Below are 113,329 nucleotides of genomic sequence, written 5' to 3'. Positions count from 1 at the left end.
GCAGTGACTAGCCAGTGAGATAGTGTTAATTTCCATGGTTGTTCCAAGTGAAAATGTACCTGGTACATGAAACATCATTAAATAAGTGCAGAATCCTTCTTACAATAACTTCTATTTGTCTCCATCATACTAAGTGAATCATGTCAAAGGGAAAATTCCATTTCCAACAAACACTTCCTTACATCTTTTTCTATCACAGTATACATGGAATAGTCTTGCTGCTAACAAATCTGTCGTATTGTTGACCTTGAGGGATTCAGTAGTATCAACAGCTGGGCACAAATACACCAAAGCTTTGCCACACACATTAACAGGCTGCAAGTCTCCAATTATCCGTCCAACCTTTAAGTGCAGACAGTTTTGAGGAACACAACACCAGCAATGACAACTGACATCTTTCTTGTTGTAAGATCATAAAACTTAAACCTATTCTTTTCAAATGTCTTCATTTTCACAATGCCGACAAACCAACAGTTGAAATAAATTGATTTTTTCATGAAATATATATTTGAATTTTGTAGTCTTTCTTCTCATAATAAAACCAGTAAATTATCTTTTATTCAACTTAACTTTCCATTCAAATATGATGAAATAGCATTAAGAATAAAGAACAATTTAGAATTCCTTTTTTCTATTATAAAGGTACTGATGTTAACACAGTTATTCTGTTCATCTGCTACAACATGCAGTTAAATCAGACCAGATGTCAGACAGGGGAATCAACACTATCATAAATGGTTAATCTTCACAGGATGTTTTCTAAGTGGCATCAATATGTTACGGATGGTAAATGTAGACAAATGCAGAGGTTTCGTTTTCACTATTATCATCAATGTTTCACGGCTAACATCATGCACTCATTGCTTCATCCCTGTGAGTACAGATAGCTGTTATCCCCCGCACTACATAACATGGCAGCTATATGCATTGACAGGTGATGGAGGAATGTGGTGGAAACAACTCCATGAAGTAATGATGATGTTGTGTTTGTGATCTAGGTGTTTGAACAAACACTAAAACAAAGACAAAACATACAACTCCTAACATTTGTCTTCATTTATACAGATCGGGTTGTGTTCTCTCAAAACATGCATATCATGGGTTCAGTGAGATATCATGGTCTGATTTCTGCAAAATAAAGACAGCGTGAGCAAGAATGTGGCTACAAGTTCAATACCTACAGTGAGAATCTGGGCAATCAGTTTGGGTAGTTTACCTGTGAGAGTGTTCGAGTCTGTGTGGAGGACAAAGCAGCACATTTAGCATATCACACAGACATAATTAATAGCAATCAGTCAACACACACACAAACACACACGTAAATTCATAACAACACATCTCTAACTCAGCCACAATCAGCTTTAAATAGCTGTGTCATTATTAAAGTTTAGTATCAATATATGAATATAAGTATCTCAATATCTCAATATATCGTTATTATCAATAAATTAGTTATGATCATGATTATGTATGTGTATAGGTAAAGTATTAATTAGCTGATGCTAAATATGGAGTGAGATCATCCATTATGTCAAATTAATGTTTAAGTTTGAATTTTCAGCCTTCTTATTGCCAATCGTAAAACAGTAACCTCTTCAAAAATAAGCTTTACTGAGGCAGTGAATTACCAATGTAGCATGAATCTTCATAGATGACATATTTCAAGTTTTAGAGATTTCATTGATTAAAAATAAAATACCATAGCAGCAATTCTAACCACATCACCAGCCAAGAGTATCTATTCTGAATATACAGACTATGTCTCATGGCATGCATACAGATCCTTTAGTGACATTTCCTTTTTACTTAAATTGGACTATTCCTAACATGACTAAAATTCTTAAACAAATACATAGAGGAAGAAAATAATTTTATTCCATCTACCAACATGATCAAGAAGTTTTATGCTGCAAAAACTATACACAGGCCTGTACATGATATATTGGTCTATTGGTATATTAAAATCAAAAGGAATATCATGCAGTCTATCACTTGACTAAAACTGTGTAACTGGATCTAGTAACTGCATGAACTATGTAATTCTAACATCTACTGCAGTTCAAGTACTGATGACAAGAAATGAAAACTGAATGACGCAAGGGGGCAACTCACATGTCAAAGTACTCCAGACTGTGATATTCATCCCAAGTGGGAGATGTCCGACCACCGCGGCTGTCAAATGGGGGTGTCTTTATCAGTGAATAATCTATGGAAAAGTCAGATCTGTCCCTGAAAAACACAACAGTACATGGATGATTGATTATAGACTTGTCTTCAATGTGTTACAAAAAAATGTTAAAATGTGTTCCACAGAAAATTCAATGTCGGTCCATTGTCGGAATTCATTGTTTGAAAAAGCATGAAATGTGATGCACTGTGCCAGTGAACTGGAAAGTCAGACTGGAAAATATGGCACATGTGTTTGTACTGAAATGTAGATTTATTCAACAAACCTCAAGCATTTTCATAAACTTGGAAAAATATGGCAAGCAGTTTCAGACAGCGTGCCAAGTTTATTTTAACCAGAGACACATTCATGATTTATGGTTAAGCCCACAAAACATTTATCATCTTTAGAATAATGATGGTCAAATTGAGCAGGTATTCAAATTCGCCAGTCTACAAGTATTTCACCAGCAGAAGGTTTGGGAGTATATCAGGTGCAAATATATCAGTGATATATACCTGGTGCAGTTTACCCCATACCTGTGTGATCATAATTTTACTCATCCTAAAGCAGTACTCTTACACTTATAATTAACATGCTCATAACAAACTCACAGATGTGAGAAACTTTAATTTGGTCCCTGCCACTTGCTGTTTGTTTCAGTCAAACCATGTATAACAAACTAATGTTAGAAAGAACTAAAACCAATTGTCCGTTATAGTTCATTAAACCATAATGTACAGTAACGTTTGTTTATGGAGAGAAAATAAGTAATTATGTATGCAAGGTAAACTTTGTGAATCATGATACAGGGCTTAAATACTATAAACTATTATTATGCCAACCCATGGTGAGAGAATTTGATTCTCTACTTCCTCATAGACATAACTTGTCAGCTTTAATTTTTGTTCCCATGGCAACCACCAAAACATGGCAATATATAAGCAAAAGATTCGAACCAAATACAATGTAGACAACATCTTGCCATGCTATTAGGAACGGACCTTACAAATACCTTTAAGCTTGTTCCCTGCCATACTTAATCATCAGAATGTCTGAGCTTTCAGAATGTGTTATCCTGGAGGTCACGATAAGTATGCATTAGACATTGTTAGAGAGTTGTGTTTTCGCCAATGAGTCATACAAAACAATGTGACCAAGGGACTGTTGACGAGGATATATATCATATCCTATGTATGCAGCTGTATTTACCAGTAATAATGTCCAAATATGTCACCATCATTACCAGCTATGATCAAAATAAAGAAATAACTTTGATCAAAGTAATATTTTACCAATTATCTGCCAAGGACAGTTAAGTCTGGATATATCCCTGGACAGACATGTCACTAAACAGAAATTTGACAAACATTTAACAGATGCACATTTATTATGTTTATGCCTTTTAAACTATTTCCAGGTTACTTTCTTGAAGTTTAAAATGCTTAAGGCACAGTTAGCACTGTTACTCTACACTTTAGGCCATTCTGACCAGACAGTTCCTGACAATGTAAGCGTACAGGAGTTATGAGAGTTGTGTAAAATCACTTGTGCCACAAGCTACACCTTGTATGTTTTATGGTTTCATGATTTTCCATAACACTGGGGATTAAATATGTTATACAGTCACAGCCACAGCCTGCAGATTGCATAATACTAGACAAAACACATCCCAATTACCCAAATAATTTTGAGATGCTTGTTTTAACAGCTTTAAAAACCCAATAAGATAAACATCATAAGAATAGGGCTGTTACTATTCATTCACATATTTACTGAAATTGAAAAATATCCGTTCATTCAATTCATTATTTGTGATCACTAGAATTGAATATTCATGAATGTTTCTTGAATACGGATGTTATTTATCAAAGTGAAATATGAAAAATATACAATAGTCAATACTCTTATATATCTCCCACTCTATATGACCATGATGACAGAAATGTGGTCAGTAGCCATTGTCATAATAAATGAACACTGTCAAACTGGTCTAAATAAGACAAAGAATACATTCTGTTATTGTTTCACAGAATGTTATCAATAATACATCAACTACAGACTTGTTATTGTATGCATTACCCAATTTTCGTGATATCTCTCATCATCACCTTGCAGTGAATTCATGGCACCTCTAAATAACAACACTTCATAATTACCTAATCTGCTAATGTAGCATAATTTGTAACCTACTCTACTGGTAGAAATATCAAACATCCAAAGAAAAATTATAGACATCCATCAAGCCTAGTACAAACAAGATGAATAACAACATACAAAGACACTAATCCCTCAAAAAACAATCTTGAGCCCTGCTTCTTGTTTTTACCAACAGCCTGGCATGGCAGACCACTCTCACGACTACCCATTGTCCAGCATAGGATTAGGATGCAGACTAGCTGGATTAACTCATGGTGATTACCAAAAGCCAGCACTCATCATGATCAATGTGGCAGACAATTTATTCAGACAAGAATTCCCTTTTTCCCAAGGATTTTCAAATAACCCAAATCATAATATCATAATTACGCTGCGCTCATCATCCCATATTGAATTTTCTTGCTGCTGGCATCAATTTAACAATGGCGAGATGCATGGTCATTAATCAAACGTAAGAGCTGTACCCACGCAGGACCCACGACATGCTTTCCGCCTTGGGAACAGGGTTAGTGTGTACCTGTGGAGACCACGCTTCCTAGGTCAGGCTCACCAATAGAGACAATAACCACAAGATCAATACACTTTCAATACAGACACAGCCATGTATAGCACAATCAATTTAGCCTATTGAATTAACCCTTGGAAAACCCTGCAGCCATTGCTTCAATATGCTTGAATATCTGTGTTTGTACAATGGTGTAGTGAGATCTAAGGGGTTAGTGTTACTTCTAACGTGTTTTCTGCACTCATGGTTCCTTGTAGTAAAATTGAACACATGTGAATACAACATAATATCGCAACTGCTTCCTCTGAACAAATAAGGGCAATAGAATGTACTCTTAAACCTTTTGGAGAAATCCTAATAACAGTGTTATAAAGAAAACGTGCTACACAGAAAGCATGTACATTTATCATGATTATCCATGGCAAACTGTATTCACCATCACCATCATAATACTAAATTCAGACCCATGTCCCATAATGAACCAATACTACGTAGTGAATGAAATGCTGTCGTGTTAAACATGTTAAATCTAAGAAGAATGCTCACCATTGTCAAAGTAAACTGTCCTACTCCTAGATATTCATTCTCCCTGAGTGTTGAGGATGTTTTTGTTTGCATCTCAAGCTGGCCGACAGAAGAACATGGAACAAACACATGGGTCTGTGTGACATCACTGGTCTTTCCCAGTGTCGGCTAATCACCACAAAATCACTGTTGTTAACAAACACTAACAAGCGTTCTCTTATACAAAGAGCAGCTATTGACTCGGCATACATGGTGTAATGATGTTTAAAATATGCCAGTAATTTGAAACAATTTCCATACAACTAGTACCATGATCATATCTATATATACAGTAACATGTATATTTATAAGATAAGCATGATGGGATTAAACGCACAGAATAAAGCCACTGAATTATACCTAACTAAGTCCATAGCAAATACATGAAATTGATTAAATGGTTGCAAGATTCTGATTTTAACAAATAAGAGGAAAATACTTGTTTAATGCAAATAATGCTTATTATTAATATCAATTCAATGTAAATATATTATCGCTTGTAACTTGTGGATTTTTAACATTTGACCTTGAAATAAAAATAGTAGTGAATACAGGTATTGCAAATGGCTTATCTACATCACTGTACATGATCCAATACATCATAATTTTCACAAAGTATCCCAGAGACATAATCCCTAGAGCATATGCACAAAGTAACCATCCCCTTACACACCAGTAGGGCTATTATTGGGATTACGTACTGCTATGTTCCATCAACAACGTAACCATCCCCTCACACACCAGTAGGGCTATTATTGGGATTACGTACCACTGTGTTCCACCAACAATGCTTAATCCGCTAATGGCATGTCACATGATATATATGTATACTCTGGTATGTGATCATGGTGATACACTAATCAATGTAAGACACAGCAATGTGTTGCACGAACTAGTACATTATTCATTACTGTGATCACTTTTGAATTTACTACATAGAACCGCCTGCTTCTACCCTTACTGAAATATGTTAAGAATTATCGCATGACACCTATCTCCAACTGTGCCAACATGTCCTACAATGTAATTTTGTATTTTTCTTGAGGAAGACAGAAGAACCCACTATAATATTTTCATCTACACTTTACACTCGACTATACTGTAAGATCATTGCATCATCACATCAAACATCTTAAACACTTACTATCATTCTTTGACAAGTCAGATTCACAGAGTACTAAAGTATAATCTTTAATTATTTTCCAATAAATTGAATAATTTAATATTCATCCTCACACTGTGTATTTCCTTTCCCCAAAAACTCTTGGACATGTTAGCAGCTTAAATAAAAACAACACTTCATCCAAACAGCAGGGATTTACCTTGAGCCCTGTATTTGAGGGTCCCTGGGACTCATACTCTTAATTTTCAGGGGTCCTGGACTACGAAATGGGGGTCCCAGACACTTAAATATTTTTATTAATACTTTTATTGTATTGTGTATCATGATCATCACATTAATTGTTACAGTAACTAAATTGCAAATGATACCATAACCCAGCTAGTAGCAAACTCAGTGATAAGTTATTATTACTTGATTGGAATTTTTGCAATTTAAAGTATTTGGACTTTTTCTGCATCCCTGTGGATGCACTAATAAATTTCGTTGTGTCCACTGTCCATTTTCATGTGTATTCATGATGCAGGAATTCATGTCCTGTAAATCCCTGCAAACACATCAATATGTTTGATGAAAAGTACTGACAACTAGTTATCATGGTACATAACCAAAATACATGCTCGACTTCTACACAAGATTATCACAGCCCTTTACCCTGACAAAGCACTAATTTACACTGTGGCAGAAGTAATAATGGAATCTTGAATATCCTGCACATCAGTATGAGTACAATGATCAAGTTGGAATATCTGTCTTCTGATGCCATGCCTACTTTGATTATTACAGTAAATAATGAAAACACATGAGTTATGCCAGGGTTTTACGGGACATGAATTCCTGCATCCTATACGCATAAACATTGACAATGGACGCAACAAAATTGATTAGTGCGTCCACAGGGAGGCAGAAAAAATCCAAATACTTTTTGTAAAAATTCCAATCAAGTAACAATAAGTTATCACTGAGTCTGCTACTAGCCGGGTTATGGTATCATTTGCAATTTTATTAGTGTAACAATGTGACTATCATGATATACAATAACATTAACTGAATTACATCAATATTCCAGCATAATATTAACATGATAAATAATAATATTTAAGTGTCTGAGACCCCCATTTCATAGTCCAGGACCCCTGAAAATTAAGAGTATGAGTCCCAGGGACCTTCAAATACAGGACTCAAGGTAAATCCCTGGTTAAGCATATTTATAAATATTCCTCCTGTTGTGGAAACATTTGAAATCTCAGAACCACACATAAAATGTTTCACTTAGCATAAAAAACAAGGACAAAGGTCATATCCTTGCTAAAACTTGCATCTATCATGATTATGATGATTATGATTATACAATATGATATGCACATACTACATGACCTAATATAGTTATCATGTTTATCCTTGTTAGATGAAGCACATCCATGACAAATGAATCTGTCAGCATGAAATGTTTTTAACAACACATCATTGTGTTGCAGCAATAAGGATGAACATAATATATCACTGCTCCATGCTGCGATGCAACAAGAGCTGTTGGGGTGTAACTTGAACATGATATAAACTACTTTCTGAACTGGAGTAAGTCATCAAACCACCCATATCAGTTTGGCTTTTGTTGTAGAGCTAGTAAGCTGTATATAGCAAAGGCTAGTGTATGTCGAGGTAAGTAAATAGCCTCCCCTAATTTGAATAAAGATATAGTTAGACATGACATGCCAACACCCTTTACCAGTGTGTAGCAACAGTAAGTACTTCATCTCCCTACACTCACAAGCACTGTTAACGACAGGGTTTCATTTCAATACAGAACTAAATATACTAGTCTTGGGTAGTGGCCATCTTAGAGTTTATGAGAATAACAATTACTGTGAAATAGTAATCTCATAAGTAAAATTTACTACACTCTACAATATTAATATATAAATAGTTCTAACAGCTCCAGATGACCAATGATTATAAGCTGGGTGTCTGCTTAAAATATTTCAAATTAATTCCCCTTACACAATTCATTTTGAGTTGCTTGGATTACTTAAAAGAAATTCCAAAATCCCAACAATGTAACAATACTCTGTATATTTACCCCAGGCTACAATTTTCAATATACTTCTTCTTTTCGCAGATCTTTATTTAGAGGAATATACTTGAGCTGCTTCAGCATGTTCACTGTTCAGTGCCCAATGCATTAAAAATCATTACATGTTAATCTGACGTGAGTATGGCCTTATGCCACTTCAGCTAATTCCAGCAAAAGCACAGTATGAGGCAGCAGAAATATCCAGGTGGGAATCGGACACAGGACTTCTGTGAGGAGAATGAACTGTAGGCTACATCATCGTCCCTTATCAGTTGTGTACATGGCTGTTTTGGGCAGCACACAAGCAAAATCAAATTAGATGTCAACTGACACTGTATCACGTATGTCAATCAAATGTTTTTTCAAATAATTTTTTTAAATGTCTACTCATTGTCTAACAATACACAGTAGATTGAATACCCAAAGAAAACTATCAATACCCACCAAAATGCTCCAATGTGAATGATAATATTTGGGTAAATACTCAATGGAGTGAAAAACTATGTACAGTCCCAACACCAACAAGCCTTGAGGACGTTTATGGTTGTTTGTGTTCTATGTCTCATTTGGGGGCATTCTTATTACCTACACAATAGCATAAGTGGAAATGATCTAATAATGGTTTTATGATAGGCTTGTTGGCTGGAACACAATGAAATTCCCATACTTCACAGTTCAATGATGGCAAGGGTTTTAACCATGAATATCATTAGTAAACATTGTTAAACACTGGTAAAAATGAAAGTATCTGCACCAGTACAGATGACTCATATGCCCCTATGACAAATAATGAACCCCTCTCAGATCAGATCATAACAATATTCACATGTATGAATAGAACCATTCACCTTCAATAATGTCATCAGTCAGTTATGTATTACAGTACCAAATGTCACATCTAAACAATTGTTCTGTTATGCCTTACTCTGTCATTCCAAGGAAAGAAAACACCTTCGCCAGGTCCATGTTGAAAGCGATAATGTTCAGGTGAGTGCTTGTCGCCTGTATTGAGTGCATTATTTACCCGGTGAGATCAGTAACCATGGGTCAGGGAATAAAAGCTAATGCACAACCCTACTCTGGGGATAGGAGGTAGCAATACAATATCAATATATTAGCTGGGCCATGACACTTACAACTGTAACCCAGACTAGGGATCAGGACCTACTAGTGTTGGGAATTTGTTAAAATCTCATAATTGATGATCGGTTCATTACAACCGATCAATCATCGAAAATAATTTGTTAGCGTCATTTATGAAATGTGTTAATGCACAAAAAAATAAGGAAAAAACATGTAGTTCTTTGGGGGTTTTTTGGGCAAAATTTGACAAAACCAACCTAGTGAAAAATACTGTTAATGAAAACATGTGTTCTAGAATTGTTTGTGTTCGATTATGAGAAAACATGATCGATTGCTTGGTCGTTTAGTCACTGCGACCAATCCTCGATTATTTCAATTAATCGGACCACCACTAGGACCTACCCATACAAAAAGAACACTGGTTCTGACAATCACTATTATTTTGATTGACGACAACCAATCATGACACCATTAATACAAACAAACATATGATCATGATGAATGTAGATACACCTTTGTGTCACTACATCACGCTACACATGACCATCATGTGTATGTGAAAACATAGGAAATTTAAAATAATATCAGATAGACACAAGACAAGTGTTAATGATAAAACTGTGTGTAAAGACTTTTCTTCTACAATGATAAAACATAATATGGAGTGGTTATTGAACTGTTATCTATACCAGTACATGAATCAGTACTTAATGTTTATGAAAATATGCTGAACCAGTGTATTATGCTGGCATAGTTTCTCTACTGTAGGAGACAGAAAGGTACTACCGGTATGTTTGCACAGAAATTATTACTTGTCATCTTTAAAATTATGGGGGAAATTGGGTACTTGATGTTTGCTTCTACAGCTTAAATCTATGGACCACTAAATCTTTATCTTTTGATTCAGGACTTTGATACGTATCCCTTGCCTTTCATCATGTTCATGCATATTTGTTAACATGGCTTTTTTCACTAAAAGAATCACACTTATCATATGGTTCTACTAATTAATATTAGCTTTGACAATGCATATAACCTCCTTTCTGAACCAGTGTATTATTTCTTATCAGTGACCATCCTGGCAAGTTATTATCCACTGGTGGCAACGTGATAACAAACACGTGCATAGTGACTACAGCTTCTGAATTATGTGGTCACTCCTGAAGATGTTATTGTTAAAGTGACAAGCCAATAACTTGACCGATAGATCACACAAAGTGTTAGCATACAACTTCATGTCATCTCTAAGACAATATGTCCACAAAACTGAAGATCAATCACTTTTAGTGCTTGCTACTGAAAAATACGATGTCATAAACAGGTCATATCAACCATAAACATGGCACCACCCCAGGCCATGCCTTCATTTTCATTTCAAGTAATCCAAACCCTGTCTGCTACATGGCATCTGCATGAAAATAACTAAATGTTAACAGTATTATGCATATACCATAACCAACATTGCTCTGAGTTAGTGTCATTTTTACCTGCATATGCATCTAGATGAAAGTTGGTAATTGAATTCATGTCAGAGGACACACAAATCTAAGAAAACCAAAACCTTTACATGAACCGAATAGCTACACATGATAACCAACAGTCACAACAAGTGTCAAAGTACATTCCCTAATACCAGCTTTTACATCCCAAAAGATCTCGGTGATTGTCACTGATAACGCAATACCTTATTGCTATCCAGTAACGGCGGAATTACCGATTGCAATATAGGAAATAGTCACAAACATACTGCCCTCGTCCGATTTTGGACAAATGGGGAGATCATAGACGACTATGCATGTAAATATGAGAGGAAAATTAAAGGTCTGGGGTTCCCTCCAAGCCTATCGCGTCCTCAACTCAAGCATTTGATTCAAAACATAAAGTGGAGTAGGTCACCCGTCATCAACCATAGAAGCGACTACTCACGGTGTGCACGGACTTTCCGGCGTGGATTCACGTTGAACAACATCTGTGGGCTTCACTGGTTGAGAAAACCCTTTCTTAATTCGCTTTCCCATTGCGATTTTCCCGTTATCCTCATCGGACTGTGCTTAGTCCGTGCATTCATGTGCTTGTGTGTATGTTACTGTGTGTGTATCAATATGGCCTTCATCACTGAAGCTTATTTTCATTGGTCGCTATTTTTAGAAATAGGAACACACCTGCTCGATAACTATTTTTTCACCCACGCGTGCCAAGGGCAGATAACTCTTGCGTTACAAGAGCGCCGTTATGCCGCTGTCTTGACTATCTATATTTAATGGCAAAGACAATGTGAATTGGACTCGGTAAAATATCAAAAGTATTTATTGTAAATAATATATCAGCAAATTCATCATACAAAAACATTTCCAAATTGAAGAAGGACCTTTTTTATCTAACAAGTCACGGCATCAAATTAGTCTAGTGGCATTATGTTCGATATTCCCACCGCAATGCATGCATACATGTATGCCATTTTTTGTTTTCGTAATTTAAGTGTGCCTTTTAAATATTATACACATATCGGTTTCTAACATTAGATTCCCCGAAAATACTATAGAATAAGAACGAGTTGCTAAGATTGCTAGTAAATTGTCAAACTGATGTGGTGTCTATTTCCCTGGTAATATTACTCAACAAACGGACACAAAAGATTAATCAACAATTATTAAATAACATTTCAGTGAGTAAATATTGTGGCAACTGTACAACGAGTAAAATTGATCGCATCGTGAGCTAGGATCAAGGTAAAATGACATGCCACTGAAGGTGTGTGGCCTTTTGAAAATATATACAGTCTAATTTGTGGGTATTCATCACATCAATACAGATATTAACGTTATTTGTCGGGAATCAGGCTGTGACATTGTACCTACATGGTGTGGGCGCAAAATATTAATCACAGGTTTGCCTGGCTCAGACGCGATTATTTACAAGCCCGCCGGATGTAGGTGGAATATTGCAGCTTTAAACACAATTCTATCATGGTTGGGGACAATATGAAAGAGGATGCCTATCAAACCTAAAGGTACCAGCTACTGGGTGTTATATTCTCAAACCAGGTTATACATTATTGATATGTGATGCTAATAGTCTACTAAAACACTAATAAGATAATACCTACATGACATATCACAAATGTCCTCATGATCTAATTCGAGGCCATGCTTGTCACCAGTTCATATAATTTTCACAGAACTTACTTCTGGGGATAGTCAAGATTGGGTATTCTTTGCAATGACTTTTTATTTTAAATACACGTCTGTACGACCAGATAATATTTTATGTTCCCTGACACATACTAAATGTTAAACAGCACAAAATAAATCATTTCCTCAACTATTTTTATGTCAGAGTGAACAAGGTTAAAAACCTGAAACGTAAATGTTGATAATAGATTATAATGATTCTCTAACACAATACTTTAGACTGTACAACGCATTCAAGCTTTAGAAATAGGATACCATGGTAGGACAACTCAAATGAAATACAAGACAGATAAAGTCAGGTGTTGATGTTGGGTTCTTTGGGTGATAGGTTCTACTGGACCAATGACCTATACTGTTATAACAAATACTACAATACAGGAATACCCATGAAGATACGCCTAAGTACTTGTCTTCAGCAACCAATGCTTGTCGTAGAGGCAACTAATGAGATCTGATGGACAGGCTCTCTCGAAACGTATTTTTCTCGAAAATACTGAATCCCCTTGAAGGGGGTGCGCATCATACTCAGCAACAAAAATATTTTGTACTCGAATGTATCAATCAAGGCAATCTTCTTTTAACTTCTCAACACATTGTGGGAGCACACAGAAGAAACGTGTGATCTGTTTGACAACGTCTTGAGTGCGTGCCATCTCCCACCCTCTATTGTACTGAAGAAGCAGAGGTCGGCATGTGCGTCAACACGCACGGTATACAATATTCACACCTGTACCTGACCTGGCAAGTAGACACGAGGGTCAGAATACCTGTAATACTCGCACGCAGGACTGACCCCCGACAAAATAGTCCCGTTGTGATTCAGAGGAGGTCATCTCGGGTGACAACAGAAACCGTCACTTCCTTCTCAAGATCATTCTTGATTATCAGGTGATAGTTTCGTATCAACATGCTGTTGTAATACACATCTCAATACCCGTGAAGATCCGGTTTGGATTGGTTTTCAGCAACCCATGCCTGTCATAAGTGGCAACTAACGGGATCGGGAGGTCAGTCTCGTTGATATGGTTGATGCATGCCATCGTATCGCAACTGCGCAGATCAATGCTCATGATTTCAATCGCTGAATTGTCTGGCCCAGACTCGATTATTTGCTGTCATATCGCTGAGTGCGGCGTTAAACAACCAACAAAATCCCATGGAAATATGAATCACATATGCGCTGTTCCAAATGAAAGTTCCGAAATGTAAGGAGATCTATGTTTTCCTTCGGCAATTTGCTATTTCTATCCCGCTTGCGCTGGTGTTTCTGACTGACCAGTGTAATTATATTACATGTACACTGACCGTACAGTACATATTCTTCCTCATGTTTACTTCGCATAACGTCAGGTCGACGAGCGCTTTGGGGACTTTTGCTTTGCGCTGACCTGGATAAACTACCAGCTATGTACTCAGTGTCACATCGCCACAAGAATTTTAATTACTTTAACATTTCAGCTGCTGTGGAAATCTTATCGAGGGTTCCACTGCAGGCAAACATGTGAAATGTGATACTACCGGCGATATAGGCTTGTTTATGGCTGCCAGCAGTGCCAGTGGAAACTTCAAAATGGACCCCAAGCTAACGCTGCTATCGAGATTGTTACGTTAAAACTAAACCAACCTTAACTGTTCTTGATGGCATATATACTACCATACACATCATCTATCCAGTTTTTTGTCCCCAAAAGATACATGAGTCCCCCAAACAGGATATCAACTTCTTACCACTTCTTGAATTTCCGCGCACTGTCATAACTGATCAAAATATTGCGAGAAACGTCATCACTTTATGCGCTGTTGGGGGAGCCTTCATTTAAAGACACACACACACAATTACTGCTCCCTTTACGTTACTTTTGACGTTGAGTGATACATACCGAATGTTGATCTGACACAGTTTCTCGAATGGTGAAACCTATCCACAGTATAATGTCAGATATTTCAGCCGTCTAATATACAAGATACAAATGAAATTTTTAAAATAAACCAAGTATAGTTAATTTGAAAAAAAAACGTCCACTAAATTGACTTGATGACTTTCTCAGGATCTAGGTTGTTTGTAATTCACACGAAAAGTACAGGCGTGTCGAATTAACAAAATGAACATCATATGCGAAGGAAAAGTGTTTGTGAAAAGTCAGCTCGGCGTTAAAGACAGGTGTGTATCAAACGGTATTTGTGTGCTCCATGGCCGGCAATCTCATCTGTACCTCTCTCTCAGCCTCGGACACTGCAGTGGCAACAATCTGTGCTGGCTTGTCATGGGAAGAAGAAGCTAGCTTTGTCATCTTAACTCGACATTTGGCATAGGCGATGTCAGTTTGTTCTGGGGGGATGGTTGTGTTCTTTCTTCAGATCTGGGTTTTCTATGTCCAAAGTGGTCGACAACAGCGCAGCCCAATTTCCCCCATTTATTTCTTTTTTTCCATTTTCTTTTTTTCACTTACTTTTTTTCCGCTTTCTTTTTTTCCTACATTCGTATCAAACATAACTACAATTTAATTCAAACTGACGTCATCCTTTATCCAACAAGCAGGTTATGTCCTTATATAGTTTGGGATTTCCTTTCTACTCACAGGTATTCGCTCATAAACATCACGGAAATGCAAATAGCACGAAATGTCGTTCCGACTGATCTCTAGACCGCCTTCGTGGTGTAGTGGTTAGAGCGTCCGCCCGGGAGTGCGGAAGGTGGCGGGTTCGATCCCCGACCGCGTCATATCAAAAGACGTTAAAATATGGTACTTGTTGGTCCCTGCCTGGCGCTCGACATGCACGTTGTCATATGAGCGAAATATTCTCAAGCACGACGTTAAACCCAATTCCACCACCACCACCACCGACTGATCTCTTGTTATTATCTAAGAATAAACCTGCCTGTATGTGTATGGGAAACACATCAGTCGATAGTATCACTTCTTTTCGTTTGTATATAGGCCCTATGTATACATCTGAATTCAAAAGCCCAGCTTGTTATATTTGATTTTGTATGATAAACATATTTTAATGACACTAAAGGTAGATTATGCAAAAGTGTTTCGCCGCCATTTTCGTACACATATATAGAGATAGAGGACAAATCATTATCGAACATTGAGATAAATAACATGCTGACAAAGTGCTATACGTTTATGGATATTATTCATTATTCATTAACATTATTCATTAATAATTAAAAAATAATACAATTGTCATGACTCGTCATATACATCTTAAACCCAATTGTCATGATATATACAGTTCGTGGTATGTACCACAAGTTAACTTATTGTCTTTGAGTACAAGTATTCAAAATGTTAATCGAATCATTCTCATATGATATGATATATTTTTGCACACTTTTGAATATAAATATGTTATGTAACATCTATTAGTGCAGATGTGTACACTCCATTCTATACATATCCTCTTTCGGACTTGTTAAACTATATAAACGTTTAAAGGATGTCTCTCTTCAAACTCACAATCAGTTTTATGAATGAGTACAGTACAATTATACATTTTTTACTTTTTGCTCCTATTAGACCCCTGGTGGCCAAGCTTGGCAAGGGGAGAGGTATCGGTGTGAATCATCTGATGTTAATGAGATTGATCCACAATAATACCAGTTGAAAGTTACCAACAAACAGACTTAAGCCCTCAACAAACAGCGGAGAGCTGCCGTACATGAGGACGTATTCAAGCTACCTGGAAAGGAGCAGATCCTAAAGACAGATGGAGGGCGCCATTCTGCTATTTCCACACACAGTAAGGAAACATCTTGGAAAAGATACCGTACATTTACACGACTGTACATCCTCACCATCAAGCTGTACTGTCGACATCCACCTGACGTCCATCGATTAGGCCACATTTATAAGGGGTAATAAGTATTCACTGTTGATAGGCCCGGTTAATATTTTTAGAATATATGCTCAGTGATGCATAGGCTGCCATAACGAAAAGTCGACTTTCGAGATCTTAAATCCGGTTATATCGGATTTAACTGTCACTAAGTGCATTTGGCATGATAACACTGACGCCCTCTCTAGACTAACGCCTAGTCCCTGAATATATATATATATATATATATATATATATAACACAAATAAACCCATTTAAATTGAAAAGGAGCCCCAGTGAGTTGGGAGATTCAGGTGGAACCTGGGGAAATCTAGACTTGCTTCATTTAGGGCTTTAGCATTGCAGGGAGTGCTAGGCAGTAAGGACAATAATGTAGTTCAGGGACTGTGAGACAGACTATCACCTTCTCCTCATCCTTATCAAACTGCCTCCATACGTCAAGAATTACTGATGGACGTATAATAGTGTACGTGAAGATGATGATGATGATGACTGGGAGATTTAACATCTGCTTTCCGACATAATGCGTATATTTCACGCACGGGCCCGCCAGGCCATTAATGTTTGATCGGAAAAAGAGTGATTTGACCAAAGATATGTCAATCTGACGGTACTAGCGTTAGGGTATGTTTATCTGACCCAAAATATATGTCAACATCAAGTCGACCTTCTGCATCAAAGGAATGCTGCTTTAACTTAGCTTGCTATAGACTGTAATAAGGCTCAACAACGAAATAGCCGCGCATTTCAATCTCCACATTAAGAAACACGTCTGAAGTATATCACATGACAGAGATACATATTACATGCATATATGGAATGAAATATTGCAGAATACCGAGTGCACCTACCTGACCTGAACTGTCAAACCGGTCTGTCCCGATGATACGACCTGACAAACGCTATTACGACCAGTCATAAACACTAAACATAGGTTTATTCACATGTGGCATAGCTTATCGATGACTATACAACCAGCCATTCACGGTGACTTGAGCTTCGATAGAAAGACGAAAGTAGCACGTGTTAAAAGTTCGTAACAGCTGATGAGAACGCACCGTACAATGTATAGGCAGTGTATGTCCAATTGTGGTCAGTTTAACTCTTTAGATCGAATATCAATGAAACGATGATTTACCTTCCATCTCATCGCATTCAAATTTGACCGCGCTTCCTAAGTGAGATTTGTGGGCAGATGTTTACATTCCGCAACGGTCGCTTACTGTTGCTTGGCTTCTAAACCTGTAGGCGTTGAGATGTTTTAATTTAGTGAACTTATTCCTTCACTTAAAATCAGTCGTTGATAAGGAACAGATTCCCAACTTACCGTAATACTAACGTGTAGGTCACGGCTCTTTGTTGTTACATCGACGTGCACCTGCTGGAACTGTTATGGGAATTATCCACGGAGCGTGAGGCGGGATTCAAGGATACAGTGGGTGCTACAACGATGTCCCCCTCACATCGTCACGCTCTGATTGTGACAGTGTCAGAGGTTGTCGCTGCATATGTTGAGTGGGAGTCGTGTGTCTCTTCATTTACTATATTCTTTGTGAACATGCTGGTCTCATGCATGACTGCAGAGACAAGACGGGTATATATTCTCTGCTTAACAGGGTTATGTTACACTCATCGGTTGATAAGACGTATATAATATCCCAGTGGTACAATATAATCAGAACTGAACGTTAAATAGATAGGGTTAACATTTGTAAACAAATATGTCATGCGTATTGCATTTTCTGGTAATATTCTATTTGAGCATTGTTGACATAATCCAGTGATTTTCGACAGAATACGGTCAACGTGACATTAAGTACATGTACGTCACAGATTACATACCTGTTAGCCCTGTATGAATGATGTGATTTTCAAAATAGAGATACGATTGAGTATGGTTTTACGCCGTTTCTAGCAATAATCCAGCAATATCACGGCGGTGGACACCAGAAATTGGTTTCACATATTGTACCCATGTTGGGAATCGAACCTAGGTCTTCGACGTGACGAGCGAACGCTTTAACCACTAAGCTACCACATCGTTCCTTTTCACGATAGAACACTTTAGGTTTCCGCTGAATGAGTTCAACTTGATGTCAGTCTCCATGGACTCCTGCACTTCTACATCTAGTACTATAATCTCTATGTAAACGCCATAAGATGTGAATTGTTGTTTTGTGAGGTGAGGTGAGGTGAAATTGGGTTTAACGTCGTGCTTGAGAATATTTCGCTCATATGACGACGTGCATTCGTGTGTATGTATGTGCGGCTGCTTGTACTAGCCCAGACTTAAGCTGGTTTTATGGTGCTAGCTCACTGAGATACCATGCCGCAGTGAAGCATGAATACCCCACTCAGACACAGTATACTGACTCCGAGCCGACCAGTCCTTGTTGTACCCATTAATGCCGAGCGCCAGGCAGGGACCAACAAGTACCATATTTTAACGTCTTTTGGTATGACGCGGTCGGGGATCGAACCCGCGACCTTCCACTCTCCGGGCGGACGCTCTAACCACTACACCACGGAGGCGGCCTGTTGTTTTGTGAAGGAATGTGTTAGATACAAATGATAGCATTACGTTAGTGAAGTTCTATACATATACGACAGGAATTGGCTAAAACCATAGTATACCCTTGAGGGATCCACGCTTCAGTAAGCAGTAACTTACAATAAAGTAATAACTTCCGGTCGTAAAAATACTTTCATAAAAAAAATGAACTATTTTTTGTTGTTTAAAACCACACTTAACAATATTCCATTTGCTTGCTTCTAGTGATCTGTGAATGACACAGTCTGGACCAGACAATCCAGTGACTGACATCATGAGCATCGATCCACGCAATTGGTATACCATAACATATATATCAAACCAGCCAAGGAGCCTGCCACTCGGTCCCGTTAGTTGCATCTTACGGCAAGCACGGTTGCCTCTTGTGGCAGTTGAAAAGGAATTCATTATACTGTTATTAATCCACATACAATTACCAAAACCATGTATTATAAGAAGACTCTTTGACATGGGTCCCAATCAACTACACGCATTGCAAAGTATGCGTATCATTTTGAGGAATATTCGAGACGAAAGAATTGACAAAATGTACATCGTCCATTCATTTAATTATAGGCTGTAAGGGTACTTTTACTATTCCTTATAGCAATCGATAAACAGCTGTGAATTTGTCAAACACAACATCAATATGGCCATCATGCATGGTCGTGATGTTGGCAACGTAAAACCCATGCAACCGCGAGTCATTACATAGAGACACAATGGCTGGTTTCATTGAACATGTGGATACAAATCAAACATTTTCTGTTGAGATAATGTGAAACATTTTGAAAGCCGGGCGACGAACAACGCCCTGTGGCATAAGCCCACGAAGGGTTTTCTTAACGTGCAAATGAATGATGAAGAAACAATAAAGGTGTTTATATATACAATGTAGATTATAAACAAATAAATCTGTGGCGCAGAAGCATCAAAGTTTTCTATTGAACTGTTTTCAAACTGGTGCCAATCAGACTGAATCATGTAGAATACTGTATATCCTAGCGTACATGTATAACCCCCACTCACCCACCCCTCTCTCTCTCACATGCACACACACAGACACGCACATACACAAGCGCGCTCACTCAACCACACGACTGTTCACCCATCATTCAAATGGTCGGTCAGTACATATTTTCATGACACCCACACACACCCAATAATAAATGACCTGTCCACTGCAAGACAAAGGTACTTGAAGCTTTAATCTCAACTGCTGACCATACACCATCGCATATCTTCCACTCTATATACAAACTCAAAATTAGATGTTCGAGACTGAAGATGTGTTTCATACAACCCTCTTACGTATTGATCAACATTTCATTTCAAAGCAGTACCGATAAGTTCCAGAAGAGCAAGGTAAAACCGCAGTTTGGCAAGAAATATCTGCATAATTTAAGACATGATTCAAGAGAGCAATAATACTTTGAATCGATGAAGAGTTTTTAATTTTTGTTCTGTTTTCGACAAGCTCTGATGTGTCGTAAAGTTGCATTAGAATAAAACCTTTTAACCACCTTTTCGTTAAAAAGGAATAATGTTAGCCGAACCCAATACAGTAACTGTTCTCAGACCATAAACTGAATTATCGAAGATTTGTTTCCTCTGTTGTTTTTGTTGTTTTAAGCCACACACGGCAATGTTTCAGCTATATAACGGCGGTCTGTAAAAAAATCGAATCTGGACCAGACAATCCAGTGACTGAAATCATGAACATCGATCTGCGCAATTGGGATACGATGTCCTGCATCCACCAAGTGAACTAGCCTGACCACCCGATCCCGTTAGTCGCCTTTACAACCATTGACAGCTTAACACCAATTCTTACCCTTATCCATGTGTATTTCTGCATTGTGATATTTGTTATAACAGCACGGGTATATGATACTATCACCTGATAATCAAGAATGATCATGAGAAGGAAGTAACAGTTTCTGTTGTGACCCGAGATGACCTTATCTGATACACAACGGGACTATTTGTTGCGGACCGGTCCTGCGCGCGAGCTGTGAGTATTGCAGGTAATCTGATCCTCTGGTCTACTTGCCAGGTCAGGTACAGGTGTGAATATTGTATACCGTGAGTGTTTCTGGCTCTCCTGCTCAAATACATTGAGGGTGGGAGATGGCACGCACCCAAGACATTGACAAACAGATCACACGTTTCTCCTGTGTTTGCTCCCAAAATTTGTTGAGGAGTTAAACGAAGATTTCCTTATTGATTGATACATTCGAGTACTCTGTCGACACAAAATATAATAGTTATTCCACTTACACATGGATAGAGAGTGAAGAGTGAGTGAGTATGGTTTTACGCCGCTTTCAGCAATATTCCAGCAAAATCACGACAGGGGACACCAGAAATGGGCTTCACACATTGTACCCATGTGGGGGTCGAACCCGGGTCTTCGGCGTGACGAGTGAACACTTTAACCACAAGGCTACCCCACCGCCTCAGGGGGTGAAGAAGAAAAAGCAACCTTCCTACAGGATCATGTGTGTTGAGGATTTGGAAAGGTCATTTGATACCCGCAAAAGGCTCTTTTCAGAACAACGAATATCCAGACGTTGTCATCTGTTTGTTTTGTTTAACACTGCACTAATATCCCAGGACCTATGAAGGTCCTGGTTAGAATATTGGCCTTCAGTAACCCATGCTTGTCGTAAGAGGCGACTAACGGGATCGGGTAGTCAGGCTCGCTGACTTGGTTGACACATGTCATCGGTTCCCCACTGCGCACATCGATGCTCATGCTGTTGATCACTGGAGTGTCTGGTCCAGACTCGATTATTTACAGACCGCCGCCGTATAGCTGGAGTATTGCGGAGTGCGGCGTAAAACTAAACTTACTCACTAATATCCCAGCTATATGACGGCGCCTTGTAAACAGTCTAGTCAGAACCAGACCATCCAGTGATGGATATTGTGAGGAAAATCCACAAGGTCGATGAGACGCAATAAACAAAGTCAGCAATCCTGACCATTTAATTCATTTGTCGCGTCTTACAAGCAAAGGTCGCTGATGGTGTGTTCCAGCCCAGTTGGTTTGTTGTTAACGCAGCACTCAGCAATATTCCATCTATATAGAGTCTGTAAATAATCGAGTGATCAACAGTATGAGCATTGATCTACGTAATTTCGATACAGTAACATGTGTCAACCATGTCAGCGAGCCTGACCACCTGACCCGTTAGTCTCCTCTTACGACAGGCATGCGTTGCTGAAGACCAATTCTAACCCGCAACATCACGTTTTGTTCTAGTCCGGAGATCGGCATGGAGCAGGGGCGGATGCAGCTTTTTAAGAAAGTGAGTGTGAGTGTGTGTGTGTGTGCGTGCGTGCGTACGTGTGCGCGCACTATTTAGAAAGGGGGGTTGGGGGTTGCACACACTTCATTTTCACGAGCATTTCAATGCGCACCCCTGCACCCCCTCTGGATCCGCCTGTGTGGAGATTCTACAATAGAAATCTAACCAGACAGTTGCCCACAATCCATAGAAAAATGATACAGTTCTCTACAATTGACTCGGAGGGTATTCAAAGATTCATCTAAAAACGTTAAACATATTTTAATCAGTAACATAAGTTCCCGCTGTGATGCTGGTTCTGTCAACAGCTGGTTTAGGGAGATAACAGCATGTATACGCACACATGATCGACTAGAGAATTCCATCAGCATCGAGTGATTGTATGGCTGCTTCAGTGTCAATACAACACACTGACTGACTGAGTTTGGTTTTACGCCGCTTTTACAGACCGTTTGAGTCAGAAACCGACCGATGAATTGCAAATTTTATCATTGTACTAAATTGCCACATAAATATAAATAGTACACATGTTTATCATTTACTAATACCCAACAGCTTTCTTATATTTGAAAATTTTCCGGACTCCACCAAAAAAGTTCTTTAAGAAACTATCTTTAAAATTTTGACACAGTTCACTATTTGTTACGAGGGAGGAGTGCAGAGAACGGGACAGCCAGGTGTGCGAGAAAGGATGGAGACGGCACAGCACAGGCTAATGAATCAATAACTTGGTGGGAACTTGTGCACGTGCTTCTCTAACACCTGGCTGTCCCTTTCTCTGCACTCCTCCCTCGTAACAAATAGTGAACTGTGTCAAAATTTTAATGATAGTTTCTTAAAGAACTTTTTTGGTGGGGTCCGGAAAATTTTCAAATATAAGAAAGCTGTTGGGTATTAGTAAATGATGAACATGTGTACTATTTATATTTATGTGGCAATTTTGTACAATGATAAAATTTGCTCAACGGACTGTAGCAATATTCCAGCAATATCACGGCGGGGGACACCAGAAATGGGCTTCACTCATTGTACCCATGTGGGGATTCGAACCCGGGTCTTCAGCGTGACGAGCCAACGCTTTAACCACTAGACTACCCCACCACCCCCAATACAACACACACATCTTGACATTGCAAAATCAACCTTGACAGTTCATGTCAACAGGTTTTGGGGCTTGTACATTACCATAAAATGCCAAAAGCATAATAAAATAAATCAGGAAGCATTTAATCAACAGATATAATTGCAAACAAAATATGAATGGTATTTTAAAGTGATACACATAAATCTGGAGATTTACTCCTAGCTTCCAGTTGTCTAATGCCATTACCAATCAGCATCAAATAATTTGTATAGTGTCCACCTTTGGTATCTTACCACTTGGTCTTTTCAAAGGTACATATATACATGTATAGCTATCTGGTTTAGATAATCCACAAAGTCTCTTCATGTGTCAAACACACCATTGACATTTCTACTGTTACAGGAAGATATTTGAATAACGGTTTCTAATATATACAAGAAAAAGCAGAACAGAAAAGGCAAACAGGAAATGAAACATAAATATCTCATTCAATAAATAGAACTTTTACTAACAGAATAACGGATATTAGCTTTTATACTCAACTGCCCATTAACACATGGAAATATTCAAAATACAGTGTATATATATGATTTATTTCACATCTGACATGACAGTTTGATCTTTATGAATTCATAATATATACATCGATACTCCACAAACTTAACTTCACACATATATCATAAAATATAGCTGTTGTCATGGTGATAAGTCTCCTACTGTTCTTTGACATAAACAGATTAGATCAGTACATTCAAGATAAAGTTTAGGCGAGTAAACAAATTGTCCTCTTCCTGATATTTATCACAGAGAAAGGAGTGAGTGAGTGAGTTAGTTTTATGCAGCACTCAGCAATATTCCAGCTATATGGCGGCGCTCTGTAAATAATTGAGTCTGGACCAGACAATCCAGTGATCAACAGCATGAGCATCGATCTGCACAATTGGGAACCCACAGAGAAAGGGAAAGGGAAAGGGAGGATTTTAGTTTATTATATACGTTTTAGTAGGTAACAAATCTGTAACGATAAACTTGATTCCTATACATGTATTCGTATACATGACTGTAGCATAAATTTTGAGGAGCTGGACCAAATTAATGTCAAAGAATTTTAGGAATAAACTTCAAATCAACTATTTCTAAATAACATTAAAGTATTATATTCCACATTGCTGTAGTGAGTATTTCATGTAAATTGCATATCCAGCATCTGCATCATAATTGTTTGGGAATCCTCATCACACAATAGGATTGTTTATGAAAGGACTCGAAGTTAGATTTTAATGTATGGAGATTGCTGTTGATGATCTTGATAAAACAGTAACACAAGGCCATTCTGAGGATAGATATACCACTCAGTAGAAATTAAAGAACACCTGATATTTTCATACAACTATAGATCATCCCTCACAGCATGCCAGATTAACTACAGTAAGGGATGATGATTGTTATGGAGAAGCATGTACAATGTGATTGACACCCCCTAAAATTTGTGTACAAAGTAAGTGAACTACCCTGCATGTCATGTTCAAAATCAAAGGCCCCCTTCCCCCCTTCCCATAACTGTTAAGCATAGTGTTTTGATATTTTTATGTACAGAATTGATGACACCTGTCTCCCCAGAACAAAATGGATAAAAAAATAAATAAAAATAAATAAATAAATAAAAATTAATAATAATAAAATAAATAAATAAATACAAAAATAAAATCATCACCTCATCCCCCACCATAAATTATGAAGAACAGGAAAACTTGGTGGTTATTTTTCTGTTCATGTTTGATTGAATAGTTTCATTGCATTCCTGGACTGAGGACAATGTATCATGAACCAGGAACTATGCTGTGATATAAATCTGTTTATATGACAGTAATTGATGTAAACCAGGTATGTTCACAATAAAGTACAGGAAAAGTCTCCCTTTATAGAACATCCTTACTATTTCCTGTTCTTGTCAAACCATTCTTGTACTTTATCCTATTTTGGAGTTATCTCCTCTTGTAACTAACAAACTTACTGTTTTATCACAACTTCATTATACTCAAATGTTTTACTGCAATTTGAAAAATGTCTTCATAAAGATGAGCTAAACCTTTAATAGCAGTTTGATTAAAGTAAAATTTGTATTAAACCAATCAGCAATCAACACTTTCAGAACAGCAATTCAATTTCTGCATTACCATGGCAACCACACAACAAGCGGATATCAAGCATTATTACTCGCCCGTGGAAGATACTGCAGTGTAATATTTTTACGGCAATATTACACTAGTGTAATACCGCTAGATGTATGACGTCATAATGATTCACAGTTATGACGTCACAATGCTAATGTCGCTGTCGCAATGGTACTAGACCTTGCTTGACTCACAGAAAGCTGAGAGTCATCACACTGTAGGCAATTTCGCTGCAGTTTCTATCAATTTATGTTGGAGACTAATAAACAAAATACTACACTCGCTTCCGTGAAATACCATTTTTATTAAACTCGTGAAAGACTCAGTATCAAATCATACCAAATCGTTTAATAAAAATGGTATTACACGGAAGGTTGTTTAGTATCCTCTATTTACTGGTATACTGCATTACACTTTCAAAATCTACAACTACTTATTGCTATACTTTTATGTTTTCCAGTTTACTTGGTAGAAAATATATAATAACTTTAGTTACAGTGTGCGAAGTAGCCACAGGCCCGCTAGCCCGTGGCTAGTAAATATCCCGTTGGGCCAGTAAATCTCCACAGTCACTGGCCTGACTGGCTGGTGAGTTTCTATGAGGTCATTTATTAAACATATCACTCTCTCTGACTTGTTAAGTTTTAATACACTTTTAAATCATGCAAGATTGTGGCCTGACAAATGATGGTATTTTACCTTTCTGTAATATTTTGCTTAGTTTCTACATTCAAATTACTAGTGAATTATTGTGTGGGCTGGTAACTTTCAGGCACAGCTAGCCTGACTGGCAAGCAAAATTTGGAAACTATTTCGCACACTGTTTTGTTATCTGTATCATTTAACCTAAAATCTTCCCAAATCCATTCCTAATATACTGGACAAAATAAGTTAGGGATATTGGTATTTTTATGATTGATATTTTATCAATGTATCAATGAATATATAGATCATTATTCATAATTCCAAAATTTACATATATCCCTAACTATTTTTGCCCAGTATAGATTTTTCCTTTTAAAACAGATAGAAAACATGTTGAAATGTGTTTTCTCTCAGTTTGCAATAGCGCGCTATATCCATGACTACAAAACTGAACTTGTTGATTAATATTTACATTAATATGTAGAACATTGAGTCTGGGTTTACAGTCAGTATCAACAGTTACCGTTAAATACGTTCTCCCAAGATATAACAACACACATCACGATAAAGATAACTAAATATTTGCCAATACACATTGTAACACATCTGCCATTCTTCAAACAACACAAGGCGTAGTAGCATAAAAAGAATGGATGTTTTTATTCTCGCAGTACAACTATGTGAGGTAGGGCGAAGAGTTTACACACAGTCTGACAGAGACTACCACGGGAAGGCCATGAAGTCAGGCTGACACTTGGGCTGTAGAAGGCCAAACTTGGCTGGTCAGTGTTTGTCCCTCCTTGTCCCTGTTCTACCTTTCTTCTGGTCTGTGTCGCTCTTCCCCTGTCTGCCGCCCCCTCGCTATCTCTCGCCTTCCACTATCCTGCCTGCTTTTAGAGGCAGATGAACGACTAACAATCTGTTCAGGTCAGCAGTTCTCATGGACATAATCTGCTCAGTTGGTCATATTTTCACATATCTGAGACAAGTGTACACAACAAATAGTGTTACAACAGCCATACTCAAAAGGGTCCACTTTTGGAGAGAATTTATGGTTTGTGTCGCAATTAACCTTAAAAATTGCTTTGAAGAAGTTCTGATTTTTATGAGATGTATCACCATTCACCCATTATGACATCACAACAATCAACCAGTGTAAATATAATAAACAACAATGACTTTCTCCCTACTTCATTGACTAGCTTTCACTTTTAATCTTCTGTGACTTTGTATCAGTTTTGTTTGTTTTCAAAGAGTCACTAAAAATATATTGATGGACATCAAGCTGTTTAATGCTGTACTCAGCACAATTCAAGCTGTATGATGTCAGTCTGTAAATAATTGGGTCTGGACCAAACAATCCAGTGATCAACAGTATGTGGACTGAACAACGCAAATCGGATACAATGTCAACCAAGTCAATGAGCCTGAGCATCCAATCCTGTAAGTCGCCTCTTACGACAAGGGTTGCTGAAGACCAGGATCTTCACAGACAGAGAGGAAAACTGTTGAAGCCTGATACATTCTGTGGCCAGATCCATGCTGACAGGAATTTCTGGAGGGTTGGATATGTCCTATTACTGTCCTTTGAGATCATAAAACATAGGCATTTCTCTTGCATTTGGCTCAAGGCTATATGTAATGTCTATATAATGTATGACTTACTAAAATAGTTAGCGAATAAAATAATAATTATATATGGACAAGTCAAGAGGGTTTGGACTTGACAACACCCAGCATGCTGGGGACGTCGGTTATCTTCTCTCGAGGTTTCCCAATTTTCTTTCCGGCTTCTGACTCGCTCGTGTTGATCTTCTCCCAGTCGGAAAACGTGACAATTTCTACACCTGAAACACAGCAACAGGTGAGGTGAGGTGAGGTGAGGTGAGGTGAGGTGAGGTGAGGTGAGGTGAGGTGAGGTGAGGTGAGGTGAGGTGAGGTGAGGTGAGGTGAGGCGAGGTGGATGTATAATATCACATTAAAGATTCCGGCATATATATAGTGACATGTGCATGTATGTGTATATCTGTGTCCATGCTTATACCAGTTTTACAGAGCTAACCCACTGAGTTACCATGTCACAGTTTTACATTAACACCCCTCTCAGAATATAAATAATCTGGTCAGAAACACATAATACCATTCATATTGAAAAGGAACCCCATTTAGATGGGATTTTATGAACTTGATGAAAGCCTTGCTTCATTAACGGCTTCAGCATTGCAGAAAAGGCTTGGCGGAAATGAAAATCATGTGGTTCCGGATCTGTGAGACAAACTCAGTAGTCTGAGCCAAACTTAATGGTGACTGCCAAGAATGGTAACATAAAGTAACATCTGTCAACATCAGATGCTGTCAAAGCATAAAGGCAGAAATGTATGCTTAGGTTATATGGTGTGTAACGACAGGTTCAGATAGTCCCAAGTTGTCTTAACAGTTGCTGATGGTTAAGACTGACTGACTGAGTTTGGTTTTACGCCGCTTTTAGCAATATTCCAGCAATATCACGGCGGGGGACACCAGAAATGGGCTTCACTCATTGTACCCATCTGGGGATTCGAACCCGGGTCTTCAGTGTGACGAGCCAACGCTTTAACCAATAGGCTACCCCACCGCCCCTCTGATGGTTAGAAAGAGTATTTGTATGTCAAGGCAACATTACACAGTAACATGTCAACATCACCAAGAAGAGTGAGCCTGACATATCTGAAACAAACCTGGGTTTCCAGAGGAGGCAATATGTGCCATGATGACGATGCAGGTTTCAGGGTCATTTTGACAGTTTGGATCAGTTATATTTAACATAACTAACAAAAAATGCAAAAGGGCTGACCTCTCTGTGTCAGGATGTCCTTGACCTCTGCATGACCCTGTTTCCCGGTTGTCTCCAACTGACCCTCCTCCATGTCCTTAAGGATCACCTTGCCGGTGTCAAACCCATCAGTCATGGTATTGAGGATGACACCCACAGGTCCTCGGCCAACCCATCCGCTACAGTAGAGACCTGTAAAATGTTGTTTGAAGCCTGACTCCACAGTATTTCAGCTATTCAATGAACGCAGCCTGTAACTATTCGAGTGGACAAGAGAGTTCAATGATTGAAATGCACAATGTTCTGGATATGATGACCACCATCAACCATGTGACTGGGCCTGAAATCCTCACCCATTAAATCAGCAGTGACACATTAAATACGGTTTGTTTGTTGAGGTGAGGTGAAATTGGGTTTTACGTCGTGCTTGAGAATATTTCGCTCATATGACGACGTGCATGCTTGTGTATGTGTATGTTGCGGCTGCTTGTACTAGCCCAGACTGAAGCTGGTTTTATAGTGCGAGCCCACTGAGATACCATGCCGCAGTGAAGCATGCATACCCCACTCAGACACATTATACTGACTCCGAGCCGACCAGTCCTTGTTGTACGTACCCATTAATGCCGAGCGCCAGGCAGGGACCAACAAGTACCATATTTTAACGTCTTTTGGCTTGACACAGTTGGGGATCGAACCCGCGACCTTCCGCTCTCCGGGCGGACGCTCTAACCACTACACCACGGAGGCGGTCCGATTTGTTTGTTTGTTGTTGTTGCTGAACGTTGCAATATTCCAGCTATATGGCAGCGGTCTGTAACTAATGGAGTCTTGACCAGACAATCCAGTGACCAACAGCATGAGCATGGATCTACACAATGGGGATACGATGGCATGTGTCAACCAAGTCAGCAGGCCTGACCACCCGATCCCGTTTGTCGCCTCTTATGACAAGCATGGGTTGCTGAATACCAATTCTCGCCCGGATCTTCATGGGTCACAAACACATTAAAAGACACAATGTCACCAGTCCCTGAATATTTGCACCATCATGTCAGTTAGCAAATCCACTGATGTGAATCATTGTTCCCACCTTTAGTTCCCTGAACTCTGCTGTTCTTGTTGGGGATTATTCCTTTGTCAGCATCAAAGGGTACGGTGCTGTCGATTGGGATGCTCTTGTAGCCTATGCTTCTTAACACCTGTGTAAACATAACAGTGTAGAACTTCATTCATATTGTGTAAGATCCAGGTTAAAGTAAGATCCGGGTTAGAATTCATCTTGAGCAACCCATGCTGAGTGAGTGAGTGAGTTTAGTTTTACGCCGCACTCAGCAATATTCCAGCTATATGGCGGCGGTCTGTAAATAATCGAGTCTGGACCAGACAATCCAGTGATCAACAGCATGAGCATCGATCTACAGGAATTTGGAACACGATGACGTATGTGTCAATAGAAGTGAGCAACCTGATCCCGTTACCCTCGCTCTTACGACAAGATAGTAAGCCTTTTATAGACAAGCACATGGGTTGCTGAAGACCTATTCTACCCGGATCTTCCGCAGGTAAGTAAGATCCGGGTTAGAATTCATCTTGAGCAACCCATGCTTGTCGTAAGATAACAATATCAAGTGAATGGGTTTGTGGAAATAAAAAATTCAAAATTCCAAAGAGGAGGAAAATGTGCCATGGCAAAACTGAGATCCATGGTAAAGTTGATCAAAGAATAGTGAAAGGTCCTCGAGGTGGGCTCTGGAAATGTGGCAGTGTTGTATTTTGAGTGGCAGTATTATATTTTGTGTGTCAGTGTTATATTTTATGTGGCAGTGTCATATTTTGTGTGGCAGTGTTATATTTTGTGTGTCAGTGTTATATTTTATGTGGCAGTGTCATATTTTGTGTGGCAGTGTCATATTTTGTGTGGCAGTGTTATATTTTGTGTGGCAGTGTCATATTTTGTGTGGCAGTATTATATTTTGTGTGGCAGTGTTATATTTTATGTTAGTACCTCATAGCTGAAGATATACCTGTTCATGTACATATTATACATCTTCAGAAGTGGTTATTTCAGCATCCTTAGATGTGGTTACCCTATGTTACAATACAACTGAAGCATGCTCCAGCAAAGCATATCAATCAATGCACAAACCTTACAATAGCCCAAGCCCTGACTTGTCTCAGTCTTTTATCTAGCTTACATAATTACCACACAGTTTAAATTCAGTTGTTGACCTGTTTCTTCAGTCACTCTCAAGCACTTAAACACTCAAGCAGTTTTACACAGCAGCAAGAAGTTTAAAGGTCCTCTGGAAATCAGGTCACCTCTGTGTATTGCCAAGGTTAGTCTTCCATCTGTATTTGTTTGAGTGGCATTCCATATGCAGAGATGCCAAGCCTAATTTAGCCCAATTAGTATTTTGCCCAAAAACTAATGCAGAAATTAGTATTTTTTGGCCAAAATTAGTATTAACTTTTCTAAAGAATTTTCAGATTTAATAAATATGTTTTAGATGTTTTATTAACATTGTACTCACCTAAATCAGTAGTATGTATCCACATATAGCTTGATACTGAATAAAATGTGGTTGAATTTATTTTTGGAAAGACTTCCATCCATATCCCCCACTAAATCTCATTCTAGTCAAATCATATCACCTGAATATATATATTCCTCATCTGATAAAGATGAGTTTTAACATGTTTCTTTAATTGTAGTTGAACATACTGAAAGACATATCCAACTTCTGAAAATGCCACTCAAAGAAATTTTCACTTATCGTTAAAATCTAGGGGGATACGAGAGGAAGTCTTATCTTATTGTGTATGGTACATATGCTATTTGATGATTTAATTTAATGTATTTTTAGAAAAAATTGTACATTTTTACTGCAATCGTAGTCACGTATTTTTTGTTGTTTTTTCGTAACAATTACGATAAAATCGTATGGGTTGGCATCTCTGCATATGCTTGAAAACGCTATAAGAATCTATACCGAAATGTCGTCATTGTCAAAATAAAGAAGATGATCATCCATAAAGTCTTGTCATTTTCATATGTACTGTCCCATTTTGTGTTAATTGGTTAATCAGTATATCTGTGTGATGTGTTGATATGGATATTTATAGGTGTCTTATCTCTACCAGTTTCTAGTAAACTAGAAATGATATGGTGCACTCAATGTGTGCATATATATATGTATAACCAATGAGCAGAATCTATACCATGACAGATTCCTCTCAAACCAGTTTTATCATCACCAAAAATACCTGTAACTGTTGTATTAACAAAAATCCAAGCAGGTTGTGTGAAAGTATGTAATCTTATCATACCAGTATGTACATGTATGTGGTCATGCACTTGTATGTGTAGGTGCATGTGTGTAAGTGGGTCCATGAAATGAAGCAGGTTTGACGCAGTGTACTAGGTATTATTGTAGTTGGCACGTAATGAGATGCATTACCCGAATGTGTCCTTTGTTGACATTATGGCTGATATTGTGGTACTATGTATGCTTTTCACTAAACAAATCCTTTCACAAAGCACTAAGTTGATCGTAAGTCACTAAGGTAACCTTAGTGCAATGTTACACAATGGGAGTTAAGGTTAACCTTAGTAAAGGTTGCTTCGTGAAAGGACTCCTTGATTTTTACAGGGCCTCCTTTCACAAAGCACTAAAGTGATCATAACTCACTTAGCCAGTCTAAGTAAACTTTGGCTCAGTATTATTTGTTACACTGCTATACTGAGTCTAACAAAACCGTGTGGAAGGTCTTGTAAGGTAACCTTTGAGCGACCTATGACCGTCGAATCAAACTTGAGATGGCCGAATGGATTTAACCAATCAGACAATGGCTACTATTTAGGGTTCGGTGGGACTTACAAAATGCATTTTCTCTTCCCCGGTCACCAACACTGATCTCACAATAAATGAAAACCTGCATAAAACACAGATATGTGACCTGCAGAATATATGCTTTTTGGTTTCTGTTAACATGGTTATCCTTAGCTAATATTTCCGCAAGCTGACATCCTTGAATACTGACAAAACGCTAACCTCAGCGACTGTTTACTCACTGTTGTGGCGTGCTCCATGTGCATCACTCGGAAGCGATCGTACGGAAAATAGTATTCGGAATCATTCGGGTACAAAACCTTTTTGAGGTAAAAGTTCAAAAGGTATGTGTGAATGTCAACTTTCACGATTTGGTAAGCTGTGTTCTGATTGGTCAATTGAAAAGGTTACCTGACACGACCTTCTACTAGGGTTTGTTGGACTCAGTATAGCAGTGTAACGAATATTACTGAGCCTAAGTTTACTTAGTGGACTGCTCCCTAAGGTAACCTTCTCGCAATGTTAAAGAATGGGACTATGAAAGGAACAACTGACTTACAAGTGACTGCTGGATCGTGCAAACCAAAGTCCACAGACCTGGTAGGTATTGTATATCCTATTTCATAGAATAGTGTACCTAAACTGAGCAGTGATCCCTCTTGGTAACAGATGTATTATGTACATCCTTGGTGTATATGTCAGGGTAGAGATTGCGATCTGGTAGGATCGGAGATTCTACCAGTAGAGATTGCAATCAGTCTCTTCCAGTAGAGATTGTGATCGGAGTCTCCACTGGTAGAATCTCCGATCTTACTTGTAGAGATTGCAGTCGGAGTCTCTACCAGTAGAGAATCTGATTATATAGAATAACCTATACATTCGTAATTTCGACCAGTAGAAGCTCAAATCTGATCCTACTAGTAGAGATTGCAATCTAAGTGAATATTTAGAAAAACAAAAATATTTTCGCATCTTCCATTGAAAAGTGCACACTGTTTGTCCAACTTCATGTTTACAAACAAAATGAAAATAAAACATTGTTACTTTTTCATTTATGATTGTTATTGTAAATAAATGTATCTCTAAAATTTAAAACCCCCCAAAAATCAATACACTTTATTGTGAGTTCTAATGTCAGCTATGTCCATCAATGACAATAGCAACATTTAGGTCCGTCATAAATGTGACATTATTTGTTATCAATAATCACTGATGTGTGCACTTTTCAATGGAAGATATCGAATATAAACATAAAACAATATGTCACAATAGTGAGTTCTGTCAGAGCCATGTCACCTTCTTAACCTGTCTCTGATCTCACCTCGCTGACCAGTAACTGACTGGTGTAACTGTTCACGGTGTCCTCCTAGGAATCCAGTCATTTCCCCACCTGGTCAATTCCTCACCTACCATTTCCCCACCCGGACAATACCTCACCCAAATATATATCTGGCCAGTCATTTCCCCACCTTCCTGTTTTTTGGTTGTTATTTTACTCAAATATAAGAATGAATGAACAAGAAGAGTGAATGAACAAGAAGTACAGTAGAACACGGATATAACGAACTCCAAGGGACCACGAAATTTAGTTCGCTATATCCGGTGTTCGTTATTCACATTTGACCGCCATCTTGGATTGTAGAGATGTAGAGACACGTATATGCTGAGGCTACAAATATTTATTCTTGTACATGTACATTGACATAACATTAAAATTCTGAATTTATCATTCACAGACATTAGCTAGAACATGTTTAACAAGAACATTTTAACAATCACAACAATCTCAAAAATACATGTATATAACTTAATTACGTTTAACAAAGTACACAATTTTGCTCTTCACACCACGTCTTGCAGACTTCATTTTGCCGACTGCATCACAGACACGTTAATGAGTTCGCTAATCACGTCGATAGTTGGGCTTGGGGGTAGTAAATCAGTTCGCTATAGCCGTTAATTAAGCTACTCACGACTTACGTTATTCGTATAATTTTAATGATATTATAAAGGACTGTTGACGGGACTTTTAAATTTGTTCGCTATATCCGTGTTCGCTATATCCGTGTTCTACTGTAGTGTAAAATATTCTTTAATATTCAGCTCCCATCTGACAAAGTTCTTCTTGGTATGGCCCTGCTCCCGAAGTATTATTACACTTCTCCACCTCTCCATAAATGTGTACAACTGTTGTCATCTTTGTTGTTTACCCACAGATCAATCAGAGTTTCTACCATTTGTTCAGCTCCGACTAGGTTTATTAGATTTAAGTATTAATAAAGGTAGAAGATTGTCTATAGACAGAAATATGAGAATTTGTCCATTATGCACTTCATCTATTGAAGATGAAATTCATCTTATATTTGTATGTCCATATTATGATGATCTTAGAAGAAAATATATTTCAAGTAATTATCTATCAAAATATCCAACAATAGCCTTTGTCTCAATTCTCACTTCAAGAAATGAAACTGTTATCCGCAACCTTTCTCTATTTGTAAAACATGCTGTTGTCTTGAGAAATGATAGGTTATCTAAGCAATAACCATTATAATTGCCATTGTATTATGTACTGTAATTATGTATATGTATGTAACTCCTTGTATATGGGCCCGGAGGCCTTGAATACAATAAACTTAACTTGACTTGACTTGACCATTTGAATTGGAAATGGTACTGGTGGAATCTCTGATTGTACCAGTAGAGATTGCAATCGGAGTCTCTATTTGTAGGATCGGAGATTCTACCAGTAGAGACTCTGATCGCAATCTCTACTGGCAGAGACTCCCGATCGCAATCTCTACCCTGAGATATATATACTTGCATGGACACATAAATTATGTGATTGATATTGATTTGATTTAATCTGTATTGTACTGGTATGTTATGACATGATACCATAGCAACATTGCTGACCAGTTGGTTCGGGGTTTTAGGTTTAAGGAGGAAATTGTACTCGGATTCATCCCAGAATAACTAATGTGCTATCAGGTCACCCCCTGTATAAGGTTTTCATCGCTGAAGAACCCCAAATCCTATGCACTACAGAAACAAAACATGAAATGGAGGGACAAACAGCTCTAAATCCTACATGCCCCTCCCATTTCAAATTAGGGGAAGAAGCCCAGTCCTCAATCAGCCCTTACAGCAAGCATGGGATGCTTGGGACCCATCAGGTCCCGGCAACAAGGTTCCTGAATTAAAGCTTGTATAATACAATATGAAACATGAAGTTGACAATAAGCTTACCAATCCACATGTTATGTCAGTTACTGCATCGGTTGCCACAGCTTTCTGGTTGACAAGGTCTGGGCCCTGAAAGATATCACATTTAACTCCTGTCACTGGCTATTCATTCTGTTTGCTGCAATATTCATTGTACAGAGCTACAGATAACTTTTTGGGTCATTGGGTTATGTACTCGCTTGTGTTCATCTCAATTGGGTATCCTAATTTTCCTTTGAGTAACCAAATATATTGGTCCCACCTCAATCCAACTTAATTGGGTATTTTGTCATTTTCCATAAATTTGTATAAAAATAATAAAGTTTAAATGTTGGTTTACGTGTTTGCTATTCATATTTGATCTGTAATATGAGAAGACTGCAAGTAGCCAAGTTCACGTGTTGAAATAAAACATCTCAATATACCTCAGTTATTTCATCAAACCACCGGTACGCAAGCTAAAATGTGACATTTATGTGTGTATGCATGTAGGATCAAACTTATTGAGTATTTTCAAAACTTCAAGCGTACTTGTACGCAATAGACTTAATAGGAAGTGAGTTTTCATATATATATTTGTGTATTTTACGCAGATGTGCAGCTTACCTGTACCTCTGATTGTACAATTATAAACAAGTCACACAACCATTACTCTGCAGTACTCACTTCTACAGCCCATCGGGACGGTTGGGTAGCCTAGTGGTTAAAGCGTTGGCTCGTCACGCTGAAGACCCGGGTTTGATTCCCCATATGGGTACTATGTGTGAAGCCTATTTCTGGTGTCCCCCGCTGTGATATTGCTGGAATATTGCTAAAAGCGGCATAAAACTAACCTCACTTTACAGCTGATCACATCATCCAGCTGTTCTGTTTTAATAAAATGCCTTGGCCACTGGTTTAAAAAGCCTATCGAAACAGAAAATTTATGATAAAAGATGTACATTAAAATTGTATGCTTACTTCAAGTCGGTTCACAGCAAATTTGACTCTTTCTGGTCCTTTCCCATCAGCACTTGCAGCTACTTCCTGTGGACTGAGACAGAAGTGCAGGTTCCACTGACGTACAGCGTCGGCCCAGCGCTTGACATCCTTTTCAGCTGGTTCACACCCAGATCTGTACAGGAGGTCTGTCAGCCGTTTCCGGGGACGAGGGAGGTCTGGTAAATATATGGAACACTTCTGGTTTAAACGTTACTATCACTTTTGGGAGAAAAGCTTACTATTCTAATGATTCAAACAATATATGGTGGTGGGGTAGCCTAGTGGTTAAAGCTTTCCCTCGTCACGCCGAAGACCCGGGTTCGATTCCCCACACGGGTATAATACTCCATATCTAGAGTACCCCGCTGTGATATTGCTGGACTATTGCTAAATGCTCTGTAAAATTAAACTCACTCCAACAATATACCACAGAAAATTTAGTCCCCATTTTACCATTTATCAGTTCTTTAAGGCTGGCCACGTCCTGTGGGTTAATGACTGTCCGGCACTCAGGGAGGTTGACCATTTCTCGCAACTCTTTGATGGTGAATGCAACCTGCAGTGGGCCACGTCGGCCGACTAGATGAACTTGTTTGACGCGGCTTTCAGCCAGGGAAGCAAGGGCATGTTCTGATATATCAGTTTTCTGCAAAGCAACCAATGAACATGATTGAAATACATTGAGAATTATCACAGAGATACACAAGGGAATGTGGAGAAATTAATAGAGTTGGTTCGTTCTTCAACACTACTCAGAAAGAATCCATCTATACGACAGCGACCAATATTATAATATTCAACTCTGGACCAAACAATCCACTGATTCATATGTAAGTTACAATTTACGGTGCTGGGGTACAAGGACCTGCCACATGCCGACTCATTAAGTCTGGACAACCAATTCATTGATCACCATTTACGATCAGCTATGTCGCTGTAAGCAGTGATGGTATTCAAATATCATATAAAAATTCCACTCCTCATATATCCATGACCTTTGTCACTACCACTTTTATACATCCCACTGTCGGTGGCCATCTAATGTATATCCTGTAGATGGTAATTATCTCTTGTATATCCCACAGCTGGTGACTATTTATTTTATATCCAGCAGTTGTGACTATCCACTGTACATCCTGCAGCTGGTGATAATCCATTGTACATCCTGCAGCTGGTGATAATCCATTGTACATCCTGCAGCTGGTGACTATCCATTGAAGCTGGTGACTATCCATTGTACATCCTGCAGCTGGTGATAATCCATTGTAGCTGGTGACTATCTATCATATATCTACCTTCAGTATATCCCACAGCTGGTGACTATCTATTATATATCCAGCAGTTAAGACTATCCATTGTACATCCTGCAGCTGGTGATAATCCACTGTAGTTGGTGACTATCTATCATATATTTACCTTCAGTATATCCCACAGCTGGTGACTATCTATTATATATCCAGCAGTTGTGACTATCTATTGTACATCCTGCAGCTGGTGATAATCCACTGTAGTTGGTGACTATCTATCATATATCTACCTTCAGTATATCCCACAGCTGGTGACTATCTATTATATATCCAGCAGTTGTGACTATCCATTGTACATCCTGCAGCTGGTGATAATCCACTGTCTATCATATATCGCGGATAATCCCTTACCTGATATTGGTACCACCAAAGAAATTGCTCATTCATTTGCAATGTACTTTCAGGAAAAAATCAAAAATATTAGAAGCACACTCCATGACAGCGAAACACTGACGCCGTCTTTAGGATGTGATGACACTTTTGATGACAAACCTGTTTTGAATGTTTTCCCCCCTTTCACAGTCCCAGAAACACTAAAACTTCTTAGGAAGTCTAAACCGACTTGCTGTGTACTCGACCCGATTCCAACTAACATTGTACTGAGTTGTATGGATATCCTCCTGCCCACTTTGACATCAATCATCAACTGTTGCCTGCACGAAGGTACAATGCCGTTTCTCTGAAAATGCTGCTCGTGAAGCCACTCCTAAAAAAACCTGACCTCGACACAGAACATCTCAAGAACTACAGACCTGTTTCTAACCTTCCATTCCTCTCCAAGCTCATTGAAAGAGCTGTTGCAGAATGTCTGTCACAGCACTTGACCCTGCACAACTTGTATGATCCACTTCAATCAGCGTGTATCGCCCCTCGACATAGCACGAGACAGCTCTCCTGAAAGTAGATCAATGACCTGAGATGTGCCATCGGCTTCGGGGAATGTTGCTCTGCTTTCGTTCTCTTGGACTTGGCGGCTTCGACACCATCGACCACCAAAGACTGCTGCAGCTTCTTCAGGACGATTTTGGTGTCCAAGGATCTGCACTGAATTGGTTTAGCTCTATCTGTCTCAGAGATCACGGTGTGTGTACATTGATGGACAGTTCTCAGATTCAGTGCGTCCTAAACTGCGGTGTGCCTCAAGGTTCAGTATTGGGCCGATATTATTCACTCTTTATACCAAGGAATTGGGTCAAGTCATCGACCAGCACAAGCTGCCAAGACACCTCTGCGCTGATGATCATAGCTCATTAAAATATTTAGACCAATAGCATCCATAGCAGAAGCAGCCTCTGCCGATGTTACCAACTGCTGTACACAGATAAAGAATGGATGAACATCAATAAACTCAAGCTTAATGGCGACAAGGCGAGTGCATGCTAATAGGCCCATCTGCAAGATGTATGCCCATCAGGTCTCACCGTGGTTCAGATCGGAAGCTCAGAGTATTGATGTCACTTTCGTTCTGTGAAGAACTTGGGTGTTGTTTTGGACTCAGAACTGTCCATGAAGCAACATGTCAGCCACATCTCGAGTTTGCTCTTTCCAACTGAGGAATATCAGCAACATCAGAAAGTACCTGACCAAAGAATCACTTATCATCCTGATTCTCACCCTGGTAACATCTAGGATTGATTACTGTAACAGCCTCCTTGCGGTGCACCCAAGTCTGTTACCAACAAACTACTAGCACATCCAGAATGCAGCTGCTCGGATAGTCTCCAGCTGCAGGAAATGCGACCATATCACCCCATCTTACATGACTTACACTGGCTGCCCATCCGACAGAGAATCAGCTATAAGATCTTGTGTCATGTGTATCGATGCCTGTCTGAAAGATGCTCCACAATATCTGTGTGATTTGATCACAGGAGTACAAACCAGCTCGATCACTGGGTCAGAAGAACAAGCTCCTGTTGCAAGTTCCATCTGTCAAATCTGTGAACTATGGACAGCGTTCCTTTGCTTTCAGTGCAGCAAAGGAATGGAACAATCTCCCAGTCAATCTCAGACAGTCTTCATCTCTTGCCTCCTTCCAATCGAGCTAAAGACTTACTTATTTAATAGTGCCTTTCTAGAATATTATTATATCTACCTTCAGTATATCCAACGGAGTCAGAAGGATCCTGGCGACATCCAGAGCGACATTTCCATGGCCCAATACAACAGCCGAATCACAGCTCAAGTCCACTGGCAACTGAAAACAACAATTACATGTGCTATATGGCAGCGTTATTCACTGTAAAACAGTGTTGTAACTGTACTACATTGTGTCTAATAGGATTCTGAAGACTAGGGAATAGAGTAATCTGGAAGCTGCTTAAGGAGGTTCCTTACCATTTGACAAAGTCTCATGAAAATGCTTATATTTCCACTCTATATGTAAAAACGTGCTCAATTCATTTCTGTAATAAAAAATAGGGTTTACCCTGCTCGTTTGAGAGAAAATGGGGGTTCCAATCTGGGGGTGTGTTGAAAAAAAAAGAAAACATCACCTTTTTTTCTTCTAAGAAAATGTGAATAAAAACTTTCATTTGTTGAATAATCATGACTTGAATAAAAGTTCATAAATATATGTGATTTAAAATGAAGAATAGAAAATCTAATGATTTATTGACATTTATAAGCATTGTCAATAAAAAAAATATTTACGCAAATTTTGTTATTTTCTTTCCAATAAAACAATCTAAATCAATGAATCTCAAAAATTGTACAAAAATGATTTATTGGATAGATATAACATTAAACAGCCTTTTCACATACACAGGGACTGGAGCATGCCTGGCATCTCACATCGTCGAGGACAGTGGTTGTGAAGATCACACTTGATATCAAGCCTAGGACAATTTTGGTAACTTGACCACTGGTGCTGTTAATATCATGAATATCATTACCATTGACATTATTGCTGCTTCCATTGCTATTATGATGCTATATTTCACACTGCTATTATAGTTGTACTGTCATTACTTCGCAGATATTTGTATTAATTTGCAAACTTGTCAACACATCATATAATACAGTAGTATTTGTAACACATTTCTTTGTAGGTTTCACACTGAATTCTTTGTGTACAGATTTCTGATTGGTTGGTTTTTGTTTAACACCGCACTATGCAATATTCCAGTCTGGACCAGACAATCCAGTGATCAGCAGCATGAGCAATCGATCTACACAATTGGGATATGTTGATGTGTCAACCAAGCATGGGTTGCTGACGACCACTTCTAACCTGGATCTTCATGGGTTCAGATTTCTGTGTTAACTGATTGTTTCAACTTGGATGTTTAATGTAACACAAGACAACACTTTCCTCACATGACAAGCTTTTACACAGTGCCGTGAGTAAGTGGATTTTTGTACCAACAAATGCCACCTACTTCCTTGTCTTCAGGGAGGCCATTGTACCAGCCAACGAATCTTCTGGCAGACAGCACATTTGGCAGATCCTGGTCAACAAATATTTCATTATTTTACAATGTTGAAACAAATGCTGCAGTCAGCAACATTGAAGTATATGACCTCAGCCTGTGACCTATAGACTGACTGAGTTTGGTTGTACGCCGCTTTTAGCAATATTCCAGCAACATCACGGCGGGGGACACAGAAATGGGCTTCACACATTGTACCCATGTGGGGATTCGAACCCGGGTCTTCGGCGTGACGAGCCAACGCTTTAACCACTAGGCTACCCCACCATCCCTGTGACCTATAGAGTCTGGTCCAGACAATCCAATGAGGGACATCATGAATCTAAATGAGTAGGATACAACGACAAACACCAAACAGGTCAGTGAGCATGTCCACCTGAATATGCTAACCGAATCTTCCAACATGCATGGGTTTACTGAAGACCAATAATACCCACTGTGCCTTTGGAAACTACTGAGAAAAGATCTTTAGGCCAGATCAATTTTATTTCTTGTTTTATGGATCGTAATTTTATGTCGTAATTTTTCAAGAATAAGAAGAAAAAAAATACAAATAAATTTTCCCTGCTCAAAAAATAAAATCCTCAGGTTTTTATTGGCCAAATATGTAAACTTAAAAAAAAAGATTTTTGATTGTTTTTCGTCCCATATACACTTCATAAATTGCCAAAAATAAAATACTTTTAGTATTTAAAAGGAATATTACTTTGACTGGTGATTATTTTTTATTTTTTCCCTCCTGCCCTTAGTTTTTGGGGACAAAAATCCATAAAACAAGAAACAAAATTGGTCTGGCCTTACAGCAAAATTAAGACAAAATGAAACAGCTTTTTGGCTTAAACCAAAGAGATTTCCCAACAAACCCTATGTTTCAATAAAGTCCATCTAAATCCCTGAGCTTAAACCATTACTGTTTAGTTTTAACGTTGCTATTATTTACTCAAAAGTTGATTATCTTTCTGTGGTAACATCTTGCAAAACGGTAGCTTCAAAGGACCACCTCCAGTCATTAGGACAATCTTCACAAAAATGAATCTGGTGTTGGAGGTAAGGGTGAGGTGTGGTGAAATTGGGTTAAACCTCGTGCTTGAGAATATTTCACTCATATGACAACGTGTATGTGTATGCTGCTTGTACTAGCCCAGACTGAAGCTGATTTTATAGTGCTAGCCCACTGAGATACCATGCCGCAGTGAAGCATGAATACCCCACTCGTCTTTGTTGTACCCACTAATGGTGAGCGCCAGGCAGGGACCAACAAGTACCATATTTTAACGTCTTTTGGTATGACACGGTCGGGGATCAAACCCGCGACCTTCCACTCTCTTGGCAGCTCTCTAACCACTACACCATGGAGGCCGTCTTTGGTGTTGGAGAACCTCTCCAAGTCTGACATGAGACCAGTCTCACCTCTCCTGGGATTCCCAGTGTTCGATCAGCATCCGCTCCATAGGACTACAAGACAAAAAAACAAACCTTTCATTGCAGAAGCACGAAGTATTATATATTTGAACGTAAACAACAGGATCAGTTTTCATTTCACGTGTCATAGTCCAATGAAACTTGATCCTTGACATACTCCTGAAATTTCTGGAGCAATGAAGTGGTGCCATTACCGATGCAATAATCTGGCTATATCATGTGGGTCTGTTGAACTAAACCAGTGATTAATATCATGAGCAGACGTCAAACACCTTTGATGTTCGATGACACGGGATCAAACTACCGGTATCTGAAATTCAGTGGGTTTTTTCGTATTTGATCACGTCCAGGTATCTGAAAACAAACATCTTACCAAAACTACGGCTGTATAATTCTTCTGCAGCTCAGAGACTGTAATATCTTTCCCAATTGTCACATTGCCAAGGAAACTACATCGGTCTTTCTCAGCTGTCTGGGTAAATGTATTGATGACATTCTGGAACAAATCTTTATGTAGTCAGCATAGTGAATTACATGTAAATCAATCTAACACTTTAATATTTAACAAACTACTTTTAACCCTAAAAAAAATTAATTTTCCCCTCACAAAAAATAAAATTTGAATGTTTTTATTGGCCCAAAATGTAAAGTTACATGAAAAATTATTTTTTTAGATCGTGTTTTGCCCCATATACACTTCATAAAGTGCCAAAAGTAAAATACTTTAGTATTTAAAGGGAATATTACTTTGACTGGTGATTTTTCTTTCCCTCCTGCCTTTATGTTTTCTGAGGACAAAAATCCATAAAACAAGAAATAAAATTGTTCTGGCCTTACTAGTTTTATTTTTTTGTCACATACAAGATTTCTGAAATTACTTGTCTGTATAATCAACCAATGTAGGCTGTCGACATAATTCAAGACATTGGGTGCAATGTTTTATATGTCTACGTAAGTGTCATGGTGACTTGAAAATAAGGTCAAGGTCACCCAAAGTAACTGGTGTCTGCATAATCCCCCAATGTAGGCTGTCACCAAATTTGAAGATTTTGGGAACAACAGTGCATAAGATATCACATTACCAAGAGTTTGAAAAGTGTTCAAAGCCTCATGGCGACCTTGAAGATAAGGTCAAGGTCATCCAAATCAACTGGTGTCTGCATAATCACCCAATGTAGACTGTCATCAAATTTGAAGATATTGGGTACAACAGTTCATGAGATATCACATTAACAAGAATCAGGACGTACGGATGCTGCTGAATACATAGTCCCCTGTTCCGCGTTGCGGCGGGGGACAACAATCGATTTGCTATCTCTCACTTTGATCTCATAACATCTCCCTATATTTCCTTTCCATGGAACCAAAATATCAGACATGACAGGTCATTCGCTGCAGGATATTGTGTGAAAAAGACAATCACAAACCAGAGAAAAAGAGATGTTGTCAGACAAAAGAGTGGATTCTGTGTATTGATTTGCTTCGAAGATACGGCAATCTAATTAAAAAATTAGAAGTCAAAGACAAACAGTTTTGCAATTAGTTTGCAATATGGAGAGGGAAAGAGAGGGACGATCTTTTATTGATAGTGAGCCAAAAAACACTCTGAAAATTCAAGTCATGGATTCATCACCGCAGACTAAGCCATGCTTCACAATTGAGTTGATCAAATATCACGTGACACTAAAACTAAATTTCATTGACTGTGCTTCATCCAGCTTGCCAAATAGCTAGAAGAGACTCTCCACCCTCATGACACAGTCGATGTGGGTTTGAGCGGCAGATTTGTACAATTCGATTAATCTCTGAGACTTCAACATATCGATTTGAGGGGCCGACCCATGTGTAACTCGATTTTTGATATCCAAGATATCATACCTCCGTTTCTGTCTCACTTTCATACTGCAAACATTATAAGTTGTTTACTGGTCACGAGGGGGGCAGGGAACATAAACAAACTTCGAGGGTACATCAACCCATGGGCCCCGAGGGACCAGTGAACAACGTATTTATCTTACCGAACACCTTAATGTTAATTTTGAATTGTTTGAAGCGCGGGTACAAATCTTTTTGTAGCCATCGCTAGATTTTGCTGACAAGAAAAACAGATTTAGAGTTATCTCCCTTCCATCGATTTGCAATCGCAAAACATTGGTAATTTCCGTACATCACATACGTGATTCAATGTAATTCGGGATAAAGAATTACTACCACGAAGTACCAAATGAGTTGCCATTGACAGCGGGGTACATTGAAATGTTACTCGCTTGTAAGCGGGGTACATTGAAAATAATAAAAGAGCACTCAGCCAATCAGAAAGCGACATTTATGTGTGAGGTAAGATAATACACTGTATATAATTTCTGAATTTTTCCTTTATTTTAAGCATTGTTATTGATTAATGTTTACTGTAATTTGTAACTAATGACAGCGACCTCACCTTGACCTCTGGGTGATCTGGAGCAACCCCAAACCTAACAAGACCAAACGGAACTGGTAACTTCTCAAATATGTCAACTCTCACTGATGGATGTCCCTGAAAGTAACAACACAATTTCACATGACAAGATGTTGAGTCACAGCCGCACGGGATCTGTATGAAAAATGTCACATTTATTTTGGCTTGAAATAACTGAGAAATACCTGTCCAGAGAGCGGATCACCACGATAAGTCAAGAAAATAAGGTCTTGTGCCAGGGATAGTCAAAGTGTTTTCAAGATGAGTACATGCACACCACCAATTCCTTTACACATTCCTGCAAGCACACCACCAATTCCTTTACACATTCCTGCAAGCACACCACCAATTTCTTTACACATTCCTGCAAGCACACAGCCAAGTACTTTACACATTCCTGCAAGCACACCACCAATTACTTTACACATTCCTGCAAGCACACTAGCCAAGTACTTTACACATTCCTGCAAGCACATTGCCAAGTACTTTACACATTCCTACAAGCACACTGCCAAGTACTTTACACATTCCTGCAGGCACACTGTCAAGTGCTTTAAATATTCCTGCAGGCACACTGTCAAGTGCAAGCTTTAAACTTTTTACACATTCCTGCAGGCACACTCCAAAATACATTACACATTCCTGCAAGCACACTGCCAAGTACTTTACACATTCCTGCAAGCACACAGCCAAGTACTTTACACATTCCTGCAGGCACACTGCCAAGTACTTTACACATTCCTACAAGCACACTGCCAAGTACTTTACACATTCCTACAAGCACACCACAAAGTGATCCAATTGAGAGAGACAGAGGAAGAAAGAGACTTAGGGACAGAAGTGAGTGAGTGAGTTTAGTTTACGCTGCCCTCAGCGATATTCCAGCTATATGGCGTCGGTCTGTAAAAGCAATAGAGACTGCGCAATATAACTGGTTTACAATTTACCACAAAGTAATGAAAACGCGATACCTATTGCAAATCGCACTGCCGAAAACCGGTATTTTGACATGCATTGCAAGAACTTACTGTAACACTTTCGAATTCTTCGGATATTGCCTTGTTTCATTTGTGCCAAATATTATTTACATTTTTATTTTGTCAGGATTAAAAGTTTTTATTACAGCTTAATCAAACATGATATGAACATTCTCTGCAATACCCATCCCTAGTAAACAACCAACTCTGGACGAGACAATTCAGTGACCAACAGCATGAGCATCGACCTTCGCATTTGGGATACAATGACGTGTGTCAACCAAGTTAGCGAGCCTGACCACCTGATCCCGTTAGTCGCCTCTTACAACAAGCATGGATTACTGAAGATCAATTCTAACCCGGAGTGTCCAGAGTGACAGGAAGATCACAGTACCTTACCTTCAGGAGCTGCTGTGCTGTGTAGAAGCCTGCAGGACCACTGCCAATGATAGCCACATGCGGTACTTTGTCTGGTGACGTGTGTTTACATCGTCGTGGCAATGATCGCAAAAAGGTGCTGATTGCACGGGAAATCCTGTAACGTGGCACTCCATACAGTGACATCTACAAAAGTAAGAAACATTCCATGTCTTAAGGGACCGTTCATAATTTATGGGAGAGTGTGTGAGAGTGTGTGAGAGAGTGTGAGAGCGTGTGTGAGTGATGATTGTAGGGGGGGGGGAGTGCACCCATTTTGTTCTTGGAGAGGTAGGGAGGGTCAGCAATTTTGTACACGTTTCTAGGGGGTCAGCAATTTTGTACCTAAAAATTATTTTAAATTTATGCTTTAAAATATGGAAAGGAGGGGAGGGCATTGACTTTGTACATGACATGGGGGGGCAGTTACTTTGTACGTGTGTGTGTGTGTGTGTGTGTGTTAATTCACATTGTACATGCTTCTCCATAAAAATCATCATCAACCCCCTAGCCATAAATTATGAACGGTCCCTAATTGGTTTTGTATTACCATTTCGATTCACAATAGTTTCTCCAATAATCAGGCTTATTTACTCTTTAAATCATAAAGGGGTGACATCTAATTTGGTGAGTTGCCCTGATTCTCAAAATTATTTTTAGGAGTTAAATAAGATATCTTAAGTCATATTACATTTTTTAAAAACATTACAAGCCATTAGTGCATGCACCAATGTATAAGAAACTAGAATGATTAAATATTGTTATGTCTAGCTATTTCAAGCCAAACTTCAGGAAATATAAAGGTCAAACAACAATGAGACTTTCAGAAATTTCAATTGCCTTGGCATGGTCTTACGACACTTTGTGTGTGATTAACATAGAACTTTGAAAATATCTGCATCCTGGCCTGGTTGCAAATGGATTTTGAATTATAGGATTTGTACAAATGATGTGCGTTATGACCCTCGATATGTAGCCACTGTGTGCAGGTAGCCCTACATTGCGAATAATATGACAGAGTTTGGGCTTCTTACTGACATTTTCATTGTTACTGACGCCTTTGTCAGAATTATCATGATTACTAAAATTTGTTGACGCCTTTAAGTGTTTCTCAGTTCCTTTAGTAACACCAAGAAATGATTCCAACCCTGACTGGATTTGGACAGACATGGAGACAAGTGTGCCAGGATCACAGCCACTTTCGTTTCCCAGCATTTATTTATTTAATTATTTATTATTACATTTATTTATTTATAGATTTATTTATTTATTTAATTTATTTATTTATTTATTTATTTATTTATTTTTGTCAAGCTGCTTGCAACAGTACTCCAGCTTAATGCTGAAGGAGTGAGTGAGTACGGTTTCACGTCGCCTTCAGCAATATTCCAGCAATATCACGGCAGGGGACACATTGTACCCATGTGGGGAATCGAACCCAAGTTTTCAGCGTGACGAGCGAGCACTTTAACCACTGGGCCACCCCACCGCCCCTAATGCTGAGAGAAGCCCTTAGTCCATCCAGTTATATCTTTAACCAACACTGACTAATAACAAGGCTTTGTAAGCTTGTGACTAGCATTTCACAGATAACAGAACTATCGGGAAAATCAGTGAGCCTAATAATATTTAGACACAGTATTTCCTTACATGTTATCAGTCTCAGTGGAGATTAATATTTATAACTCCCAAGGGTTCATACTATTAGGTGTTCTTAAACCAATAATTTGTTCTTTCACATAAAGGGGTTGTGGGATAGCCTAGTTGTTAAAGTGTTTGCTCATCACGCCAAAGACCCGGGTTCAATTCCCCATGTGGGTACAATGTGTGAAGCCCATTTCTGGTGTCCTCCGCCATGATATTGCTGGAATATTGTCAAAAGCAGCGTAAAACCATACTCACTCACTTTTCATAAAACCTATTCTGTTACAAGCTACTTCAGGGTAGTTATTTACATCCACCCTGATTTATGTGTTTTACACACCTGAATACAATGATAAACAAGTGTTTGCCACTAATATGGCAATGTCCCCCGCCGCTAAAGAATGGAATATTTATAACATATTTACTGCTTTTTATTTTTTGGTCACATACAAGATATCTGAAATCACTGATGTCTGCATAATCACCCAATGTAGGCTGTCGACATAACTGAAGACATTGGGTGCAATGTTTTATGAGATATGAAAAGTGGTCAAAGTGTCGTGGTGACCTTGAAGATAAGGTCAAGGTCACCCAAATCGACTGGTGTCTGTGTAATCTCCCCATGTAGGCTGTCACCAAATTTGAAGACATTGGGTACAACAGTTCATGAGGTATCGCGTTAACAAGAGTTTGAAAAGTGGTCAAAATGTCATGGTGACCTTGAAAATAAGATCAAGGTCACCCAAATTGACTTGTGTACAGACATTGACATTGGGTACGACAGTTCATGAGATATCGTGTTAACAAGAATCGGGACGTACATACGGACACCGCTGAATATATGGTCCCCCTTTCGCGTTGCTGCGGGGGACAATAACCAAATTGCATTAAGAAAGATTTGACGCTTTGTGCATTATGCATAAAAAGCTGAGATCTGATGAATAAACAAAAATGCGTTAAGAGATACAGATACACATGCAGAAAACGTCCACATTTGTTAAATAGGTTTCATGATTTTTACATTTATATTTGAACACAAGTCAATGAAATATATCTCAGTAGTTGCGATCTATTTTGTCAATGTTTACATAATTTGCAGCTTTTCTTGCGGTTCAAAAGTGGGAACTGAAAGAGGTTTTGATGCTTACTTTAACAGTAAGAAAACGCGTTTACGAGAAGTAGGCAGTGCACGGCAATGAGGAAACCCATTTGGTTTGTGAAAGGTAGAGCAGATGTAGGCTAGTGCACGTGCATTACATGACGATGAAATTGATTCTGTGCATAGCTGCACACTCCTTGCTCATAAGACTCTCACGTGGTCAGTGTAGTAAGTTGGTAATATTCGGATATATAGATATATATCTCGAGAGATTTAAACATGTCAAAGTTAGGTAAGCACAGTCAGATAATACATTCTCAGACCCGAGAAGTGGCATACAATGTTATTAAGTACATGGAGAAAGAATGTACATCTACGAAACAGGCACTGTTAAAACCTAGGAATGCCACCATCGCACTACACTTGATCGCGGACAACCTGGGGCTGCTTCGCTCACAATGGCAAGCACCAGTGGGCGGCACTCATACATGCTAATACGGGTCAATTGTCAGGTCAGCGCTCAACTTATCCTTGTTTGCCAGTAATGTATGACTGATATTGAATGGAATGTTAAAATACCTCCTACCTTTGGAAGATAAGAATATTAAAAACAAACCAAGTTACAAAAATATTTGTTTTCTACTCAGATATTGCAAAAGGGAAGTAAGTTATGAATCCTAGATAATACCAGTGGCGGCTTAAAGTGAGTTGAAGTATAGGTGATAACAGCCTTGGTTGTTTCCTGTCCAGATGAAATATATAGATATGGTGTGGACAAACCAAGATTCACAATAAACATAATAATTATCATAAAAGCAAATCTAGGATTCAACTAGGGATGCAACTCTGGACAGTAAAATTTAGAGTTTTTGACACGTGGGTCATCATAGGCTTCATTAATCATGTTGACTGATGGCTTCTTCCTTCTAAAATGCTATCAATTAGAATGCAAAGGATATAACATGAAATGTGATGGTGATTTTGTTTATTTGGAAAGGGGAAGATGGACAAGTGTGTAAGTTTTTTCTGGAATTTGTTTTAAGGAAAACTTCTGGAATATAATAAATTGAAAGTGTTCATTCTCTGATTACGAGTGAGTGAGTTTATTTTTACGCCGCACTCAGCAATATTCCAGCTACATGGCGGCAGTCTGTAAATAATCGAGTCTGGACCAGACAATCCAGTGATCAACAGCATGAGCATCAATCTGCGCAATTGGGAACCGATGACATGTGTCAACCAAGTCAGCGAGCCTGACCACCCGATCCCGTTAGTCGCTTCTTACGACAAGCATAGTCACCTTTTGTGGCAAGCATGGGTTGCTGAAGACCTATTCTACCCTCGGATCTTCACGGGTCTACTCTGATTAGGATACAAAATCCTAATAACAAAGTAACCACTACCAATGAATGCATAATGTCATAAAGCCTGTTATCAACTTTCACTATCTGTATGTAAGCACATTATTAGGAAGTTCATGTATCAGAAAGACTCCCATTACTCCTTCCTTTTCCCAAGCATCAGCTAAAATGATTTATTTGTCAACAACAATCCAGCTCTACGATGACGGCCTTAAACACAATAGAGTCTGAAACAGGCAATCCAGTGATTGAAGCTGTTATTAACGATCCATACTGTCAAGTCAAGGAGCCTGACCACCAGATCCATTTAACCACCTTTACAACCAGCACAGGTTCTGAAATTAAGGCCCCTGTTCTAATCTGGTGTTTTAAATATAAGTATTTATTGTGGTCACAATGGGTACCTGCATATTAATTATGTGTCTGGATCTGCATCACCCATGCTACCAATTATTACTCAGGCTTACGTTTCCCAAATCTGCCATGATGTTCCTATGCTACTGCTAATGTGTAAAGTTACTTTTAAGCCAGACATATAAATATAATAACTGATATGCACCGTTATTATCCTTGGTCTGATCGCTACACCCTAATCCTTTAGATAGGATCACCTGTTCAGAGGCACACTTTCATTGATATGTCCGAGCGACGGCTCCTGTGCATATTCCTTCCTGGTTTAACTGACCTTCGATTGTGTACTGTAGAAAATGTTTGAGGAAAAGCTGATTCACGAATAACTCAGCCGAAAGCATATCAGTGCTAAATGCCAATATTATTTGTTTACATTCGGTATGATATGTATCAACCAACCATTATTTATTATTGTTGCCTCTACGTGGTGTCAAATGTGTTGTTGACCTGCGCAGTCAACATTTTCTCGAGTGACAAAGGCCTCACCGTTGCTGGTCATGTGTCAGACATTAGAGACCAAACTGTGCTGACTCGCACTCTCAGCTGCCTTGCATGTGCTTCCTCAAACTTCAAGAGGTCAAAGGTCAACTCATAATTATACTTTTCCATCTGCATTAATAAAGTATGCCAAGTACATTGAGAATCATTTAGTTTCACTGCATGTGTTTTGATGTAAATGCAAAATCGTCCACTTTCTATTAATATATTTCAGTGGGGACTACATTCTGTATCACCTCCGCTCTAACCGGAAGTGATTTTATCCGCCATTCAACGAAGGTGTCGGTTCATTGCTTTGTGGGTTTTGGATAAGTTTGGTATGTAATACGTGTGTAATATTTAAACTAAATATCTTTTGCATGTATGTGATGTAAATGCTTAGCATGTTATCACTGAATTGAAAGTGTTCATTCTCTGATTAAAAGAAAGTGAGTGAGTTTATTTTACCCGCGACTCAGCAATATTCCAGCTACATGGTGGCAGTCTGTAAATAATCAAGTCTGGACCAGACAATCCAGTGATCAATAGCATGAGCATCAATCTGCGCAATTGGGAACCGATGACATGTCTCAACCAAGTCAGCGAGCCTGACCACCCGATCCCGTTAGTCGCTTCTTACGACAAGCATAGTCACCTTTTGTGGCAAGCATGGGTTGCTGAAGACCTATTCTACCCTGGATCTTCACGGGTCTACTCTGATTAGGATACAAAATCCTAATAACAAAGTAACCACTACCAATGAATGCATAATGTTATAAAGCCTGTTATCAACTTTCACTATCTGTATGTAAGCACATCATTAGGAAGTTCATGTATCAGAAAGACTCCCATTACTCCTTCCTTTTCCTGCGATCAGCTAAAATGATTTATTTGTCAACAACAATCCAGCTCTACGATGACGGCCTTAAAACAATAGAGTCTGAAACAGGCAATCCAGTGATTGAAGTTGTGATTAACGATCCATACTGTCAAGTCAAGGAGCCTGACCACCAGATCCATTTAACCACCTTTTACAACCAGCACAGGTTCTGAAATTAAGGCCCCCTGTTCTAATCTGGTGTTTTAAATATAAGTATTTATTGTGGTCACAATGGGTACCTGCATATTAATTATGTGTCTGGATCTGCATCACCCATGCTACCAATTATTACTCAGGCTTACGTTTCCAAAATCTGCCATGATGTTCCTATGCTACTGCTAACGTGTAAGTTACTTTTAAGCCAGACATATAAATATGATAACTGATATGCACCGTTATTATCCTTGGTCTGATCGCTACACCCTAATCCTTTAGATAGGATCACCTGTTCAGAGGCACACTTTCATTGATATGGCCGAGCGACGGCTCCTGTGCATATTCCTTCCTGGTTTAACTGACCTTCGATTGTGTACAGTAGAAAATGTTTGAGGAAAAGCTGATTCACGAATAACTCAGCCGAAAGCATATATCAGTGCTAAATGCCAATATTATTTGTTTACATTCGGTATGATATGTATCAACCAACCATTATTTATTATTGTTGCCTCTACGTGGTGTCAAATGTGTTGTTGACCTGCGCAGTCAACATTTTCTCGAGTGACAAAGGCCTCACCGTTGCTGGTCATGTGTCAGACATTAGAGACCAAACTGTGCTGACTCGCACTCTCAGCTGCCTTGCATGTGCTTCCTCAAACTTCAAGAGGTCAAAGGTCAACTCATAATTATACTTTTCCATCTGCATTAATAAAGTATGCCAAGTACATTGAGAATCATTTAGTTTCACTGCATGTGTTTTTGATGTAAATGCAAAATCGTCCACTTTCTATTAATATATTTCAGTGGGGACTACATTCTGTATCACCTCCGCTCTAACCGGAAGTGATTTTATCCGCCATTCAACGAAGGTGTCGGTTCATTGCTTTGTGGGTTTTGGATAAGTTTGGTATGTAATGCGTGTGTAATATTTAAACTAAATATCTTTTTTGCATGTATGTGATGTAAATGCTTAGCATGTTATCACTGAATAATGATTTTACAGTAGGAATAATTATTACTTGCCGATCTTACTCATATCTTGAGCCGGCGACAGCGTATGAGTCAGTCAAGTAGTTGCCACTGGCACGAACACTTGCACATTCTTAAGAATATAACATGTAAATGACAAAAGTAGTCTTTTTGTTATGTATTCAACAAATCATTCGTTTTAACATGTATCGAGGCCATTATATGATTTTCTTAAAGTCCCATTGCCTTCAGATGTAAGTTGTAAATAACTTATGCAAATTAAAGAGGCATGTTCGACTGATGAAGTCTGCGTTTGGCTGGAAGATAAGTTGAGAAGATTATTTCTTCGTGGTGAATTTTAAGTACACTGTTAGCTATCAATTTTACTATATTAGACCATATGTATCTTGTACTTATACTTACTGTTAGTTTGCATTTTTTAACTGAAACATTATTTTTTCATTAAATGGGCATATGTCTGTCATTACGATGTTTTGTATCATAAACGTAAATGCCATAAAACTGACTTTTATAACCCACCTTTGCATGTTTAAGGATGACATGAACCAAAACTTTTAAAATAACAAACATTTACATGTTCTTGTGGTACCTGGTACCTAACTATTGGCAGTTCAGCAAGGGCCAATTTCAAATGTTGCTGCAGACCTTAATTGTTAATGTAGGTAAAATACTGCATTAATTTCTAATGGAGGGAATTATACAGATTTTCGATGAACATTGGTGAAACTGGTATATGCGATGTCCATCCAAACACTTACAATTCCTGCAACAAGAAATTTTTTATCTTTGCAGCACCAAAGCTTCTTTCCTGATGGAAGGAAATTTGCATTTAGCTGATCACATATTGAAGAGAGTTAAAGGCTCAGGCCAAAAAAGATGTCTGTTTCCTATTACATGCTTTTTGAAAATAGGGTGGGTGGGTCGGTTTTATCTTCTTTTTTTTTTTTTTTTTGTTGTAGTAGCACCAGGTAGGCACCTGAGAATGTCTTCAAGGATACCATATCGTGTTGTTACAATGCCTTGTGATGAAATATTGATAGATTTCTATATCAAATCATTATTTATGTTATTTATTTGCAGGTTTTGTCAGTGATAGCCCATTATGCCAATTCAATGCAATCCATTTTAGCCCTACGTACACTGAAAAACTTGAAAATATCATACTCAATTTGGATGAAAATGATGAGTTGAAATGCACTCCTGTCATGATTTTGACTTGGTTAAAAAAAGATTTAGGGTCGGGTGGGTAAGGATAGGGTTGGTCGGGTTACCGGAAACTGACATATATTTTTGGGGGCCTAAGGGCAGGGTGGTTGGCTTAGCTCTGATAAATGTGTTACAGAGTTTGTAATTAAGTAATTTGACTAATATTAGGAAGTGTATATATCCACATTTCAACTTTTGCCGGGCCGGTGGGGTAGTCAAGTGGTTATAGCATTCGCTCGTCACACTGAAGGTCTTGGTTTGATTCCCCACATAGAACAATGTGTGAAGCCCATTTCTGGTTTCCCCTGTCATGATGTTGCTGGAATATTGCTTAAAGCAGCATAAAACCATGCTCACTCATTCACTCCACTTTTGCCTAATCGGCAAAATAATCATTAAGTACTTTTGCTGTTGATTAGGTATCATCACATGATATATAGTCTGTTTGCAGTGAAAACGTACCGATGTCTTTCACTCTAAATAAAAAAGTAAATCAAATTATGTGAAATTAAGATTGCGAATCCTCATAATTTTACCTTGCCAAATGAACATTTAAATCTCAGAATTTTATTCAACTTAGGATAAAAGTTGTTTAACAAACAATCATAGATTCAAATAGCCATTATTGGTTTGTATTACAAGGGGGTAAGCGCAGTAGATGGAACAGTGAAACAAATGCACGTGCGGTACATGATGAGCGTTAACTTAGACCAACCCTACTTGTTCTCGGTGTTTCATCTAATGTGCATACCCCCTTGTAATAGAAACCAATAATAGCGATTTGAAACTATAATTGTTTGTCAAACAACTTTTATCCTAAGTTGAATAAAATTCTGAGATTTAAATGTTCATTTGGCAAGGTAAAATTATGTGGATTGGCAATCTTAATTTCGCTTTAATCGATTTACTTTTTTATTTAGAGTGAAATTCATCGGTACGTTTTCACTACAAACAGACTATAGTATTACTAAGAATAGGAGGGAAGTGTTTGTTGTAGCTTGTTTTTGCTTTAACATGTTTCTTAACTAGGATTGTACCCATGAAGATCCTTACTGAAATTGGTCTTCAGCAACCCATGCTTGTCCTAAGAGGGGACTAACGGAATTAGGTGGTCAGACTTGCACACATGGTTGACACACTGTCGTATCACAATTTGCATAGATCGATGCTCATGCTGTTGATCACTGGATTGTCTGGTCCAAACTTGATTATTAACAAATCTCTGTCATATAGCTGGAATATTGCTGAGGCCCCCCAAAATAAATGTTGTGGTTCCGATTTCCTACATTTCAGAACTAGGGTAGGTAGGGGTTGTTTTGGTGTTCTATTGGACTTAAATCCGTACTGAGTGCAGGCCATTGAAGGGATTGGATGCCACGTTGTCTTAGGAAGTCCAGTGTTGCTCTGGCCATGTGTACACGAACGTTGTCTTGCTGGAAGATGTGATTTCTGTGACTTTCAAAATGTGGTGCAACGTGGGGTCTTATGACTCGGTCAGTATAGCGAGCAGCTGTCACGCCATTTCTTCGTCCTGGACCGTGATTCTGGAACACCACGGGGCCAACTCTCTGTTCAGATCAATTGCACCCCACACCATGATGTTAGGATAACCCCACGAATCTCTTTCAACAATACACGCATTGGAAAACCGTTCCCCATGCCTTCTCCATACTCTCACTCTGCTGTCGAAACACAATATCGGCTCTCATCAGAAAAAAGCACAGTTCTCCATTCTCGATAAAGTCAATTTTGACGTGAATTGCCCATTGCAGTCGGTTTTGGCGGTGAGGACAGGACCACAACATGGTCTGTGACAGCAGAGGTTTCTTTCGCGCAAACGTCGACGCACTGTATCGGCACTAATGGGCCTCTTGTGAGTCCAAGTGGTCTGGCGAGCTGTTTCCGTGGCTCTGGCGAAGCGATCCTGCAGATGATAGCTCACAATCTGTCGGTCTTCACGTTGTGATGTTACTGCAGGTTGTCCACTTTGTGGACGGTCTGGGATGCTGTTAGTGGCCTGATACCGTTCCTGCAGTCGGCAGATTGTCCTAACATGAACATTAATATAATTGGCTACCCTCCGAGCAGCCTGGCAAGCTTGCAATCGTCCCAAGGCTTGATTCCTCTCATCTCTTGTAAGTCGTCGTATGGCGGTTGTGTCAACACAAGAATGATTTCAGGCAAGTTTTGGACTCGGCTTTCATTGGTAGGGTTGTCGCGATCTGCACGTGCATTTTCAATTTCACAAATGTCATACGGAACCTTTTACCACGTTTGTCTTTTTAGGTACGTTTGGTCGATATGCTTTTTTATCAGAAAACACACTAATGTTGGTAGTAACTGTCAATTTGGATTGCAAAACATGTTAACAAAATGGTACAATCACAATAAAAACACAACCTTGTAAGAACAAAATTTTGCATTTGGTTTTGGAAAGTCGCGTTTCTTTTGCGGTTCAGTATATGTTGAACTTTGATATTCATCCACTAAATCATGTTATTCCATGTTATATATATTATCCCATTTTACCCAACAAAATCTCTTTGCAGTTTAATTTCCCTGTCTATGAAAAGGCATATTCTTTGCCTTTCTAACATAACTTCACTGTTATCAGATACCCTTTGCACTGCTTTTGTTTGTACATTTTTGTAGACGGAGACAAGATTGATTGTTATATAAGATGAATATCCTTTGATAGGAAATCACTAGTCACTTGTTTTGTTTGCATGAGGAAGTAATGGTGATGAAGGATCAACATGTGCAGCTACTCACCAGGAAAATACAGACATAAAGGATCACTTAGAAATAGTGATTGGGTTTATACCATGTTATTAACTGAAATAGTTCCAATATTTCATTGACACATGATTTAATTCAGGATCTAAGTATCTGAGGTTATTAATTACAAATGACAAATTTGGTCTAATAGCCAAGCTTGACTTCAAAATTATCAAAGCTTGACTTCAAATAGGTGGTGAAATATTGGAACTGTTTTAGTTAATAACACGCTTAAGGTTTAAACAGTAAAATTTATAGATGTTAACTTATGTATTATCGGGATAAAGGTTGTCATCCACAATTTTTCACCCTTTTATGTATCACTTCTATTAGTTCTAAGTTTCTCACCATGCTTACTGTATGACTAATATCTAAGTTTTACATGAGTTATAAAGTGAAATTTCAAATGATGAAATCTCTAGTGTTAAATAGCGAGATAAATAATACATTTTAAATACACCTCAGCACTACCCACCCTTCACTACTCCACTCCACTCCACTCCAACCCCACCACACACAGATTGCTGCATGAACATACCAGTACATAAATAACCGGTCACATTAACATCTATTTCTGGTGTAGCCTGAAATGATTTTGCTGGAATATTGCTAAAACACTCACTCACTCACTCACTCACCTCACTCACTCACTCACTCACTCTCACTCACTCACTCACTCACTCACTCACTCACTCACTCACTCACTCACTCACTCACTCACTCACTCACTCCTCACTCACTCACTCACTCACTCCCTCACTCACTCACTCACTCATGAACATGAACATACATGAACATACATGAACATCAACACAATGTCATGCATATGCTCACACTGACCCATAAGCATACTGCACTAACAAATAACACTACTCCGATCCAGTCACTTGATAGAGGCTAAATAAAGGTTTCAAATCATATGTAGGTCAGGGAGGTGTAATTTATATGTTTGGACATCTTTACTGCATGTGTTACACAAACTTAAACATAGCCAACTGTACAAGACACAATCATAGGCATAGATACAGGTTTTAGGTCGTGTAGGTCGGGGAGATATAAATTATTTATCTTGACGTCTTTACTGCATGTGTAATATCATACCATTGTATACATTGTTGTGTGTCTTAGGACACTTCTGCATCAATACAAAATACACACATGATTTGTTTCTGGTTATGACCTGTGACGGTCCGGGTTAGGATTGGTCTTCAGCAACCCATGCTTGTTGTAAGAGGTGACTAACGGGATAGGGTGGTCCGGCTCGCTGACTGGACTGACACATGTCATCGTATCCCAGTTGCGCAGATCGATGATCATGCTGTTGATCCCTGGATTGTCTAGTCCAGACTCGATTATTTACAGACCGCCGCCATATAGCTGGAATATTGCTGAGTGTGGCGTAAACCGAAACTCACTGTTTCTGGTTGTATACAGAATTGTTGATGATGATGATGATGATGATGATGATGATGATGATATTGATATTTCTGTTGCTGACACATCGAAAATGTTTGGAACTTAGGTGACAGGACAATGCATTATTTATGAATGGTTACAAACAGAATGCTCAGGCAATTGAAAATCAGTTTCTAAGATGCACCTTAATACTGAGTCATTTTCCTGTTTGGTGATTTTTTGCATTTTGTCACTAACTTTGAAAGGGCATTGAAAAGTTTTGAAATACATTACCATCACTCAGTTTCAAAAGTAACGCCAAATGACGAACAATATTTTGCATGGCCTAAGTATGTATCCTGCATGTAATGCAATAGAGTTTCAATTTTTATTACAATACGATATCACATTGTAAATGCCCTATATCCTTATACACATGGTATGGGGTAAGGTTACAAAGTGATTTACTTTAGAAGCAGCTTTGAATCTTAATTACAAATACCTGTGTGATTTATTTCAAAAGATATATATTGTATGAGGAGACTGTGTTTTACTAAGCATTATAACATCTCCTTTTTTAATTAGAGCTTCTAGATAATTTGTTTAAAGGCTAATATCATTGACCTTCAAGTTCTGTTTGGTTTCTTCATCAAACTTTGAAAATAGAATTGATCACATTACTCATTGCATTTTGCCTTCAAGATGTATTTAAGTTGAAGTTTAGTGTTTTAAAAAAAAGCACTTAAGGTTTCAGTTATGTTTGGACCTGACAAAAATAATGTGTTTTTCACATCAAGAAATAGTTTTGATTTGATGCCTCTGGAAGATACATTTGAAATCATTATTGAGCACTCACAACTTTCTTTTACCGTACTTTAACATCAATGCATCATATTTAATTTTTATATTAAGTTGTTAATTTGACAGCAGTTTTATTTTAGTTGATAAGTTTATATATTTTCCTCTTTGGAACAACAAATAATTTCAACACTAGTTACCCGTGAAGGTCAGGGTTAGAATAAACCTTCAGTTACCCATGCTTGTCGTAAGAGGTGACTAACGGGATCAGGTGGTCAGGCTCGCTGGCTTGGTTGAGACATGTCATCGGTTCCCAACTACGCAGGCCGATGCTCATGATGTTGATCACTGGATTGTCTGGTCCAGGCTCGATTATTTACAGACCGCCGCCATATAGCTGGGATATTGCTGAGTGTGGCGTAAAACTAAACTCATTCAACACTAGTTGGATCCATAATCGATGATCAGTTTGGTTAAATCTGTTCATCCGTCTCGTGTTCGATTGGACGGACATAGGTCGCTCAAAGGTTAGCTGACGGGACCTTCTCCTAGGGTTTGTTAGACTCTGTATAGCAGTGTAATACTGAGCCTAAGTTTACTTAGACTGAGTTGGTTTGTTGCTTGATCAGGAACATTTAGTATCCTGAATCAGTGCTGTTTAGTGACCCGTGAAGGTCTGGGTTAGAATGAATCTTCAGTAACCCATGCTTGTCGTAAGAAGCGACTAAAGGTTGCTGGCTTGGTTGACAGATGTCATTGGTTCCCAATTTGCGTTGATCGATGCTCGTGCTGTTGATCACTGGAGTGTCTGGTCCAGACTCGATTATTTACAGACCGCCGCCATATAGCTGGAATATTGCTGAGTGCAGCGTAAAACTAAACTCACTCACTCAGTGCTGTTTAGTGATGACATATTGGAATAACACAGACAGGGACTGAAATTCAACTGTGTCAAGTATCTCCCAGGATAGCTTTAACATAAACAAATTGGCAAATGCCCAGCTTCATGCCTGATATTGTCCATATTGTTTTTATTCAGTAAAATGGCAGAACAAAATGAAGAGCCCGTTGAAGTTGGAGAAGATGACGTAGACAATCCTAACTACAAACCACCTGCGCAGAAGACGCTTAATGAGATCCAGAAGCTGGATGAAGATGATGAGAGCTTACAGAAGTACAAGAAGACGTTGCTTGGGGAAGTCAGTGATCCACCAAGTATGTCTGCTATATTTTAAGTTTCTGTCGTGTCATCTGTATGGAAATATGATCATGTTCAGGGAATACTAAATAGTTTTGCTACAACATGGGGGTATCAAGGCTGTGCAAAATGGAAACAAATTAAGATAGTCATTATCCAGGGGTTGAAAAATACCATTGCCGGGTCGAGTCAAATTCCCCGGGCGGTCGAGTAAATATCCACATTATACTTTACCGTGGTACAGTAGTGCCAAACTACTGAATTGTTTTGATATCTGTATTTTGATGATGTAATAAAAATGCAATTGCTACCAATTGATAAAGATTATTTGCAAAAGAAACCAAATTGTTAATTGTGGTCAAGTGAAATTAATATTTAGTCAAGTGGATTTTGAAAGTTTACTGGACCTGTGTCCAGTGGAGTTTAAAAATAATGTTCAACCCCTGTTATCTCGATGTTAGGTATTTATATTCGACAGTTGTATCCAATATGTGCGTACATTGTGGTGGTGTGTGGTTTTGTGTATATAGCACAGTTCACAAATAAGGTGGAGTTACGCAACATTGGTCACGGAGAGTCTTTGGATATGTGACTGTGCTTGGCAAGTTGACTCCTGACTTCTGTTCTGCCCCACAATGAAGCACCTATGTGGTCACGCCTTAGGCAAGCAAGTTTGTTCAAAATTGCCTCTGTTCATCTAGCAGAGAATGGGTACCTGGTGATATATGTCACATGACTGTTAACCGCCTAGCGTCTCAAAAGCAGATTGGGTTATCCGGGGGTAATAATGCCCATCATGTTGTCTGCACTTAGAGCATGTACCTGCAGTGTGGAGTTCAGCGCTATATCAGTGGCCATATTATTATTATTATCATTGTGTATATTGGGTTGTCAAACTGGCAATTTTCTACAAACTATGACTGGGGTGTAGATGTAAGATATGTCTTGGTTCGCCAGCACCATACACAAGCTTTTGACTTTTGTTAAACTGGTAAAGGTTCGGTGGAGTAGCCCAGTGGTTAACATGTTCACTTGTAACGCCAAAGTCCCGGGTTCGATTCCCCACATGGGTACAGTGTGTGAACCTATGTCTGGTGTCCCCTGCTGTGATATTGCTGGAATATTGCTAGAAGCAGTGTAAAACACAACTCACTCACTCACTAATTGGTAATGTCTGTGACCTGCATCACTGTATGTGTTCATTCCATTTCATGCTGATGTTCTGTGATCTGAAGGATACACTGTTCAAAGCAGGGTTAAACCAACTCCCTGTTTGAAGGATATGAACCAACTGTTTTAGTGTTTCTAATGACAGCAAGGCTGTTTTTGCAAATTCGTCACAGCCATTACTGAACTATCTCATGTCGATGTTCGGAACTAAGGGGGATAACAAGTGTCCATTTTGGATTGTAATGATTGTCAGTATATTGGTATTGTTGGTGGGGTGGGTGATAAGCACCAGTGCATCAACAATGTCGGCCAGACCATTTTTTCTTTTATTATAGATCAATGGAACAAATGAACAGATATTTGCAAATATGAAATATATATAAAGTGGCAGCTGCATTAGAATATCAATTGATTTCTCGGCGGAAGGGGAGTAACTCTCAGCAATCACCATGCCATTAGCAGACGTGTAAATAATTTATTTGGACAACTGCTTTCTTTCTGCCTATCCAGTCCACAATTGTGCACAGCCGAATTTGGTGTCAAGAGGCAGGTTGTGATTTTTGAAATTTTAATTGTTGGTGTTTTTTCGTTTATAGTTTTGCTCAATTGTTACCCAGTGCCTCAGAAGACAGTGGGTCTGACTTTAATTAAGGCCTCAGGAAGTTTTGCAGCTTGAACTTAAAGTTGAAGTTGCAGATTATTTTGAGTGGTTACTAGGACTGCAACGAATACACTATGTGGCGAATATGATACGTAGCATGAATATTGGGTAACGAATACGAATAATTATTCATGAATACAATATTATAGTTAAGTGATTGATGTACAATATGGAAAGCCCTTGTTGACAGTTTTGATTTGTCACAGCAATAACCAGTGATCTCATGACACTCAAATTTGGTGTGTATTAGTTATAGCTGACAGTACCATGTGTGGCCTTCGCAAACCATATTCCATTACTGCATATCTCACTTCGAAAAAGGACATAAGGGTTCAAGTAAAACATGCTCCCATAAAAAATCGGAAATATTCATTAATATTCGGTTCTGGTGACCACAAATAACGAATTGAATTCATAAAGGGCTACGGTTCAATTCACGGAATATGCGAGTGAATCGTTACAACCTTAGTGCTTCATTTGTCAAAAAATGTTGATCATTTTTATTAATTTTTTTTCCCTTTTCCCTCTTTATTCCTACAATTCTAGTCAATAAGACCAAAATATGAAGAAAATATAGGGCTGGATTTAGTTATCTGTACATCCTTGATCGATTTTTGGTAGTACTGATCATATTTCATAAGACTAATAGGTACTTTTTCATGAAATTTTGGACACAGAAATACCAAGTTGTCAACTGGCACCTTTTCTTATTTAGTTTTTTTCTTCTTCTGTGTTTCTAAGGCAACTTTGACTCCTCTTGTCACAGATCATAGTGTTGTGTTTGTCCTGACATTACAGCTAAGACTAATAAGTATTCTTTCATGAAACTTGGAAGACACAAGACCTGGTTGTCAGCTGTTGCCTTTTGAATGTTTGAATGTTTTTGTTTATTTAACATGTCAACAAGTTTGACTTAATTCAGTGGTGTGTTTGTCTGGATCATATCTCTGAAACTATTCTTCCACAAAACTTATGAAACACAAAGGCAAGTTTTTCAACCAGTGGCTTTGACCGTGTAGGGAGTTGGGGGTGGGGTTGTTTTTCATTTTCATGGCAAGAAGTTTAATGATGATTCAGTTCATAGGAGTTTGTTTTCCAGAGCATATCAACAAAACTACTGGTTTTCTTTGTATTTCATAGTATTGTTTTGAGTGCACAATGACTACCCAGCATACAGTATTAGGTTGAAATACTTGCATAAAGTTGGACGTACCACTCTTCTAGCACTGTAATAAACAGATGATTTGGTTTGTATTTTAGTTTATGGAGTTGTTGTTTTGTATATGTTCCTTCCCTCATCCAGCAATTTCTTTTTGTTCAAAGAATCTGTTATAGAAAATGAACAATAAGTCTGACCTTAGCATGGACAAAAGAGACTAAGGTGTGAATGTGGCTGGTATGACTTAGCTGTTTTAGGAAACTCAACTACCTTTCAGAGTTTGTTGTACACTTAAGACATGGTGACAGATGGAATGCAAAACATGCCAACATATCATCAGTGTGTCGCCTGATCACTGAAGCGGCTGATGAAGCATAATTCATGGTCAATCTCTACATTGCCCTAAGGGACACTTGTTGTTGAACAAGGTGAGGTGAAATTGGGTTCATGAATACCCCACTCAGACACATTATACTGATTCCGAGCCGACCAGTCCTTGTTGTACCCATTAATGCCGAGCGCCAGGCAGGGACCAACAAGTACCATATTTTAACGTCTTTTGGTATGACGCAGCCGGGGATCGAACCCGCGACCTTCCGCTCTCCGGGCGGACGCTCTAACCACTACACCACGGAGGCGGTCTCGATGTTGAACAAAGAGTGCACAGACTAGTACGTCATTATCATGTGGGTTTCAGTTCCATCACAGCATCCCAGACATCCCAGATCTTTCTCTTGGGATTCCAGCACAGCCTCAAAACCCCATGTTTATACGAGAACCAACAAACCTGGTTGATTGATTTGTTGTTAAACTGTATGCTCAGCAACATTCCAGCTGCATGACCACTAAGGCTGTAACGATTCACTCGCATATTCGGTGAATCGAACCGAAGCCCTTCATGAATTCAATTCGTTATTCGTGGTCACCAAAACCGAATATTAATCGAATATTTCCGATTTTTTAAGGGAGCATATTTTACTTGAACCCTTGTGTTCTTTTGGAAAGTGAGATATGCAAGGATTGAATATGTACTAGCAATGCAGTAGCGCAAGTCATGTTAGTTTGCCAAGGCCGCACATGGTACTGTCGACTATAACTATTACATACCAGGGCTGTGGGGTAGCCTAGTGGTTAAAGCGTTGGCTCGTCACGCCGAAGACCCAGGTTCGAATCCCCACATGGGTACAATGTGTGAAGCCCATTTCTGGTTTCCCCCGCCGTGATGTTGCTGGAATATTGCTAAAAGCGGCGTAAAACCAAACTCAGTCAGTCAGTATTACATACCAAATTTGAGTGTCATGAGATCACTGGTTATTGCTGTGACAAATCAAAACTGTCAACATGGGCGTTCCATATTGTGCATCAATCACTTAACTACAATATTGTATTCATGAATAATTATTTGTATTAGTTACCCAATATTCATGATACTGTATCATATTCACCACATAGTGTATTCATTGCAGCCCTAATGACTAGGGCCTAGATTTTCGAAGCTCTCTTAGCTAGCGCTAAGATAGTCGTAAGTGCCATGCATTAACATTAACTTACGACTAACTTAGCACTAAGAGAGCTTCGAAAATCTAGACCCAGGCATTCCAGTGGTTGCCATCATGAGCATCTATCAACACAAATGAGAGACAATGACACAAGTCATTATGATGTTCATGATGTTGATCACTGGATTGTCTGGTTTCAGACGTCATTATTTACAGGCTGCCACTTTATAGCTGGAACATTGCCGAGTGCAGCTTTAAACAACAACCAAACAAAGCAAACACAATCAAGTCATTTAGGCTGATCTACTGGTCATTTTGTCACTTTATGACAAGCACAGGTTTCAGGAGACATATGTCCATAACCAGAATCCTCATAGATTTCAGTCAGGATGGGGAATGGATGGTCACAATTGGATATGAATATGCATCGAAAGTGACCTGCAGAGAATTTTTTTCCAGTAATGTGGCAGGTAATTATGTTTGGACTGTGTAATAGTGATCTGTAATATTTCTTTCAGAGCCTGACGATCCCCGCAATGTTATTGTAGAAAAACTGGCTTTCTGCTCAGAGGGCCGAGCAGAAATAGAGATGGATCTCACAGGTAGGAAGCCTCTTAGTAATGTTGTCATTATAGGGGGTATTTTTTACATTCTTCTACCTATATTGGTAATACAGCTCTAATCCCAGACTTCTTAAAGATTTTTAGTGAGCTTGAACACGATTAAAACATTTTAGGATAAATAACTTTTGTTCTCTTCACCAAATTTGGAAGTGCGCAACATTGCATATTACTATTAGGGGCCATGAATTTGGTTGTTCTGGGTATTAGTAGGACTGCATATTACCGGGGTCGGTGGGGTAGCCTAGTGGTTAAAGCGTTGGCTCGTCACGCCGAAGACCCGGGTTCGATTCCCCACATGGGCACAATGTGTTAAGCCCATTTCTGGTGTCCCCCGCCGTGATATTGCTGGAATATTGCTAAAAGCGGCGTAAAACTAAACTCAGTCAGTCAGTCAGGCATATTACCGGAATACGGCAATATGCATTTTAAACAAAACATGTTGCATCATTTTTTTCTCAAATCCAGTATATTATAACCAGTTTTGTTTCTATGATTTAAGGTGAAATCTGCATAGACTTTCATTCACATCTCATGTTAAACAATTGAAAAAATGATATTCTGTACATTCTACCGATTGTATTCCCTACTATCCAACCTGTTTTTGAGATTGATGTTAATAGAACCAATTCCATTGCATTGACTATCAGTGTCACTCACTGTCAAATAATTTAGCTACAAATATATTGCAATGCATATCGCAATGCCTGTATCACAATATACTTCAATGCAATTTATTTCCCAATACGCAGTCTTATTATTAAGTATTAAGGCATGACATAATCAAACACAGACATGTTGCCACACAGATCTGAAGATAATTTTTTATTTTGGCATCCTATATGATCAGCTTATGATCAATTGGTTCTTTTCTTCACAGGTGAACTGTCAAAGCTGAGAACATTTATCGTAAAAGAAGGAACACAATATAAGATAAAAATCTACTTCTATGTGCAAAGGGAAATTGTCTGTGGCCTGGTGTATAAACAGAAAATTACCAGGAAAGGAATTTCTAGTGAGTACAGTTTGTTTATTAGTAGTATGTTTGCGATTTTTTGTTTAACAAAAATTCAAGCCTGGAACAGACAATCGAATGACTGATATTATGAGCAATGCTCCATGTTGTCATGGTCCAGTGATCCACTGTCATGGTCCAGTCAGCAAGCCTGGCCATCATATTTGTTTCCTCACTTTAACCGGGCCGCCTCCGTGGTGTAGTGTTTAGAGCGTCCGCCCGGAGAGCGGAAGGTTGCGGGTTCGATCCCCGACCGCGTCATACCAAAAGACGTTAAAATATGGTACTTGTTGGTCCCTGCCTGGCGCTCGGCATTAATGGGTACAACAAGGACTGGTCGGCTCGGAGTCAGTATAATGTGTCTGAGTGGGGTATTCATGCTTCACTGCGGCATGGTATCTCAGTGGGCTAGCACTATAAAACCAGCTTAAGTCTGGGCTAGTACAAGCAGCCACACATACACATACACACGCATGCACGTCGTCATATGAGCGAAATATTCTCAAGCACGACGTTAAACCCAATTTCACCTCACCTCACTTTAACCGTTTTGTATGTTATTTAACACCACACTCGGTAATATTCCAGCTAAGAGTAAAGTGACTGACATGAGCATTGTTCTACGTGTCATGACACATGTCATCAGTTCCCAATTGCGCAGAACGATGCTCATGCTGTTGATCACTGGATTGTCTGGTTCAGACTCGAATATTTACAGACTGCCGCCATATAGCTGGAATATTGCTGAGTGAGGCGTAAAACTCACTCACTCACTCACTCACTTATCCTGTCCATCCCTTCTTTCTATAGTGGAGACCATGAAGATGATGGTTGGCAGCTACGGTCCGAAGAAGGAACTCCACTGCTACACAACAGCCTTGGAAGATGTCCCCTCAGGAATGTTGGCCCGAGGCACATACGTCATCAAAAGTCTATTCACAGATGATGATAAGAACAAGTACTTGGAGTGGCAGTTCGGAATGGAAATAAAGAAGGACTGGCAAGACTGAACGATCAATGAAGCCACTGTGTATGAAATGTACAGTTTTATATTTCTTTAAGCCCCCGTTACATATTTTAGTTCTGTCTGTTTGATGCTGCTGGTTATTGAGACACTATTGTTTCTACAAATAGCATGTCTACATAATGATGTATGCATACCGTGACAGTAATCGTCTGGCATCCATTAAAGGGACTCTTTGGGAAGCTGTTCTGGGGCTTTGTCAAATAGTGCTTGGTGATAAATGTGGGATTTGACACAACAAATGCATAAAATCTGGTAAATTTGTTGGAATTTCCTTGTTTCCCTGGCAACCACCTGCAACATTGAGAGCCTAGCAGATTGAATCAGTGTATGAATGTTCTCTGCATGTTCATTCTCAAGAGTCCCTATAATTGCCTGCGATACAATCTCTGCTTTGTCCCATAATGACCACATATCTATATTTTAAGCTAAGGTTCATATTCATGTAGCCACGGTAACCACATTTGTAATCATGAATCTCTTCATTCCTGTTGGTGAACTTTCATGATAAGTATTCAAGTTATTAGTAATGTGTATGCTATTTCAAAAGTGAAGTATTATTTCGATGCCTTTGTACTTCCGTAGCTCACAGCATCAGATACTCAGTACATTATGATTGTGACGCGACCAACATTTCCGAATCCAGGGATACTGCTGGCAGCCAGCCGTAGCGTATACATATTTCAGTTTTGATGTACATTTCCCTTCACAGTACAGTCTTTCAGAATGGTTTAACATCAAAATATTTTGCTACATATTTTTATTTAAATACAGTATGCCAGAATTTGTTGAGAGTAAGTCATTGTGCAAAATGTCAGATGTTGATCGTGTTGATAAATATTGCACTATTTTTAACAGCTTTCTTTCCTATTGGGGTCATTGGAAAATTGGTTTTTGGAATAGATTCCGGTTGTAATAGAATGTCAACAGCATATCAACTGTTCAGCTACTCCATATTTTGACTTTTGGGTGGAAAACACCATGTTCTAACGGCTTGATGATTTTTAGACATTTTACAAGTACAAGTTTTTGTCAGAGCTGGAATTAAGATGCTTTGAAATATTTTTCTTATCATGGACATAATTAATTGTTTCAAGATGTTCCTTACTGTACACATTTGAGGTACCGGGTATGTTTTGATAATTCCCGTTTCTTTAACCGCAACATTTGTACTATATACATATGCTTTTTATCTTGGAAAATGTGTGTTCATTTGGTATTTTGTGGCAGTTGGGTGCTTGTAGAATGCTTTACATGTGGTGAGGCAAAATATACCTGTTCATCTGCAGCCTGCACTTGCTACAGGAGTCACGATTATCGGCTGTCCACGTGGAACCAGTGATGCACCAAGACAGTAATTAACTTGTCATGTGAGAGGCAGTTTTGTTTCCCAGTGTGACATGTAAAGTCCTCTGGTATTCTCTGCCATGATACTGTAATCTCATACTCGCTATGTTTGCAATGGCCACCATCCCATATGTCTGAATATGACCAGTCTTGCAAAACACAACTTTCTGTTTCTAAGATTCCAAATTTTCTTCTCTATCCTACAGTTCTGATTTCAATTTATCTTGTAACACACATTTGAATGTTGAATGTCATGTTGACGCCCCAAATTATATGTCCATATTTGGATGGGTTTGGCCCAACACCCCTTGAGTTTGGCCAGTGGTGCATCACTGTTCCTGTGCTCTTAGTTGAATTATATGCCTGTGTGATCTACAGTGACATTGTTATGGATGTAAACAGGGTTACCTCGTGTCTATCAGTGCAATACACGTTTTCCCACCCGAGTTCCTCAGCTGTGAACACGAAGGTAGGGGCGGTGGGACAACCAAGTGGTTATGGCATTCACTTCTCACGCCGAAGACTCGGGTTCGATTCCCTACTTGGGTACAATGTGTGAAGCCCATTTCTTGTGTCCCCTGCTGTGATACTGCAATCCAGACACTGCCCTGTCAAACATGTTTTCAGTAGCACAGTGCTAGATACAAACGTGTGAATGCTAGCCAAGCTTGTAAACCGATTTTTAAGCTATAGTGTAAGAGGTCACAATATTTGATCGATACTAGAAAATTATATATTTCTGTGTGGTTGGATCTTTGTGAAGGTACCTTGAATTCAGCACACATGATGAATGCGAGTTTTCATCAGATACCTCATCTTGCCATCAACTTCAAGTACCTTAAGTAATGGTTGCTGGGGACGTACAGGGTATGTGAAAATCTCCCCTCCCCTTTCAGAAACTTTACATGCCAACCATCACGTTTTGTTCAATTGGGTATTGTGTGGACCCAGTTTTTCAAATCGTAGTTCCACCTGTTTTGTCAAGTAAAGGTCTCTCACTTGGCTGTTAAGCTTCCATGTTATCTTCTAACGGTGCTTACTGTCAGCTATTATGTCATCAGGCCAGTGAAAATACAAACATTGCGTCTGTCAAAGCCTGTCCACCAATACCATTATTCTGTTTACTATTGATATCTCACCACCATTGCTTAGTGCTACCGTTACTCCTATATTGTCGACAGCAACTTGTCCTGAAGCTATGCAACTGTTCCTCACATTGGTCAAAGCTGTATGTCTTCTGTGGACTCAATGTCCGACCTTTGCCTTAATAAATATATGCCTCATATACATGGCTTGTTTTGTGTCCTGTGGAAGATACAGCTGCTGTTTCTGGAACAATTGTTCGCGATAGTGTATTATGTGTTCATTATGTAATAACTAACACGGACCCTTAGTTTCATCATCATAATTACCCTGGACTTCACCACCTTAGTTTCATTATGATAATTACCCTGGACTTCACCACCTTAGTTTCATTATGATAATTACCCTGGACCATTCACCACCTTAATTCCATGATAATTACCCTGCACTATTCTCCACCTTAATTTCATTATCATAATGACCCTTGATCACTCACCACCTTAGTTTGGAGGAAGTGGAGAATGGTCCCGGGTAATTATTAACAGCGTCCGTCCTTACGTCCCGGTTCTTGTTGGCGCGATATCGCATGCACTGATGTACCCATTGCCTTCAAATTTGGAGACCGCCTCCGGTGGTAGTTGGTCCCTGCCTGGCGCTCGGCATTAATGGGTACAACAAGGACTGGTCGACTCGGAGTCAGTATAATGTGTGTGAGTGGGGTATTCATGCTTCACTGCGGCATGGTATCTCAGTAGGCTAGCACTATAAAACCAGCTTCAGTCTGGGCTAGTACAAGCAGCCGCACATACACACATGCATGCACGTTGTCATATGAGCGAAATATTCTCAAGCACGATGTTAAACCCAATTTCACCTCACCTCACCTTCAAATTTGGTGACAGCCTACATTAGGAGATTACGAAGACACCAGTCGAGTTGGCTGACCTTGATTTTATCTTCAATGACACTTTGACCACAAAACATTTCACATAATTTTAGCCTTAGAGCTGAAGAACATATTGCCATTTCTTACAAATTTGCTGTCAGGAATTAACGTAACGGGTATCCGGGTAGGGTAATAATGGATGGGGTACCCGGGTAGAACTTTTGGACCCAGCCCAGCCCTAATACTCACTGATACTGACAGTGGATATGTGCATCTGCATTTGTACATTCAAATCTACTATATTCCTGAAATATCTTTAAGTTAGGATAAGATTCAGAGCAGTGACCATGACTAAAAAACTACATCACACAAAAGGTAATCTTCTATGTGACCAAAAGATAAAAACTAGTAGTTGTATTTCATTCTCAGTGTTGTCACAACCCCTAGTGTACAGTACACAACCCTGTGCACTTAAAAGAACCCACGAATCCGTTGGTATCTGACCAGATGGTGGCCACATCAATACATGCAAACACCTAGTTGCGGGTACAGCAACGTGCTGTAAACTTGGACAAAGTACTGTGACTATGTGTCCCAGTCCACCCAACTGAATGGGTACCTCGTTGAGAAAGCCACAATAACTCGGTGCGCCTAGTGGCAGCAAGAGTTGTATACTCCCCAGGGAGTTGAGACGGATAATACGATGTGCCATTGAGATTGACATCCAATGATCGAGGGGAAAATACCAGCGCCTTGAGCATGCATCAGTTGCGTGGATATGTGCGCTATATAAATATACTATAATAATAATAATAAAAATTATAATAATTCTTCTTTAGCGGCGCGGTACATTGCCATGTTAGTTGCAAACACTTGGTTTGTTATGAGCCTGACTGAGGTGAAAATTAGCTGTTTGGTTGTATGTTTCTTCCTTTGTTGTTTGACGCCACGCGGCAATAGGTTACCAACATCACAGTGGTCTTTAAATAAATCGGACAATCTGGTGACTGCCTTCATGAATATTGATCTACAAATTTTGATCACGATGACATGTCTGACCACCTGATCCTACTGGTCACTTCTTGCGACAAACATGGATTACTGAAGAACAGTTGTAACTTGGATCTTTGTGAGAGGTTAAGTGCTACGTTGGAGTGAGTGAGTGAGTTTAGTTTTACGCCGCACTCCGCAATATCCCAGCTATATGGCGGCGGTCTGTAAATAATCGAGTCTGGACCAGATAATCCAGTGATCAACAGCATGAGCATCGATCTGCGCAATTGGGAACCGATGACATGTGTCAACAAAGTCAGCGAAACTGACCACCCGATCCTGTTAGTCGCCTTTAATGGCAAGCATAGTCGCCTTTAATGGCAAGCACATGGGTTGCTGAAGACCTATTCTACCCCGGATCTTCACGGGTAGCTATGTTGGAGGTAAGACAGATAATATGAGCGTGGCATGTGATCCTCTGCACAACACGCTGTTCACAAGTTGGGTGAAGTTTGGCAATGTCAGTCTTGGAGAATAATTGGATCTGTGATCACAATTGCCAGCCTGACTCGTTTCTTGGGCTTCGGCCCTGCCCCATACTAAAGCACATGCGGTGTCTCCTATAGCCACGGAAGGATACAGCTTTTTTAGAAAGGGGGGTGCACAGTTCATTTTCACCTGTTTTCACGAGTTTCAATGGTCATTTAATAAGCTTTCAGGATAAAAGGGGGTTGCAAGCATGCACGCACTCACACCCTCCCCTCTCCCTCTGGATCCACCTATGTAAAGCAAATGACTTTGTTTGAACTTTACCTTTGTTCACCCAGCAAAATGGTTCCTGGTGATATCAGATGGTAACTCAGCCTGTTTTAACTGGCATGTGTCCAGACTAGCACCATGAAACTGGATTGTTTCCGCTTAAAAAAACTGGATTGTTTCCGGACTAGCACCATCAAACTGGCATGTGTCCAGACAAGCACCATGAAACCGGCATACCAGTAAAGTGCAGGTCGAGTTTGATGTATTCTTATGTAATCAAATTGACATTACTGATTGACCTAAATACAAAATATAAATACATGTACATTGTATTTCAACATACTATTGTAATACTATGCAGAAAGATGTGAGTGAGTGAGTTTAGTTTTATGCCGCAGTCAGCAATATTCCAGCTATATGGTGGCGGTCTGTAAATAATTGAGACAATCCAGTGATCCACATCATGAGCATCGATGTACACAATTGGGTGATGTGAGGTGAAATTGGGTTTTACGTCGTGCTTGAGAATATTTCGCTCATGACGACGTGCATGCGTGTGTATGTGTAAGTGCGGCTGCTTGTACTAGCCCAGACTGAAGCTGGTTTTATAGTGCTAGCCCACTGAGATACCATGCCACAGTGAAGCATGAATACCCCACTCAGACACATTATACTGACTCCGAGCCGACCAGTCCTTGTTGTACCCATTAATGCCGAGCGCCAGGCAGGGACCAACAAGTACCATATTTTAACGTCTTTTGGTATGACGCGGTCGGGGATCGAACCCGCGACCTTCCGCTCTCCGGGCGGAGGCTCTAACCACTACACCACGGCGGCGGTGTACACAATTGGGAGTGAGTGAGTTTAGTTTTACGCCACACTCAGCAATATTCCAGCTATATGGTGGCGGTCTGTAAATAATCGAGTCTGGACCAGACAATCCAGGGATCAAAAGCATGAACATCGATCTGATCAATTGGGATACGATAACATGTTACAACCCAGTCAGCGAGCCTGACCACCCCATCCCATTAGTCACCTCTTACGACAAGCAGTAAGTTCCTCCCATTCCCCCATCCCAAATAATGTTTATAAGTTAACATATGCTAAAATTATTAACAAAACTTAAGGGAACAATTACGAGTGAACTAACAAAAATGACTAAGAGTCCAAACTGTAAGTTAGGGTTAGGGTTAGGTTTAGAGTTAGGTTTAGGGTTGGGGGAACGGAAGGAACTCTTTCCCGACAAGCATGGGTTGCTGAAGACCAATTCTAACCCAGACCTTCATTGGTCTATACAATTGGGATACAATCAGAAAGACATGAGCTATGGCACTAAACATGAATATAACATGGATATATACCCCCGGTCTTGCTCAAATGTAAAGAAATTAATGGGTAAGAGTTCCTTACGTACCCCCCATCTAATTTTTTCAAACAATACAAAGTTATTACTAGGCGGGGGTACATAAGGAGCTCTTTCCAAACAATGCCTACTATTAAGTAATACAAGGAAGTGATCTCAACTGCCACACTTATGGAGTTCCATATTCTTGGACCTGAAGGATGTTACACACACCATGTAGACTAAAATATACGGAAATATTTCCGCCCATAACCCCTGTTTATTTTTAATCATTCAATGCCTATGGTTTTTATAAAAAGCCTAAACCTAACCATAAATCCTAACCTAACCCTAACCCTAACCCTAAACCTAAACCTAACCTCTAACCCCTCAATATAATCCTAATAAATAGAATACATTTCAAGTGGGGGTTACGGGCGGAACGCTTACCGAAAATACAATAATGTACATATACTATTCACAAAGAATCGTGCATGCATTATATCTAAATTTATATGTTAAACAAACTATATCTACAAAACCCTATTAAACATTCTAGAATGAAATAATACTTGCACACATCCATTCATTCACTAGCAGTGACATAATATTTAGGGATCTTTATACATATTTAAATAATTACTCATAACTTATTTTTATCTTATAGTTCATATATTTAGTTTACTCAGAAAGACAATGCAAAGATATTGAATTTTTTCAATACAATATATAAATAATGGATATTTAACTCACTTGATTTTTTGTGACAACTTGTCCCTTTGCAGACCTGGACAGTTCTATGATGTGCTGATAGATTTTCAGGATGAACAAATCATGCAGTTAAACAATAGATGTCAGCTTGGCCAATCAGTCTATTGAGCTTCTTGGTCTCGGTCAATAAGAGAGTGACACAAAAGTACAGATATACTGTGTTGTTGCTGACTGGCAAAATTTAACAAACTGACAACTAATTATTTCTAAGAATATACAAGCAAAATATTTGGATTTTAAAAGAAATATATATAAAGACTAAAGAACTACATCAGCCTTTAAACTGGCTTTGTCTGGGCAAGCACCATTAAAGTAACATGTGTCCAGGCTAGCACCATTAAATTGTCATTGTCCAGGCTAGCACCAATAAACTGTCATTGTCCTGGCTAGCATCATTAAACTGTCATTGTCCTGGCTAGCACCAATAAACTGTCATTTGTCCAGGCTAGCATCATTAAACTGTCATTGTCCTGGCTAGCATCATTAAGCTGTCATTGTCCTGGCTAGCACCAATAAACTGTCATTGTCCTGGCTAGCACCAATAAACTGTCCTTGTCCTGGCTAGCATCATTAAACTGTCATTGTCCTGGCTAGCATCATTAAACTGTCATTGTCCTGGCTAGCACCAATAAACTGTCATTGTCCTGGCTAGCACCAATAAACTGTCATTTGTCCTAGCATCATTAAACTGTCATTGTCCTGGCTAGCATCATTAAACTGTCATTGTCCTGGCTAGCACCAATAAACTGTCATTGTCCTGGCTAGCACCAATAAACTGTCATTGTCCTGGCTAGCATCATTAAACTGTCATTGTCCTTGCTAGCATCATTAAACTGTCATTGTCCTGGCTAGCACCAATAAACTATAATTGTCCTGGCTAGCACCAATAAACTGTCATTGTCCTGGCTAACACCAATATAGTGCATTGTCCTGGTTAGCATCATTAAACAGGCATTGTCCTGGCTAGAACCAATATACTGTCATTGTCATGGCTAGCACCAATAAACTGTCATTGTCCTGGCTAGCATAAATAAACTTGCACATAACTTGAATTATTATGTTTGTCTGTATTAATTATTTGTCTATGATAGAGACAGCTACAATGGTTGAAATCACCATCAGTGTTTACCATGGAATGAGCAAAGTGTACTTATTGCTTTGAATTTATCCATTGTTTCTAATTCTAATATATTTTTATATGCACAAACTTTATGCTGTATTCATTTGTGAACACTTTATCGTTTCATGAAGGTGCTTATGTTTGCATTGAAATGTCATGGGATATTTATTAAGAAGGTCCTACTATTTAATTTCATTACTATTAAATACCAAACATATATGCTTTTGTTCAAATATGTATGTATATTTGTTTAAAGTCTGAATCAAAGGTCGCAGATAATATAATTACTTAGACAGGGCCTGTTGATTGACGTTCAAAACGCTTTGTTTTCTAATGTTCGATTTAAGCGTTTATATTCTTTCGCTCCCACTTTTCACATTTCCCGGCCTAGAGGATTTTATCCGGGTCCTATTTCAAGATGGTGGTCGCTCGGCTGAGGCGGTACTGCTGCCTCTAAAATTCGATACCCTTGATAGAGTACATATTGGTGAAATTTGACAGAAAGATTTGTGCACAATGAAGAAGACCCCCAAAAAGGATGGAAGGGGGCATATTTTGAAAGGGCACATAAATCTGTCTACTGTTTATTTATATTTGAAGAGTGGTCAATATCCACCAGGATTGTCGGACTGTGACAAACGAGCGGTCAGGAAAAGAGCCAAATCGTTCTCTCTAACAGGGGATGACTTGTATTTCATCGAACAGTGGAAAAAGTCGAATGCCGAGGATGATAACGCCAAGCAGAGCGTCCCACGGAAGGTCCTTATCAGCGAGGAGGAACGACGCAAAACGGTGTTGGAGGCACATATTGACCCGGAAGGTGCGGTGACAAATCGAATCTGCTTCCGTTTTATCCGGGGGTCTGAAATTTAATGATGAACCGTGAAATAAGGTCACACCTGACGCAAAGACATTTGACAGGAGTAGTTTGAAAGTGTCAAAAACGTTACACATTAAAATGGAAGAATTATTTTTGGTATTTGAATAAAATACAGTCAAGTTATGGTCTAAATTATGATTAATAATATTTATTGATAATAGAGATTACATATGTTTTCCACTAAAAAGGATATTTCTTTAAATAATTCTTAGGAAATGTGTAGAAAGTATTTTGTCTGTTTCTAAATACCAGATAAGATACCTGAATAATAACACAAATTGAACATAAAGAAACACTGAGGTAAATAGCAAGCATAAGCCTACATCATTAAAATATATATTCCTGTCATGCATTTCATTAAACAGAACCAAAACTCCAACACAATAATGAGGTACAGCCAAAGTGACAATGTTTTTGATGTGGATTAATGCTTACAAGATGTAAAGCATGAAGCTATCTGTGAACATCATATAACACACAGTAAACAAACTAAACAGTATCCCTTAAGAGATTTAAGGTAAATGAACAGGTAATAACAAATTTGGTAAATGAAATGTGAAATATGAGATAAATTATCCCTAGACATGATAATTTATCTTGTATATTGTATTTTCAGTTCTGCTTGGCAGAATTTTATGCACAGATATAGAGATTATTACGTGTAATAGTAAACTCAGATAATGAGATACTATTAAATATTAGATTCTTACAGAGACACGTGACATCAAACACGTTTGTTCCGGTTAAGATGTATGTGACATTGTTTCTTTGTGTGTATACTAACCGATATATTCCTCGAACAAGGTGTCTGCCTTATGTTTAATGTTTTGGTTGTAATTATGATATTGACATGTTGTTTTCATTCATTTGCTGTAGCATCACCAGGGTGGGTGAGGCCTCAACGGCTACTGATCAAACTGTTCTATGTGTGAAATTTATCTGTCAATAGCAATCAATCTTTTCAAGGTGTTATTATTTTTCCAAATCTATTGTAAAAGCTGCAGCCAAATTATCTCAGTATTGGTACTTATTATTTCTGATAAAATAACAGTGGATCAACAGTTTAATTTGATTGTTGATCCAAAATTATATCTGTATTTTATAAATCCACAGATCTATTGCGTATTTATTTAATGGAATCACAGGTAGTTTTGTACAAAATAGACATACGTCTGATTGCTAGTTTCTGCCATAGTTTATGAGACCACACACACAGTAGTCTGCGTAAAAGACAATGTCTAGCGGAACACAAAGTACAATTTAAATGGTAAAGCATCATATGTCTCGTGATAATTTATATCAAATTTCACATTTTATTGACCATGTTTGTTATCTTCAGTAACCCATGCTTGTCGTAGATACTAACTGCATTCTATTCATGTAGGGATTCTATGTATATTTTGTCTGGTCCAAACTTGATGTGCATAGTATATGATGTTGCTGAGTCTTGGCATTAACCATTTGTTGTTTCTGTCTTGTTACAGTGCATTAATCAACACAAAACATGTAAGTCTGGTTGTCTAAATATTCCCGTGCCTCTTTAAATTGTATAATGTAAAAAATATTTTCTTGAAAAAACAAACAAACCCTACCTACCTACCCTAGTTCTGAATTGTAGGAAATCGAACCATAAATCTTATTTTTTGGCCTAAGCAAATTTGATTCTCAGTCACTGGTTTGAAACTTGGAGTTTTGTCTCCCTTTTAGTCAAGTGTGAGAACTTGTGTTGTATATAACCCATGAAAACCCGTGAAGGTCGGGTTAGAATTGATCTTCAGTAACCCATGCTTGTCGTAAGAGGCGACTAACGGGATCGGGTGGTCAGGCTCGCTGACTTGGTTGCATCATGCCATCGGTTTCCAATTGCGTAGATCAATGTTCATGCTGTTGATCACTGGATTGTCTGGTCCAGACTCGATTATTTAGAGACCACCACTATATAGCTGGAATATTGCTGAGTGTGGTGTAAAACTAAACTCACTCACTGAGAGTGTGGGTTCGAATCCTGGATGGACTCAACCTAAAAAAATACTAGAATCTGTACTTTCATGCGAAAGTGTAATCCCAAATATAAAGTATATATCATTTGACCACTTTCTAAATGACATTGTGTATTCAAAGAACATAAAGACTAACATTATTCTTCAGGAACCCACTATGGTATTGAGAAGACGACCAATGCCGTCAGCAGTCGGTTCTACTGGGTCGGAATTTCCCACATCGTACGAGACATCATACATAACTGCCCCTACTGCCAAGCATCACGCAGCAACGTCAATATGTCCATCACACCATCCCTGTCTCGGCTGTTCGGCATCAAGCAGGACGCGGAAGATGGCGGGGACAATGACGGCAACACCAGCATGGTCTCCAGCACACCTGTACAACTCTTTCAGCCAGACATGGAACCCGCCACCTACTTCTGGGAAAAGGTATGTCTGTGTTATTTCTGTCTGGTTGATACGTAGAAATCAGGGATAGAAATGCCTTGTGTTTTTTTAAAAGATTGCGATAGGGCACTAGGTTGCCGTTGTACAAAACGACCTTAGTGCTAAGACTGTCGTAACTCTATGTTAAGGTATGGGACTTACGATCACCTTACAACGGGACCCAGAGAGATAATTTAGATGTGCCTGTGTGAAAATAAGTGTGCCTATACCTTTTGATACAACTTAAAGCATCTCAACAATTAGGCCATTTCAATTTATTGTTTAATAAATTAAAATAAACATCATGTGAACCAGGGCCCAGATTTTCAAAGCTCTCTTAACGCTAAGATAGTCGTAAGTGACATACATTAACATTAACTTACGACTATCTTAGCGCTAAGAGAACTTCGAAAATCTAGGCCCAGGTGTGTTATCACTTTATCCGTGTTTCAGGGTCTAGATTTTTGAAGCTCTCTTAATCAGCTAAGATATCACTTTATCCGTGTTTAGCACTAAGGGTCTAGAGGCCCAGGTTTTTCAAGCTCTCTTAAGCTAAGATAGTAAGATAGTCGTAAAGTGAAATACATTAACATTAACTTACGACTATCTTAGCTCTAAGAGAGCTTAAAAAATCTTTGCCCTGTAAAATTGAGAGCTGGATTTCCTGTACACTATGTGGCCGCAAAAATATTTCAGCTTCATATTGTCCTTGACCCATAACCTAACCCACAAACTATGTTATCACCCAAAACAGGATTTCCTGTTACAGACTGGTTTTCAAATGGCCACGCCCATGTTAAGCTGTGAGATTGAGATTGCCACTGAACAGTTTTATGGGGTGGCAAACTAAGTTTTGAATCATTTTAGTTATTTGAGTCAAAATTTATATCAAATGAATCATGGTGATAATTATTTTCATCTTTTTAGTTGTGCCGCCAGGGCACACTGAAAATAATCCATCTGTGTCATTTCAATATTTTCAGTGCCATGGCACTGTTGCAACTTGGGAATCGGTTATAATGTCTATTATGAAAAAGTGATCATTAGTTAAAGAAAGCAGTCAGGGAATGATTGATAATTATATTAGCATTTGTTCTTAAGATTTATCCGATTATGATATGCAAATTAGGTAAAATGACAATAAAAGCAGAATTCCCAAATTCCATGTATATTTTGCTCAAATTTGCAATACCATACATTTACTTCTAAAATAGGTATTGTAACATTGTTATCACATTTGTTACTCTTTTACCATGTTAAAACTTTGTAATTTTATGTAATTTGTCCTGGGGAAGAATAGGTCCCAGCAACCATGAGGTAGCAGACTCATTGATTACATTGACAGGCGTCACTTCCTGGTTGCACTCAGACCATACCGTGTAGAATGCTCCTGATATTGTAGTCACTGGATCATCTAGTCCAGTCTGAAGTATCTAGTGTCATGTATGTCTTAAACAAATAAACAAATGTATCATATATGTTTCATATTTCCAATTCTTGCTAAATCTATTAACACACGGGGTCCCACCTTAGCGGAGTGAGTTTGTTCATAATTGCCTCTGTTCACCCAGCAGAAAACGGGTACCTGGTGGGATCATAAGTCATAAGACTATTAACCTCCTAGCGCCTCACAGGCAGCCTGGGTTATCCGGGGTAATAATGTCCATTATGTTGTATGCACTCAGAGCCTGTGCCTGCAGTGTGGAGTTCACTATATAAGTTAGTGGTGGTCCGATTAATTGAAATAATTGAAGATTGGTCGTAGTGACTAAATGACCAAGCAATCGATCATAATTTCTCATAATACACAAACAATTCTGGAACACTTGTTTTCATTAACAATATTTTTCACATGGTTGGTTTTGTCTGTTATATTTCGTAAGCACTACAAGCTCGTTTCAAGTCATGATTGAATTTAACTTAAAGATTCCAGGAAAGTTATGTTCCTAACATACTAGTCATCCTTTAAAGATATGAAATTTGGCCAATACACCCCAATAGAACTACATGGTTTTTGTCCTTATTTTTAAACGCATTAACAAATTTCATAAATGACGCTAACCAATTATTTTCGCTGATTGATCGGTAGTAATGAACCAATCATCAATTATGAGATTTTAACCAATTCGCAACACTAATATAAGTGGCCATATTATTATTATTAGAACTTTTATACCTAGCCAGACTTAATCATACCTATATTTTGCACCAGGTGGAGCTGCAGATCCTCGGCCCGTACATGAGCGGGAGGCGGGGGCTGTATGTTGCCGTCTGCCTCGACATCTACTCCCTGTGGCCGGAGGTTACCACACTGGCTGACAAGTCAGCACCAGCCATCACACACTTCCTCCTCAACCTGGTCTGTCGGTGAGTATCTATGCTGGACAAAACTGGATGTACTTAACATATTTTCCGTGATTCTTGTTACCAGGATCATGGTGGAGAAATGCACATCAGTCAAAGGTCTGTTTTCAGAGTCTGTTAACTGCATTCAGGTCTCCTGTTCAGGATGACAGGGGACTGTGCAAGGATTGTGCAGAGTTCGGTCCCTTAGTTGTGCTGCAATCTGCCTATGGGCTATAATGATGTATTTGACCATCTTGTGTGTGTTTCCCAGACTCATATTCATGCTTGTTGGTTCATTTAAGTGGTTTTACCAGTATTGACTTTACTTTAGCTTTAAAGTTACTTCAAACCACAACAGTTTTGAACGTAAATATAATAAGTTTTATGATTAATGTTCAATCTCATTGAATTCACACTTGAAAGAAGATCCAGTAGATGGTAATTGGTAGATTGTCATGTGTGTTTAGCTTCTAATTCTAGGCATTCACTTTATTCGTTTGAATATATTTTGATCATGTTGTTGAGCAAATGAACTTTCTCTACCATTGATCTGTTTGATTGGCATTTTAGAAGTTGGTGAGTAATAAGAAAGTGGTGGTGGTGGTGGAATTGGGTTTAACGTCATGCTTGAGAATATTTCGCTCATATGACGACGTGCATGCGTGTGTATGTGTATGTGCGGCTGCTTGTACTAGCCCAGACTTAAGCTGGTTTTATAGTGCTAGCCCACTGTTATACCATGCCGCAGTGAAGCATGAATACCCCACTCAGACACATTATACTGACTCCGAGCCGACCAGTCCTTGATGTACCCATTAATGCTGAGCGCCAGGCAGGGACCGACAAGTACCATATTTAACGTCTTTTGGTATGACGCAGTCGGGGATCGAACCCGCGACCTTCCGCACTCCGGGCGGATGCTCTAACCACTACACCACGGAGGCGGTCGAGTAATAAGAAAGTAAGATAACTTATGGATAACAACTTCTTTATTAATAATCATATAATAATAATATTATATATATGATGCGACGTTTCGGTAAAGAGCCTTATACCGTTGTCAACCACTCTTGCTTGACAGCGGTATAAGGATCTATACCGAAATGTCGCATCATAAATAATAAAGAAGTTGTTATCCATAAATTATCTTACTTTCTTATTTCACTACCATTGTTTCTACCATTGGGAAAAGTATCTGTGACTAAGTGTTTTTCAATCAACTCTGGATGAACCATTCATACTTCCATACACACAAGAGTTGGACATCACAATTACATATTTCCTGACTGAAAGTATAGGTAGATAAAATCAGTATGATACAACAAATATGCACATGACTGTGATATTTGTGATAATCTGAATCAAGATTAGATAATTAGCTGTAAATACTGAAGAGGTAGCGTCTTCTAAACAGAAAATGCTGTACAATATCTAAGAGTCAATACCCTGACTTAAATAATTTGTGGCTTTGTTATACAGTATGTTAAGATTTGTCAACCATTATCTTGTTCCTGATGTGAGGAAAGCATATGTGCTTGCATGTATTTAGCTGATGTTTTCACTACTGGATTTTGCCACAATTGACCTGTTTTTCAGGTATGGTGTGATGAAGAGTATCATCCTGCGAGAAAATGACTCGACAAAGTTCAGCGACATCCACATTCGATCTGACCTGTTGAGTAAGGTTGGCATTGACCTTGACCTTGAGAACTTTGTTGTTTCCGAAACAAGTGAGTAACAGTGACATCCTTTGAAACCTTTAGATACATGTCGATACTAATGTCGATACTTGTCGATACTTGATTCTGTTTGTCAACCAGTGATCCTGTATGTCGATGTGTGAACCTGAAAGACCCCCTGTGATCTTGTATGTCTATCTCTGATCTGTATGTCACATCTGTGATTCTGTGTGCTTTGTTAGAATGTAATGACTTTGAGGATATTCCAGTTTGTTCAAGACATCGCTATCTGCACTTTGCCATTGTCCTAAATATTGTTGCCTGAATACTTCCTTTTTCCAAACTGTTTGTGCCAATTTTTGTGTCACTCACAGTACATATCAGTACCAAAATGAGTTTGAAGTTACATGAAAGTAAGTCTGGATAGCTGTAGTGCCTCTCTTTTGGGGAATATTCTTTGAGGACTGTTAGTCTACGTATTGAAATCATGTTGTAAGATGTCTTGTATACAGTATCCTGTTATGGATACTAAAAATGTAATTTTTAAGTAAAATTGATATTTTATACTTATCCTGACTCATGATCTTTGCTTATCTCCCTTTTCCTTTCGAATGGTAGTGGAACACTTTAATCCCTTGAAGTTCCCGAAGCGGACGTACAATACTCACCCACGAGTTACCTCCCTTCCTCTTTCCCGAGCAAACATACCATGTGACGTGCCCAGACTTGTCACTCTCTCCTTATAATTTCGCCCATGCACTTGGATCTGCTGTGAAATCACAAGTGTCTTCAACGGGGAGGTTGGGAGGGCTTGTTCGTCATGAGTCAGGATAAGTATAAAATATCAATTTTACTTAAAACATTACATATTTTTCCTTATCCTGACTCATGATCTTTGCTTATAGAATCCATCGGAATAGGTGGTGGGTCAAGCCACTGGATTCAACAGCTGTCATTAGATAGGTCCTGTATCCCCCCCTTGGGAACTGCAAACGGCATATCCGTGGTCCTATTCTTCCAACTTGCGTAGTAACTCGGGGGGACCACTCCTTGTCTTACTTCAATCTCAGACAGGATGAATCATGTTGATTCGTGTGGTTATAAATAAACTAGTATCTCCTGTACTAGATATCTTATAACAACCCATGGATTATGATAAGGTCTTTATCATAAATGAGTTGCGATCCCTTTATGTGCAGGTAAGGTCCTTACCCGCACAGGATCTTAATCACACATGCTAGTCTGTCCTAGACTTTCAACTTCAGAAAAGTCGATAAGTCAACGTGATAAGGGGTGAGATTTCTTGAGACTTCAGTTGATGTCCTCCAGTGGATAATGGGATGAATCCATTATTGTCGGCTTAGAATTTCCTTGTAGAGCTAGTCCTCGCCAGTCTTAGTCTTTTGAAGATATATCTTCAAGGCTCTGACTATGGGGCACAAGGATAAGTCCTCTTGATATCTTCTCCGGGCGAATAGGAATTTCCTTCTGTTAGAAGATATATCTTCAAGCTCTGACTGGGCACAAGGATAAGTCCTCTATATCTTCTGGGCGAACTGTGTGGTAATGGAATTGTCTATCTGGTTGACCAGGTAGTTGATTCTTGGCAATAAAGTCCCATCTAAGTCCTAGATGAACTGTATTATTCTGCCCTCTATCGAACGTCGTTCGACCGTAGTCCAGCGCATGTATCTCCGATATGCGAGCTGCAGTGGCTAACGCTAGCAGGAACAGCGTCTTCTGTGTTAGCAGCTCGATCGTGATCTGGTCTAGTGGTTCATAGACATCACTGGTAAGATGATGCAGAATTACATTCAGGTCCCAGGCTGGTGCTCTGAATTTCTTTTGCTGGTCTTCCAACTTGAATGATTTCAGCAGAGCAAGTAATTCTGGTACTTTTGTCAACTTGATGCCTGTTTTCATGGTAATCACTGTACTGATGGCAGCGAGGTAAGTCGATAGAGTTGAACCTTTTAGATGTCTGGTCTGTCTCAGATGACATAGATATTCCGCCACTTGAGGATGCGTAGCTGTTATGGCTGTGAAGCCTTTCCGCCTTGCGTAAGTTTCAAACTTCAGCCATTTATCGTTGTATAGGTTGCGAGTCGATCTGCGTAACGCTAGAGTTACTGCTTTGGCTGCTCTGGCGGAGTATCCTCTTTTCTTCAAACACATTTTGATACAGTCCACACATGTAGCTGGAACACTGCTGGGTTTCTGTGGACTTGCTTGGTGTGCGGATGTATCAGTAGGTTCGGCCAATCTGGAAGCTTGATTACTGGGCTTCCTAGGGTTTCTAGTAGATCTGGGAACCATGCTCTCATTGGCCAGTAAGGCGCAACCAAAGTCAGTTGTAGCGTCTGTGTCTGTTTGATCTTGACCAGTACTTTTGGCAGTAGTATCGGGGGTGGAAAAGTGTAGCCGTTTAGTCCTTCCCACGACATGCTCAGTGCATCTGTTGCCCAGGCTTGAGGATCTGGAACTTGTGAGACGAACGTCTGCAGTTGTTTGTTGAACCTCGTGGCGAACAGGTCTATGGAGGGGAATGCTATTTCCCTTACGTTCCAAAACGCTTCTGGATGGAGCATCCATTCTGTTGGCGATGGGTGTAGTGGTCTTGAGAGAGCGTCTGCTAGTACGTTCTTGGCTCCGGATATGTGACACGCTTTTATGCAGATGTCTGCTTTTTGCGTGATCTGGAACAACTGGAATGTGAGCTGCAATAGGCTTGGTGATCTTGTGGATCCTTGCCGGTTTATAGAGAACGCCACTGTGGAGTTGTCTGTGTGAATCATCAACATCTTGTTGTTCAGCAAGCTCGACCATAGTTGTACTGCGTTGATCACTGCTTTCATCTCTAGTAGATTGATGTGGAGCTTTTGTTCTGTATGAGACCACTTTCCCGACGCTACTTGATCGTTGAGATGTGCCCCCCATCCCTGCAACGAGGCATCCGCGTAGAGGTGTGTCTCGAAGACCGGCTCTTGTAAATAGACTCCTTCGCAGACATTCGACCTGTGTGTCCACCATAGTAGATACCTCTTGAGGTTTTCGGGCAGCAGGATAGGGTTGACACTGTTCAGATGCTTTATGAGGAACCGTTGTAGCGGTCTTAGCTGTAACCTTCCTATGTGCGTCAAGTCTTGCGCCGAGGTTAGTAGACCGAGTAGAACTTGCCATGATCGTAGTGTTAACGGTGACTGCTGGCGGAATCATGGCTTGTATCTTGACCCATCGATCCTCTGGGATGACGATTCGATTCTCTGTAGTGATGAATCTTATCCCCAGGAATTGTAGATCTTGTTTTGGCTCCAATTCTGACTTCCTTAGGTTCACCAACCATCCCAGTTGAGTGAGCAACTTGATCGTGAAGTTCATCTGTAGTCTGAGTAGACTTGCATCTTGGTGGACCTGAATCCCGTCGTCCAGGTAGAAAGCATTGCGTAGACCTCGTAGATGCAGGTATGCGACTATAGGCTTGGTTATTCGACTGAATAGCCACGGAGCCGAAGATATTCCAAATGGTAGCACGCTCCATTGGTAGTGTTGCCCTTTGAACAGGAATCGTAGATATTTCCTTGATTCTTGATGTATCGGGATGTGCAGGTACGCATCCTGTAAGTCTATGCTTGCCATGTAATCTGCTGGACGGACGAGTTGTTTTAGTTGAGGTTGGTGGATCATGCTGAACCTGTCTGGTTTCAGTAGATAGTCTCTGTTGAATTTGCGCATGTTGTAAATCAGTCTGAACTTCCCTGCAGAGTTCTTCTTTGGTACTAGAAAAATTGGGGAGTAGAAGCCTGGGGTGAGATGATTCTGGTCTATTATCTCCACTGCATCTTTCGAGAGAAGTGCGTTGATGGCTTCTTGTAATCTGTCTGCCTGCTCCTCTCCGTACTTGAAGACCATTGGGCTGAGGGTTAACGGAGGGGCATCTTTCAGTTGTACTTTGTACCCTTCTCTTAGTACCTGAGAGGCGAGTCGCCTCCTAGAATCCCCAATTTTTCCAGTACCCTTGTAGACGTCCACCCACTGTCGATAGTTTTACAGGAGCGGCTGGGGTGGAAGACTCCAGTCGTTCGAATTGTGGCTTCAGCGTCTGGTACTTCTGGAAGCTCTGGGGCGCGGCCTCTTCCTGAGTTTTCCTCTGTAGTTGCCGAAGAGGGCGATGAAAAAGTCCTTCCACGCCTCTGGAGCTGGAGTACTTTCTGTCTTTAGCTCTCTGTATCCCAGCGTGCTTAGACTTGTTGTTGTATCTCTGGGAAGTATGGCGGATGGCGCTGGCCAAGGTGTCTATGGTCTTGATCATCATGACCTCTCTGGAGTCTTGTGTAGCTTGTTTAGCTGCATCATCCAATAGACAATCCAAAGATGGTAGAAGCCTCCCCACGGAGCTCGTGGTAGTAGAGGCTGCGTAAATCTGTCATTCCAGGAGCAGGACGCCAGTATACCCTGTCTGCGTATTAAGGTGATTGCCGCCGAAATTGATGTGAGGTGGTCCGATAGGAAGAACTGATCCTTCTTTTGTGTGACGAGGGCCGAGTAGATCATTTTATCCTCTTCCGTGGTGGAATTTTGGAATTTCTGTATCAACGCTTCGTTGATGGCCCTAGATCTTGCTATTCCGAAGAAAGATCTTCTAGAAGCTGTATCTTCACCTTATACACCTTAGTCCTGGCATCGTTTACCAACTTGATGTTGTCGTCTCACTCCGGCGCCTTCACAAATGGTTCCATGTGATGTAGGGGAAATCTCTTCTTATTAAAAGATGGTAGTTGCTGCGTCTGGAACTTAGAGGCCTTCCGAAGGCTGTGTGAAGATTGTCCGGTACGCTGGATATAGGCTCGATCGGTGGGATTGTGACGGAGTCGAAGTCATCATCCTTCATCATGTAGGTGTAACTTTTGTTCCTATCTTTAGATGGAGACTCCAGGTTCAATCCGCTGGCAATCCAAGCCGTTACTTCAGAGTCAGAGAAGACGGGGTCCGTAGTGTCTTGATTCAGAGAGCTGTGTCTTGTTGACGCATCTCTGTGTGAGCCTGTATCCCTTCGCGAACCTTCATCTTGGGTTCACGAACCTGCAGCTAAAGATTCCTCCCTGTGCGAACGTCTGTCATAGGAACGTTCCCATCGCGAACGTCTCTCTCTGGAACCTCTTCGCGAACCTCCGTGTGGTGAGCTGTGCCTTCGCGAACGACTGCCTGGTGATCTGGATCTGGATCGGCTAGGCGTCGGGGCAGGCTTCTTAGAGGTTCGCGAACCTTGAGGGTTCGCGAACGTGGACTGCGTCTCATCTGGGCTGTCTCGTAGTATGAAGGAGTCATCTGGTTGTGGAGCCCTTCGCGGAGGAGTACGTTCGCCAAAGTCAACTGCCGGTGTAGCTCTGATGGGTGTAGATTTGCACAGGCCAGTGGGTTGTCGCATGGTATCAGAAGACTGTTGGTTCTTCCTTGATTCTTGCTGGAATCTCTGCTCCATCATAGCCATCATCTTGTTGGTGAACTGCGTCATGAACTCCCCGGGTTGAAGTTCTGCATTAGTTGTGTCGGCTGCGATGCTGTTTTCCTTGCCTCAACTTCTGTCCTCGAAGTAAGAGGTCTTATGTCAAACAGCTGGCCTGCTGTGACATTCATAGGTGATGATCTAGTAGTAGTTGACATCGACTGCGTCATAGATGTCATCGATACCTCGGGTAGAAGTATAGGGGGGTCGTCAAACACGTCTTTCTCATGCGGCGGTACGATCTCATCGTTGAAAGATTTCTGCGTAACAGCGGTAGCACGTGTAGTTTTGCCCTCAGATCTAGTACTCGTAGATCTTTTCTGTGTAGTAGAAGAGGATGCCATCTTCTTCTTAGACTGGGATGGCGTAGGTTGCGAGGATGATGACCTTTTCTTAGCCCCCTTTGCCGCAGACTGGTTCTGTAATGTACTAGGCAACATATCACTATTATGAACTTCAGCAGCAAGCAACATACGGTTTTTGGCCTGATCTCCAAATTTATCACATGTGACTAGAGATGTCTTTTTCAACTGATCCATGGCACGTCTATAAACATAAGACAGATATTGATTAAATTGTAATTCAGTTAAATCAACACAGTAGCTACAATGCAAGGTGGATGAACATGGATCTGTACAAGATGGACATTGGGGGTGAGGATCAGCCAGCGACAACCTGTCTTTACACACACAACAAGATTTCATGAATTGTAAACAAAGTTACAACACGATGAAAAACACGACTCAAAGTCAATAAATTCCAACAAATTTGTACAAATATTACATCGTAATTATAACCAAAACCATACACAGCTTAATTTAGAAGAATAGGCCTAAATATAAATGATAGATTGCCGTATACGGGACTCAGTGCTCGCCCAACCATCCGCTTGGGCGAAAAGGGAGAGAGTGACAAGTCTGGGCACGTCACATGGTACGTTTGCGCGGGAAAGAGGAAGGGAGGTAACTCGTGGGTGAGTATTGTACGTCCGCTTTGGGAACTTCAAGGGATTAAAGTGTTCCACTACCATTCGAAAGGAAAAGGGAGATAAGCAAAGATCATGAGTCAGGATAAGGAAAAATCAGCAAACTGCTTACAAGGTGTTCAGCACATGTTTGCTGTGTGTTTGTAGAGGACGTATGGGAGAACTTAGAAAACTCCATCTCCACATTCATCTCAAGTGAGCCAGACTCATGGAGTCAGTGCCTGGAGGTTTGTCTGATGCCCCATCGAGTATCTCGTCCCCAGCAGGCAGAATATACACCAGCTTATTTGGCTCATGGAAGGTGAGTAGAAACAGGCAGAATATACAGATACACCAGTTTTCTTGGCTCATGGAAGGTGAGTAGAAACAGGCAGAATATACACCAGCTTACTTGGCTCATGGAAGGTGGGTAGAAACAGGCAGAATATACACCATTTTTCTTGGCTCATGGAAGGTGAGTAGAAACAGGCAGAATATACACCAGCTTACTTGGCTCATGGAAGGTGAGTAGAAACAGGCAGAAAATACACCAGTTTACTTGGCTCATGGAAGGTGGGTAGAAACAGGCAGAATATACACCAGCTTACTTGGCTCATGGAAGGTGAGTAGAAACAGGCAGAATATACAGGCAGCTTGCTTACTTGGCTCATGGAAGGTGAGTAGAGAATAACAGGCAGTACTCATGGATGGGTAGAAACACAGAATATACACCAGCTTACTTGGCTCATGGAAGGTGGGTAGAAACAGGCAGAATATACACCAGCTTACTTGGCTCATGGAAGTTGGGTAGAAACAGGCAGAATATACACCAGCTTACTTGGCTCATGGAAGGTGGGTAGAAACAGGCAGAATATACACCAGCTTACTTGGCTCATGGAAGGTGAGTAGAAACAGGCAGAATATACACCAGCTTACTTGGCTCATGGAAGGTGAGTAGAAACAGGCAGAATATACACCAGCTTACTTGGCTCATGGAAGGTGAGTAGAAACAGGCAGTACATGCAGATACACCAGGTTTATAACATACAGGTACATACATATATGTACAGGTACATGCAGATACATACAGATACATACAGATACATAACATAAAGACACAGGTACATACATATATGTACAGGTACATGCAGATACATACAGATACATACAGGCACATAACATAAAGACACAGGTACATATATATATGTACAGGTACATACAGATACATACAAGCACATAGCATACAGATACATGCATATATGTACTTGTACAGACAGATACTGGGTACATACTGTTACATACAGGAACATAACATACAGATACATACATATATGTACAGGTACGTATGGGTACTTGCAGATACATAGAGTCTACATGTTTTACATTATCAAGACTAACTTAACAGTATTTTGACTTTTCAAGTGCATTGTCTGTTTTGTAAATTGGGAGATATTATGAGAGGCATGTTTCTAGTAACTAGAGATTTTATTCTCCTGTATTTCAGAGAGTTTAGTTTACCCGTAGAACTGTCTCACCAAGATACCAACACATACATAGACGTGAACACAACAAGTAAACAGAAGGCGGAGACCACAGCCAGCCTGATGGAGGTGCATTGTGGGTACAGGGACAGTCTGCGGACTGTCAACACCCATCATCGGCTGCCATCTGTTGGTGCGGGCACAACTCCTTACGTGGCCTGTATTGAACCAGGACATGCGTTCCCTGTCATCAAAGTTGCAAGTGTCACTGTGACGGGGGATGAGGCAGAGAAGTACAAGCACAAGGATGCCAGGGCGCTTCCCAGGAACACCCAGGTGAAGACGGTGTCTGTCGCTCCGTCCAAACCACTGGAGAAGGGGCAGAAGAGACTTGTTGTTGTGTCTGTCATGGAGAGACATCTTGTGAGTAGTCCAGTGAGTGAGTGGGTATGTGGGTGGGTGGATGGGTGAGTGAGTGAATGGGTGGGTGATTGGTTGGATGAGTGAGTGAGAGTGCATCTCTGTGTATATTTATTTCAGTGACACCATCTATGTGATAAGCAAGAGCCTAGTCACGTGGTCAGAGGGATCATAGGCATGTCCGATCCAGAGGATGGATTGGTTGGCTGATAGTGAGTGAGTGAGTGAATGCATGACTGTCTATTTATATATGTGACACAATCTACATGATAATCATGAGTCTAGTGATCACAGGGACCATAGACATGGCAGATCCAGAGGATGGATGGGTTGGCTGATAGTGAGTGAGTGAGTATGGTTTTACGCCAGTTTTAGCAATATCACAGCAGGGGACACCAGAAATGGGCGTCACGGGTTGGTTGATAGGTTGATGACAGCGCATTACTTTGTTTATGTATATTTGTTATCTACATCACCGACAAGATTATCATGTGTCTAGTCATAATTTCACCCTCCACCACATGTCCTTGAATGATGATTGGGTCATCTTGTGTGTTGAGAGGGAGAAGGAAGATGAGTCCGATGCGGCGACAGATGCTGCTGCTATGAAGATGGAGCAGGACGACAGCTACGTCGACGATGGCGCGATACCCACACAAGACATGGACCCTGACTACACCTCCACCCCGGGCTTGCGTAGAAGTCGGAGACAGGAAAAGCAGACGTCACTCCCACAATCAGACAGAGTGACGCGGAGGTCGGGCAGGAAGACCTTGCTGACTCCAATAGCGAAGGCATCCGAGGAGGGTGAATCTCCGATGGTTACCGACCATCCTGTAGATAGAGTGTGCTCATCAGGAATGCACGGTCTGGGATTCGGGGTAAGTCCTTGGGGCAGAGAGCTTGCTGATAGTGGTATAATAATAATTGGCTTGTATAGGGCCTAGTTTCCATCACAGATGCTCAACGGTGCTGCATACATCGTTAAAAACACAATAGGTGTGAAAAGAGTTCTATTCAGAAACCATCTTGAAGAAGTAGGTTTTGAGCAAGTTCTTGAAAAGTGACTGGGACTCAGTATCATTATTAGTAAAGTAACAATGTTCTATGATTGTTTAAACCTCGATTTATCTTGACATGACAACACAGCAGATGCTAGTCATTTTCCTCTAATTTATATTCAATTTTCCAAATTCATATGGTGGTGGGTGGTCCCATGGCAGCGTAGACCACAAATCAGGTGAAGTTAAGCATTAGTTGCAGAAATTAGTTGGTGGGTGACTGTTTGGCAACTTGATTCCTGAGAGTTATAAGGCTTCAGTTCTGCCCTACACTGAAGCATGTGTAGCAAGTGCCGTGCCTCCTTATACAGAACTTTGTTCAGAGTTTGCCTCTTGTCATCCAGCAGTGAATGGGTGCCAGCAGGATGAGATGATAATTGGACAGTTACCCTAGTGCCTATGGGACAGTTGGGGTTGTATACTCCTAAGAAACATGAGAATAAAAATTAAGTGTCCACTGATTGAGTAGCTGGATTCAAGTTCTAGCGTTTTTAGCATGCTTTAGTTTTAGGGGTGGATTTGGCACATTATCATAATGTAAAAATAATTATAACTGGCATCTTTGGCTCAAATGTTTTACTGGGAGATGAAAATGTTACTTATTAAGAAAAGAATGCAGTGAAATGTTTGAAATACTTCTTGAATTCAATCCAGTAACATTTAGCAGCCAATCAGACTGAAGTATACTCTTCTGTTACTTTAAATATGTATTAATCACTGACTCACTCGCTCCTCAGATGGAAGATCTGGATGCCTATTACTCAGCTCTGGAGCAGTACAAGGTTGACGGCAAGTACCCCGATGGCTTCACTATCCACCAGAAACGTGTCCTGCGTAAGATCAGCCAGAGTTACTTCCTCCTGGATGGTGTGTTGTACTACCTCCAGGGGGCCAAGGGCAAGAAGAAAGTTGTGATCAAGACTGCAACACAGAGACTGGCACTGCTGAGACGGGCACATGTCTCGGACACAGGTAATGTTAGATTTATCTCTGACACAGGTAATGTGACAAATATATCTGACACAGGTAATGTGACAAATATCTCTGATTTAGGTTATGTCAGAAATATATTTTCAGGGGTGAAAATAACCTATTGCCCGACGTCCGAGTCCAGTGCTTTTTTCTGTCGGGCAAGCAAATTTGTATATCACGCTGTACCGGTGTCCAGTTGACTTTCCAATGTTAATAATGTTGTTTATTTAAGAAATTAACAAGAAAACGGCTGGTATAGTGGAAAAATGATCAGGGCAAGTGATTTTACATGTGCCACTGTACCAGAGTACACTAGCAATTTTAAAGTTATTTCTACCCCTGATTTTACACAAGTAATGTCAGGAATATTTCTGACACAGGTAATGTTACGAATATCTCTGACACAGGCTCACCAATACTGTAACATCTGAATATATTTGTAGGAACTCATGTATGTCGAACCAAAGTGATTGACCGACTTGATTCATGGAATACATACTGGAAGGGTCTGACATTAGACTGTGAAGCATTTGTTCGTGCATGTCCGTCTTGCGACCATGGCAAGGAGAGGACACGATCAGACCACAACACAACACTCAAACGGGCAGATGGCACCATGGATGAAGAAGAGCTTGACATTGACATGGATGTATCAGGAGTAAGTAGACAGGATATTGATGTCATCTAGGATATCTGTTCAGAGTAAGATGATGATGGAATTATTTGATCATTAATTTCATTTCAATCAACATCAGTGTGTATCTTAAAAGAAAAAGATATTCAACTGCAGTCATAATGAACTGTGAAAAGGACCACTAATTTAAGTTCGTACTATCCATAATTTGTTATAGGCTTTTTGACTAAAATATACCGCAAGTGTCAGGGACCACACCTTTTACAACAAGCATGGGTTCCTGAAGACCCATTCTGACCCAGATCTTTATGGGTCCATAGTCATGTAAAACACACGTGCATGGCCCAGGTGGTATAAGTTGGTTAGCTCCCCACTTTGTGTGTAATATGGACCATATTGTCCTTGTGTCTGGTAACATGTATCTGGGCATCAGGATACAGATGATGGCGGGGAGGAGAACTATGAGGACCTGCTGGAGTATCTCAAGAAGCAGAAGTATCCCAACAGCTGCAGCAAGAACTTCAAGTCCAGTCTGAGAAGGAAGAGTAAGAGCTTCGTGCTGATCGACTCCGTGCTGCACTACGTCTCCCGACACAGCAGCGAGGACCAGCCAAGACGGGTGCTTATCTCAGAGGAAGAACGGACACAGGCCATCAGAGAGGCCCACTCAGGTACTAATCATCTTTTAAGTTACACTGTCACTGGATACGTGCCGATAGTTGGTGAAGGGGAGGAAAGTAGTGGGTGAGTGAGTGAGTGAGTAAGTATGGTTTTTCGCCGCTTTTAGCAATATTCGAGCAATATCACGGCAGGGGACACCAGAAATGGGCTTCACACATTGTGCCCATGTGGGGATTCGAACCCGGGTCTTAGGCATGACGAGCCAACGCTTTAACCACAAGGCTACCCCATCGCCTTGTAATTGTTTAGGATATATAGGAGCAGGTTACATATCAAGTGAAGTTGAGCAACACTTGTTGACGAATTTGCTATTCACCCAGCAGTGAATGGATACCCGGTAGGATCAGATGATAATGTGTCTCTTAACCTTACAGTGCCACTGGTACCTTGGGTTGTTCACTGTGTGTTTCACCTGTGTTCTCTGTAAGATTATTATTATGATTATTATGATTTCAAGATTGTACGTTCATTAATGTGGATTTTCAAAACTCTTCTGTTGACATTGTAATTATCTTTATATATATGCTAACTTTCCGTTACTCCTGACAAGCAGGAATATATGAGATGATTATGATAAAATAATCCGCATTTAATAACACACTTCATGCATTTTGTTCATTTCATTTCATTCACCCATGAATATGCTCAGTTAGAATTGGTCATCAGGAACCCATGCATGATGTTACCGCCTCCGTGGTGTAGTGGTTAGAGCGTCCGCCCGGAGAGCGGAAGGTCACAGGTTCGATCCCCAACCGCGTCAAACCAAAAGACGTTCAAATTTGGTACATGTTGGTCCCTGCCTGGCGCTCGGCATTAATGGGTACAACAAGGACTGGTCGGCTCGGAGTCAGTATAATGTGTCTGAGTGGGGTATTCATGCTTCACTGCGGCATGGTATCTCAGTGGGCTAGCACTATAAAACCAGCTTAAGTCTGGGCTAGTACAAGCAGCCGCACATACACATACACACGCATGCAAGTCGTCATATGAGCGAAATATTCTCAAGTATGACGTTAAACCCAATTTCACCTCACCTCACCTCACCTCACCTCACCTCACCTCACCCACCTCATGCATGATGTAAGGCCACTACGGGAATCAGCTAGTCAAGCTCATTGACTTGGCTAATGCATGTCAGCATATCCACATTGCTAACATTGATGGTAATGATATCAATCACTGGATTGTCTTTCTGAATGTAGCATTAAACAACAAACCTACAAGCACAGTTGTAACTCTTTCCCATTCTACTTTGATTGGCATTCTAGAAGTTGAGGAGATGAAGAATGAGGACCATTTTATGGATACACAACTTCTTTGTTCTGTATATGCGACATTCCGACATAGATTAAACTCTTATGTATACAACCATGTACGTCCTCTCTACTGGCTTCCAATCAACCTACTTAATCCTGTATAGCTTCTGTGTTATCAGCCTCTTCTATTATATAAACAACTCATTTTTGCCTCGTCCCTCATCTATTGTCAAACATCTCATGTAAATATCACCCAAAATTACTTCTCATTTACCACTTGCTTGACAACGACATTAGAATCTATGTCGGAACATTGCCTATATAGAATAAAGAAGTTGTATATCCATAAAATTGTCCTCATTCTCTAGGGGTGGTGGGTAGCCTAGAGGTTAAAGCATTCGCTCGTCACACCGAAGACCCGGGTTTGATTCCCCACATGGGTACAACTTGTGAAGCCCATTTCTGGTGTGCACCGCCGTGATATTGCTGGAATATTGCTAAAAACGGCGTAAAACCAAACTCAGTCAGTCAGTCCTCATTCTTTATTTCCCATTCATCACACATATATGTTTATGTTGGTCCCTCAGAGCATCACTATGGTCGCAACAAGACATACATTGTGGTTCGTGACAAGTACTACTGGAAGGGGATGACGGAGGACATCACTGACTTCGTGAAGAAGTGTTGCCAGATGGAGGTACGCTGCCACACTATGGAGGAGGAGCTGGTGAGACGCCGGACGCACATGACTGACCGGGTCAACTGGTTCAAAGAGAAGATTGCCAGTCAGGTGAGTTACTTGGGTTTCTGGGTGGTGGGGTAGCCTAGTGGTTAAGCATTTGTTCGTCATGCCGAGAACCTGGGTTCGATTCCCCACATGGGTACAATGTGTGTAGCCCATTTGTGGTGTCCCCTGCTGTGATATTGCTGGAATATTGCTAAAAGCGGCATAAAACTAAACTTACTCACTCACTTGGATCTCTGGTGTCTCGATGGGAAGAGATGAGGTGAAATGGGTCTTAACATGTTGTGCGCAGCAGGATGTGGTGCAGATTGCACTGACCTGATTGTGTTGTGTGCAGCAGGATGTAGTGCAGATTGTACTGACCTGATTGTGTTGTATGCAGCAGGATGTGGTGCAGATTGTACTGACCTGATGGTGTTGTATGCAGCAGGATGTGGTGAAGGTTGTACTGACCTGATTGTATATATTGTATGCAGCAGGATGTGGTGCAGATTGTACTGACCTGATGGTGTTGTATGCAGCAGGATGTGGTGCAGATTGTACTCACCTGATTGTATTGTATGGGGCAGATTGTACTGACCTGATGGTATTGTATGCAGCAGGATGCTGATCTCTTGGGGGAGAATGTGATGCAGATCCTGATGAAGACAGAACACATGGAGACAGAGGAGGTGGATGATGTCAGTGTTGCGGAGGTGGCTGCAGTGAAAACCCTGGTTGATGTCTCCCAGTCCCACAAGGTGTACCAGGACATGGAGTCACATGGTCCCTCCCAGAATGATGGTGGAGCTGAAGGAGGAGCTGAAGGAGGAGTTCAGATGGACAAGAGTGGTCATGAATCAGTGCCTCGACAGCCTGAAAGAGAAGTGCCTGTTGATGAGGCAAGTGTTGAACCAGGGAATTATGTGATAGATGTGAAGGTGTACACTGATGTGATGGATTCTCAGGGTGCTGGATCTCACAATGTTGTTGTGGAATCGGTAGAGCCACAGAAGGGGGGTTCCCCAACATGTTCCGTCCAATCAGGAGGCCACCTTGGTGGTGGACGTACAACCAACCACTAACAGTCTAGTCAGTAACACTCAGGGACTGGATCAGTCCGTATCCCATTCCACAAGTGCTATGATTCCGGAACAAGGAATCCCTGTGACCACTACTCGGTCAATGTCAGACAGAGTGGACATGGTCATGGTGCCGTATGATCAGTGGAACACTCCTGACCTGAAGATGCTCAGTGAAAGAGTCCGGATGACCAATCCAGGGGAACGTGTCAGTGTGGAACAAATCCAAGACCAGGAACAGTCTGTGATCCTGTCCAAAGTGAACAATGCCACCATCAGTTCAGGGAATGCTTTTGCAGAGCTTGTGAAAGCCACAGTAGGGGACCTCACTGATGAGGGAACAGTTGAGAAAGTATCGGAAACTACATCAGCGGTGGCGTCCATCCCTGATCCCTCCTCGACAGAGGATGCCCAGATGGAGGTGGACGAGGACGAGGATGAGGACTATGCTCACGAGGAAGATGAGGCCCGAATCCGATGCAGAGAAGGAAGTCAAGGATGTTGAGATTAAATTGCAGGTGGCATCAACTCCCAAGAAAACACCCAAGTTTACCTGTGAGTTCTGCAACAGGGAGATCAAGGGACAAGTTAATTTCAAAAGTAAGACTTTTTTCTTATTTCTTGTGACCCATGAAGATCCGGGTTAGAATATTGATCTTCAGTAACCCATGCTTGTCGTAAGAGGCGACCAACGGGATCGGGTGGCCAGGCTTGCTGACTTGGTTGACACATGTCATCGGTTCCCAATTGCGCAGATCGATGCTCATGCTGTTGATTACTGGATTGTCTGGTCCAGACTCGATTATTTACAGACCGCCGCCATGTAGCTGGAATGTTGCCGAGTGCGGAGTCAAACTAAACTCACTCACTCACACTTATTTCCTGTGATGAGTATAATGATAATGATGATTATTAATGACAGTCATGAACATTCAATAGGAAGTATGATAATTATACACTTATATTTTGTATAATTGAATCATGAATATTGCATTTGAGCCCACACATGAACCTTGGAAGATCTGGGTTAAAATTTGTCTTCATCAACCCATGCTTGTTGTAAAAGGCAACTAATGGGATAGGGTGGTCAGGCTCGCTCACTTTGTTGACACATGTCATTGTATCCCAGTTATGCAGATCGATGCTCATGATGTTGATCACTGGATTGTGTGGTCAGATTATTGACAGACTGCCACCATTTAACTGGAATATAGCTGAGTGTGGAGTTAAACAACAAACAAAACAAACAAACAAACAAACACGTGAACAGGTGTAACTAATCAAGATAACAATCACTGGATAATCTTGTTATTTGATTAGTTGCACCTGTTTGTCTGTCTCTGCTTGGAGTGAAAGTATAAGGTATTAGGGGTTACAGAGATTCAAAAGATGCAAGGACAAAACAAAAGAGTGATAAAGTGGAACTAAATGTATTAAGGAGAATAAAATGAAATACTGTCTGATTACCTTGTTTTCAGTGTGCCATGGCATATGTACTACAGTGTATTATCAATTTTTCTGATATACGTGCAAGTATATCTGTTGTTGTCTACGAGCCTGATCTGAGTAAAATAATTTGTTATTTGAAAACGATTCATAAACACATCCTCATGATAGTCAGGATTTTACAGTTTTCTCATTATATAAAGGATTCTGCCACTTTATATGTATATTTGAATTACTTTTGTTAGGTTTTAGCCTAAATATACATTGACAAATATATGTTAATGTACTAGACCAAAAGATATTTTGCTTGACGCTGGCTTCTGGCCAGTGGTTAAGATGATCAACTCATCTACCTTCATGTATTTCCTGTATCCAGTGCATGTATACAAACACACCGGCATCAAGCCCTTCACTTGCGATATCTGTCCCAAGAAATTCAGCAACAACAAGAGTCTGCGCATCCATCTGCGGAAACATACGGGAGACACTCCATACCTGTAAGTGTTCATAATGTTACCTGTGAAAATCCGAGCAGCCCATGCTTGTCGTAAGAGGTGACTAACGGGATCGGGTGGTCCGGTTCGCTGACTTGGTGACATCATGCTGTTGATCACTGGATTGCCTGGTCCAGACTGAAATATTTACAGACCGCCGCCATATAGCTGGAATATTGCTGAGTGTGGTGTTAAACAACAAACAAACCATAATGTTGATGTAAGAAAAGTACAAAAGCTATTATTCTTCCATAAATTGGGGTACAATGGTTAAAGCGTTAGCTATTCATTCTTCCATAGTTAGCCCATTTCTGGTGTCATGATGTTGCTGGAATATTGCTGGCGATTGCTCAGTCAGTCAGTCCATAGTTAGTTTTCATCACCGAATTTGTGCTGTGTTGCTACAGAATAATGCATTGTGTATTGTAGCATTAAGTTTATATTGTGAGACATGGTTAAACTGTAAAGAAAGCGGAAGGTAGGTTGTTTGATGATGTCATACGATAAGGCCTAAAAACAAATGTTGTTCCGATTACCAGACAGACCCTTGAATTCTGGTGCCAACCCTAATTTGTTTATGCAGTCTAAATGAAATAAGTTTTTAGATACCATTGTTTTGTACCCGGCACCAACGGACATTGGTCATTCTGATAGAGAAAGTCGACATGATGGCCGAAACCTTGATTGAATAAACAATTATACATTGATGAATGTGTTAGTTTGTACTTTACTTCTTAAAAAAATTATTATAAAAAAAAATCCTACCTACCCACCCAAAATTTTAAAGAGGTGTAATCGGAACCACAATATTTTTTGTATTTGGCCTAAGACACCATGCCATGGGATGTAATAGTCTGGCCTGACTCTACGAATTAAGACTGACCTCACTGTTCCCATCTTTGAAATACATGCTGGTCTTCTAGCTTGAGACAACTAAATTGTGCTGAGGACAAGGACAATTGCAGTAATGGTAGTTCTTGATCACTAGAAGCATTTGAGGGTTGTAACTCTGAACCAGTCCTCAATGCTTCAATTTTGCTACCAACTGGATCTGAATAAAACTGACAGAAAATGGAAACATAGTAAACAGTTTTGTTTGCGCTTCACCAATTTTAAATTCTCAGGATTAGTGAAATGTGGTTCTTTTTAATCCTGTTGACTTGTCCTAAAAGTCAGTTTGTTTGCTGCTGGCCTGCTTCGGTGAGTGACTGTTTTATCGTGCTTTTAGCAATATTCCAGCACTTCGGGGACAACTTAAATGGGCAACTGAAATGGGCACCACACATTGTACCCATGTGGAAAATCTAACCAAAGTCTTCGCTGTGATGAGTGACGCTATAACCAATAGGCAGCTGCCCCTGCTAAAGAATGAATGTGCACACATTGTAAGTCTAATACTAGGAGCACATCAAGTTGTGACATACCATTATATATTTTCTCATTTTGATTCACAGATGTAATCTATGTGGAAAGGGCTTCTCCCGAGCGACGTCTCTGCGGTACCATCTGAGGGCTCACGAGGAGGGAGGAGGTGTACCTGTGACTTGTGACGAATGTGGACGTGATTTCACCACACCGAGTAGACTAGACAAACATAAAGCCTGCAAGCATCCTGTGGAAGCCCCTGTGTTCCAGTGTGCCGACTGTGGCAAGGTGTTCACTGCTCAGAGTGAGTACCTTGGTTTTGTTCCAGATTAGGGGAGAATGAGGGGAGTGAGGGAGTATGGTTTTACGCCGCTTTTGGCAATATTCCAGCAACATCACAGCGGGGGACACCAGAAATGGGCTTCACACATTGTACCCATGTGGGGAATCGAACCGGGTCTTTGGCGTGACGAGCGAACACTTTAACCACTAGGCTACCCAACTGCCCTTAGGGGAGAATGATTGAGGGAGTATTGTTCTAGCAATATTCCAACAATATCACGACGGGGGTACACTAGAAATGGGCTTCACACATTGTACCCATGTGGGGATTCGAACCCGGGTCTTCGGCGTGATGAGCATACACTTTAACCACAAGGGTATCCCACAGCCCCCATATCCTGATAACTGAGTCCTAAAAAATTTCTGTTACTATTCACATTTTACACCAGTATAACTTGTAATGTGTTGCAGAGGTACTATGATACAAGAGTATTGATGTATGGGGTTGTAAGCCTTGTATGGTGATACAGTACTATATTGTTGTGTCGTATTGTGAGTGCTACATGGCCTTGCATATATTCCTCTATCACCCTTAAATATGTCTGTCGTGTTGAAGAGAGCATGTCTAGATGCCATTTGGTGTTTAATACCACACTCAGCAATATCCCAGCTAGATGAAGGCAATCCAGGCTGGACCAGACAATCCACTGATTGCTACTTTGAGCAATGATCCAACTGTCGGGGTACAAGGACACTGTATCTATCAAGTTGCTGATCCATTCTGTCACCTTCACGGGTTGCTGGGGACCTGTTCTCACCTAGAAACCCCAGAACAGCCTTACACGGCCTGCATATATTGTATACGGCCTTTTCTAACCCACAATGACCTCTAGGACAGTTGTAAAGAGGTAATAGAATGATTCGTTAAAAACTGTGATAGCATCAGCCATATGGTGATGGAGAAATATGTTGTATACCCGTGAACATGGTGCAGTATTGGTGAGTTTAATGAAATATCCAAGGAGTGAGTGAGTGAGTTTAGTTTTATGCCGCAATATTCCAGCCATATGGCAGTGGTCTGTAAATAATCGAGTCTGGACCAGACAATCCAGTGATCAACAGCACGAGCATCAATCTGCGCAATTGGGAACCGATGACATGTGTCAACCAGCGAGCCTGACCACCCGATCCCGTTAGTCGCTTCTTACGACAAGCATGGGTTACTGAAGGTTCATTCTAACCCGGACCTTCACGGGTAAAATATCCAAGGAGGGTGACCCAGGGGAAGTGTGGAGAGTCGTTCCAGTTGTGAACTATACATGTTGGTGAAACCCATAAGCTGATAGATAGAAATTAATCATTTGGATTTTAAAACCCACAACCTTTGAAATCTCTGAAACCAGAGTCTGCCATTAAAGGGGACTAAGTGGATTGGGTGGTCAGGCTCGGGGGCCTGATTTTTTGCATGGAATCAATGCTGATGTCAGTCACTGGATAGTCTGGTCCACACTTGCTTGTTCATAGGCCACAGTCGTACAGCTGGAATATTGCCCCGTGCAGCAGACTATAAATAAAACATAGATGGCTCACCCATGTCCTCTTGGTTGGAAGGATGTACTTGGGTTGTTATTGGCCATATGTGATGTAATGTGCGTCAGTGTAATATTGCAAGCATCTCCTCATCAGGAGGTCCTGGTTACATTAACTGTGACATATGTCATCCCTGTAAACTACAACATGTAATTGAATGAGTCCATTTGTAATGTGCTTAACTCCACGCCAAAAGGCATGATCATAGTGCTACAAATTTGACTAGTGAACTAGTTTAAATATTTCTTGAAGAGCAGGGCCCCGTTCCACAAAGCTCTCGTAAGCCTAAGATCTCGTAACTTTTCTCGTAGCACAATCTTACGATTTTATGGCCATTTCCAATTCAAAGGACGAGAAATTCGTTTTTCTAACCCTTCCCTTTGACTTCAAGTCCTCAATTGTACGGCGGGTTGTCGTCTGTTTAAACAAAGGAACGTAACTCGCAATCCATGTTCTTTTCAAGTCTTCTCAGCAAGTAACAACGAGAGTACTAACATACTTTCGTGAGTACTTTCGTGAAACGCCCTTAGCGTGGTATCGTAAAATATATCGTAGGTGTTACGAGATCTTAGGCTTCTGAGAGCTTTGTGAAACGGGGCCCAGGGTCTTTAGGTCTGACTTGAAAACATCAAGAATTGGCGCTCTTTTCAACTGTTCTGGAAGAGAATTTCAAAGGATTTCAGCTTGAGTGGGAAATCGTCTGTAGCCAAATCCTTTAAGTCACCACTTGGGGACAATACAGAGAAACGGATCTTAGTGTTCTAGTTGGGTCATATTGCTTAATCAGCTCACAGAGGTATGGTGGTGCTGTACCATATAGACATCTATATGTGAGTGTTAGTCCTTTGAACTATCCTGGCTGGAATAGGCAACCAATGTATGAGACTGTCTGGAGACCAGAGTGATGGGGCTTTGATTCCTATATGCATCATACAAAAGATGTCAAACGATGGCACTGTTTGTTACCTTGCATTGTGGGGATAAAATAAGGACTGCTTGCGTCGAAGATGTTATCTTGGGCAAAGTTAGTTACGGCATTACCTCACTTCACCTAAGGTGAATATTGGGTTTTTGGTATCTATTCTAACCTTGAATCCTGACTGATGTTCACATCATTGCTACAGTTCATAGCAGGGGTTCAAAATCTTTTTAAAAAATTACTTGCCACTTGGCAAGTGACTTTAAGAAAGTAACTTGTCCTGACTAACTTTCCACTTGCCCTGATTTTATGAAATAATCATGATGATGTAATTATGAAAGAATAAATCAACATGGTTTTTGATGTTAATGTTTACTGGACTATTTATTGAAAAGTGATAAATAGCAAAGAAAGATAACTCTACTTTATTATCATTGCAAAATTTAATAACTACATTTTGAGCAGATATGGAATTTGATCCAAGTTTATTTGCAGTTTGAAACCATAAGTGGAAATTATCTAGTAGCCCACGGACAAGTAAGATACTATTATTTGATTGCCCGAAATGAAAACTGACTTGTCCCGGTGGGTCGGGCAATGGGATTTTTGAACCCCTGCACAGCTATTTCTATTGCCAAGTGCAGTGTTAAACAACAAACCAAATCATGACTATCTCAAGGATAGACAATCACACCCAACCTCAGCAAACACCTGATCCCCACCAGCTCACCTTGGTTGAATTGCATGTCCTGGGTCAGCCCCAATCATGAACAGCAAAGATTCAGTTCACTAACCAAGTACTATCTTTCACGGAATCATATTTTTTTTACAAAGATGTAATAATAAATGTGTTTTCTGTTTCAGGGAGCTTAAAACGGCACATGGTCTCCCATCAAGGAATCCGTCAATACCAGTGTGAGGTTTGTGGCCGTGGCTTCTTCCGCAAGGAGTACCTCAACAGTCACCTCGCACAACATCCTGAAGCCTTCGATGTCAACAGCGGCCACAAAACTATAAAAAGCCGAACCAAAAAGAAGCCGGTTGTTGTTGACCTTGACCCTAACACAGGTTTACAGGTTCAGTCTGTGGTTCAGGTGTCAGGGAACCAGTCCACTGCCCAGACGTCGGACTCGACAGCGTATGTGTTTCCCCAGGAGAGTGTTCAGTATGAAGTGGAGTGTCTGACAAGCGAGTCAACTCTCACGGAGGCAGACCTCAAGGCCATCCATTTCCTTGCTCAAGCTAGTATACATGGCCAGTTCTGAACATCAGAACATCCAGCTACAGACTTGATATAAATATCAGAATATCCTATTGCAGAGACGTTCTTAACATCAGAACATTGGAACACCAGGATGTGGACAAGTTATGAACATCAGAACATCCAGCTGTGGACAAGTTATGAACATCAGAACATCCAGCTGTGGACAAGATATATTTATCAGAATATACTGCTGCAGAAAAGTTACAAACATCAGAACATTGGAACACCAGGCTGTGGACAAGTTATGAACAGCAGAACATCCAGCTGTGGACAAGTTATGAACATCAGAACATCCAGCTATGGACAAGATATATTTATCAGAATATACTGCTGCAGAAAAGTTACAAACATCAGAAAATTGAAACAGCAAGCTGTGGACAAGATACCAGCAGCAGAATATCCTTATGCAGACTGGATAAAAACATCACAATATTCTGCTGCACACTTGTTCTGAAGATAACATTGGAACACCAGGATGCGGACAAGTTCTGAACACAAGAACGCCATGCTGCACTCATTGGACTGGGCTGTCATAAATAGCACCTGATAATGATATGTATCATCAAAACATTGTGATACTATGAATGAGAGGGGAAAGAGTTAAACCTGCATGCATATTTTTAGACATTGTCATGATGATGATGATGATGATGATAGAGTTAAACCTGCATGCATATTTTTAGACATTGTCATGATGATGATGATGACGATGATGATGATGATGAAGATGATGATATAATCATGATACAAACATTGGATCTCAAGTGTTCTGAAATGGCATGTACAGTATATATTACACCAGACTGATGGGACCATTGATGACCGATTTGCTCCACAACATGAAATACCTGATTCATGGTAAACATGATAATCAACCGTTCTAATCCGATATCTTATTATATTTCATATTTGATCATGTTTCCACAGGCTTTTTCATGCTTATGATGGACAATATCCTTTCCCCGTTGTTTTTGGCAGCAAAAATCACCAACATTTTACACCTTTTGAATTTGCAATTTTAATTATGATAATACTGGTATACAGTTAAAGATACTTCCTGACATCATGGGAAGAGATCTTACTGATGAAACGAGGCCTGGTCTGTGGCCAGCATTTACACAGAACTTACATTTTATTATGTTGTTTGTGTAGAATAAAAATACGGGCTACCATCTCCCAATGGTAAAGGAGTTGTGTTCATTTAATTTTTATTTAAAAAAAATAAAAAAACTATATAAAAATTGAAATAAAAATAAGAAATGAACATGTGAAGGAGTCAAGTCTATTTTCTACATCAAACAGAAGAGAAATGCATAAGAGAAACAAAGATGACTTTTATTTGGTAGATTTTGCAAATTTGGTCCCACTTTGATGTTGTTTTGGCTTGGTTGTTTAACGCTGCACTCAGCAATATTCCAGCTTTATGGTGGAGTTCTGTAAATAATCGAGTCTGGACCACACAATCCAGTGATCAACAGCACGAGCCTCGATCTATGCAATTGGGATACATTAGTCGCCTCTGACGACAAGCATGGGTTGCTGAAACCCAATTCTTCAGGGGGTACAGTTGAGGATGGAGATGAATTCACTGGTAGACAATGTATCTTAGTATTTTCCATTGTCTGAATTTGTTCCGGTTGTGAATAACATTAACATTGATGTCTTTCAGTGGCATTTAGAAGTTGTACATTGATGTCCAAGATATTTTTATGGATTAAACTTCTTTTTTAATTTCTCTCAGACGTTTCGAGACCATTCCATCAGGTGAACTGGCAGTTAGGACTATGGCGATGTCACTATGACGTCATAACTGCGATCACAATCAAGTGACATCACAGTACACTAGGGAGAGTACTGTATAAGTGAGTTTGAAGAATTAATTACATAATGATGAAAATTTATGCTAAATAATAGAGTTGAAAGTTGAATTGTCAATACACAACAACTGCTAATTACACAAAGGTTACCAAAAAGAATAGTAGACTCGTTTTTTCTTTTATCTAAAGTTCATCAAAAGTTAATCAAGAGGTCCCACGATCAATATATTGGCGAGACTCTCAGGCCCATTAACACCCGGGTTGCTGAACACAAGTCACCAGTATGCAAACAAAATGATAAGTCAGCTATATCGGAGCACAAGGCAAATAACCCAAGTCATGTTATCATGTGGAATGATATTGGGGTGATTTCGAGAAATAACAACGACTGGCGTCGGAGAAAACTACAGGAAGCTGTCGAGATAAGGAGACATAAACCAGCAATTAATTTACGCATGATCAAGGTGTATACCTGCCAAGTCGTGGGACCTCTTGATTAACTTTTGATGAACTTTAGATAAAAGAAAAAACGAGTCTACTATTCTTTTTGGTTACCTTTGTGTAATTAGCACACCATAGTGTCCTTCCAGTCATAGTCCTAACTGCCAGTTCACCTGATGAAGGGACCTGGAATGGTCTCGAAACGTCGTGAGAGAAATTAAAAAAGAAGTTTAATCCATAAAAATATCTTGGACAACATTAACATTACCCATCAAGTTGTTCTTCCAGCATGATCATTACCCATCAAAGTTGACCTTCCAGCCTGCATTATCATTACCCATCGAAGTGGTCCTTCCAGCCTGCATTATCATTACCCATCGAAGTTGTCCTTCCAGCCTGCATTATCATTACCCATCGAAGTTGTCCTTCCAGCCTGCATTATCATTACCCATCGAAGTTGTCCTTCCAGCCTGCATTATCATTACCCATCGAAGTTGTCCTTCCAGCCTGCATTATCATTACCCATCAAAGTTGTCCTTCCAGCCTGCATGATCATTACCCATCGAAGTTGTCCTTCCAGCCTGCATTATCATTACCCATCAAAGTTGTCCTTCCAGCCTGCATTATCATTACCCATCGAAGTTGTCCTTCCAGCCTGCATTATCATTACCCATCAAAGTTGTCCTTCCAGCCTGCATTATCATTACCCATCGAAGTTGTCCTTCCAGCCTGCATTATCATTACCCATCGAAGTTGTCCTTCCAGCCTGCATTATCATTACCCATCGAAGTTGTCCTTCCAGCCTGCATTATCATTACCCATCAAAGTTGTCCTTCCAGCCTGCATTATCATTACCCATCAAAGTTGTCCTTCCAGCCTGCATTATCATTACCCATCAAAGTTGTCCTTCCAGCCTGCATTATCATTACCCATCAAAGTTGACCTTCCAGCCTGCATTATCATTACCCATCGAAGTTGTCCTTCCAGCCTTCCCCATCAAAGTTGTCCTTCCAGCCTGCATTATCATTACCCATCGAAGTTGTCCTTCCAGCCTGCATTATCATTACCCATCAAAGTTGTCCTTCCAGTCATTATCTTCCAGCCAAAGTTGTCCTTCCAGCCTGCATTATCATTACCCATCGAAGTTGTCCTTCCAGCCTGCATTATCATTACCCATCGAAGTTGTCCTTCCAGCCTGCATTATCATTACCCATCGAAGTTGTCCCCATTCCAGCCTGCATTATCATTACCCATCAAAGTTGTCCTTCCAGCCTGCATTATCATTACCCATCGAAGTTGTCCTTCCAGCCTGCATGATCATTACCCATCGAAGTTTTCCTTCCAGCCTGCATTATCATTACCCATCAAAGTTGTCCTTCCAGCCTGCATTATCATTACCCATCGAAGTTGTCCTTCCAGCCTGCATTATCATTACCCATCAAAGTTGTCCTTCCAGCCTGCATTATCATTACCCATCGAAGTTGTCCTTCCAGCCTGCATTATCATTACCCATCAAAGTTGTCCTTCCAGCCTGCATTATCATTACCCATCAAGTTGTCCTTCCAGCCTGCATTATCATTACCCATCGAAGTTGTCCTTCCAGCCTGCATGATCATTACCGATCAAAGTTGTCCTTCCAGCCTGCATTATCATTACCCATCGAAGTTGACCTTCCAGCCTGCATTATCATTACCCATCAAAGTTGTCCTTCCAGCCTGCATGATCATTACCCATCAAAGTTGTCCTTCCAGCCTGCATTATCATTACCCATCGAAGTTGTCCTTCCAGCATGATCATTACCCATCGAAGTTGTCCTTCCAGCCTGCATTATCATTACCCATCAAAGTTGTCCTTCCAGCCTGCATTATCATTACCCATCGAAGTTGTCCTTCCAGCCTGCATTACCCATCATTACCCATCGAAGTTGTCCTTCCAGCCTGCATTATCATTACCCATCAAAGTTGTCCTTCCAGCCTGCATTATCATTACCCATCGAAGTTGTCCTTCCAGCCTGCATTATCATTACCCATCGAAGTTGTCCTTCCAGCCTGCATTATCATTACCCATCGGTTGTCCTTCCTCCAGCCTGCATTATCATTACCCATCGAAGTTGTCCTTCCAGCCTGCATTATCATTACCCATCGAAGTTGTCCTTCCAGCCTGTATTATCATTACCCATCGAAGTTGTCCTTCCAGCCTGCATTATCATTACCCATCGAAGTTGTCCTTCCAGCCTGCATTATCATTACCCATTGAAGTTGTCCTTCCAGCATTATCATTACCCATCGAAGTTGTCCTTCCAGCCTGCATTATCATTACCCATCGAAGTTGTCCTTCCAGCCTGCATTATCATTACCCATCAAAGTTGTCCTTCCAGCCTGCATTATCATTACCCATCCAGAGGTTGTCCTTCCAGCCTCGCATTATCATTACCCATCAAAGTTGTCCTTCCAGCCTGCATTATCATTACCCATCTGAAGTTGTCCTTTAAGCCTGCATTATCAATACCCATCAAAGTTGTCCTTCCAGCCTGTATTATCATTACCCATCGAAGTTGTCCTTCCAGCCTGCATTATCATTACCCATTGAGGTTGTCCTTCCAGCCTGCATTATCATTACCCATTGAAGTTGACCTTCCAGCCTGCATTATCATTACCCATCGAAGTTGTCCTTCCAGCATTATCATTACCCATCAAAGTTGTCCTGCCAGCTTGCATTATCATTACCCATCGAAGTTGTCCTTCCAGCCTGCATGATCATTACCCATCAAAGTTGTCCTTCCAGCATTATCATTACCCACTGAAGTTGTCCTTCCAGCCTGCATTATCATTACCCATCAAAGTTGTCCTTCCAGCCTGCATTATCATTACCCATCGAAGTTGACCTTCCAGCCTGCATTATCATTACCCATCGAAGTTGTCCTTCCAGCCTGCATGATCATTACCCATCGAAGTTGTCCTTCCAGCCTGCATTATCATTACCCATCAAAGTTGTCCTTCCAGCCTGCATTATCATTACCCATCGAAGTTGTCCTTCCAGCCTGCATTATCATTACCCATCGAAGTTGTCCTTCAGCCTGCATTATCATTACCCATCGAAGTTGTCCTTCCAGCCTGTGTGGGCCTCATGACAGCATCCAGTGAGTGAGTGAGTGGTTCTGGATGAGCGAGCTAGCATTCCTCTGGAAATATTCCAGCAATATCATGGCAGGGGACACCAGAAATGGCTTCACTCACTGTACTAATGTGGGGAATCGAACCTAGGTCGTCGACATGACAAGTGAACACTCTAACCACTAGACTACTCCACCATCTGAGGCAAGTGAATGCTTCAACTGGTTAAGCTAAACAACAAAGTCTGTCATATACACAACAAACATCATTGCATGGAGTTTTATGGTTTATTCTCTATCAAAACAACACTATATGACATAAAGATGTTGGCTTGATGCCTTCACACAATGCTAATCCATCACTTTCAGCACATGGACATAGTCTGCAGCAGGAAATCTAGTCTGTTTGAAACTGAAAACTGGAGCCATTGACAAACAAAAGTAACGTGAAGCACTTCAAAACAGATTACATTTGGATAATAGTTGGAGCTAATCCTTGGAGCTAATCCTTGTCCTACACAGATTAGCTTGGGAAAACAAAACTGTCCTGGTCAATTATCAGTACCACATTATGACGGAAACTGGAGGCCTAAGAGTAATTGTAATAATGAAGCCAGGATAAAGCACAATACAATACAACAATATATACAACGGCTTCATATACACAGTACAACAAAACAGGCACTTTGGTTAATAGGCAGCAGATTTATCACACCTGGGACAATATCAACAAATTCCACATGAAACCAATAAATTTATCTCTGATAGTCAAACAACATCTATTTCACAAAAACTTCGACTGAACTTGTTCCACAAACACATCAGCAGCAAGCATATTATGTACAATGACAACCAAAGTCAAACCCAGGCACGGTACCTTTACAATGTAATTCCAAGTTTCTATTATACATTGGTAATAGTCATCACAACACGCCAGTATTGCTAATAATGCATACCTGGTATATAATGCATAATAATGTTCTCTTTATACTAGGTATGTCTGATCTACAACACAAGGCATTTTTCTCAACACAAAACGACACAATTCCCTGATACAGGCAAAAGGTATTGTTCCCTCTTATTCAAAATTTCTATTGTAAGAATATACTATACTACTAAAAATAAGTCGAAGACCACTCAACTGTTTCATAAAATTATAGTTCATCTGTCACAGCAATATCGATACAGATTATTGAGATCTATAATTGTTACCTGAAATTCATTGATTATTGATAGATATTGGAGAAGTAACTTTGAGGAAAAATGACAAACCTTTTGATAGAAATCAACATATTTCACAT

The 113,329-nt window shown here is 39.9% G+C and overlaps 3 protein-coding genes across 9 annotated transcripts; 2 read left to right on the top strand and 1 right to left on the bottom strand.

The window, feature by feature from the left end:
- Nucleotides 1-27,114: 27,114 nt before the first annotated feature.
- On the bottom strand, nt 27,115-54,094 carry LOC124259830 (NADPH:adrenodoxin oxidoreductase, mitochondrial-like). Of its 5 annotated transcripts, none has more exons than XM_046694033.1 (13): nt 53,947-54,094; nt 47,324-47,488; nt 45,930-46,025; nt 43,863-43,985; nt 43,478-43,522; nt 42,017-42,085; nt 40,732-40,833; nt 37,783-37,975; nt 37,309-37,505; nt 36,373-36,438; nt 30,384-30,492; nt 29,312-29,482; nt 27,115-28,325 (listed from the first exon to the last, which is right to left on the bottom strand). In XM_046694033.1, the coding sequence occupies exons 2-13, from the start codon at nt 47,486-47,488 to the stop codon at nt 28,186-28,188; spliced, it is 1,476 nt and encodes a 491-aa protein (XP_046549989.1). In that variant the 5' UTR covers nt 53,947-54,094; the 3' UTR covers nt 27,115-28,185. The 5 variants fall into 5 exon arrangements, with proteins under 5 accessions (XP_046549989.1, XP_046549986.1, XP_046549987.1 ...); XM_046694030.1 differs by lacking the exon at nt 53,947-54,094 and adding an exon at nt 52,256-52,485; XM_046694031.1 differs by lacking the exon at nt 53,947-54,094 and adding an exon at nt 52,343-52,485.
- LOC124259831 (rho GDP-dissociation inhibitor 1-like) lies at nt 52,653-71,514 on the top strand. 3 transcript variants are annotated; one of them, XM_046694037.1, is made up of 5 exons: nt 52,653-52,671; nt 61,576-61,751; nt 66,742-66,825; nt 67,724-67,858; nt 68,669-71,514. In XM_046694037.1, the coding sequence occupies exons 2-5, from the start codon at nt 61,580-61,582 to the stop codon at nt 68,866-68,868; spliced, it is 591 nt and encodes a 196-aa protein (XP_046549993.1). In that variant the 5' UTR covers nt 52,653-52,671; nt 61,576-61,579; the 3' UTR covers nt 68,869-71,514. The 3 variants fall into 3 exon arrangements, with proteins under 3 accessions (XP_046549993.1, XP_046549991.1, XP_046549992.1); XM_046694035.1 differs by lacking the exon at nt 52,653-52,671 and adding an exon at nt 54,174-54,280; XM_046694036.1 differs by lacking the exon at nt 52,653-52,671 and adding an exon at nt 54,198-54,276.
- Nucleotides 71,515-77,602: 6,088 nt separating this feature from the next.
- On the top strand, nt 77,603-107,845 carry LOC124259859. The gene is made up of 17 exons (XM_046694074.1): nt 77,603-78,006; nt 80,215-80,498; nt 82,708-82,862; nt 84,438-84,571; nt 91,156-91,309; nt 92,492-92,891; nt 93,449-93,769; nt 94,687-94,921; nt 95,365-95,579; nt 95,989-96,226; nt 98,080-98,282; nt 98,837-99,299; nt 99,409-99,557; nt 99,619-99,898; nt 101,121-101,241; nt 102,693-102,907; nt 106,259-107,845. Exons 1-17 carry the CDS (start codon nt 77,703-77,705, stop codon nt 106,657-106,659), a joined length of 4,272 nt encoding a protein of 1,423 aa, XP_046550030.1. The 5' UTR covers nt 77,603-77,702; the 3' UTR covers nt 106,660-107,845.
- Nucleotides 107,846-113,329: the final 5,484 nt, after the last annotated feature.

The sequence above is a fragment of the Haliotis rubra genome, unplaced genomic scaffold (assembly GCF_003918875.1).
Source record: "Haliotis rubra isolate DU_JTF1 unplaced genomic scaffold, ASM391887v1 Scf74, whole genome shotgun sequence".
Classification (NCBI taxonomy): domain Eukaryota; kingdom Metazoa; phylum Mollusca; class Gastropoda; order Lepetellida; family Haliotidae; genus Haliotis; species Haliotis rubra.
The sequence above is the reverse complement of the archived record's forward strand: the minus strand, read 5'-3'. Positions and strand labels throughout refer to the sequence as shown.

What these genes read in the sequence shown, in the direction of transcription:
- LOC124259831 (XM_046694037.1), top strand. Translation starts at nt 61,580, where the DNA reads ATGGCAGAACAAAATGAAGAGCCCGTTGAAGTTGGAGAAGATGACGTA. An exon ending in GGAAGTCAGTGATCCACCAA is followed by an intron (nt 61,752 to 66,741) that starts GTATGTCTGCTA and finishes TATTTCTTTCAG; the next exon opens with AGCCTGACGATCCCCGCAAT. An exon ending in AATAGAGATGGATCTCACAG is followed by an intron (nt 66,826 to 67,723) that starts GTAGGAAGCCTC and finishes TTTTCTTCACAG; the next exon opens with GTGAACTGTCAAAGCTGAGA.
- LOC124259830 (XM_046694030.1), bottom strand. An exon ending in ATTATACAGCCGTAGTTTTG is followed by an intron (nt 43,523 to 43,862) that starts GTAAGATGTTTG and finishes TTTGTCTTGTAG; the next exon opens with TCCTATGGAGCGGATGCTGA. An exon ending in CCTTAAAGAACTGATAAATG is followed by an intron (nt 37,506 to 37,782) that starts GTAAAATGGGGA and finishes TATATTTACCAG; the next exon opens with ACCTCCCTCGTCCCCGGAAA.
- LOC124259859 (XM_046694074.1), top strand. Translation starts at nt 77,703, where the DNA reads ATGAAGAAGACCCCCAAAAAGGATGGAAGGGGGCATATTTTGAAAGGG. An exon ending in GCTTATTTGGCTCATGGAAG is followed by an intron (nt 91,310 to 92,491) that starts GTGAGTAGAAAC and finishes CCTGTATTTCAG; the next exon opens with AGAGTTTAGTTTACCCGTAG. An exon ending in TGGACGTACAACCAACCACT is followed by an intron (nt 99,300 to 99,408) that starts AACAGTCTAGTC and finishes GGTCAATGTCAG; the next exon opens with ACAGAGTGGACATGGTCATG.